General features: G+C 46.0%; 2 protein-coding genes across 3 annotated transcripts; one reads left to right on the top strand and one right to left on the bottom strand.

The window, feature by feature from the left end:
* The first annotated feature begins 35,707 nt into the window (after positions 1-35,707).
* On the top strand, positions 35,708-55,953 carry CHRNA4 (cholinergic receptor nicotinic alpha 4 subunit). Of its 2 annotated transcripts, none has more exons than XM_059480676.1 (6): positions 35,708-35,861; positions 36,990-37,138; positions 40,570-40,614; positions 40,705-40,814; positions 49,206-50,586; positions 55,740-55,953. In XM_059480676.1, exons 1-6 carry the CDS (start codon positions 35,801-35,803, stop codon positions 55,863-55,865), a joined length of 1,872 nt encoding a protein of 623 aa, XP_059336659.1. In that variant the 5' UTR covers positions 35,708-35,800; the 3' UTR covers positions 55,866-55,953. The 2 variants fall into 2 exon arrangements, with proteins under 2 accessions (XP_059336659.1, XP_059336658.1); XM_059480675.1 differs by having other exon boundaries at positions 36,990-37,141.
* Positions 55,954-62,177: 6,224 nt separating this feature from the next.
* COL20A1 (collagen type XX alpha 1 chain) lies at positions 62,178-110,632 on the bottom strand. Its single transcript, XM_059480765.1, has 39 exons — positions 110,551-110,632; positions 108,176-108,286; positions 106,505-106,648; positions 106,145-106,294; positions 105,006-105,206; positions 103,636-103,791; positions 102,542-102,661; positions 102,228-102,392; positions 100,488-100,652; positions 99,065-99,237; positions 98,359-98,488; positions 97,741-97,886; positions 96,007-96,130; positions 94,932-95,071; positions 94,190-94,319; positions 93,520-93,662; positions 92,315-92,447; positions 86,515-86,657; positions 85,852-85,981; positions 85,305-85,361; positions 82,366-82,404; positions 80,616-80,754; positions 78,290-78,432; positions 77,830-77,939; positions 76,990-77,148; positions 75,021-75,098; positions 74,334-74,420; positions 72,166-72,219; positions 71,289-71,384; positions 70,723-70,776; positions 70,143-70,196; positions 69,769-69,822; positions 68,324-68,395; positions 67,612-67,647; positions 66,271-66,337; positions 65,272-65,460; positions 63,893-63,970; positions 62,942-63,097; positions 62,178-62,458 (listed from the first exon to the last, which is right to left on the bottom strand). Exons 1-39 carry the CDS (start codon positions 110,621-110,623, stop codon positions 62,445-62,447), a joined length of 4,413 nt encoding a protein of 1,470 aa, XP_059336748.1. The 5' UTR covers positions 110,624-110,632; the 3' UTR covers positions 62,178-62,444.
* Between the last annotated feature and the right edge of the window lie 1,746 nt (positions 110,633-112,378).

Below are 112,378 nucleotides of genomic sequence, written 5' to 3'. Positions count from 1 at the left end.
GCTAAGGATGGGAGGAGAAGAGACATTATTTAGGTTTTATTACATGATTTATTGATAGCATAGAATATATTATTTATTCAAGGCTTCCTTCTCATCTGAGGTCTGCAGGCTTTTTGTTCAGCATGGCAGGAAGGGCTGGGGTGGGCAGAGATCCTGTCTTGTTTTCCCCATCTCAGCCACATCCCTGCGCGTATTTCCATGGTAAAGGAAGGAATTTTAGATTAAAGTCCTGTGAAAAAGCAGCATGGTTGGTGTGCCAGGCTGTGCAGCCACGAGTCTCTCCCCAGCAGAGGGTGCAGGAGCTTTATTTCCAGAGTGGTGTTTAATCCTCGCGCGTTTAATTGGAGCTGCAGTTTGATTTGTTAATGCAGTGTTGGTAAGCTGACCCTGACTTCTTTCACCTGCATTGTGTCCTGCAGATTACACAGACTGTGCTCACCTCATCCACATCCAAATCCACAGTTTGTCCTGTGAGAAGGGAAGGAGCTCCCACATGGGTTGTGTGTTTCAGCTGCACTATTTCCCCCCATCCTGCACAATTGCAGCTGTCCTGTGTGCAGCAGAGCTATTTAGCTAATGCACCCAGGGCTCTTGGAAGATGTATGGCCCTTTGTAAAGCCCTGCTGTGATTGCTCTGCATTACTCATAAAAGGCAAAGGTGTAATTCGTCTTCCACCACAGCCTTTGGGACCAACTGAAGAGCTGATTTACTTCATCCTTTCCTAATGAGGAGAGGGTTGTGAGGCTGAAGCTGGCCTTTGGAGGAGATGCTCTGTGATGGATATTGATAGGGAGAGTGTTCAATAGAGAAAGGGGGTGGCTGAGGGAGGAATGAAGGCAGAATAAAGGTCTGAAAATCAAATTTCTGCAGCTATGAAGTGGGTGAGGTGGCATTACACAAAATGCAGAAAAAGCTGTTTTCATGGGCTGCAGTTTAGCAAATGTGGGATAAACACCACTGGTTCTGCAGAAATATGAGCCTTTCAGGAATCCCATTTCCCCACAGCATCCCAAAATGTTTGACAGAGCAACCTGTGCACTCACATGGAGTTTTGGGACACACAGGGACAGAGTGAAGGCTCCTGCTGCTGTCCAGTGGCTGAGGATTAGCTCAGAGGAGGCACCAAAAAACCAATATCACCAACACAAAGTTCAGCAGCATTTGAGAATATTATCTGCCACATTGTGGGGTTGTGTAGGAGTAAATCTTAAATAGGCTTTTCACCACATTGCCTGCAAAATGGGAATTTTGATCAAAGTCATTGAATCTCAAAGCTACAATCATCCCAGGTGAATGAGGACCCGGAAAAACAAAAAAGCAAGCAAGGAACTTTTCAATTCCTTTAATTTACAAGATTTCCAGTTCCCAGGAGCCACCAGTACCAATGGATGGGATGAAAACTCAGCCCTGTGCTGTGAAAAGAGACAATTCCTTTAAAATGTCAGTGCATGGATGTGCCAGGTGCTGATCTTTATTCAGCATTCACCCTCTTGCTGTACAAGGAAGAAATGAGAGTCACTGAAAGGAAGGATCCGGCTGAAGAATGAAAGAGAAGCCAACCTTGGCTGGCAATGATAAATCCTGCTCCTTAATACAGCACTGCTGCAGAGCCTCTTGTTCCTGCCCTGCTTCCAAGCAGAAAGGGTTTGATTCCCAAAGCCTGTTTTCTCCTTCAGTCTTCACAGATATTGATCTGTATGAAAATGGATTTTAGAAGAAGGAGGGAGAAAACAGCCCCATGACCTCCACATTCTTTCAGCAGTCAGAGTCACTTGAAAAATATCTCTTGATTATAGCCTGGCAATTTTCTCAGGCTGGGCAGCTGATGTAGGCAGGAGAGTGCCACAGGCAGCAGAATTTGCCTCTCTACTCTGAACAAAGATTTATTCCAGTGGGGATTTTGTCCAATTCGGCCCTTTTGAACAGACTCCAGGTAAGTGGTTTTGTGAACACTCTTCTCTTTTGCTGCTGGTCAATGGGTGCAGCTCCACCAGAGCTGTTTGCATTTATGAGAGAGCTGGTGAGGGCCTCATCACCCCCACCCAGATGTGCTCCTCTCATCCACACCCCGTGGGATTCCCAGTGTGAAAAAACGCCAATCACTTGTTTTTAAAATTTTAAAAGTTTAATAGTAATAAAATGGTTATAAAAATAGTAATACAATTAGAGTAATAATAATTTGGACAATTTGAATTAGGACAATATGAGACAATAGAGACAAAGAGTTACAGATGTCTGGGTACCTTTTTCTGGGCAGCACGAGCCCTAAAAAGGACACCCGTTAACAAAGGATTAACCCTTAAAAGCAATGGCCTGCTGCATATTCATACACTTCGTACATGATGCACAAATTCCATTCAAACACAGGATTCTGTCTGGTCATCCTCAGCTTCTTCCTCCAATCCTAACAGCGCCTTCGAGGCGGGAAGAAGCTCATTTCTTCTGATAAGAGGGCGATAAATTCTTTTTCTCTGAAAGATTCAGGTGTCCTGTGGCTGCTATCTCGTTGCAAGCCCTTTCTTTAAAAAAAGTATCCTACATAGCATCGTTTCTATTTTAACAATTTTTATAACCTAAAACTATATTTAACACAGTACTTAAGAGACTTAACACAGCATTACTTTCTAACACAACACATATAATATTCATTTTAATATTTGCGAAAAGCCAATCATAAAATACATGCATTTTTCACACTAGCACCCTTCCCAGGAGCCACACATCTGGGCTCCAGTGTCACATGGGACTTGTGGGTGCTCCCAAGCTCTGCTCACATCCCCCTAATAAACCACACACATCCTTCTTGGGCAGTGGAGCATGCAGGGAATCACAGCACAAGGGCAGGGACTGGAACTTCAGTGGTCATGACTGAGCATAAACAGAGTTTGGGATTCCTACAGTAAAGGCATCTGATAAAGCCAGACCCTACTGAAGGCAGCAGTATTGAGCTTTGCTCAATTCTTTTTCAAGAATTTTGGAAAAAGTCTTAAAACTTTTCTGTTTATAGATGCTACATTAGTATGAGGTCAGGGAAATTTCCAGGATTCTCATAGATGAGGTGGCAGATGGGATTGATGCCTGATTTCTGGAAATCCTTGCTCTTGTGGGTCCTTGCACTGCAGCTTTCATTTCTGTGCAAGGTATGATTTATGCTAAGAAAAAAGAAGAATAAAAAAAGAGCAAATCTACAGAGGAAATGAGAGGTTCTGTTCTCTTGCCTTTGGCTAAAGTATCTGCAGTAATGTTGGCAAAATAAAAGGAAAAACCAGGTTTTGTTTTTCATGGACATATGGACAGAGAGCCAGAGAGCTTGTGAGGAAAGCTCCAAACTGACCCTCACCTCTCCCTCCTGGGCAGAGATCTCCCCTTGCCTGGGGGTTGCTATCAGGATCTTCTCCCTTCTCAAGGACTTTAAAAAGCATTTAATCAGCTCCCTGTTTGGAAATCAAAAGCTGACACAGCAGCACCACAGTCTGCTCTTCAACATCTCCAGTGTTTTCTCCCTCTCTGGAGCAGCAAAGGCAGGCATAGAAAATAAATAAATATCTTCAATATTCCTAAAACCTCCAGTCAAGTCAGCTTTCCTTGGGGTCTGCACAGGGACAGCCACTGAAAGAAATGCTCTGCTGAACCTAAAGAAATGCTCATTAATCCCCCATGGAGAGAAGACACACAGAAGCTCTGAAATCTTCTTCAGAAGTTGAGAGCCCCTGTTTTTTGCCTTCTGTAGAGCAGCAGATGCAGAGTCCTGGCCCATTCCTGTCATGCCACTATTTGCTGAGTGAATTAAAATCTGTGCTTATCACGGGCACACAAAACAAGTGTTATCTCTGTAATTAGACTGTTAAAACCACAGCACAAGCTACAATTTCTCATGATAATAAAATAGTTCATTAGCATAAGTCCATCAAGAACAGATTTTAAAAATAATTGGTTTAGATTTTGAGCTAACATCTGCTTTGATTATTAGCTGTTGGACACTTTGGTTTTAATTGGACAATTTAAAGAAAATGCTATCCAGTGCCTCTGGTCTTCCTTCAACAAAAAATTTCTTTTTAAAGAAGAGTTCAGTAAAAGTTTGCCTCTCTGTAAAGAAATGTGTGTGGGTAAAACAGTCTGTAATAACAGCAGTTACTGCTATTCTTAACTGTAATGGTGGCCAGAGCACAAAATTTTTAAAAAGTGAAACTGGGTAGTGTTTTCAAAAGGATTAATTTCCACCCTCTAGATCTGAGCACAATGCCCTAGAGGTGCCATCTTGCGAACCACAGTTTCTTCAGATGCTGGAGATGCTGTTCCACCTGGGGTTGTACATTTTAAAGTGACTCAGAGACATTTTTGGGGGGTCCCAGCCCAGGAGCTGTACAGCTGCCTGCCCCTGAGCTGTGCTGGCACAAAACCATCACAGCCTGCAGAGCCAGGACAGAGAGACAGAGTGAGCTGCTAGAAATGGCCCACAAAGCTTTCTCTTACAGAGAATGGACCACATGCACAGAACACCAATTTGGAGAGACAGAAATACACAGCAGATGGAGGAGACCTGTTTGTGCCAGAGCAGAACTTGGCAAGGGGTGGCTGAAGCTGTTGAGGTAACATCAGCTTCTGTTTCCTTGGAAAGCTCAGTGAAAATTTTTTTTAACGTGAAATCCTGTTGGAAAAAAAATAATAATGTGAGCAAAACAGATTTTACAGCACATGAGAGGGAAGTATCAGGCCACAGGCTGAGAGAAGACCTTTGAATCCAGAACAATGTCAATCCTGGCCCATCCCTGGTGCTTCTCCTCCTGCTTTTCAGACTCCAGCCTTTGGCATTGCCAGACATCTCCAGTTCTGCTGCTGCTGTTCAGCAAGTTGGCATCATGTTCTCAAATCATCCTCTCACTGAAGCTTGGACCATCTTCTCCCCCATTCTGCTGTTCCAATCCCACCTGGGGACCCCCCATCCTCCCAGGCTTCCCACAAAGGTCCCTCACAGCAGCTCAGAGCTCTCCCAGCTCACTGCTGCCATGGGAATGATTACAGAACCTGTCCACACAACTTCTCCCTTTCCAGCCTAGATTTCTGGAAATAGCAGCCTCCCCACATTTGGACACCTTGGCTGGTATGAGGCAGAGGAAGCCTCTAGAACTCTTTCCCTGACATTCAGAGCTGCTATTTTTTAATGCAAACTGTTGCCTTGGTATTTGCATTTGAAATGGGTTTGCATTTCCTTAACTCTGGTGCCACCCCCTCTGTGGTTTTACAGGAGCATCTGAGGCACCAGCTTGTCCCTGACACCTTTCCTCATGTCCCCAAGATGTGCAGACCTGGAAACACCCCACTGAAATGATGCTGCTGCCCTTGGCACTGCCAGGAGTCACCCCAACAGGCAAATCCCAGTCCTCACAAACCAGTTCTGGCACATTCTCTATTCCAATCTCTCTTTTTTTTCTTCGTGATTTCATGACTTAAAAGATGTAATCAAACCATTCTGTTTTCTCAAAGGCATTTTAGAACAGCTAGTCATTCAGCATGGATCAGCTTCTGTGGAGCATTATATCCTACAGGAAGAATAAGATGTAGTGTGGATGATAAAACAGTTAAAATCTCCTTTTCCTAGAAGCAGAACGCCCTGAATATAAAGCAGAAATTAAAGATGATACACTGGGTCTTCTTCATATCAAGTGTTACCTGAATATTTTTTTAAATTTGAAATTCTAATCAAATTATTTACAGGTAAAGGAGGGTGGGTGCTACTGCCAGGTAAAAATGTATTTATGCTGAAAGCTCTCATAGCTTTTGGCAGCTGAGGTTAAGATTAGTTAAATCTAACTAGAAAAATATGGAGTCACACAGACTTCAGTGTGGGAATATACTGGGCTGTGAAATTTTCAAAAGGGACAGCAAATCTCTGGAATTTTGTACACCAGCAATTGCTTGAAAGCAGAATTCTGCTTAAATGTGGAAGGATCTGATTGCACAGAGCCTACCATGCTTGCTCTAATATGATGACAGATTAGAAAGACTGAAAGTTAAAGGGGTATTTCATCACTCTCCTTTTAAGGGGTGTTCACTGCAGTCACTCATTCCAGCCATCAGATCTACAAACCTGCACAGAACCTCAAATAAAAAATGCTGGGACCAACACCAAGTTTTCAATGTGGGTGTTCAGAGCAGACTGAAAGAGAAGTGAAAGGATTGAGTGCCAAGCGTGAGCACATTTCTCAGGAGAGTGAATCAATTCCAATACACTCAGGGGAAGGAATTTCATGCTTTGGTAACTTTTCCTGACAGTGTAATTCATATGGGCCCTGCTTGTGTAAAAGTGCTGATCTGAGTGTTTTTCCCAAGGAAATCTCAGCTCATTTTCCCCCTGTGACACCATGAATGGCTGTGAACCCCTGGGTGCCTCCTGCTCCATTCCCAAGCAGGGCAGACATTGGTGTTAGACCCAGCTTTGAAGCCAGACCAGTCTGCTCAGGCCATTTTCAATCCATTTTTGAATGGATGGACACTTCACAGCCTCCACAGGAAACCTGCAGGGGAAGCCTGAAGCTGAACAGCAGAAGGGTTGGCACAATTTTGACTCTGCTGATGGCCCAGTGGTGGGCTGCTCATATCAAAATAGAGTCCTTATCAAAATAGAGACAGCACTCAGTTATCTAAACTCAACAGACACACAGACAAGTGCTACACTTGTGCAGCTTGTCTGCCAAATCATGTAAGCACATAATCAAATGAAATCAAGTCATGGCATGACAAGTGTCAGCTCAGCAGAAGAGACAAGAAAACCTTGTCCATGCTTTCATCCCTTTGGATGGTGAAGTGTATTTGCTTAAGATTCCTCATAAATCAATCTAACTTGGCCATATTAGCTGGCATCAGTCCATGCTGATGTGGATTATGGAAACAAATTGGGGACCTCCCCTCTGTCCTTCCCTTTTCCTCTCTGCACAATCAAGTTGTCTCACAGGAGATTAAACACCAAGGATGTTTCTTCCAATAGGATTCAGACATGAATCTCAGGGGACATAAGTTTATTTACCCAACTTCCCTGCTTTAAAACTGGTGAAATTCATCATGAACTGACATGCTGACTTCATGAGTAATCTCCAGATCAGCGCAGTGTTGGCTGGACAGTGCTCCTGGAAGCCTCTAATCCAACCTCCAGCTTGGAGCAGGACTAATGCCAGCACTTGATCAGGCCAGACATGGCCAGAAATTCCTGACCTTGTGGATTTTATCCCTGCCCTTCACACTGCCCTATTTTCCCCTATTTTTCTCACTCAGTCAGTATTTCCATTATTCTGTCTCCAAGAACACCCAACTGCCATCATGCACCACTGTGCACAAAGATGCACAGATACAAAATGGATGTGATTTGTCTGAAAACTGTTGAACTAAGCAAGAAACAGCAGTGTCTTTATTCTGCAGTTGGAGACACACAGAGGTGCAGATGTGCCTTAGGGCACGTGAAGGGCAGGAGGGACACAAGAAGAAGGAATATTGTGACAAGGGAGGCCTGAGCTTGTGTCTCAGGGTGCAGACACAGACAGGCTGGTGGGTCTGATGGAGGGGGAGTGAGAGCAGCAAAGTGTCAGGAACTCAGTGACCTGATGCCTGGAACAAACTGGCTTTTCAGAGTTCAAAATCACAGAATGGCTTGGGTTTGAAGGGATCTTAAAGCTCATGTCATTCCACCTCCTTGCCATGGACAGGGACACCTTCCACTGTCCCAGATTGCTGCAAGCCCCAAGCAACCTGGACTCAAACACTTCCAGAGATGGGGTATTCCAAGACTCATTTCTAGCTATTTTTTATTTTCTAGACCCCAGCCCAAATTTTATCCAAAGCAAGAAAATCCCATTTGCCTCCTAATCATTTCCCACCACAAGAGCATCCTCAGGAGGGGCAGTTCTTGCTGATCTTCAGAGCTCTGTCATCCTGCAGCAGCTCATGATTTACTCCCCAAGAACACCTCACAATCAGAGGTTGCAGGACCTGGGCCTGTAATCTATTCTGGGAAAGGAATCCATCTTCATTAGCTCTGGAAGCAGTCATGTGCATCCAAAGTCCTACATTAATAATAACTGGTCCTATACTTGATTAAAATGGGGGCACGAGTCCAACCTCTCATTAAAAGCAAGGGCCCAAATCCCATAAACATTCCTGGTGCCTTAATGACAATGGAACAGAGAAAAGACAGCACTTAGTCATGTACCTTCTGACAGGCAGTTGCAGTTGCTCTGTATTACAAGGGCACAGGGAATAGAGATCTTATTGGAATGCATCAAGAAACAGCAGCCCTCAAAAGAGCCCGAAGAAAATGTCTACCATATTTTAATGATTTTTTTTTCCATCTAATTTTACACTTAAACAAGGCAGCAGTATCAGTTTGCAATCAGCTGAGACTCTGGCACTAGCTCCCAGTGCTTCCTTATCACATTTCCAGCAGCTCTCCCGTGCAGCGTGGCTGGAATTAGCACTCAGGAGCAGCAGCAGGGCAGGCTCTCGAGCCAAGCACCTGTAGATGATGGGAATTAAAATCAGGAGCCTGAGCTGAAAGCCAGATCTCACATACAAGCAACCCAAGTCCCCAGAGATGTAGTAAGGACTGGAGGATTTCACGCTGCATTGAGCATGAATGGAGGCTGATTTCTAGGACCAAATCTGTTCTTACTAAAGGCATACAGAGCAAGGATAACACACGAGGTAGGATTTGGGATGGGGGGCTCTGCTTTACCACAGATTAATCTTGATCAATCACCTTGCTTCTCCATTCCCTGAGTTGCCTGTAAAATGAAAATGGCAGTTTCCACCATGCACCCTTCAGGTGAGACGCTGAGACCTTCTGAGCAGCAGGGGGTGGAGGAAATAGGCAGCAGAGTTGCTTGAATAAACTGTTCAAATACCAAGTGTTTATTTGAGTGGTAAAAAAAATCCCACCAAAAAAAGCACAGACACCCTCTTTCATCCAGTAAAATGCACACTTGTGGAAGAGAAAACCTGCCTGCACTGAGGGCTTGGGGACAGTCCCTGGCTGAGGTGACCCTGCTCTGTTCCTGGCTGTGCCCTGAGTTCCCTGAACACAAAGCCCCTGTGCTGTGAGCCCTGTGTCTGCTCACACAGCCCAGCCCAGCAGAGTTTATCTGGTGCAGGCTGCAGCTCTGCACGGCCCCAGGGCCTTGTGCCCTCCCTCTCTCTCTTTGGAGGAGCAATGCTCATCTCCCTCATCAAGCCCCTGGTCACTGACAGCTCCCATCAGCAGCAGTCCCAAGTGGGGGCTCCTCTATCTCTGGCTCCAGCTGGAGCTGCTGCTTCTCCATCCCACAGTGCCCCACTGGGTGCTGGTAGCACCTCGAATATTTTCTTTAAACACACACTGAAAAAAAATACCCAAACTAAGTACGATTTTCTTTAACTCACAGCCATTTTTACAGTGCCAGAGACCATGGAAAGGTAAAGATCACCATCACCTTGTAAACCAGTCCAAGGGCAAGGTGAAAGCCTGGCTGCACTCTGGCCTGACCCAGAGCAGCTCCATCCTCTGAGGGGCAGGATCTGCCTGCTCACAGTGTTTAGCTGGGGTGATGGAGGACACAGCTTTTCCCCTGGATAATGAGCTGTCATTTGGTCTGTGCCCTCAGAAAGGAGCTCACAGGACTCTGTCCAGACAATGCCTTTGGTTTCCTTTGCCTGCTCTCTGTCTAACTGAGGTTACACACCATAAAAGAGGTTTCCTGTTTTCCCCAGGTTCTGGGCAGCAGAGCCTGGCTGTGCAGATGTTCCTTTGTGGATTTGGGCTGCACATCCCAGATTCCTGTTACCATCTCAGGCACAGGGAGGGAAGATGGGGCGTGCTCCTTGCATTCAAGTCATGGCACTCAGGTCCTGACCACCCAAGCTGACCCAAAGGAAGCCTCTCCTGAGCTGGTGGGGTCAGACTTTCAGATACTCACAGGTTACAGGCCCTCACTGAGCTGAGAAGTGTTTTGTAGCACAAAGACCCAGACTCTGTCTGGGAAAAGTGAGGCAGAACCCATCTTTGGGGTGAAGGACAGACATATGAAGGTTCTTCTCACACCTTCCCAAGCAGGACTGAAGTGATTGCCAGCCCTTAGTTTATATGAGGTAGATGAGAGTCTGGAAAAACAAGATTATATTCCCTGAGCACTTCAAAGAGCAATGGCAACAGCTCCATGCAGCAAACCCACCTCTGCCTTTCCTGAGCATCCAGCCAGGGGAGGGCACAGGGGATTTAGCTCTACCAAAGGCACACAGGCACTGTCCCCATCCCTGTCCCCATCCCTGCCAGCTCTCCCTTGCCCACACTACAAGCAGCTCTCTCCTTCAGAAACACTAAATCTGTGTTCTGCTTCTCCCTGGAGTCATCTTTTCACTCCAGATGGCACGTGATTAGAGTCCTAATCGCCATTAGCTTATCAGCAGCATCCCTAAGCACCGACCAAGCCATAATAACAGAAAGCAAGAGGGAATTAAAGAACAGTAGATTGGCTTGTTTGGCTTATAAGGGTTTGCAGGAAGCAATTAACTTGAATCCTCTTGATTGGGTATTTTGTAGAGAAGGATGCTCCTTTTGACACCTTGGAGGAAAAACTATTATGGGAAGGAGAGTTAGAATGTGAAGGGAAAATATGCTGAAAATTAATTGAGCTAATTATTTTACCTTAAGCAGAGAAAACAACAAAATCAAGAAAAAAAGTAAAATGTCATTTGTGCCCAGGCACTATGCCCACCTCCAGAGGATCTGAGTCACGCTGACATGCACAATCCAGGGTGTAGCAAAACCTCATTTGGCTCCTGCAAGACCTGTCAGTCACATCCAGAGGTTGCAAAAAAAACAGCTGAATTCCAAGATTTTCACTGGAATTATGGGGATTTGTATCCCCTCTGATGATCTGGCCCTACCTATGCCAGGCATGACACAGAAAGGGGCTGGAACAGTTGAGGTGATCAAAATAATACCTTAAGAAAGCTGGAAAGCAGATAAAAACTCCAAAATAAAATGAGAAGCTAATGACACATTTAGGGAGGCAGAGAAGAGGGAGAGAATTCCATCGTGAAAGGCCACAAAGGAGCTGAATTACAGAGCCAGAGATAAACCTGGGTTGGATGTGATTCAGCCAACAGGGGAAAACTCATTGCATTAAAATAAATTATAGAAACTTGCTCAATGTTTGGAGTACCACTGGACACATGGCTCTGACACCTCTGTGATGAGCAGGAGTTCTCCCAAATGTGCCATTGAAATTAAATTCAGAGTGAGCCCTCCGGTAATGGCTTTCTGCTGTATTCATTTTGGGAAGGGAAATTGAAAAAAATATTCCTCCTTTTTTCCTCATTGATTTGTCTTTTCTTCTCCACCCCACTGTTATTTTGGATTACTTCATGCTCCAGAGGTCACTGAATGTGTGCTCAGGTCCTGTGGATTTATCCCAGTCTCTGCTACTCCGCTGGTTGTTCCAGCATGACAGTGCTGTGTGAGGGACCAGGCAAGTTCTTTCTGGGGGCAAAACTGCAAGGGCAAACACTTCCCCTTACCAGTTACTTCCTCCTCATTACAGCTTGGAAATCCATTTATTGCCCAGTTGTCCATCTTCAGCCAGGCTGCATTTGGAATCACTCCTTGCTGCCTTTTTTTAAATATAAAATCACTCCTGCTATAGCTTGAAATTCATTTGATTTTCCCATATTACAGGAACTAATCTAAAATTTGGCACCATCTGAGGATTCTTTCTATCTGTCCCCTTGTTTGGTCTTGTTAAAATAAATAAATCATAATTAAAAATAGGATTAAAAGTCCAGTTCAAGCTGCTTTTGAAAGATACAATTGATTGGTGTAACCAAGTCCTTTGAAGCACCCAAGGAAGCTCTCTATTAAACAGAGCTGTCTGGTTTCTCTGTGTGTCAAACAAGCTCTCCAGGTGGGATGGATGTATTCCTGTGATATTTTATTCATACCTGGCTGTGCTGAGGCAGAGCTGATAGCACAGCAAGCTCGGAGGGCGGGAGGGGGCACAGCTCAGTTTGGTTTTGCTCAGTTTGGTTTTGCTCAGCTCAGTTTGGTTTTGCTCAGTTTGGTTTGGTTTTGCTCAGTTTGGTTTTGCTCAGTTTGGTTTTGCTCAGTTTGGTTTTGCTCAGCTCAGTTTGGTTTTGCTCAGTTTGGTTTTGCTCAGTTTGGTTTTGCTCAGTGCCTCCTGGCCAGGCAGGTTCACGTTTCAGCTGTCCCCAGAACAGTTTATAATTAGGATTTTTGGCTAACCCTTACATGGCAGATCCTGGACTCTTTCCCAGCCTCTGCATCTGACAGAACATCTCTAGGTCAGGAATTGGTAATGCCCTGTCCCTGAAGGACGTTGTAAGGTCAGTTTTGCCAGGATAGAAAATTTAGGGTTGAAGTTATAAGATCTTCCACATTTTGGACAGCTGGGAAGCAGGTCTCCTCACTCTAATCTATTTTTCAGACATGATTATATTTTTAATGCTCTATTATTTGTACTTTAAATAGGGTATCAATGTTGCAAAGTGACTTCCATTCCATTGCCCATCTTCCCATAGTCTTTTCAAAGAACAATCTGACAAATCTTGCCACTATGGCCTGGGTTATTTACCCCAAAAAGAGCCTTTTGGCATTTGAAAGGAGGAGAAGTCTGTGTCCTGTGAAAAGTGAAAGGCAGCTGAGAGACTGAGAAATTTGCCTCACTGTTTTTCCTTGCTGAAGACAGCGTGAAGGCTCAGACACAGGTTTAGAGTCACCCTGGGTCTTCCTCTGCTGAAATCAAGAGGAATTGTTAGCACTGAATGGGGGAAAAGATTGCCTGGTCTTGAAAATCACATACACTTTAAAAAATTTATTTATTGTTATTATTTTAAATAAAGGTAGTGTGAGATCCCAGTGAGAAACTGTCTGGGCTGCTGAACAAAAAGGACAGGGGAAGGGTGGGTGTGTTCTGTGAAGAGTGGTTGCTTGTTTGCTTTAATTATTAAGCCTCAGTGAAGCTCCATGTTTTCCACATTAGCAAAACCTGGATTTTCCATCTTGCAGCAGGTATTAAGTTGTGACTAAATGAACCCAAGCTTCACCAAACCTCCTCTTTTTCTGACAGTAACTTTGTGGTGAAATTCCACCCTCAGCCAACCCCCAGCTCAGAGGGAGATTCGTATTGACATCTCCTGTTAGCAAAAGAAAGGAGGAAGAAAGGAGTAATCTGAACTGGAGCACTTTGTATGAGTCTATTCATGTTTGATTTCTGATCAGGAGGAGGATGTTAATAATGCATTGTTGCTGAAGGTTCTGCACAGCCTGGGCAGGATGACAGCAGGGCGACAACTAAAGCAGAGAGGCACAAGTGTGAGCTCCAGACCCAGAGACATCTCCCAGGACATTTCCATTGTGCCATTTGCTCTTCAAACCACAATAATGACAGAGGCTGGGAAGTGTGGGATCTCAGCACCTCAGGATGGAGGTGCAGAGTGGCCGAAACCACCCTTGGGGGGCTTGGGAGTCCTGGAATGTTGCCAGAAGTGTCTGGTGGCTGGATTTTGATCCTACACAGGAGATGAGACCTGTATGAGGATAGGAGGATTTCACTGGGTGAATGCTGAAGGGATAAGTTAGTTAGAGTGTAAAACACAGGGTTTAGGATTTCTGTACAGGGGGGTCTAAAGAAGTAAGATGGAGGAATTGGGGCGTGTCCTGTCCTTCTTCTTCTTCTTCTTGGCCTCCATCTTCTGTGGTGATGGTGGCACTTTGGGATTGGTTATTACTAGAAGTGCACCGGTTAATAAGGGTAGAAGGTATTGGGGAAAAATTATAAATATTGTATATGTAACTTCAGGTATAAAGATAAGTGACCGCCCCGGGGGCTCGCAGTGTGCTCATGGCTGGCTTGCTGTGCAGACCTCTGTCGGGCTGAAAGAAAATCTTTTAGATAAACAATTAATAAACACCGAGACCGAGAAAAGATCAGAAGTCTCTCCTCGTCCTTTGAAGCGTCGGCTCTTCAAGGCCATCCCTGGGCCTTTCCAGGCCACCTAGACAGCTGAGAAACCGACAGGGAAGATCTGTGCTACAATTTAGTGGAGGTGCCATCATCTCTTCTGTTATGTGAATTTCCCTTACAGAATTTGACATCTCTGGGGGCACCAAGCAAAACATTGCCAACTCCATGTCTACATTTAAATGTTTAAAGTAAATATCACCTGAAAAGATGGCAAAACCCTCCAACCCTCTCCAAAAAAGCCTTAGATGTTCATTGTGTTTGTGATATTTGTTAAACAAATATTAGTGAGCTCAGTTTGTAAATAATTTCTCTCGATGTTTCAATTCTACACCAGGAGGGAGGAAAGTTGAATTTAGAGTTCATACTCCTTTTTCACGGTAAAGCCCATGAAGTTTCTTTAAAATATTCAGTTTATTGAAATGTGTTTAATAACTGCCTGTGAAACCTGAAGTAAAGACAAAGAATCATTTTCTCTCCCTGGCTAAAGCTAACCAAGATATAAGACGCATCTGCATTATAGACTATTAAATGAGAATCACCCAAGGAAAAGAATATGACCTTAAATTTAGAAATTTGTCTAATGAAAGCTGGTTTCTAAGGAGGGCATTATTACACTCTGTGAGAAACTGAGATATCAGGGCATTCTTCTCTTCTCCAGCAAGACTGACAGTGCCTCTGGTCAATGCCATTAGACTCAGGCTCCTGGAAGTCTTTGAAATGTTTTTCTTCCAGAATGAAAGGGAATAAGTCAGATCAAAGTTGAATAATGCAGGCTAAAAAGCTTCTCTTTTCCTCTTCCACTTCCTAATTAAGATGAGTGTGTAATCTCCATGAAGACCGAGGTTCAGCAAAACCAGGGAATGGAAATGCTGCAAATACAGAGCCAGAACCTTTATTCACTAATTGAACCTTTTCAAGTAGGCTCCACAAGCCATGAAGAGACAAATTACCCTCCAGGACTGGGTGAGTAGGAAGAGGGGCTTGCTAAAGACAAAAGCAGGAGGAAGAGAAAGGGAAAAATACACGTTCTGAATAATATTTATGAGTGAATTTCTAATTTCCTTTATCAGCCTGTACATGCAGTCCAGCTCTATGCAGCCTGAGACTGGTGACATTCTCCCAAATTATCATGCTGAAGACCAAACCCAGCCATTCCCAGAGTGTGGCTTTAGAGCAGCCTTTGAAGGAAATGACAGACTCATTTTGGGAGGGTTTAGGGGCTCTGAACATGAATATGATAATTTCTTCCTCAATGCTGTTAACACTGAGCAGCTGGACAGGCAGAAGGTCTCAGCTGCTGCCTTTTTTTTTTGCTGGCAAAATAGAGACAGTGTTGGGTGCTGGGGACCTGCCTGGCTCTGCCTGAAGGGTTTTTGTGTTTGCTCTCTTCTTCCTTAGCAGAACAACTTGCCCCAGCAGAGCAGAGCATCCCTGGGACTGCTCAAACCAGGGTCAGCCTGCCCTCTGCCTGGCCCAGGGCACAGACAAGCAACAAAACCATTGTTTGTGATAGTTTACTTAAGTATGGATTTAGTCCTTTTGTGCCGCTGTCTGAAATCACTGACACGATGTCACATCACATCCCCTGCACAAAAATTCACCCTGTCTCCTCTGCTCCAGGCATCTGGCCAGCATCAAACAGTGGCCAGTGGGAGTGAGGTGAGCCAAGAGGATAAATAATTATCCCTTGGTGCAGTGAGATGCACTGGGCGAAGGGAGGAAGAGATTAAAATAATCTTTTTGGAAAATGGATCAAAAAGCTCTTAGCGGAGATTATCCACAACCCCAAGGCAGGCCCAACGCCGTACCTTCCATAAATAAAAATACCACCCCAGTCAAATGAAAAGTCAGAAGATTGACATAAACCCCTCAGAAATACGTGGCTTTCACCCTGCCTGGCTGTTTGGGCATAACAGCAGCAGCAGAATGACAACAGACAGATTAGAGCCAGCAGGGCGCCTGTGGAATCTGTTCCACTAATCACCTCCTCCCATGGGCTTATTATTATTATTATTATCTCGTGGGGTAAAGTCAGCTTGGTCCCACTATATCCCAGCCTTTCCCCTTTTCCCACTGGTGATAGATGAGGGCAATCCATCTCTAAAGGATGCTAAGAGCGCAGAAAGTACACAAGGATAATCAGTAGGTTGGTTTGTGATTTTCAAATTTATGATAACACTGGGTTCTGCTGCTTCCTTTAGGATAAAATAAGAAACCCATGGAGAAAGTGTGCAATTACCTGTCCCTAGAAGTAATGCTGGAAACCCCCACCAGAACCAGGAAAGCAGGTTTGGAGACAGAGCTGTGCAGGGTGAATTTGTGGGGCCAGGCAGAAGGTGAAAGGGGTTTTGTGTTACTGAGACTCTCATGCCTTGTCGAACAAAGAAATCCCAATATCTGTAAAGTGAGGCTCTGGTCACTCCTGAGCTCTCTCATCCCAGAGAGAATGGCACAGTTCAGAGACATGAAGGTGGAAGAGAAAAAGCAAAAAAGCTACATTTTGCCTCCAGTTTCAAGTTTCCCAAGAAAAAGAATAAATATTTCATTACTCCTTTTGCTTAAAATAAAATGCTGTGAGTCAGAGAGAAACTGGCAGCCAGATCAAGTGGGCAATGCTGAAAGATGCAGCTGGCTGTCTTCAAGCTGAAATGCCATGGCATAAAGTGACTGATAAAGGATGCTGGAGTCGAACTGACAAGTGCCCATTCAAGAACACTTAGCTGAAAGCTCAAAATGCTGCAATCTCTGTTTATAATATGATTATAAGGGAATGGGCAAACCCCTGGGAAATCTTTGCATGCATGTGCTAGGCAAGAGCAGGAGAGGAGCTGCTTTTTGTCTGGCCTCTGGTTCATCATACAGAAGGAAAAAAAGCTAAAAATTAATTTTATGTTGTTGGATAATTCCTCCTCCTTCTCATCTCAGCGTTTTCACTTGAAGGTACCACCTTGGAGGCAGAGATTCAGCCCAAAGCCTGGGCAGCTCATCTGCATCCCTGTTTGTGGAGGAGCAGACAGACACGGCCCCTCTCCCGCGGCGGTGCTGAGTCATTATTTTGGCACAAAGGATCTGCTCTGCAAAAGCAAAACGGGTCTCAGAGGGGCACTTTTCCATGCTTTATCACACACAGCACTCGTACAGACATGCGTGTAAACAGAAAGGCAGAGCAGGTCCCAGCAGGGGCCGAGAGGGAGCAGAACAAAAGCTCAGGCGCCAGAAAGGGTTTGGAGCGATGGGGAATGAAAGGAAGGACAATGCGAGGTGGGGAGAGGGAAGGAGGAGGGCAAATCAAATGTCGGGAAAGGTGGAAACAAAAGAAAGAGGAGGGAAGGGAAGGCGGGAGAAAAAGAGATTGCGGAGTGGTTATGAGAAGGGCTGTGCTGGGAGGCTGCAGGACACGGAGCTCAGCTGGACAGGTCCGAGCTCCCTGGAGGCTCAGCTGGCTCAGGTCCGCAGGTAAAACCAGGGTTCAGTGATGTGCTGGGTTCAGGGAGGTGCTGCTCCAGGGCTGAGCACAGATCCCACCTCCTTCCAAAGCAGGGATAGAGCAGGACACCCTCCCTGTCCAGGCACACAGGGGGATGGAAGGGAACCCTTGGGGTGGTTGAGCCTCCTCTGCCCTCAGAAGTGTCAGGAGGCTCGTTTTACGAAGGAACCTTTCCCCATCAAGTTTCCACATTTCCCAGGACACATTCCCTGTCTTTCAGCCTCTGAGGCATGGCTAAATAACAGAGGTGTTTTCCCTCACCTGCATGTTCTCCAGTCCCTGCAATAGGCTCAGCCCATGTTACATTATGCAGCAGCATAAAGCTGTTATTTTGTACTGAATTGAAATGAGATTCCTGGATTACGCATGGAGAGATAACTAAAGGGGAAGAGCCTGGGTGAAGAGCAGGGACAGGCTGTGTGCTGCTCTCAGGGCAAGGTGTCAGACTCAAGGTCAGTAAATCAATCACCATCCAGGGGACAGGAGAGAAATCGGACAATGCAGAATCTCTGTGACATGCAGATCCTAAGCACAGCCTTCTGGCGTGGCTCCAGTGACAGAAATAAAGGGTTTCATCCCCTGTGGCACCACTCCTGCTGCTGCTTTCAGCACCTGGGCAATTCTTCTTCCCAGAGTGAGGACAGCTTTCATAATCCATTATTGCACTTGCTTGAACTTCTTGCCCATCCATCACACATGCCAGCACGCACGGCAATGTGGACCTCACACTTCACATGCCTCAGATGTGTCCTTCCCCTCGCAGGGCTCACTTGCCCTCAGGTTTCTGTCCACAGAATGTCAGCTCCATAAATTATTATTTCCAACTGAGAGCTTGGGGCTGCTGAGAGAGCCCAGCAGCTCTCTCTTCCACCCTCTTCCTTCAGCACTGTGTAAATCTAACTTTCACCTGACAACTGGAAAAATAATAACCCACCACTGCCTTTTGGTTTATACCAGGATTAGAGTTGAAGTATTTTATCAACATGAATTCTGTCTAACATCTGTATTTATTTTAAATCCCAACCTGCCTGCCCTCTCCTAAGAATAGCTGCTGTCAACCCTGCTAATTGTATGTGCAAATGGACCCAAAAATCCCCCCCAAATATATAAAAATCAGCAGGTACAGTGTTTGTGGGGATCTGTGGAGCCATCCAGGTAAAATACATGGGGGGATTTATCACCCAAGTGTATGTAGTTACATAAAACTGTGCAACTCCTTCATGCCCCATGGGAACACTATTGTATTGGCAGGGAGGAATGATGCATCTGACCCCATGGTCTCAGAAGGCTAATTATTATTTAAGATACTATAAGATACTTTATTTTTAAAGTATTTAAGATACTTTATTATTTTAAGATACTATATTATATTAAAGAATACTATACTAAACTAAAGAATACAGAAAGGATCAGAATGCTAAAATGATCATAATGAAAACTGGTGACTCTTTCCAGAGTTTTTCAGAGAATGTGAATGCCACAGAACACAATTCACAAAACTGTATCACTGCAGTGAGGCTCCAGCTAAATGTGATTAACCATCTTCCCGGAGTCAATTCAATCATTTCAACGCATCTCTGCTGCTCTTCAGTGTGAGCCTTGAAGAAAAACAAGTTGTAGTAAGGAATGGCTGTCCAGGGGAAGAGTGGAAACATCTTCATTAGCTGCCAGAACAGATTTGCTGCCCAGCACACGGCCAGGGCTCAGCTGGGCACCTGCAGAGGGACACAGCCATCTCTCCAGCTGCTGGGACCAAGGGGATTCCTCTGCTCATGGAGAGTTAGAGCGGGCAATGCCAGCCTGGCGAGCAGGTGGAGCAAGGCCAAGGGGGTCCTGTTCAGGCTCCTTCAGGGTTTGGTTGAGTTTTACGCTCTCCACATCTCTCATCGTATTGGTTTCTTTCTGTCCAAAGGAAAAGCGGAATTTGTTTTCCAGGTGCCATGGGAAGAATGTTGTTCCAGCAAAGCCCATGCTGGTTTGTGGTTCAGGGTGAGATCCCAAAAAATGAAAACCTCAACTGCATTTCCAGCTCAAACAGCACCTTGCTCTCCTTCCCTATTTTGTTTGCCCTTGATCAAAGTCAAGCCTTTGTTAAGAGCTGACAAGAGTGTCTGACAGCTACCACAACTTTTATTTTCCACAATGAAGAATGTTAAGTAATTAATATTTGACTATGGGACTACTTGCTTCACAATCTGAAATTTTTTAAGCTGTCAGTCAAAAAGCATATTTGTAATGGGCTTAACACTTCCTTCCTCAGCAATTCCAAGAGGGAAACCCTGGATGAATGTGCACTGTTATGTCTAAAAATGTGACACGAGAGTGATATGAAAATAAGGATCCAGCAGTCCTCTGGGTGTGTGAGAAATCCCAAGTGTTGCTGTGCAGGAAAAGGGTTCCCATCCCACTGGGAGCTGGTGCCTGTTCACTGACACCTGAAAATGCTCAGGGGAACAGGGGCAACATCAGGGATCCACACATTGTGATGAAGAGCAGATTTGGGGTTGCTTCCCCACTCCCCATACACTCCCTCCTCTTCTCCATGCCTCGCCCAAGTGACCCCTTCATCCTGCAGGATCCTGCTATTTCCTGTTAGAAAGGTTTGGAAATAGATAACCCTTTGCACTCCCTCCTCCCCTCGTCCCCTCCTGCACATCTTGAAAGACAACACGGCACAAATTGCCAGAAAAAGTGGCTGCAGAGCAGGCGAGCCACATCTAATGACACCACTCAGCCCCTAAATGGTTGTCACTCCCATTATGGAATTAGTCCTGACAAGGAGTCATTCTCCCTGCAGTAAACACAGGCAGGGAGAGCAGCAGGCTGCTTCCAGCTTTATTCCTCTGCTGGTGCTGCTGAAGCTGATGTTTGGCACTTCCATGAAATTTTCCGTATGTGTTAACAACCCCCCAGTACTCAATTCCTGCTGAGCCACAAGGACAGAGGTCCAGAATGCTTTCCTGCCACGGACAGGATGGTATTCACCCATTTCTTTGAAGTACACACCAAAAGGATAATTATTTATCATCTTGGTTCACCTATCTTTCTTTCATGCATTCCTGGAAACCTTGGTGCTTTCTTCTGCCTCACCTCTGAGGCTTCAGGTTGTCCTGACCCACCAGAACAGAGGCACCTGCATCTCTGTGAATCAGCTTCCTCTTGTTTCATGTGGAGCAAACAACAAATTGGAAACACAGGTTCTAAGGGGGAAAAAAAGAAAAGAAAAGAGAGAATCATCTAAGTACTATCAATGAGGAACTTGAAATATGGAAGATCCACAGTGTTAGGTTTTGTCTTTGCAGCTTTTTCCTGTCTTCACTTCATGACCTTTAAGCTGTTGTTCCCCATGAAATTTCCATTTTCCAGTCTCTTCCTTTCTCTCTTGTTTTTTGTTTTGTTTTGTCTTTCAACTGAGGAGTGAAGAGGAAGAGAATAGAGCTGGATTTATCAGGGCTTAGCTTGATCTCCTAACGTGTTGAGAGGGGAGGAAAGGGTGGGAGCAGCTCATTGCTATGCTGTTGTTGCATGCCAAGGAATGGCTGATGAATACATAAAATGGCCCATCCCTGCAGGGCAAGGTTATCTCCCTGCTGCTCGACCCTCAGTGAATTCCCCTGCTGAAGACAACCAACTGCTCCACTGAGCAGGAGGAGGAATTAGGAATCCTCTTCTGCTCAGCCTGAGCAAACAGCTCAAATCCGAGGGTGGTCCTCTCTCTGAAACGCCCCAGGCTTTGCAAACAAATGCAACATACAGAATTCACATTGCTCTGCTTCATGACAACCCCAACCAACAGGGTATGAGAGTTAATAACCCTAAAAAACTCCTCTCCATGTGCATCTGTCTGTGCTAACAAAGCTTTGTTAACCCTAATCATCACAATTTGCATAGACTCAGTGAATTCCCTCTTGTTAAAACCTTTCTTGTCTCTGTTTCCTCTTTTAAGAGGCAGGGAGTTACCCTCAGACTGTTCTGCAGCACATCCTGTGCAGAGGTGATCCTCTTAGGAAGAAGGTCCCACATTTCTCAAGACTTTAAATCCACTCCAGACTAAGCGTGGATGTGAGTTTATCCAGGCAGAGGCTGTCAAGTAGCCCTGCTAATTGTTTCCATTATTTATGAAGTGTTGGTTTTGAATTTGTATCATGCTGCAAAATTCAGGTGGGCTGGTCACAGGGCTGTGAAGTGAGAAACAACCCATGGCTGGGTCCTGTCTGAGCACTTCTGCCTCCCAGCACATTGTATTGTATTTAAAAGTACCAAGATAAAAAATTTTTTTCCTCTACTATGTGGAAAGAGCTGATGGTCTCTGTTGAAAGCTGAAAAATGCTCTTTTTGGAGTCTTTTCCGGGTCATTTGCAATTTTAAATGTCATGAGGAAGGGAGCAGACGAAGCAGTTTCCATCCATCATTTGCCAGAATGTGTAACCAGCACCAGATAGGAATCATTCTTCTGATGTTCAAGAACCAAATTTAACACAGCCCTGGAAGACCTCATAGCATTGATTTCTTCTGGTCTGGGATGATCCAAATCTGTTATTGACAGGCTGGGCTTTGCAAAGCTGCTCCACACAAACAAAACAAGGGATTGCATTGGCTTCTTGAGCTCCTGAGAAAACTCTGGAAGAATCAGACTTGGCTTTGAAGTTTGGCTCCACTTTGTTTGTCCCCAATCCCATTTGGTTCCTTTTGAAGTTTCCTCTCATTATTCCTCATTGATCAGCAGCTGACAATAAAAAAGCAATATGTAAAAATATAAAATTATACATGAGGGGTTTATATTAACTTATATGTGTATTTATCTATATATTTGTATATAAAATATGTATTTATATATAAATATATGGGTATTTTAAGTAAGGCTTTAAAGAGTTCCTACTGCCTGCCTGAAAATCAAAAGATGTTTATGAAAAATGCAAAATTATAATTTCTTGTGACAGTAAAGTTATGTTTATTTAACCTATTTCCTGTGCTGGCTTTCAAGTCTTATCCTGAAGAAAATGTTTTGCCAGTGCTTTATCATATTTTCACAACTTGGACTTTAAAGAAAATTATCATCCCTGAGCTATTTTTTTTCAGATCTTCAGAAACTTTAAATAGCATTTTCTGCCTTCATCACAAAACCAGTTAAGCACTATCTGACTAAATGCGTGAGCAGAAATATCATTTTGTTCAAGCTTTTAAGCTCTCCTTGTCAACAAATGATTTGAGCATCTCTGCAGAGTGTACTGTCACTTCTCTGCCATCTGTCATCCATCACTTTTTCTCTCTTTTTCCCCAAGGAGAAATGTCAATCGCTGATTTATATTTCATGTTTTCCTTTACAAAAGAAAATCCTGTTAGGATACAAATAAATTTTGTAGCTCTTACTCAACTTCTCAGAGGCCATTAATTGTTCTCTTCCAGGCACTATGTAATTCCTTCCTACTGACGTATTCTGCTTTTCTCCCTTTTTTATAATTTTATTTTAGGAAGCCATACCTTCTGTTCACTTGAAAGTGAGGAAAGCATAAACAAGTTTCAGCAAAAGTACTAATTGTTTGTTGATACAGCTGGAAAGATGTGGAATCAAAGGTCTGTGGATTATTCTAAATTAGAGGAGACAAACATTCGTATAATTTATCATGTCTGGGATAGCCTCAGACTCACAAGATTTGGTTTTGGGAAAAATATTTTAAATCACCTGTGGCAAACCATTTCCAATCAACTCTCACACACTCTGGGATAAGAGATGGCACATGGGCAGGCCAGAACAGCTGATGTGTTCAGACAGAGACAGAATTAAGATTCCCTTTTGATTTTAAATCTAAGAAAGAAGGAAGGGAAGAGATGGTTTTACTGCTGTATATTTAAATTAAACCACTTACATCCATTTAAATCAGCTGTCTGTCCACTCTGTATAAGAGTAAGTAGAAAAATGCTGATTTTCTACGCATGGCAAACCGTTGTTAATTTTGAACCAGAGGACCTGTTCATCAGTTTTTGGCTCAAACAAGAAGTGTGGTGATGGTGTTTGACCTTCCCTTCTCCTTGGATGCTCCTGATGAGCTTCCCCTTGTCTGGCTCGGAGCCCTGTGGGACAAGCAGTGACAGAGGAAAAGGCACCTGGTGCCACAGGGGATTCTGCTGGAGAGGCAGAGAGAGGCCAGACTCAGGGGAAGGTTTGGAAACCTCTCTGACACTCTGCATGCTTTTACTGCCCTGGAACTGTGTGAGTGCTGGAGGAATCTCAGATGCAGGTGATGCTTTTCCAGCAAAGCCACCCCACTGCAGTGACCATGGAGATGGAAAGCCAGGCTGGTGGTGGCCTGTGGTGGACTTTTCCCTTTCAGAGATATAAGGCAGGGTTTGGAAGCTGCCAGAAATTTTGCTTGCAGTTTATACTGCACTCAAAGGAAGATTTGTGCTTCTGAGACAATCAAGTTTTGGACACAGCTGGTAAAGAACCCAATTTGAAAATTGTAATGGTTGCCATGTGTTTATTTCTTCTCCATCTGCTTTTGATAACTTCTCTCTAGCTCTGGAGAGTCTTCAGCTAATGGGTAGGATTTTCACTTTAGCTTAGAAAAGCTGGTGATTTCAAGATTTAATTAAAAGTAGCACTTGTAAAGATTTAAGAAGTGGCCTCCATTGCACAGGGAGGTACTCACACCAAACCACTGCTGTAGGGGAAATGGTGCTGCTCCAGCTTTGGGAAGAGCCCTGGCTTGGATCAGCAGCTCTGGTTGTGGCTACAGGGTGAAATTGACACTCAGGAGTGATTATTTACAGCCCCCCTCCCCTCCCTCACATTTCTACCTTGCTTGAAAAACACTGATTTGTCTCCTGTATAAATGCTGTAAAGAGAAGCTCAGTCCCTGGGGAAGCTCTGGTAAGCTCCAGTTGGATGCTCATGGTGGGATTCAGTAGGAAAGGGTCACCCAAGGCCCTGTGCCCCTCACAGCCCTTCCGTGAGCATTTTCCCATTAAACCAGGAGCGCTGTGGTGAATTGTGCAATTGGATTTTTGAGCCGAGCGTCTTCAGTAGAAAGAGGGGCAATGCAAAGCTAAATAACAGATGAATAATTTCAACAGAAGAATGTAACACATTGCCCAGGGGAGCGTGGTGATGTCATTTACCTCATTTCCCCTGTGCCTGAGATGATGTGCTGCCTCCAGCAAAAGGTGAAAGTCTGCTCACCCCTCCGCATCCCTGTGCGCCACAAATTAGATCCAGATGAAGCTGACTTTGATTTAAACACCCTTGCAGGAGGAACATCGGCAAGCTAATTAAACTTGCAGCAGTTCACCTTTGTGAGAGCTTAATTAGCTGAGATACTGCCTTCTCTATATTTATCTTGTGTGTCTTGCAGAGATGTGTGTTGAGAGGGGGGTTGATTTGTGGGTTGTGTAACCACCAGTGTGCATAAGCTCTTCAGTTCATCTCCCTGCAATGCTGGGTGTGGGGTGGTGGAGGATCAATGGTTAATTTTTTTTTTTTTACATGGAGCCTGAATATTCAAGGTCCCTGAGTGTTTTCAGAGACACAAATGCCATAATTTTAAACTGAGTTGCACCATGAGGTGTCAGTCACTCCCAGTGCTTGAATTGCTGGTGCATGTCCATTAAGGTCAGGTCACCTTTCATACATATACTGAGAAAAGTCATTGTGCTCCCTATTTTAATATTTTTAAAAGTATTAAAAGTCATTTAAGTTGCACAGACCACTGCAATTCTGGAAAAGAATTGCTTTAAAAGTACTTATATCACTGTCTTCCCTGAAAAATTCCAATGCTCTTGGAGAATACCTGGGAGCAGTCCATAATAGTGCAATAAATATTCATCAGGGCTTTGGTGGATGGCTTTGGAGAACTTCTAATTACCTCTAATTGGGCTTACAAAGCCTCCCTTGTGCACACTTCAGTTCAGACTTTTCTGGTTTTCAGTTCTTTCCTCCCCTGAAGGGCAGCTCTGGGCTCTGCTCACACCTGGCATTGTCACACACAGCCAGGAGGAGGGATCCAGGGAAAGGAGGTGGGAAATTAAAATAGGAGACTTCAAAAAGGGGCTGTCCTGCTGGAGGTGCCAAACCTGGGAAATGCAGGGAAATCCAGCTTCTTCCAAATCTGCCAAACCTGGGAAATGCAGGGAAATCCAGCTTCTTCCAAATCTCACAAACCTGGGGAATGCAGGGAAATCCAGCTTCTTCCAAATCTGCCAAACCTGGGAAATGCAGGGAAATCCAGCTTCTTCCAAATCTCACAAACCTGGGAAATGCAGGGAAATCCAGCTTCTTCCAGCAGTAGGGAGAGCGTGGCTGGCACCTTCTGGGTGCAGAGCACAGCATGAAAACATGAATCCTTGTGGAAATCATTGCCCTGCTTGGGATAAAATCATGTTTTCCCAGGAATTAAATGTCCCAGGAGTGATGGTGGCCACTCTGATTTATTGGTGATTTGGTGGCAGCAGCAGCCCAGCTCTCCAGGAGGAGCTGACAGCCCAACTCTTCCCAACTTTTCCTCATCCACCCTGCAAGGAATGCCTGTAGCCAGTCAAGGGCCATCTCTAGCCTTAAGTGCTCTGCATCTTCATGGTAGATGGGGGTATAAAATTAAATTTAAATTTTTGGTGCTGTGTTTTCCTAAATGTGGCATGTGAGGGGCAAGGCGAGCCTTGGCAGGGCTGGACAAGGTGATGTGGATAAGGAAAAGGATGTGCATGGCTCTGAGCTCCCACTTTGGGACCAGCGCTGCTGACCCCCCCTTGAATTCCACCTGCACAGAAATCCTTGCAGGGACCATTTTGCAGACATCCACTTTCCCATTTAATCGATTTTCACAGCTGACAGCTGGATTATTTGGGTAAAGATGTTTACATCTTGGATAATCACCAAGAAATTGAAGTGCTGACTAGAGTGAACCATCTCCTCAAACGTTTGGGGAATTGCTTGTAATCAGTTGTTGCTATGACTCTGGACACGTTTCCCTGTATCCTAGCAATGATTGTCTCTCACCGAAGCTTTGGCTGCTACCGTTGGGATCCTGATGGAAATATTCTGACTCTCAGCTCCCTGCCTTCCCTTGTGCCATCTCTTTCATGCCTGACCTCCTGCCCTGCTCCACAAATCTGGTACCTTGCCTCAGGCAACGTCATTCCTTGCAACACAGCAATTTACACCTTGCTGAAGTGACTGGGGCATTAGAATAACATCACTTCTGTGTGGGACCTGACTGGATTTTTAATAATTGTGTTGTGATCGGAGCTTACCGGCCACAACTCCAAACCACTGCCAGTGAATTCCCCCTCAAAAGCCTCATTGATTTCTGCCTGCATAATTTATACATTTGCGTTTTCCTTCTGTGAATAGAGCACCAAGCAATGGCAGTGCATTGAAGCAAATATCCCTCAATGAAACACTTTCATGACTTCCAAAGCACCTTCACTTGCGGGAGGAAAAAATAACAAACCCCAGCAATAAAAATATACTTATTCTTGTGTGGGTTGCCAAAACTAGAAAATTTTTCACACTTCCAGAAAACAGCATATTCCAGAGGAGAACAGGCCATGATGAGATGGGGCCAGAGGTTGGGCTTTCTCAGCTTGTTTCCCACTGGAATTCTGCAGCAGAGGCTGGAAGCTGATCCTGGGGGAATGGTTGATGTTCAGGGCTGCCAGGTCTTGGGGTTACACCACAGGCTTGTGATGTCTCACCAACAGCCTCATACGCTGAAGGGAAATAAATGTCTGACAACCTCTGTTTTTTTCTCTTATAGCCGTAAAAAATATTAGTCAGGAAGTGAAGTGTATGGTGTCTGTAGTATTGGGGTAGTAAGGGTTGCAAAAAACCTCATACACATGTTTAATCCTGTGATTTTGAAGAAAAGCTCCTTCTGTTTGGACTATGACTCATGTTTGTGGGCGCTTTTTTATGTTAAGTGGTCAGCACTTTCTTCCTTGAACAAAGCAAGGCTCAGCTCAGTGATTTGAGTGTTCATTAAGGGCTGGGATGAGAAATCTCTCTCCATCAGAAAAGAGATGCCTCACAGGAGCCTCTTCTGCTGCAGGTGTTTGAATACATGGAGCAAAATGGCTCTTCAGCCCCGCAGCACAGCCTTTGTATTTGCTATTATAGTTGATTGATTTTTCACTCTGTGCTGCGTGGAGCTGTCTGTCTGATTTCCATTTACAATCTCCACTGCTCAAGGAATTTATGGGTTACAGGACATATGCTGTATGCTATATGATAAATATCCAAAGCCACAGGATCAAACTCAACTGCTGCCACATAGGAAGAGCCTTTATCCACCAAAATTTTCACCCCACAAAATGGAAATAATCAATGATTTCAGTGTTGTCCTGTTCCAAGAACCTGGATTGATTCCCCTGCCAGTAACAGGATCATGACTAAGAATATTTGAAGGTTGCAAATATTCTATTATAAGCACTTTCTGGATAGGCAGAAGGAATAATTTTTCCATGCCCATCCTTTCTTTCTTTACACAAATTTAACTTCTTGCTGCAACCCACAAATTAGTCAGCTCCTCTGACTGCAATAAAATGCTTTCATTGGGTTTGCTAGAAAATAATGTTACTACCAGCCTTGCTACTAACAGGGGGTTTTGTTATTCCTGCTCATTTATCCAGACTTGTTTTTTGTGTAAAATAGTCTTGGGAATCCAGGCTATTTCAAAACTAATATTAATTTTAAAAAATGTAATTAATTAACAAATTTAATTAAAAACTATTAAGTTTTTAATTTCTCTCCTATTCCATAATGGTAAAATTTGAAAGAACAAATAGCTTTTACTCCTGATGGTGTGGATAGTCCAGAGGACTTCAAGGAAAGTCAGTCAAGACACGCTGTGGTTTGGGAGATGGGTCACAAAATGAAATATCCCAGAGTCCATGTTTCCAGATTTCTACCCCCAGGTCATTTTCTGTGGTTTTGTTGCATTTCCTTCCTCACAGATGAAAGGAGCTGGTTGATCTTGTTCTTTGGGTGTACCTTGGGTGTGGGCAATCCCATGTGAGAGTTTCAAACCTGTGGAGCAGGAGATTGCTCAGGCCAATTGTTGTGTTCGCCAAGGGAAGGAGCCATTTGATTTCTAAACCCAGAGGCCAGGGAATGGGTTTTATTCCTCCAAGTTCCACTCAGAGCTGAATGTGTCATCCGAAACCCATTTCCAGTTTGAAACATCCTACAGGAGATCAAAAGAGGAATATTTCTTCCCCTTAGAGAATAAACTTTTACGTATATTGCTCAGTGTATAAAATATCTTCTTCCTGTTGAACAGTGAAATAAAAATGACACGACTGTTTCCATTTGCCAAGAGCATTTTCAGCCTGAGCCAGCCCAAAGGCACAACTTGGTATTTTCAAGTGTCAATCAAAGATGCTTTTCCTTCAGCTGGTGCAGAGTCCAACAATGGGCCATATGGGACACCAGCCTGTGCCAAAAGAAGAAGAATAGAATCTGGAATAAAATATGTCAAAGTATCTTCATGCTAATTCCAAGCTCTACAGTCATCATGAGGGGAGTTGCTGTAGCCATGCCAGCCCAATCATCTTGCTTGGCAAAATTAGAAGCAGTCCAGGTATAAATATCCCTGAACTTTTGGGTGTTTGGAGGGGCAGGATGAGGCCTAAAGACATCATGATAAATTGTTTTAGTAGAAAAGTGCAAAAAATAACTGAGTTCCTGAATAGCATGAGACTGCTGTGGTTGTCTGACAATACTTTGGTGGGTACGGTCCAGATTTCCAAAGATATCCAGGCACTTGAAATCAAGTGTTTGTGTTCCTCTACCCTGACTGAGCAGTGAGTAGTGCTGTAAATAACTGCTGTGCAAATACAAGAGTTGTACATGGATCTGAAGGAAAGGCCAGTGTGTTGTTAGCATGCAGGACAAAAAAGCTGTAATTTTAGATGAAGACGCTATGTTTTTGGGGAAATCAGTGGGAAATGGGTGCCTTTTGGAAAAAACATCCTCCTTAATCAACAACACGCTTGTGATCCAGAAAACTGTGGGAGTAACAGATGGCTCATGTTTCTTTTTGTGTGGCCAGTCAGCAGGAAAATAATAGAAGCCCGTGTCTTAATGAGCAGAGAGAAGATGGGAGCCTGAAGGTACCAGAAACGTGGGAGGAGGGTGCAGACAAATCAGGCTCTGCCTTCCTGGTTACCCAAAACCTTCCTCATCTGTTGCACAAAAAGAGATGTGAAGGGGGAAAAGATCTTTGGCCCTAATCCAGACTAAGGACCTTTTTCTGGAGCTGGAGTTGGATTGTCCCCTCTCCACCTTCCCAGGTGCACACTAGGGAGAGGCAACACTGCCAGCATGTACCAATATATGGTGAGTGTGGCCACAGCTCGTCTGAAGCCATAAAAGATGATGCTTTGAATCCTCTTCATTAATTTTTTTTAAACTTTGAACATAGACTTTATAGTAGGTATGAAAAGTATCTCAGCTGGCTTGCTCATAGCTAAACTACCAGACAGGATGGCTGGTAGCATCTCAGCAACTTCCAGTTCCAAAAATTCTCTAAGAAACACCACCTTTCCTTTCCTGCAGAAAGTGCAGCATTTCTGAAGATTCACATCCTAAGAATGTCTGTGAGCTACATATGAATGAATCCAGTAAATAAGGAATTGATGAAAAAATGAAAAAGCTGGAAAAGAACTGCCACTATAACAGGAAGCTTTTGGACAGTGCTTAAGGAAGTCTAAACATGAGAGTTTTTTCCATCCCAGCTCTTTCTAAATTAAGAAAGAAAACAAATGCTGTTGAACTCTGGAAATCAGAAATCAGAGTTCCAGGGTTGCTTCCAAAGCTGTGGGAAAGCTGCCCTTATTTGCCACACAAGCAAGGCAGGACCCTGGTGCCAATGAGTGTGAGCCAGTTACTACTCAACTATAATTGAGATTTAAGAGCTATCATTTCCTATTGGTTAACCAAGGAAATATTTATGGCCAAAGCTTTGTGCCAAGCACAATATTTATGACCAAGTTTCTACCACTGGCTGCATTTTTTAAATGCTGATTTTTGCACAGAGGACACAGATCACATTCACACTGGTGTGGGCATGAAAATGAAGGCTGAAGTCATCCAGACAGAGCCTGGAGTAGGGTTTATGTCCGGCAAAACTCATCTCTGTCTTCACAGCAGCCTTGGTGAGGGCACTTGAGGTATTTCAGGCTCAGATCATTCTTCTCTCCATGCCTGGCTAAAATACCCTCTGTGCAGGGAGCTGAGGCCTGGCATGGGAGCTGTTCCAGGTCATGTCTGTGCAGTGGCATCAAGAGCTTTAAATCAGGGACCTCCTGAGCTCCTCTGATGCCAGCAGGGATTGGCTGGAGAAGCTCCCAGCTCCTGCTCTCCAGCTGGATGGGCAGGTCCTGCACCTGACCCTCACAGCCTGGGCTGCTCAGCAGGTTTGTGACACTTCCCATCAGCAGGCCAGGAGCTCAGGGGAGCTTGTGACCTGCTCAGTCACCTCATCTAGCTAATTACAGCCTGCTCTCAGGAGCCCTGGCTTTGCCTGTAGCCTGCAGCACCCCCAGACAGGTTTGCACTGGCTGGGAAGTTGTGATGTGTTGCTGGAGCTGACTGGGGAGAGGAGAGGATTTGTCAGTCACTCAGCTCCAGGTTTCCACAGTGAGTAAATTGGGCAGTGTTTGCCCTCTGGTGAGGAAGGACAAGAGCCTAATTTAGATCCGCAAAGCTGAGCAGTGAAACCAAAGCTATCCTTGGAGAACAAACTTGTCTGGAGAAACATGCTTCAGTTCTCTAATTTAAAAATCCATCTTTGTGGATCTTAAGAGAAGTGAAAGCTGCCTCCTTGCTCTTTATGGGCTCTTTACAATGGAGTCTGGCATTTACAAATAAGATGTAGAGGTTCATCTGATCTGTAACATGAGCCCTTTAATAGTTGTAGAGCTGGAAGTCTTAATGAGGCCATGACTTTCTGCTTTGCTTCATTTCCTCTTTCAATGCTTGGCTCACTTTGTTTGTTGCTTTGTTTAAGTACAGCCAGAACCACAAATCCTCCTGTTGCTTCATTAATAAAGAGCTTTATTCAGAAATTCCCAGGATATGCCTGAGTGAGCTACAGGAAGAGGAGAAATCCAGAGAGGAAGAAATGTGTGGATTATTGCGTTTTGTTGGCATGGTGAGTCATTGGTCAGACAAAAAGAGAATCAGTGTCTTGCTGTGGAGGACAGAGGTGGGAACAAGTCTGGAGACAGAAGGAATGAAAGAATACCCCCTGCTCTCCATCAGCACAGGCTGTTCAAAATAAGTACAACTAGATTCTACCTAGAGCTTCATTATGGAGCTAATCCTGCAAGGTTCTGAGCTCCTGTAGCTCCCAGCCTGGCAATGTGTGAGAATTCCAAGGCTACCCAAAAGGTTAATGCAGAGGGCTCTTGGCTGAAACAAATCCACTCCATAGCCAACTTCCAAGAAGAGGAGAAGCCTTGGAAAAGCCTGGGCTCCATAATTATATCCACTGCTTTGGAAATAATCATTCCTACATTTACAAGCAGCATCTCTCCCTCCTCCCTGTGTGCTCATTAGGATTTGAATCCTTTTACATTCCTGCAGTGTTGTTTTACTGCTGTTCTCACTCCCATGCAGGTGTCTCAGCTCCCCTGCATGGCCAGAAGCCTCTCACACAGTAAAAACTCTTTGATTTAGTTAAAAATGTCTTTTGAAGCATTCTTTTACTTCAGAAACAAACTGAAATGATGAATAAATCAGAGTCACTCTTGAGAGGCCAGCAGTAGCTCGCAGGTTTCCCCAGGGGCAGATGGAGCCTCCTGCTCTGCTCAGAATCAGCCCTGCACATCCCTCTGCTCTGCTCTGCTCATTCCAGTGCACTTTTCACTGAAAGGAGACCTCTCCCCTTTCACTGTTGGTTTTTCTCCTTTTGCTTTTGCCCCACCTGAAGCCCCTGTTGATGACAAAGCAGTTAGGAACAGGAGAGGTATAATCTTTTTCACAGTAATGAAGAGACAAGGAAAAAAAATCCCTTTTGAATGCAAAGCTGGTGTTTCTCAAGCATTCCAATAACCTGAGCTGTTCCCCATGCCAAGACCAAATGGGACACTAGTAAGGAGATATTATCATTATAATGTCTCACTCTTGCAGATTTAAACATCCCAGTGACATTTTACAAAATAAACAGAGGTCAAGGGCTTGCCCTGGAGAGCTGGCTGTGATATCCAAGACAAGATCAGGGAGAGAGAGCAAATTCAAAGGAAATGTGCAGTCCTAGGATTCCCTGGCAGTGCAGCTGCTTCTGCCTCCTCGAGCAGCTGAGTATTTTCAATATTGAATGAGGCAGGAGAGGGGGCTTAGGCACAGTTTATGTGCAGGCACCCACCTCTCTAGGACCTTCAATCTGCTTCTGCCAGTGTCTTTTATAGAATAAAAATTATTTGAGAAAGGTTTAAAGTAGACAAGAGATTTACAGGAGTGCAGAATGCAAGAAGGCACAGCCAAGACTTACCAGATCCTTGCAAAATCATGGTATTCTACTAAATGGCTCAAAACTGAGCTTGTTACTGGCTTGCCCTTTTTCCAAGGACAAGTCTGAGATTTCACTGGAAACCTTGGGGAAACACTGCCTTGTTTCTGTTTTGTTCAGTCTAGAATCTTCAATAGCTGGGATGTTTGAATCAGCTTTTGTGAACATCTGGATCACCCAAATTATCCACGTCTTTTTCAGACAAAGGAAGATAATAATAATGAGGAGACTCAGAGCTGGGTCCCTGGAAATCAGGCTGGAGTTGCAGCTTTCTGCACAATAAAAAAAAAAATAATTAAAACCTTTAAATGGCATCTTTTGTTCCAGTCAGAGTCCCTTGCACATGTACCAGTGGAAGTCATCGCCTTCCAAATTCACACAGGAGCTGATGGAAATTTTGTTATGGCCCAATGATGCAGAAAGAAACTGGCAATGAGATTTAACAAGGTCACTCCAAGGCACAGAAACCACTGTAAAATATGCTCATTCCACACATGGCCAGCGAGGTGAGGGATAAACGTTTCACTCACAGGAAATGGTGATTTACGATTAATTTCCAAAAGAAGGAAATCCTTTTTTAATCAAAATAATTTATAGGGTTAATCTAAAGGCAGGGTTTGCTCGCCAGCATGGAAAGCCAGGCAAGGTGAAGATGGATGGGGTTTGTCCATGGGATTTGAATCAGCTCTGCACAGGAGGGGCTGTAGTCAAGGATACCTGTATTATTTATGGCCAGGGTTTTCAGAAGGGAATAGTTGATCTTGCGTCCCTTGGGTTTGGCTGCTCAGTGTGGGACCTGTGCAGAGCACCAGCCTCACTGAAAAATGGCCTTTGGAAATCCTATTCCCCACTATTTCCTGTGTTTGGTGCTCGTGGCTGGATGGAGGTGGACAGAAACCCAGGATTCCCTCACTGAATGCTGCTGGGTCAGAACCAAGCAGGGCTGGACATGACACGGGGTACAAGAACCTGCAGGATTCAGATTCCGCAGAGGAAAGGTGTTTAACAAATTCTAGGAGTTTTTTAGTATTGTTTTTGGGAATGTGTAGCTGCAGTAGGAGACAGAGTGATGCTGTTCTAACCCTGGTGAGGAGTGATTGCCCCTCTGCCCCTCTGCCCCTTCTTGCTGGAGGTGCCCATAGCTGCACAGGACCCGACTCTCAGGATGTATCCCATGCTTCAGCTCCGAGTTAATTTGATCTCACATCTGCTGCTTATTAAATTAATGCTGCATGGTTCCCTGGAATGAGCACTATAGATTTTTGTAGCTTATCACAGGTGCTCAGGCCCTGCAGTGAGGGTCAGGACTTCGAAAGCAAAGCAGTACAGGAATCCATAAAATGGGAAAATAGGGTGTGATTTGTCACTGGAAAGGCTGACAATTGTTGAGGAAGAGATGAGATAAGAAAAACAAGACAAGTTGAGTTTCGTACTACAGTGATGTTATTTATAATCTCACTACAGACCTATTTTCTCTTGTGACTTTAATCCTCCCCATTTGCAGTGAGCAATCTATTATATGGGAAGATATTTGAGATGCTTTGGGAGTAGGGAAAGTATTATACATAAAATATGTAGCTAATATTATTAGAACAGACTCTGATTAATTTTGCAGCTGGCAACATTACCCCTGCCTGAAAATTAAATCCATTTGCTATCCGTGTGGAAGTAATTGTGTTAATATCAAAGCTAGTTTGGAAATGAAACAGGGAGAGTTCCACTCCATGTCTCCCATGAAAGGAATCAGGGATGTGAGATGAAGGGCTGGAGTAATAATTCCTGGCCAACACCAGGAGTTATCCTTTCCTCCACCAAATTTGCAAGACTTAATAGAGTTTTTGTGATGTATCTAGTGTACATTCAAATATATAGATAAATCCAAGTGCCCTTGTCTCAGTCTCACCCCTGATTTGCAATATTGCCTGTGGGCAGACACTAATATTTGTATTTGTACTACATGTTTGTACAGCACCAAGGACAGCAGAGCCCTGTTCTCCTGGGCAGGTTCATCATCCCAGCAATTATTGACAGCAAAGATACGTGCCCAAGCCAGAAATATCTCAGTCTAATTACATGGAGTGATTTTGAAAAGCAGTTGGACGAGATTAAAGAGACAGCTTTCGTTAATTAAGAACTGTTTGGGCTTCCGGTGCTATAGAGATCCCAGCTGGCCCCATATGCACCTCTGGCCACAGCTGGGCTCTGCATCTCCCCCTTTATTTCTCCTGCAAAAGTTTTCCTCCCTGCAGCCTGTTTGCTGGAGCGCAGGCATTCTCTCCTCCTCCTCCTCCTCCTCCTCCTCCTCCTCCTCCTGCTAAGCAGGAGGCGGGCAGGACTGACTACATTAAATATACAAACACGCTGCGCTCACTCTCCGCTCCAGAGGCATCATCCGTGGCCCGTCAGCAGCAGAGCCCAAGCTAAGGCTGCCCCAAGGGCTGGGGAAGGCTGGAAGCAGCAGCAGCAGCAAACAAACCAGCACCAAGAGCCCTGAATGAAAGCGGAGTGGTGCAGAGGAGAGCCCAGCGAGGTTGGGCACCCCATGCTCTCTGCAGCCCTGGCACATCGCTGTGAGTAAACGAGAACAGCGTCCCAGCAAAGAGCATCCTTCGAGGAGCAAGAGCAGGAGATCACTCAGAAGAGAGAAGAAAAAAACCAACAAAAACAAAGCACCAACTGCTATCCCTTCCCAGAGGGAGAGAGAGCGATAGGAGTTTAAGGGAATGAACCTGGAGGACCCAGAGACTCAGAGAGGAAAAGTTGCTCTGACGGGAGGCTCTGCACACTGAAGCTCTGCTCCACCATGGGATTTCTCGTGCCGAAGAGAAACCTCCTCCTGCTGCTGTGTGCCAGCATTTTCCCCGGTAAGTTTGAGAAAGCTCTTCTCCCCTTGCGCTGCTCTTTAGCTCTCTCCTCCCTTATCCCTCTCAAAGACACACTGCAGGGACCAGCCCCTGTTCAACAGGGAATTTCCCTGAGTCCTCCACCCTTCTGCCCCACCATTTCTGGTCCCCTGAGCACCAGCCTCTGCTGGGCAACGCTTTGCCTTTATTCTGTTCTCCTTTTGTCTGATGTGATGGAGAAAGGGTTAAAGCCACGGTGGGAAGGGGACAGTCGGGGGCTCAGCATCCTGCTTCTTGCCCGGGCTTTTCTTCCCTGGGTGAAGTGTGTTAATGTGTCTCGGGGCTACAGCTGCGGCTGGGGAGAGCACAGCCAGCGCTCAGCTAATGCTTCCCTTTGTATAATCCAGGGCAGCTGCAGCCTAAGTAGAAGCCATATTCCAGGAGGGACGTGGGGACAGCCCCCGGCTCCCTCTCCCCTCTGTCTGGTACAGCTCCTCCAGCAGCCCCTGGGTGAAACGTGGCTTTAATTTTTAACAACCGCCAGGCACCTCTGACAGCTCCTGTAGCCTACGTGCAGGGTCAGGGCTGCTCCTTGCAGCCTCCAACTTTTAAAGTTATGCCTGAGCAAAACCAGGATCTTGTTATCCAACTTGTGCTGTCCGTCATCCTCTTCTTTCTCCCATTGTTTTTGTGAAATATCCACTAGGTAGGTTAAAGAGCTGAATTTCAGTCTACCTTTTTTTTGCACTAGATGTAATGCCAGTTTTTTATGTGTAAATCTGATCCAAAATCCCTATTTCCCAGCAGGAGGCTGCTTTTTCCTTTTTGGCTTGCCCTTCTAGCATCCCTCTTCCCTGCTTGCAGACTCCAGTGCTAGAAACTTGCCACAAAGTGGCCGTAAAAATTGGACCAGATTCAGGGAAGAATGGCTCACAAAGTGTTTTCTAGATGGTATTACTGGTGCTCCCACTTTCTTCAGACCAACCCTGCTGTGTAATAGTGAGTGAATAGAGTGAGGGGAGACAAATCACCTGGGCAGCATCACCCTCCTGTGCATCCCCAAGCTGTGGCTTGCTGGAGTTTCCCTCTGGAGCAGGCTCCAGCTGTGCCAGCCCATGGACCTGCAGGTGTTCCATTCCTTCCCCACAGCCTTTGGCCAGGTGGAGACTCGAGCCCATGCAGAGGAGAGGCTCCTGAAGAAACTCTTCTCTGGCTATAACAAGTGGTCCCGTCCCGTGGCCAACATCTCGGACGTAGTCCTGGTGCGCTTCGGCCTCTCCATCGCGCAGCTCATCGATGTCGTAAGTGCAGCCTCTTTGAGCAACAAAGGCCAAAATTAGCCAGGCTGGGCACAGGGAGAGGCTCCTGGTGTGTGTGGGCTTTACTGGCTGACCCAGGGGGGGGTTGGGAAGGCTCTGCCCTCAGCAGAGAGCAACAATCATGCAGACAGAGCTGGTGGAACACGGGGGTCTCATGTGAGTAGGTGGGCATCAAAGTAGATCCTTTACTCTTCATTTACTACAGGCAAAATCCCAAATTCCTTATCAAAACCCATGGGGCTGATCACAGCAGTGCACTGGAGCTGCTGGCATAAATGACAGAGAATTCTGGCAAAATGATAAATCAAATACCTAATTTGGAATTTGAGCCATAATCATTAACACTAATTTACACAAGCTAATAGGGACAGTGCTTTGCACGCCTTGGGAAGAGAAATTGCCTGAGGAATTTTCTGCAAATGAAAGTTTTGAGGGTTTTTAGCTAATCTAGCAAATATTAACAAGAAAATTCTGAGTGTTTGCTCAGGTAGAAGTCACACGTGCAAACTGTACATGCCCTGTACAAAACAGAGTGATCTGCATGCAGACTGATGTGCACTGAAATAATATTTATGGGATTATCTGGCACAGTGTGTTGGGGTCAAGTGCTGGACAAAGGAGGTCCCTGCAGGGCTGCAGATGCCAGATACACTCACAGGCTTTACAGCTTGTGCAGATCTTCCTCCTGTTTTTTTCTCCTTCCTGTCCTTATTTGCATGTGGCACTTACCAGGACAGTGTCTGTGCAGTTGCACATTCTTTGAGCAGGTATTGGGCTGGCTGTCATGGAATGGTTGGGGTTGGAAGGGACCTTTAAAGGCCATCTTGTCCAAACACCTTATTTTTCAGAAGAGGGGACTCCCTGTCATTTTTTACTGTAGTCATGAGGCAGAATGAAAGAGATGACAATGCCCCAGCCCTGGAAGTGTTCAAGGCCAGGCTGGATCAATCTGGTCTAGAGGAAGGTGTTGGAGAGAGTTGGAACTGGATGAGCTTTGAAGCCTCTTCCTATACAAACCATTCAGTGATTCTTGTGACAATGGAAATAATAATGCCAACCCAAAGACATTACTGGTGTGGGACAATCCTAACAGATGACTCTCCACAGTTATATATTTTGAAATCAGATTTTTGAGATGAAAAGGAAACAGCTGAGATAGTTCAGGGGTGGGGAATCAAAGACACCAGTTGCTGGAGAAGGCATCCACTTCCAGCTTTGCAGCACAGCAATGGTCTCCCATTCCCCTCCTCACTCTTACATCAGCTGAGGCTTCCAGGGCTGTTGGCAGTTGCTAATGTTGAAGTTGCATGGTTCTCATCTGAATAATTGATAAGACTAAAGATAAGACATTAGTGACTGTGGAGGCATGAGAGACATTTCCATTATGCAGCTGCTGAATCGTGGGAGAGGGGGGATCGATACACCTGCTCCACAGAGCTTCCCCAGTCTACTTAAGAAAAATTAATCTTCTTAAAACCATGTCAGTGGTCAGGAGTGCAGCTTGCAGGCGGAGCTGTGCTGGGACCTGTGGGCATGGCCGGACGAGAGCTGTCACCCCTGCTGCCCCAGTCTGTGGCTGGGGACACTCCTGCCACCACTGTGGCTCTTCAGCTCCTCTCCCCCTTCCCCACAGTGACAGTTTTGGTGCAGACCCTGCTGCAGTTGTTAGACACAAGGCTCAGCTCCCAACGACAAGGAGTCTGAAAGGGAAATCAGAGCTGTATTCAAACCCCAGCTCCTGCTGACAAAAGCTGGGGGCAGGGGAGCAGAAATCAATGGGATACTTTGCATTCTTGCATGTCCTTACCTCACCCTGGATTGCTGAGGGTTTTCTTAGACCGGGAATAAGGGAGGAGAAGTCAAATACATGTCCAGGAGCAGCCACCAAGAGACCCTCTTGGATTCCTGTGGCTGTGTGTCTGCAGGAGCTCACATGCTGTGCTCACCTTGAGAGAAGGGGCCAGGCAGTGCCCATGGCTGTGCAGTCACTGCTGCCCTCTGGGCCATTATCACATTGCAAACCCCTCTCAGATGATCCCCCGGGACTGGAGCTGTGCTTCACTCAGGTCAGGAGGATGGTGTGGTGATGGGCAGCAACTTCCACCAAGGGTGGGTGGTTCCAGGGAGGAGAATTCCAGGAAAAAGCAGCACCTGCTATGCCAGGATGCTCCATGCTGGGGTTGTGGTGGAGACTCTCAGGTGCTTGAATTGCAAAGTGGTAGAAGAAGCAGGTTCTCAAGGACTGGTCCAGGTCATGGCATTCTTCATCTCCCATCAGCACCCAAAGAAGCAGCTGGATGTTTTCTCTCCCTCTGTTTCTCACTGGAGTGTTTTTGTATTCCTCCTTCTTACATGTGCTCTTGGTCCCTAACCCCAGGGCAGAGCGTCTCTGCTCAGGTGTCACACCTGGTGCCACAACAGCAATGAGGAGGCTCAGGGAGGAGGAGGAGGCAGAGCTCCCACCAAAGCTCCTGGGTTTTAATGCTCACAATCAATCCTGAACTGCCACAAGAGCAAGGTTAATGATGAGCAGTTTGCTGTCAGCTGAGCTCTGCCAGCTCAGCTGGGTTTGGTGCCAACCAAAGCAAGAAATAAAAAGCAAATAAACCCTGAGCTCTGGTGGGACACCTCAGTCAGACCAGCACTAGGCTCTGCCCCACGTAATTCATCTGAGTCACTTAGAGAGGGCACAAAAGGCAAGAAGCAAACAGTAATTAACTCTACTGCAGTGATGCCAGCATTATAAATGCTGGACATTATTTAAATATGTATATACAGTCCTACTTTCCTGTGCTATCTGTGCATAGAAAGTCTACCCATTGATGGAAATACACCAGGCTGCCCAAGAATTCCATGTCAGCAGAGCAGCTGGGGTTTGTTCAGAAAACCCAATCCACAGTGCCACAAGCTCATGTATTTGGTAGAAGGAGAAATGCTGCTGAGCTTCTTGTTTCCAGAACTGTGTCCATGGGTAATGTTTGACTGGAGAACACCCTTGCAGGTGAAGCTGAGCACTGGAATCCAGCACATGTGTGTGAGTCAGGGTTTATAGACCCATCACTCCCCTCCTGCAGTGCTCAGGTCAAAGGCAGGCTGGGGAGCTTTTCCTCTACCTGGTATCATCATCCCAGGCTGAATCCATCAGCACTGAGTAAAATCCCAATAAATTCCAGTCCATCTGCTCACAGGATTGCTTAGGTGCAGGCTCAGCTGTTCAGTGGCATCAGACAGCTGTGCCCTGTCCCATGTCAAATGACAGAAACATCTGCTTTTTATTTCCAAGACAGAACTTACATTTATTGCAGAGGTGATCTGTAATTACGTAAATGAAATACAATTAAGGGAAATTAAGAGGGTTCTTTGGGCCTCTTAATCTGCTCCTGTAACCAACATCTGATCTTGCATTTCAGGATGAGAAAAATCAAATGATGACCACGAATGTGTGGGTGAAGCAGGTGGGTGCCCCCAAATATCTGTTTTTCCATGTTTCTTTTCAGTTTTTCTGCTGAACTCTCCCAGCTTTGTAACCACCTCATTTTTGGCAGGAGTGGCACGACTACAAGCTGCGCTGGGACCCCCAGGAGTATGAAAATGTCACCTCCATCCGAATCCCCTCAGAGCTCATCTGGAGGCCAGACATTGTCCTTTACAACAAGTGAGTGTGAGCACTGTGACCAGAGAGCAAACCCATCCTTGCAAGTTTTCTCTGTTCATGAGGTTAAAAATGTTTCCTGCAATAATTCCACTTTATTTTATGTGGTTGGAGTTCATGTGGATTCTATAACATGCCTTAAATGACATGACTGACATCCATCACAGGGGCTTTGCTCTCCTGGTGATCCTTCCTCTGGGCAGCCAGTTTTGTTGGGGGATGCCAGGTATTGTTTTCTCTTCACGTCAGATGCACAATTAAGCTGGATTTGAGCTTTCAGTCCTCTTCAATTTCATTTCACCCAGGAGCTCTCCCCTAATTCATCACCATCAGCTGGAAAAGCCAATTACTGATGATGGGCTTAAATAAGGAAAATATGCTGAAACATGTCAGGCTTGTGCATCTACAAACAGGGGTTTCAGGTCAGCTAAATACCATTCTGAAATGATTTCTAAGTAGATATTTGTTCCTTTTTGCAGATACTTGGAATCTGCTCTTAGTAAAGACACTTCCTAGGGAGCAGCTTGTGGTTTTCTTTCTTTCCTTTGGAGCCTGTTGATATTCTTAGAAATTCTGCCCAAGTGCCAAGGCTGTTTTCTCCCTGGGGCTTCCACCACAGCTCTCCAGTCTCTCCCAGGATGTCAGATATCCCAGTCCCCAGCCCAGCACAGGCCCCAGAGACAACACTTGCTGCAGGCATCAAAGAAAAGCATCTTTGCATGTGGCTGGCACTCAGAGAAAACCCTCACAGCAGCAGCCAGGCTCTGTTTTAATAAACAGTTGCCTGGTTCTAGCTTGATATGATTTTGCTTCTGTTTAAAAACCAAAATAAATGGCTGAAGCTGGAATCTGCCCAGGGGACTGTGAGCTTTGGAGACTACAGGGGCTGTTATCTTTCCCATTAGCTCATTCTGGATCCTCGGTGGTGTGGAGTGATTGCAAACCTCTCGGAAATCACTGCATCCTCACTAAGCACCTTTCAGAGATTAGCCCAGTGGAAATGATTCATTCAGAGGCACTTGGACCTTCCTGCCCTCCAGGGACACACTCTGAACATGAATAGTGCATCAAAAGTGCCTCACTTGGCAGCCAAGAAAGGTGCTCACAGCTTCCACTGCAAAGAAAAAATAGTGTCCTTGTCATTCTTGTTTAATTAATGACAATGGCAAGGATTATTATTTTTGGAGCTTCTGGTGGCTGTTGTGGTGAACTGTGGTGCCAAAGGAAATGACGTGGCACAAATCCCCGTGCCACCTTTGTGCTGGAGCTACTGGCACAGAACAACCTGACATTTCACCTCTGCTTCCTCTCCCTTGGCTCAATAGGGCTAATGAGGATGGAAATAAGGTACCACAGAATGACAGAATGGTTTGGGATGAAAAAGATCTTAAACATGATCTCATCCCAGTGACAGGGACACTTTCCACCAGACCAGGATGCTCAAAGCCCTGCTCAACCTTGCTTTGAACACTTGCAGAGATGAGGAACACTCCAGGAGATCTTGGTATCCTTTAGGTCTCTGAGTATTTTGGGGTTTCATGCTGAAGACATCCCCCAGATGTCCAGGACACCCTGCCCCTCACACCCTCTGCCCCTCTGCCCTGTTGTTGTAGTTTACTGCTGCTGTCACTGGAGTCTCTACAGAGACTCCAGGTCTGATCTCCTGGCCACAGCAGCTGCTCCAGAATGTCCTTCTCAACCTCTTCTGGCCAGTGAGAAGACAACTCATGTCTTTCAGTCCTGCCCACCTTACTGCTCTGACTTGCAGTAACAAATCTGATTTTCCTGGGACCTGCTGGCACAGGGAGATCTCGTGCCCCAGCTCCCCACATCCAGGCTGCTTCCCTCCCTTGATCCACACTCAGCATTAATAATCATGCATTTGTCTGTTGGTTGTCATGAGTCTATCATGCATTTTTAATTGGTTACTTTATCCATGAATTAAACATGGATGTGGGTTAGGCACCAGACATTAGTGTGTTTCCAGTAATTCCATGTGTCTTCGCTACTGTATTTCCCTTTGTTATTATGCAGAATGTTTTCTGCCCTGAGATGTATTTCTCTCTTCCTACCAAATAAATCTGGAGCTGCAGTCAATATCTTCATCAGGTTTCACATATTTTAGGGATTGCAGGGCAAATGCAAAGCAAAACCTGCAGAGTGAGGGGACACCCAGGTGAGGCTTTTCTGCACAGCATTTCACCAACTGCATTCCCAGCTAGGGCTTCTCCTGCTGGGCATCTCAGCTGAAAATGACAGTGATTAGCCATGGTGATACTAACAAGGGGTCCATCTCATATTTTACACATTATATGTATAGTTTAGAGGGAGTATAACATAGCTGCAAATGATTCTGGGTCTCTGAGAGGAAGAGAATGTGCAAAGGAACCTTGGTGGAAGAGAGCAAGAGGCCACACTGACCTTTTGCTGTCTTCAGGCTGTTTAGTATGAGCTAATTATTGCTTATAATATTATTGAAATATGGTATTTCTGTTTGTGATGGACTCCTTTAGGAAAGATTATACGAATACCCCTCCTGTTTCCATCTTGGGCTATATATTGCAGAAATGGTAAAATTTCAATTGATTTCAGCTTTACATCTTTAAGGAAACCTAACCCTTTGTTGTGAGGTTACTCTCATATCTTGGCGCATTATTGTAAAAAACATTCCATTTACCCACTCTAGAGACCCAAATTAGATCAGTGAATTCAGCTGGTTTGGCCTAGAGACTAAATGTAGTTGTCAACATTCATAAGGAATCTGAAAAGAAATTAATATCCTACAGGGAAATTAATATGCTGTTGAATTTTCAGGCATGATAAGTTCCAAGACTCTGCAAACAGTTTCTACTGGATGTGACATAACATATGTACAACAGAGGAATATGAGTTCCTCATAGTGAAGTGACAAAGCCTCCTCTTTGCCAAAAAACCATGTTGTTCCTTATCTGAGGTTGTAAAGGCTCTTCAGGCACCACCAAATAATTTCTAAATGAATTATCTAATCCTCTCCATTGATTTGTTTCTCCATTCATTAATGGCTTTGAAGCGCATTTTAGTTTTTCTTTGCATATTTGAAGTACAAAACATGAATTGTATTTTTTTCTCTAATGAGGGAATAAGCTCTTGGGGGTTGCATTTTTTGTTTGTGTTGGGGTTTTTTGGATTTTTTTTTTTGTTTCTCCACCACTGTGTTGAGTCCCTTGTTTAACATAGGACCTCTAGAGGACAAACCCCTGAAAGCACAGAGAAACCCCTGAAAGTCCAGCTGCTAAAGGCTGCCCAGGGCAATCCAAGCCCATGTCCTTGAGCCTAATGCTGGTTTTCAGCTGGATAGTCATGGTATTAGCACAGAATTTATCCTCTCCAGCTTGGTGGTTGTAAAACCTGGGAAAAAGCTACTGGGAATATTGAGAATTCAGAAGTTTCTCTTTTCTTGGTATTTTCTGAGATTAACTGTTCCAGAAAGAAATCCCTGCCTTAGACTCCACAGTTACCAACAAAAAAAAAAAAAAAAAAAGACAAGATCAGATGTGAAGGAAAATCAAATACAAATTTCTGTAATTAGGGGTAGGAAATATCTCGAGGAATTCATCCAGAGATAAAATGGACACAACGGGATTACTGGACGGGGTAAGAAGATCATCTGTCAGGCAGCTTTTGAAAATCATGGAAAAGCAAAGAGTTTTTTTGAAAAGTACTGTAGCAGCTTGTTCTCATGAGCTTTACTGTGATGTTTGCAACCAGTTAGATTTATGGAGTAACACTGGTTTTATGACTCATCCCAAAGCTCTTTGGAGGAGAAATACCAAAAGATGCCCCTGTGTAACCTTTAAAATTGGAAACATACTTGACATTTTTCTTTATGTGCATTGGCACACATCTCATCATTCTGCACCAACTATATTTATAATAGGCCAAAAAAAAAAAAAAAAAAGAAATCACTAATTCACCCTTCAGTTCTCCTGATTCTTCTGGCAGGTTCAGTGGTTGTTTTTCTGGAGAGGGACATCTTCAGATGCTTTGAGGTTTGCTGCCAAGCTCTACCCAGCAATGCAGGAGCTGATGGAAGGAAATATTCAGGAGGGATCCTTCCCCTGGGCTGCTGCTCTGTTCACACCCAAGGGATGCTCCTGCCCTTCTAAGGACAGAACTGAAGCTTTGCCTTCAAAGTGCTGGCAAGGATCCTTGGCAAGGGGGAGAACTGGAGCAAAATGCACCAACCCAGCAGAGTCAGAGCCTCCTGAGACACCCGTGCTCATTCCACTGGTGTGGCACAGCCTTTGCTGTGGAATTGCCATTCCACAGCCTTTGCTGAGAACGGCGCCTGCTTTGCTGAGCAACGATTAAAACATCATTAGGTACTGCTGGCTCCTAAACACTAAACCAAGCAAAAGCTGGGAGGTGACTGAGGGAAGTCCCATCAATGCACAAACATCTCCCCCACTGGGCACCTGGGAACTTTTGTACCCAAGTTGCCAAGATCCTGGAGGTATTTAAAACCCAGCTAGGTAAGATCCCGATCCTCTTGTAGCTGACCTGCTTTGTGCAGGGAGTTTTGGGCAGGAGACAGTTTCAGAGGTGCCTTCCAAGCAGTGCATCTGAGTTATCTGGTAGCACAAATCAGTATACATTTTCCAGTAAATATTTTCTGGTTTTCCTTTGAAGAGAATTTTAATCTGAACATTCCAGAAGCATCTCTGTTATGTGTACCAAAAGGGTGCAGGCTCCTAACACCACAATTGTTCTTTATTACTGCTCTTTGATGAAAAGCGCTTTAGGTGAGGACACTCTACTGTATCCATATGTGTGTATAGATAATTTTCAGGCTTTTAAAGGTCTGTTTGGACTTAAATTGCGTCATCAGAAATTAAAATAAATGTGTGCCTCATTTAGATGCACTCTGAAAACACTTAATTTTGTGAGATGGTGTATCTCCCAACTGCAGGAAAATAGAAAGTGTCAAAAGAAAATAGAAATTCTCTGTCAGCAGAGCTTTTTAGTTGAATATAGCTGGTAGATGTCAGTAATGCAATGGCATCCTTAAACCCTTATAAAGTTAGGAGATTTAGGAGAGCAGCCTTTATTCTCAAAATGAGAAATCAAAGGCTGCAGCACACAGCAGCTTTTGAGAGGGGGAAAATAAGTAGTTGTCTTCTCTCTTTCTCGGTGTACACTGCTGTGTTTGACATAAAAATATAAGAGCTCCTGTTCTTTATTATGGACATATTTCTAAAGCTGCCAGGTGAGAGTAACCATGAGAGCCTGACTATCTGAATTCTGCAGTTCTTGTGATGTTTACCTTGCACTCACGCCTTCTTCCAGCTGGATTTTCATGACAACTGTCACAACAGAGTGATCTCCACTGGGTGGGATGGGAACGTGCCTCTGCTCCAGAGGAATGTCTGCACATTTTCTCTGTCCCACTCCATCAGGCCTCCCACCTTCCTGTCTAAGGCAACATTCACGTGGTGCACTTGGGGCTGCAGGAACAGCAATGGGTTTTCCCACAGCAAAGCTGTCCAAAAGAACACAGGGTTTCCCCAATCTCCCAGCTGCAGGATGTGTTTGCAGTTGGCTGTCTCACCTTCATCCCTTGGAGAGTGGGGAAGGACTTTGGAAGGCACTCAACAGCCAGGTGACCCTGTTTGCTCCCTCTCTCATGTGGAGAGGAGCAGAATCAAAGCCTCACACAGGAGGGGATGGAGAATCTCTGCCGGCTGCCCTGAGATGGGCAGGGTGCCAGCAAGCACAGCCTCCCAATCCACTAAACATATGCTTCAAGGTCCACATATGCCTGTGGGTGGAAATCTTGGGGAAGGAGGCAGAAATACATGGATGCATGAAGGGTGAGACAAGTGGGAATACTGCCTTTGCATGATGTGGCTGGCTGGGGTATATTCTGTGTACACAGCATGGCTGATTTACCCTGCTTACAAATTCCTCTGCATTGAACTGCAATGAGAAATCCAAACACACTCAGTAAAGTCAGGAATTCTTTCATAGTCCTGATGGGCTGGTGAGGCAGGAGCATCCCAGGGTGTTTTGTGGCTCCTCAGAGTCAATAACTGACTGAATCCAAGGAGATGTTCTGCATCTGGTTTCACTCCTGCCATGGCACTGCAGGCAAAATCCAGCCTGGAAGGCAGTGCCAGTGTTATTTGTAAAAATGTGAGCCAAAGAGGACCCAGGATGAAGCTGGGTTTGTTAGGTGAGCAATTAAAAAATAAAAAAAATATGTTCCTGATTAAAAAGCAGATAATTTACAGAAACAGGTGACACACAAGGTCTGCAGCATCACAATGGTTCCATCTATGCTTGCAGAAGAGGAGTGTGGTGATCACACAGAAACTGAAAAACTGCCAGGAAAGGCATTTCTGGGAATGAAACACAGTTACATGAATTATTATCATTCCTGGATGCCATTTTAGCAAGGCCTTAGCCTTTTTTTTCCAAGAGTTTTCAAAAGAAAAATGGACACCTGTGTTGTTTATTCAGCCACTTACACACTGCTCTACCTAAGGAGGGAAACACTCATAGTGGATGTTCATAATCCCTTTTCTTTAATAAGATTCAATTAGAAATATTGCTCCATTAATGAGCTATTTAATCATGCCTCAGAGATATCATTAAATGCAGAATTGGATTCTATATTCCTATTGAGATTTAAAAAGAAAACCACCAAGAACAGCAAGCACTGGACTGCCACTTGCTGTGCATGTTTCATGTCTCAATCTGGCTTTACTGTGCTCCTGGCAAAACCCAGGAGAAAAAAAAAAGGTGATTTTTATCCAAATCACATATTCTGAAGTGTAAATTAGATTTAAGAAAGAAGAGGTAAGACAGGAGCTGGATGGATTGTACAATGGCCCAGGTTTGTTTGCTTCAGAGTAGATCACCATGCTGATTTTGTCTTAATACCTTTGTGAGAGTTTTGTATGTAGTTTCCACTTTTTCTGTTTCAAAGTGTTTTAAATCTTTAGAAAAAATCCAGTTTAGAAGTCAAAAGACACTATGTCCTTTTGTGTTCTTTTGGTTTTCCTAAAATCTGCCCCACAAAGAACACAAAGAACAAAGAAGAGTTTAGTAAAACCTGGTTCTCAGCAAGTGCCAGATCCTGCCACTATTTCCTTATACTACACCAGTCTCATTTTTAGGATGTTTCCCAGGGCAAGTGGAAATATGTGATGTGAGTTGTGAGGCCCTGGCACAGGCTGCCCAGAGAAGCTGTGGCTGTCTCATCCCTGGAATTGTTCCTGGCCAGATTGGATGGAGATTGGTGTGCAATCTGGTCTAATGGAAGGGGAAAAAAAAGAAAATTCCATGGCAGGGAGTTGAAATCACATTGTCTTTAAGGTCCTTTCTGACCCAAACCATTCCATGAGTCCATGAAACTATATAAAAAAAAAAATCCTTTTTTTCTTTTTGATTTTGCTGATAAATGAATGGTCTCCTAAAGAAATGAATTTAGGAAGTTCCTGTGCCTTCTGCAGCTCGAGGAGCCCTGCTGCATCACCCGTGTGCTGATGATCTTGCTGCTGAAGGGAGGAGGAGAGGTGTGTCCCCTGTCACTGCCTGGCTGCTGTCAGGGCACATCTGGGCACTGAAGCAGCAGAGCAGGGCCCAGGGATTTTGGCAATTGCAGGCTGGGCTGGCTCCAGCCAGAAGCAGGAGCAGAGAGCTTTCTATCTGTATCAGCCTGAATAATTCATCTCAAGTTTTTAGCAGAAGCTCTCTTACCCTGCACAGCCCTTCCTTTGTCTGGCAGTGCTGCTGTTTGTAACTCAGGTTCTTCCTCCAAAAGTCTGGAAAACACAATTTATTCTTACAATTCCAATACAAACTCCTGAGCTGTTATCTGTTTATCTAATAACCCCCAATCGAGTGTTCCTGTGAGAAGACACCACAAAAGCCAGTTCTCTTCCTGACTGGGAAATCAAAAGATTAATGTACATTATTCCTACTAATAGGATGTTCTTGCTGTTTTTCACATAAAAGACTGGGTGATTACCAAACAATCTCATTTTTAGCAGCTGTCACAAACAATTCTGCCCAGCCCAGAGCTATCTAATGGTACTTCCTCTCACTTCTAAAACAAACTCAATCCATTCCAGAGCACATCTGGGACATCTTTGGGGAAAACCTGTGTACAGTCACATCAAGGAACTGACTTATGCCAGGGAAAGGCTGACATGTGCATGAATTCCAGGGCTTGTGGAAGCCAAGAGCTCAAAATCCACTGGACAGAGTAGATGGATCCAGTGTTTGGACATGATGTGCCTCTTGCACCTCTCAGGTCATTTGGAAACCAGGCACTAAATATCCTATTTCCTTACCAGAGCTGACATGTACTAGAGAAGTCTGAGCCCTTTTTTGTCTTCCATCTGTCCCCAGTGCTGATGGTGACTTTGCAGTCACCCACCTGACCAAGGCTCACCTCTTCTACGACGGGAGAATTAAATGGATGCCCCCTGCCATCTATAAAAGCTCCTGCAGCATCGATGTCACTTTCTTCCCCTTTGACCAGCAGAACTGCACGATGAAGTTTGGCTCCTGGACCTACGACAAAGCCAAGATAGACTTGGTGAGCATGCACAGCCATGTGGACCAGCTGGACTACTGGGAGAGTGGGGAGTGGGTCATCATCAATGCTGTGGGCAATTACAACAGTAAGAAATACGAGTGCTGCACAGAGATCTACCCTGATATAACCTATTCCTTCATTATCCGGAGGCTGCCGCTCTTCTACACCATCAACCTGATCATCCCCTGCCTGCTGATCTCCTGCCTGACCGTCCTGGTCTTTTACCTGCCCTCTGAGTGTGGGGAGAAGATCACCCTGTGCATCTCCGTGCTGCTGTCCCTCACTGTGTTCCTGCTGCTCATCACGGAGATCATCCCCTCCACCTCCTTGGTCATCCCTCTCATTGGGGAGTACCTGCTCTTCACCATGATATTCGTCACCTTGTCCATCATCATCACTGTCTTCGTGCTCAACGTGCACCACCGCTCCCCCCGCACCCACACCATGCCAGACTGGGTGAGGAGGGTCTTCCTCGACGTGGTCCCACGGATCCTTTTCATGAAACGTCCCTCCACAGTGAAGGACAACTGCAAGAAGCTCATCGAGTCCATGCACAAAATCACCAACGCGCCGAGGCTTTGGTCCGAGACGGACGTGGAACCCAACTTCACTACCTCATCCTCCCCCAGCCCCCAGAGCAACGAGCCATCCCCCACCTCCTCCTTCTGTGCCCACCTCGAGGAGCCAGCCAAGCCTCAGCCCATGTGCAAGTCCCCCTCTGGGCAGTACTCTGTGCTGCACCCCGAGCCCGTACAGGTGACCTGCTCCTCTCCACAGCCCTCCTGCCGCCACCTGAGCGACAGCCAGGCCACCTCTGCCTTGAAAGGCAGGTCACTGAGCGTGCAGCAGATGTACAGCCCCAGCAAGGGAGAGGAGGGGACAATCCGCTGCAGGTCCAGGAGCATCCAGTACTGCTACCTGCAGGAGGACTCCTCCCAGACCAACGGCCACTCCAGTGGCTCTCCAGCATCCCAGCGCTGCCACCTCAACGGGGAGCAGCCCCAGCACAGGCCCCCTCAGTGCAAGTGCAGGTGCAAAAAGGGTGAGGTGGCCAGCACAGCAGCCCAGGGGAGCAAGAGCCACGGCTCCAAGGAGCAGCACCTGGTGCTGATGTCCCCAGCCCTGAAGCTGGCAGTGGAAGGGGTTCACTACATCGCGGATCACCTGCGCGCGGAGGACGCGGATTTCTCGGTGAGTATCCCAACGGAGCCTGCTCTCCTTCAGAGAGTCAGAAATGAGCTGCTAAGGGAGCCACAGCAAGCCTTGAGCTGTGCAGAGTGTGTATGTGTTGAGGCAAGCTCAGCCTTATCTCTAGTGTGGGTTTTGGCCACCGTAGGTGCCCTTGGGGTCTTGGAATGAGGGCAAAGATGTCCTTGGGGTCTTGGAATGTGCTGCCAAGGGGGCAGCACAGCCAGGTCATGCTCAGGGTTGCTCTAGAACAGTGGATTCTCCAGCAGAAAATAGGAATAAGTTGTTGTTAGGCAGCAAAGAAGCAATTAGGTTTGTGAGACACCCAAAGTGCAGCCATCTCACAGGAACAGAGACTTATTCCTTATTTAAACCTCTGACAAATGGGGAATTCACACTCTCCACTTTTTATTAATCACTGACTGTGACTGTGGAGCCCAGGAAAGCAAATTGTCTAAGCAGGCTGTGGGAAGCTGTAGTAGACTGGGGATTCTGCAGGGTCTGTTCAGCTCTGCTCATGCATCATGATGTGATTATTTATTAGTGGACTTCCACTGGAGCAGTTGGCTCTGTGCAGGGATGTGGGAGAACAAATTTCCTGTTTATTCTGTGGGGGTAAATATGGCCACAAATAAAGGGAGTAGAGGCTGAAAGGATGTTTTTTCATGGAGACACTGATGCACATAACAAATGCCACATCCTTTCACAGCTCTTGTAGCTCTTTGCTGCAGGACTATGGATATTGTGTGCCAGTAATTATGGCCATAATGAAAGGTGGCACAAGATAACCTGAAGTTAGTCATCTTATTAAAGAAAAGCCGTATCTACCTTTTCCTGGGCAGATCAACATGTATAAGCTGCTTTTTCGCTTTGTCTACAATTTAAATTTCTTAAGATTTAGAATCAGTGCAAGTCATAGTGTGTTTATACAAGACTTCCTGAGCATGGAGAGTGTCTTTTATTTGCGTTTTTCACAGCAGTGAGCAGCAGCAAGAAAAGCTTAAATACTACTGTCCATTTCTATACTCTTTGGTATCATAGTTAAGGGCCTCTGTTCTTCAATGGATTTCACTCCACAGCATCCCTTTGAGGAAGGACCTGTTAATTCCTTATATTGAGGAGTTACAGCCAAAACACAAACTTTCTGTTCAAGGTCACAGAACAAATCTGTGGCAGAGATGGGCTGTGAATCCTCATCTTCGTTAGTTGCTAGTCCAAAACTCCTTGCCAGGGTAAAACACTTCAGAAGCACATTACGAGTGCAGGAATTAAAGCCTGCTCTCTCCCTCTGGCAATAATCACAAGTAAACCCTTGGATGTCAGTTGACTTTAGCTCAATTTTTTCCCCATGGTGCAAATGAAAAAATATTACACCAATAATACTTCCCATTTCAAATGATTCTCCCTGCTGAGCTGGTTGGTGTTAACAAGAATGGACCCAATTAATATTTCGGGTTCCTTACTCTTAATTTTTTTTTAATGAAGCAGTCTTCAAAAGCCACAGATTTTCTTCTGATACCTTCTACTGCTTGAAATTAACTGATCATCCTGAGGAGGAAGCTATTTACAGTGCTAAACATCAAAAGCAGAAGAAAAGGAGCAGCTCTGAGCCTTTGGTTTCTGACCCAAGCTCCTGCCAGCCCAGGCTGTGAGGAAATGCACCAGGAAAATATCCAGCAATGAGCTGTGGGCAGCGTTTTGGGCTCCCCTGGGTATTGGGGTGGCCTTTCTCCACTGCTCCACAGCAGCTGTGGTTGGCACAGAAGGCAGAGTTTGAGTTTTCAGATTGAGGGGATAATGCTGACTCCATTGTGGGCCTGCACTATTTTCCCTCTCTGGACCCAAGTAACATAAAGTAGGAAAGCACAGTTTTTTTCTCCCAGTGGAAATGAAAAAGAAGAAGGAAAACGATCTTCTGGAACTGAAATATACTGTGAGGAGCAGAACTGATCTAATAAAATGAGAATTTATAGGGGAAAAAAATCAGTGCTCAGGAATTTGCTTTCATCTTAAAATCAAATTGTGGCATTTCTTCATGGAAGTCTTCAATAAATCTATCAGCAGGCGCCTCTGATGCAGCTGCTGAGACACATCTTGCTGTCTTGTGGGCAATATTTCCAGAGACATTCACCTTCCCAGAGCTTCTTTTAAGTTCCTGTCTTTTTTTTTTTTTTATTTTTTTTTTTTCTCTAAAGCTCCATTGCCACAGGGGCAGTGCTTCTAAATTAAAAGTAAATAGCTCATTTAATTAAGTGCTCCAGCGAAGAGAAAATGGGAAATGCAAGAGGCAGTTGTTTGTTACAGAAAGATATCTGCAAACAATACAGGCACAATGGGGCACTGGGGAAAACACATGGTGGAATTGTCCCAGCAGAAGATGGAAATGCCATTAGAAATTAATTACAGACTGAAAGGCAAAACAAGTTCCATGTCACACATCAGCCAAAATAACCAGACAGCACCAGCACCATCTGGGAATCGTTCTGTCCATGGCTGTGTGCATCTCCAGAATGCTCTGATATGAAGATATTTAAAAATAAAATGGGAAGGAATAAAGCTGAGGGGGAGGAAACAGGATAATCTCACTGGGTTATTTTTAACAAAGTACAATAAAACTGCCTGGGACTGCTCTAATCTGTGTTGCAGACTCTGGGTCCTGGGGATCAGATGTCACCAAGGCCCCTCAATCCTCCACTCAAATCCTGAGGCTCAGCCCCACAAGGAGCTACACCAGGGCAGAGCTGCAGATTCCCCATTTTTTGGGAACTTTAGAGTGGGGGAGTCAGCTGGTTCTTGCCCTGATCGTTTCCCTAAAATAATTTTGAGTGAGCTTCTTAAAAACTAATCAGAATAGAGGTCAGGAGTTGTGGTGGCAGATGTTGGCAGCTGCATGGATGTCAGAGGGATGTCTGTGGATCAGACTCCACGTGGGCTGCTGGACCACGAGGAAATGCTACAATGGTGGCAGAATACAAAATAAAAAATCCAAATCATAAAAACTCCAAATAATTTTCTCTCCCTCATCCTCTTTTTTTTTTATTATTATTATCTCCCCATAATTTCCAATTTTACCCTCTGTGCTCCCAGTCTGAAGCTGGATATTGATTTTACAAACATCTGATGCAGTCCCAGCCATCATTTTCAAAATGGGCTCAGTATTTCTGCATACACCATTACATTAGGAAGAAAATTCCTGTCCAAGTTGTTCTTCCCTCACTTTCCTTTTCTTTACTCAGAGAAAAACTCATCAAGTTTCTTTTCTTTCTGTGATCTAGCACTTATTTTTACCAGCATAAATATTCAAAGGAAGCTATTACACCAGAATGAGGCATTATTTACTCAATCTAGCTTTCCAGCTGAACATCAGATGGGAAATTTCAGATTTGCTTTACACATTGGTTACATCATAAGACATTAATCCCATAAAAACAATCATCCAGGGCTTGCTTAGGTGCCTTTCTCATGGGGAATTTTAAGCATCAGAGGCTCCAACTCTCAGCAAGTGATGAATAGGTCAGAAAATAAGCACAGCAAAAGGGAGTTATCCACTGAGCTCTTATCACAGAATTGTAGAGTAACAGAATGGTTTGGGTTGGAAGGGATCTTAAAGCTCATCTCATTCCACCTGCCATGAGCAGAGCCCCATCCAACCTGCCCTTGAACTTTGCTTCTCTGGGCAGCTGTGCCAGGGCCTCAGCACCCCCACTGTAAAGGATTTCTTCCTAATTTCTGATCTAAAATACTACATTTCACTTTGAAGTCAGTCCCCTCTGTCCTGTCACTACATGATTTTATAAATTCGAATAAATTATGGTTCACAAACCAAGGAAATTATAGAATCTTGGGATGAGAGAATTCCTTTTGGTTTCAAGGGTCAGTATTTTTTATTTTAGTTACCTTAATACAGATGGTTGTGCAGAGGGCTGTACAATCATAAGATACCATGATTTTTCCCAAGAAGGTGACAAAATGCAGGATAGACCTGGTTGTTTTCTCTGCCTATTCAGTAGTAAACGCTGGCTTAACTCAATGCTGCTTTTAAAAGGAATAAATCTATCCATTGAATGAAAACATTGAACCCATTCTTACGCTTTTGACAACGTTCAGGTATTCCTGAAATTGAAAATGCTTTGTTCAGAGAAAATATAATATGGTCTCCAGTGCGTGTCTCATTGTCCAGCTCACAAAGCTGCTCACTGAGCCAAGGAGCTCAGCAATACTGTACCTGTGGAAACGTCCTCTGCTGCAAATGGCACTGCACTGATAGCTGGATTGCTTCCTTCACCAAAATGCATTTTTCAGCTTTGCTGTCCCTTTCTCCTTTCACCACTCACAGCCCCTGGGGAGGTTTGAGTGGGCTCCTGCTGAGATGTTTTCCCCAAAGAACAAGGCAGCGTGCCAGATTTCTGCCCTTGGGTCTGTTAATCACCAGGTGGGAAATTGTAGGAAATCACAATGGGTACAGTCATACAAAATAGAACTTTACCATCTGATCAGGCCTCTTCCTGGGAAAGAATTACTAACAGCAATGTAATAAAAGAGGTTTTCATAAATATATTGTTTCTTAATGAAGCAGAGATTTACCATTTCTGCCTCATGGTACTAGAACTTCCCAGAGAGGAATTGCTGGAAAATCCTCCCACAGCAAGGCAAAAATGGGGGAAAAGGAGGGTGAGGGTACTTTTATTTGCTGGCTCATTTTCACTGCTTATTCACCCAAAGCTGTAAATCCCTTCACAGGAAGAGTTTGGCTTTGTTAATCTGTAAGCAAATCTTTTTATGAGCACGGGGAAACGAGTAATTTCTTACCCCCCACCACCCCAGCCTGAATCACAGCCTCATTTACACACCCAGTTACAGCTGCTGCTGATGGAAAACGGGAGAGTGAGTGTGCAGATGGCCTTCATTATGCACAGGGGTGTGTTATCCATGGGATTTGTGGCTTCACATGCACACGCCTGCAGTCTGGGCATCCCTCAGGTGATTGATGAATAAAGCTTTGCCATTTTATAGTTCCACTAAGCGTGAGTAAGACCTCCCCCTCCTGTCTCTGGAATTATATCAAAATATCCTGTTTGGAGTAAAACTCTAAGAGTTTTCACAAATTTTAGCCTCCAGTAACTGTTAATAATTGGCCTGTCCCCTCTGTGTTCCAGGTGAAGGAAGACTGGAAGTACGTTGCAATGGTCATCGACAGGATCTTCCTCTGGATGTTCATCATTGTGTGCTTGCTGGGAACTGTTGGGCTCTTTCTCCCACCCTGGCTGGCAGGAATGATCTAAATATAGCACCAAAGGGAAGAAATTATTGTCCCACTATCCCACTGTATGGATTTTAATTCACCTGGAAGGAGAGAACAGAGGAATGGAGGCAGCCCTTTGAATAATTCACTGCGTGTCCTCACCTGAGCTGCTCCTGAGGGGAATCCTTTCTGAGGTCACATTGTTTTGCCAAGCCATTTTCATCTCCTCCATCTAATTTAGGGGGAAAGTTCTTATCAAAGTCTGTACATAGCATGGTGGCATTCATTGGCATATACTCAGCAGTGTAAGAACACGAGCTTGTCCCTAAAGCAGCACAGAAAGGGGCTCTGCATCCACAAAGCAGCCCCTGGCAATAGCTCCAGTCACCCTCAGCAGCCTCACTGTGCCCTGACCAGTGATTTTGCCCTGTCAGGCTCAAGTCTTTCAGGACTGTGTCCCTGTATGAGTCATTTTATAAATAAAGTTCCAAATTTGGGATACCTGTGCAGGATGTGGTCTGTGTTCAGCTGGTAAAGGCAGAGAGTCTGGAAAGGCTGAAATGGCTGCTTGGGACCAACAGTGATCATTAGCACAGCAGATGCAGATTTTATACAGATTTTACTTTGACCAGAGTCCTCCAGGAACTGTGGAGACTTGGTCTGAATGAGAATCAGGCAAATGGAGGGAGGATTTGGGGTTAAGATTGGGACCACATTGGTAACTCTTTAGGGTACTTTCAGAGGAAATCTCCTGGATCCAAGTTATGGCTTCTGCAAAACAGCAGAGGGTCACCCTGAGCTGTAAAACCCTTGGTGTAGGTGGGGGAGATACCTAAGGCATAGGGAAACCAGAACAGAAATCCAGGATGATGTCAGGATAATAAAGAAATGTGCCAGGGTCACCTAGGGCAGATTATTTAGGTGCCAGAGAGAGATGCTGCATGACTTCCCAGGGCAGCCTCAGTGCTGTGCCACCCTCAATGTAAAGCAGTTTTTCCTCATGTTGAGGTGAAACTTGTTGTGTTTCAGTCTGTCCAGCTCTGTTTGGCCTGGCTCACCGTCCCCACCCTCAATGCTGGGAACAGCCCACAGCCCAGAGCTCTCAGAGGCAGAAGAGCTCATGAACATTTTACCAGTGTGTGCAGGCAGAGGCAGGCGTGGTCTAAAAACCCTCTAAAAGCTGCCTCAGGACCTGCTGTGAGAGCACAACTCAAAGACCAGGCTGGCAGCTCTAGGATTTGAGCTTTGCCCAGCGCCTCCTTCACACCCACAGCTGGGATCAGCACCCATGAGACTCTGTGGGCACTGGGAAGTTTACCCTGCCCTGAATTCAGGGGAATACACACCAGGAGAGGCAGGGAGCTGCCTGGGGAGCAGCACAGAGGGTCCTGCAGAAGCCAGAGCCCAGGTGAGGGCCCAGGTGGGATGTATGTCACCCCTATGTGTGGTGGCCTGGCACATGAGGCTCGTTGCTGCCACACGGCTCAGTGAGCAGCACAGAGCTGCTCAGAACTGTGACAGCAATGCTGGAACACAAACAATGGGCTTTAGAGACTTCTTCGAAATACAAGTTACTGCACTCAGCCAGAACAGCACAGGTTAAAAATCAATGCAGTGATCGGCCTGTGAGGCCTCATCTAAGAAACTACAAGTGACCTCTGTGTTCACAGATTCAGCCAAGTGCTTAAAATCTGTTTGGCTCACCAAGAAAGCAGAGCAGCCGTGGTTTGGGCCAGCTCCACAAAGAGCTGTGCTGGCACAGCACAGGGTGGGAGGCAGGGAGGGAGATGAGTGAGCCGAGCTGCTGCTTGTTTTCAGAATGAAGAGAGACCCAGCCTTTGGAGATGCTAATTTATCCCTTTTCACAGTCAGTGAGTTTGCTTATGGCAATGAAAGGAAAACAAACAGTCGAACATCTTCAAGGTCTAGTGCATAAATGTACCAGCACAGCTGTGGTGTGTGTGCAGGGCTGTGACACAGCAGGGCTGCCTATTGCTGTCACAGCCCCACGGGGGCACAGCTGGGCCCTCCCCAGCACCTCTGCACATTTTGACAAAAGGATCGTGAAGGTGGAAGATTTCTGACCCTGGGCGCTGCTGGGTTAGGGGCATGGTATCACAGCAATGCCCAGAGCAGCTGCTCAGAGCTCTCTGCCTCCTCCTCCTCCTCCTGAACACATGGGAATCACTAGCAGCAGGGCAGGTGGGAGGCTTGGCTGGGCATGCACATTTTCAGCAGTAAAAGCAGCAGTTTCCAGCTGGGATGGAGGCAGCAGCAGCTCCAGTCTCTGCTCACATGTCTGCTCACATCTCCCAGCACACACAGGAGCCAAAGCCAAGCCAGGGTGTCCGGGCTGCCAGAGCTGTGCTGGGCCCTAGGGGCAGGAGGGAATGGCTTGGAGGCACCAGGAGAGCTGATAAAGGTTTAAGGACTGAATAAGAGCCAAATGTTCAAGGTGACATACAGGGGAGTTCAGCAGGGACAGGCACAGGCTGTCCTTTGCTCACAGCATAGGGCTCATCTCCAATTTTCACCTTTTCTGCCCAAAGTCATGGCCAGTGCACATTGTGTGTGGGGCAGTGTCTCAAGGGCAGTGTGTCACTTCAACTGCAGCAGAGCAGAACGTGAAACCCAGGGCAGAATGGCCCTGCCATGCAGGAGGGGGAGCAGGAAAGAGCTGCATTAGCACATCAGAGGTACCAGGTGTGATCAGGAGGGCTCAGGGTGTGGTTGTGTCCTTGAGGAGTCAGTGCCACTGCAGGATCACCAGGTTTGGAGGGACAAGATGAGGAGTGACAGCTGAAACCATTTCCAGAGGTGTTCCTGGTGTCTGGGGAGAAGCTGGCATAGGGCAGGTCCCTGCATCCTCTACTTTAATGTCACAGCAGTTTTCATACACTGATAACTACCTTTCTTCACATGTCGCATAAGTAGTTTCCCAGGTAAAAGTTCAAATAAATTCTTGGTTTTGCCTCTGATGTGCCTCCTTTTGAAGTCTAAGGGGAGAAATTAGGAAACAACATTTACTGTTCTTTCTCAGGCAGGTTATTCCATCTTAGAGGTTGTTTAGGAGGATGCTATCCCTCCATAGGATTCAGTGATCAGAAACTGGAATAAAACTGGGACACAAACCAGACTATAACTGTAGAATAATGAATAATTGTGCTATTTCAAACCCATGGAACACAAAGAAAGGTTTTAGCATATGAAAGACTCCAGGAAAATGCATGCAGCCAGACTGTTGGCATTTGTAATGCTCCCGGCTCAGAATTGATTCCCAGGACTTGAGTGAACAAGCTGACATCAGAAAAAGAGTGAGGAAGCAAGAGTGGGACACAACAAGAGCTCTAAAATGTCTTGGAAGAGATTCAGAGCTAAGTAAATGGTTTTCAGCTTCCAGGAGGGCAAAACTAAGCTCAGAGACCCCAAAGGCATCAAAGACAGCAGATATGGATGTTGATCTTCTTCTGTTTCACTTGTGCAGGAGAGATTGAATCCTCACCATGGTGTTTGATGCTTTCCCTCCAGTACAGCTCCTTTGGGCATGAATGGAAGAAAACTGGCTGTAATAACCTCAGTTACCTCCATTGTTCTGTTTTTTTCCCTACATCTCCTTTCTCCTGCTTCCCTAATGCTCATTTTGTCCAGATCACATTCCCATCCACAGAGGATGCGGGGTGTTTTATATGCAGCTGGCTGGTAGGATGATCTGTGCAATCCCCATTTCCCCAGCATTTCCAGGGCTGATTTCCATCTCATTCCCCAGTGAGCCAATCCACACAGTTTATAACACCTCCCTTTTGGAGAAGTTTCTCTAGACATTTATCAAGAAATTTGGCTCAAGGAAAGTCACTGGTGTGGAGGGAGACAGGCAGAGATGGAGATGGGAGAGGCAAGATTCATGTGCAGTCCTAAGGAAAACACCCCCATAAAGCCCCACCTGGCCCTTCCCCACTGCAGTGATGTCCATTAATGACACTTTATCCACTCCCAGGGTATCTCTGTCTTTCCAGCCCTTTAATTCTGATCCAGCCAAGCTGTTGAGTCTTGGAGAAAGGCCATAACAAGCTCTGCTGCTTGTTAACAGCATTGCTGGTTACTCCAGTGGTTGTATCTTACTCCTGAGACAGAGATAACACCTCGAAAAATGCTTATTGCAAAAATATCTATCAGTGAAAGGTCCTCAGCCTCTGCTAGAATCTACCTACACCAGGTGGGTCAAACTCTCAGTGCCTAAAATCTCTCAGCAGAAAAGCTCCTTGGCTTGAGGAATTGGTTACAAAGCACTGGCACAGGCTCTGTGACATTACATGGACTAAATATCCTTGATTTCAAGTAAATAAAACCACTCATGGGATAAAGTTTAGGAAGATAAATGGACGAGTTGTTTGTGCAGGTTGTCTCTCTCCTAATCAATAGCCCTGCTGGGACCCAATTTTGTTAAAGCCTGACTGTTGCTGTTGGATCTGAAATAACCAGACAAAAGCAAATGTCACTGGAAATTCCACCAAAATAGATCAAATCCCAAGACAGGCAGAGAGGGGACGTGAGCAATTTCCAAAAACAGTTGATAAAAAAACATAAAGGAGCTCTGTCTCAAATCACCTGTGGTTACTAATTTTAACAGGCAGAACAGCAAGTTCAGGACTGGGAATTTGGCTGCACTGGCTTAAGCCAGAAAGGAAGCAGAATAACCTGCAAATGCAGATGTTCCTCATTGTACTGCTCACCTTCCCCACTTTGTGAGCATTTCATGACAATAATTTTCTGCCCTGGCCAGTTATCACAGCTTTAGAGTTTATATTCAGTGCTAAATTCAAAACCATTCTGAACCAACTCACTGTAGGTTTGGCTTTGTTTTTTGGTTTTTTAAATTTTTTTTCTCCAAGGAATCTGGAAAGCACAGTTCCAAAGCTCTGACCTGTATAAACAGAAACACTGCAACTCCCAACACCCCAACACCTGTGCAGGGTGTTCCTGTGCAGGTGTCCCTTCCAAACACACTGTTCCTGCTGTGCTGCAACCTTCAGCTCCTCTGACCTCTCCTTTCTCTTCTGATTGTTGTCTGCAGCAACACTTCTGAGCTGAAAGGTTTCCATTTTATATGTCAAGGCAGCTCTGGAGAGCTCCACCATGAACAGAAATGTTACTTCCATCAGAATGGTACTTCTATGCATTTTCCTACATTTTCCAGAGGGACTGTATGTCATAGTGAAAATATTAATTCTTGGGAGCTTCTAGAGAATGAATGCACATGAAGCCAAGAACAACTTTAAATACTTACAGGATGCACTAACCATATTTTATCTGACTTTTGTTGTAGGTTGGCTCCCACACAAGTCTGACATGTTCCAATATTCCTTTAGCAGAATTTCTTAACTCCATAGGATTTTTTCTTAATGACAAGAAGAAATAATATTTGGACTCCTTGTCTAAAAAAGTCAGTTCTCTTAAGGTAAACCTCTTTCTCCTTGGTATTGATGTGACAATCTACTCTCTAAGTGTGATGTATTTGCTGCTAGGATTTCAAAGGCTGGCTGTATGAATATCAGGCTGCCAGCCTGTATGGAACTGCAGAAATTACACATCCAGAATAAATGTGGAGGAATGTGCATGATGCTCCATTTTTTACCTTTTAACAGCTCTGAAAAGTATGTACTGATGCTTTAGGCTTAGGGTTTAATCAGAGTTCAGGAAGGTTTGTTTTTGATGCAGGGGCAGGTTGCAGACAATAATCCAGCACAGCCTGAAGCAGTGATTGCAAAGAAGAAGGAACATTTTTATCAGTATCTGCATGGTTTGTTGCAGACACATCTCAGCTGATGGCAAGGAAGGGGGTGTAACACAACAATTACCTCCATGTTATACGGGTAAAAGGCAGACTCAGAGCTGTTCAATATTCCACCTGATAAAATGCAAAGTAGCTTCTCAGCCTGCAGGAGGGAGACGTGGCAAAAGCAGCAGGTTAATCTCCAGCTCCTCTCAGCACAGGGCTGTGACTCATGTAAGGCTTTGCCTGAGCTACCAAGCCCCAGGGGAGATGAACAGTGGTTGTCACATCACAGTGAGGTGATCTCTGGCTGCAGTGGTTGTGTACAAAACACCCCAGCGAGGAAACCATCAGCATTCTGCCAAGAGCAGAAACAGCCAAGATGGTGCTAGACTTTGTTACCTTGGCAGCCAACAGAAAATGCAGCTGTGCTCCAGTGGATTTGCTTCTTTGGTTATGAGGTGCTGCTTTTCTCTGTGCTGGGGACACAGAACAACAACTGACAATAAGGGACCACAAGCAGACAAATGGGCAGAAATTATCTGTTATTTCTGAGCATTTCAATACAGTATTTGTTTTTCTTACAAGTCTGTCAGCCCGAGTGTCCAGTTGTGCCTTTTTCCTGCTGTGGGATGTGAGTTTGAGCACTGCAGTTGTGCAGACAGACAGCTCAGCCAGACACAGGCTGTGGCTGTGGAGTTTGATTGACTTGTCCATACAGAAATGATGGGGCATTAAAAAAACATAACACATCTGCTGTTTGGTTTGCTGCTTCTTTTGGAGTTGTGGAGTTTTCTTCCAGAGATTTCCAGGGAAAAGCAATGTCTTCAGCTGCCTCCGCCCCAGCCATCAGGGAACAAAATCTGTGTGTGGAAAGGATAAGGCCACTGAGCAAATGAATAAATCAGTGTCAGGGTCTGAGAAGGAAAGGCACAGAATTAATTCCTTTCCCTTGTAAACCTTTTGTTCTGTGCCAGAGAATTTCTTCATCACCCAGGCCTTTGTCCCATTGAGCCTCCATGAAATGCAAATGTAGGAACTGAGGAATTGTCCCTCTCTCCATCCCCCATGGAAACAATTGCTGGGGACATGAAGAACTGATCCCACATGATCCCTCCCCACCTGTTTGGCTAGTGCTGCATTATGTGTTAATCCATGAAGGAGCAGCCCACGGAGCTGGCTTTTGTCCATGTGGGTTGCATGGGAATCACCCTGACTGCTCTGCAGAGGAGGCTTTGCAGGACTGATGGTGCCTGAAGGATCAACAGAGGTCTCTGCTGGCTCAAGAGAAGTAACCAGAGACAGCCTTAAAATCACCACTTTATGCTGACATAGTCAGGACTTACCTCTTCTATCAGCCTCGTAACATCCAGAGATATCACAGCCCCCGGGCTGCCCGGGCTGCCCAGGCTGCCCTCTGGCACCAGGGAAACCTGGAGGACCATAACTCCCAGGGATGCCCTTGGGACCTGGTTTCCCCTGCACAACTTCTCCTGGTGGGCCTGCAGAAGGAGAAGCACAGAAAGCTGTAGCACATCTGCTTTTGCAGTGTCATACCTCTGCTGTATTTTCCCCCATCTTACATGGCAGGTAACTTTCTGAGCATAGTTTCCTCATTTTGGTGGATAAACAGGACCTGCCAGTTGGAAAACCTGTTCTGGATCCCAGTACCTGAATCCCTATTCTTGACCTTAAGGGTGCACACCTTGGCTAAAAATGGAGCCTGAGAACCCCAAATCCACCTACATGTTAAAGCAGAGAATCACCTTAACCCCAGGATCCACCCCAGAGTCATTGGGGTTTGTGCCTTTACATCTCAACTCTGGACAATTAAATGCAGAAGAATGTGTTTGACCACACTCTTTTGACAGTGCCTGGTTTGTTATGCCAGTAGCAAACTTCCCACAGATCCCAAGATCAGGGATCAGGGTGGAGGAGTACACCAAATCCTCACAGATTACTCACAAACCCTTATGCTCCACGAGCTGAATTTTCAGAGCTTCTATCCCCCAAGCATCTGGTCTTGCATGCAAAAAGGCAGCAAAACCAAAACTCCCTGGATGAGTGTCATGTCCTCAAAACACATCATCCCCTGGGAATGGGTACCAGAGGGAAGAAGCTGCCTGGTTAATCTCTTGCATTTTAGCAGAGAGGAAACCATTGAGGATGCTGCCACAGGGCTGTGGTGGGAAGGTGAGTCCAGCCCCAGCACAGAGGTCCTTCAGCTGGATGATGCTTTGAATCTGAGAGCTGCTGGCCATCCTTGGATCAATAGACAGAAGTTGGGGTCACTCTACCTGTTCTGCCTCTGGGTCCTTGGCTCCCTTCCTCACTGGCTCCAGACATCCCTTTCTCTCCTTTGGGCCCTGGGGCACCTATTCACAGATAAGAGATAAGTGTTGCTTCACTCTATGTCAAATTTCACCCTGAATTGAGGCTCCTGCAGTCTCTCCATGAGTCAAAGAGGAGTCACAACCCTTGGCAACACTGAGAAACATCCATTTGCTTTCACTCACTCTGAACACCTACTCTTGCTCTGACCAGCAGGGCACTGATTTCTTTGATCCAAGCAGCACAGATCTGCAGCCCAAAAGGGGTGGGAATGAACATTTTTCACAGAGAAATTCATAGCAATAGTGTTTCTGCACCAGCCTGAGGGTCGGGCCCACCTCTGTGCTCTTCATGTGGATCAAACAAATCACAAAGCTGAACTGTCTCTTTGACCAGGTGCTGGTTAGCTAGGATTGATATTTTCCTGTTAAATTACTTGTTAAACTAGTACCTCTCAAAGAAAACAGGTACATTTTGACAAAATATGATTTTTTCATTATTTTAAGATGAAAATATTTTGATGAGCCATGTCCTTCAGGTGTTTTTTCACTAGATCTGTCTTCTGCCCTCTCCTGCTTGACAGGCTGGAAAAATCTGTTGTTACTCCCTTCTCTCTGAAGTGATGTTTTGATGAGCTCTGCAGATACCAGCTAAGACTGACTACTTCAGGAGGAAGGAGTTAAACAGAATATTTCCAGTTACTCTGAGGTGTTAGGACACTGCTGAAACCAATGGTTTTCTTTTTATTTTGACAGACAATTACTTGAACCACTGACAAACGTCTGCCAATCCAAGCAAAACATCTTCCCACCTTTCACTCATTCATGTGCAATAACTGAGGCCACTTCAGAGATCATATTAATCTATTTCTTTAGTTATGTCTGAGTCTTTCATTGTGAAACTACTGCTCCAGAAACTTCCCCTTTAAAGATTGCTCCAGCTGTCTCATGCCTTCCATCAGTGTTTTCCAATGCTCCTCCTTTCTGCCCAAAGCTGATCTGTTCCACCACCATGTCTCCACCCAAATAACTGGTTTTTTGTAGCAAAAGCCTCCTGCCCACTAAAATTAAACTCTCCGTCCCTCCCAAACCTACAAATGGTGCTAATCTGACCTTTCCTTCCATTCAGAGCTTGAAAACAGAGTAGGTTGCATCTGGCTTCTCCCTACTTGTTGAGATTTATAATTTGGGTGTCGCTTCCTAGAATGGAGAAATCCAAAGGGAAAACAGCAATAAAATGAGACAATATTGTGTATTATCTATACAATACTGCTTGAGGCACTGAGATGTTTAGTTAAAGTACCAAAGATGCAGTGAAAAATGCATATGAACACTTCTGCCCATACCTCTCTCTCCTGGATACCCATCCTTGCCTGGCTGCCCAGGGCTGCCATTTTCTCCTCTTTCTCCACTGTTCCCAGGTGGGCCTGGAGGACCTGGAGGTCCTGGTTCTCCTGGTTTTAACCTTTCCTCCCAGATGGGAACTGGCTTCCTTGCATGTTCATGTATGAATGAATCAAATTTCAACACGTGAGCTGAGAAGGCAAGAGAGAAAACAAACATTTCCTTGGCTGAGAAATTCAGAAGAGAGATAAAAATCAAAGGATTTTGTCTGAAAAGGTACTTAGAATGATCAGCTAGTGCTGAAAAGCTGTCAGTCAAAACTGAGAGAGGCAGGAGATGAAGATGGGCAGCTGAGTGATGACTTTGCTGCCTGACCTTGGGCAAGGCACTGCTTCTCTCTGCACATCGCAGCACAGGAGCTTTACAAACCTGCCTCGTCTCGGGAGGAATCAGCACATATTGCTGAAAGAATAATTTCTATCAAATTAGTTTCAATCTTTTCCATTTAAGAAATAAAGGAGGCTTTGCAAAACACCAAAGGGTTTTGCAAATAAATGTTTTGCAGGTCTTTTCTGTGCTACTGCCACCCGATAAAGACAAAGTAGTGCTTAGAGCCTGAGATGGGACATTTGCTGGTGGTGGGGCTGCTGGGGTCACTGCAGCTTCAGGCTGTCTCTCCTCTGGTTTTCCAGTTCTGGAGAGTCATAGGATCATAGAATCACAGATGGTTTGGGTTGGAAGAGACCTTAAAGCTCATCCTCTTCCATGCCCTGCCATGGCAGGGATACCTTCCACCATCCCAGGTTGGTCCAAGTGCCATCCAACCTGGCCTTGGACAATTCTAGGGATGGGGCAGCCACAGCTTCTCTGTGCCAGGGCCTCAGCACCCTCACAGGGAACAATTTCATATCTAATATAAATCCAGTCCTTCAGCTTAAAGCCATTCCCCCTTGTCCCATCACCACACGAGCAGACTCAGGACCTGGGTTGGTTTTACTCACTCTGGATCATCCGCTCACAGGCCTGGCTGACGAGCTGGTAAATGGTGGCCAAAGACTGTGGTTCCCCCTAAAATGAAGCATTTTTTAAAAAAATTAAGAAAAAAAATGAAGTATCAATATCTTTTAGAAAGGATCAACCTCATAATGCATGAGATCTTTCAGCCCATTCTTTTTCTCAGCTTGAGTTCCAGAGATATTAATTACTGTGAAATGCAGCTCTATTTATTTATCAAGAAGCTCTGAAACCAGAAAATTGAAATTGGAAACATCAATAATTGCTTTTCTCCTGCACATCAAAAGGACCAGACCGAATCTAAATAATTACCAAAAAAGGGAGAGCAAATTTCACCCTCAAATTTTATCAGAAAAGATGCTAAGTCTATAACTCAGTGTTCTGTGATATGTAAAACATTTAGTATGATCAGATATTACAACTTCCTATCTTTGACTCCATCTTCCATGAATATTGATTCTTACTGTATTTTGAATAAATCATATATCATGAGCCCTTCAGAAAGTTTTAGTGAAGTAGGGAAAAGCAATTAAAATGCAAAAACCTGCTTAAAAATAAACACTGACTGTGAAAATTCATACCTAATGCACCTGCTTCAAGAACTGTTTATAAAACATACATCTCTGGCTGGATCACTGTGCAGAAAATCCAGGCTTAAAAACTGCTCTGTTCAACACCCAAAGGAGGGGGAAACAAAAAGTTTCAGTGTAAAAAAAAAGTCTAGAAAAGGAAAAACTGGTGTGATTGGAAGGAGAATGCTCTTAAAAATTATAATTCTGAAGCATTAACTTGAGACAAAAGCACCTCATCCCTGTCTGAAGAAAAATTCGCATAAGTCACTCTTGGCAATGACTCCTAGAAAGTCATGGCAGTTTGATTTAACCAGAAGTCAGGATGAGAAAAACTTGAAAAACTTCTTTTCCCAATAAAAGAACCTTCCAAGGTAGTGTGGATGTCCCAGCTGCCAAGGTCTGTGCTGGGGCATGGACAATGATTATGACAAATGAGTCCCCTTTGGCAACACATTAATCCAGAACAAAGTGGAGCCAAGTGGGTTTGGTTTTTCCCTTCTCAGCAAAGAATGGATTTGCATTTGACATTTCTGCTTCATTACTACAAGTGATACTAAGGAGCTCCTGACTGCTGTGGGATTATTTATACCCCAGCAGCCCAGCCTGTGCAGGTGAAAGGAAAAAAGCAATAGGTACAACCAACACTGGAGAGGTTTGGCTCATAATTGTAAGAAAAAGTTGCAATTCAAGTTATCACACACAGTCTTTTGAGTGTATGATGCACTGACAATATCACCCAGCATGAGAAAAACTCACTTTCTCTCCTCTTTCTCCTTTGGGACCTGGCAGCCCCTACAGAAAAAAAAAAAAAAATGTCTAAGGAAGGAAGAACAGAAAAAACCAAACAAATAAATTCACTGGGGGTGTGGGTTACATTAGTGGGAGCACAATGATTGTTCCTCACACTCTTGTTGTTTCCTTGACCTCATGGCAGTGATTTTAAGAGCTTTAAGTCCATACTTAAAAGTATGAATTCAGGCTCAAACACTTTATTTTTAAATAAAAGAGTAATAAATCAGTTACTGGAGCAGTGGAATAAGCACCATCAACAGGGATGCAGAAATTTCTCAGATGCACTCTAAGAACAGATTTCCCAACAGTACAGGTGGTTTTTAGCATCTAAGGAGAAGAAATTCCTGTGACATTTAGATCGCCTTCAAGCCCAAAGCTGGCTGCTCCAGCTCATGAGTGACTTTCTTGCTTTATTCTAGAATCTTACACCAGAAATATGTTTAGATTCTGTGTAGCAGGTGAATCTGCAGAGGGCGAAGGGAGCTGGGATTTGTTGAATGCTTTATCAACAGATCGGTAGCCTGGGCTTTGAATGCCCAGACATCTCCTTTAGAAGGATGAATGTGAATTTAAACTATTCTTCAGACTCTGAGGCAGAGCTGTTGTGGGAACAGCTCATTCCCATTCAATTATTCCATGTCTTGGCCTTCTTTGAGACCCCAAAGCAGAAACTTACTGTTGGCCCAACATCACCTGGAGGTCCCTTCTCACCACTGCTGCCTCGGGTGCCTGTGGCTCCTTGGAAACCCTGCAGACATTACAGATTAGCCATCCAGTTATTCCCTAACTTTCTTTTTCTGTTCAAGGGCTCCAGGGGCACCCCTGGTGGGAGTTCAGAGGACTCAAGCAAGGGAACAGCAGCCTTAAGTTTCCTGTCCAGCCACAAACTCACTGTTCAAAGCTCACTGTGTGTGAGCCATGCTCACATTATTTCCCATCACCATCTCAATTATGGCCAAGCCAGCAAAGCTGAGTTTTGCCAACAAATTGCAGTGTAGTTTATACCCTACAGGCTTTTGATTTTTTATTATATATTCAGATTTAGACACAGCCTAGAGCACAACCTTCCTCTTCAGCCTCCCAATACCACTTGTTTTTTCTCTTTTTCCTTTAAAACCTGTGCTGGCCTCTAATACTTAACAACATCAACAGCAGCTTAGAGAGTGGGAACTGCCTTCTGTGGTCATCTCCTCTTTGTGAGCTTTCTGTGCCTTTTGGAGTCACAAAGAGAAGAAAAAAATCAGCCAAAAACAACTAGCAGAAATACTTTGTTTTAGAATTTTCCAGCTATTACTTTTAAATTCAATAGATATTAGCAACTTTTCTGAACAGTGAAAATGAGAAAAGTTTTCAAGGCAGCACCAGAACAGCTTTCAGAGCCTGCTCTGGAGGTGACAGTGCTTTCCTCATATTTAAAAAGCTGAGGCTCACTGCTGCCAGCTCCACATATTCTCAGGATGAACAAGTCAAAGTTATGAGCCTAATTCAACCTTGGCTCCTATAAATAACTTAGCACAACCACTGCCAAATTCCTTATAACTCAGCAGTGAGACTCAGCGGTGAGATTCAGTTGTGAGAATCAGTAACTTTTCAGGCCCACCAGCCATCAACTAACCCCAAATTTGGTTCAATTTCTCAAGTAAAATGAAGTGTTCCTGTGGTGCCTTCCAATTAGGAGGTGTGAATCAACAGATCTTAAAGTTCTGCTACCCTGGGCGTGACAGAGTGCAAGCACACCCATCTACATCCAGCCCTGGCAGCAGACACTGGCAGGGATGTGGGGGGAACCTTTCACACTGCCTGCATCCTCCAGCCCCTGCTGATTTCAGTCCAACAAACCAAACCCCCTCCAGCTCAACCAGCAGTTGGAAAACAGCAGTGTCAGGAAAGCTAACACAGCACAATAAGAATGTCCTGGCTGGGATGAAGCTTCCTCAGGACTTGCCAGAGCAAGCCAAGGATTTTCTTCTTACCCTGAGGGTGGCAGGGAAAGGAGGCACCTGCACCATGTGCTCCCCGTGGTACCCTGGGAAGGGGGTTTGCCCTGACTCTTCCACATGAAAGCACAAAGCTCTGCTGAGGAGCAGATTTCAGAGTGCATCCCTCACAGGGAATACTCACCCTTGGTCCAGGAGGTCCTGGAGGCCCAGCTGTGCCTTCGAGTCCCCTCACCCCCTGCAAAGCAAATCCAGTCATTTACTAACAAGAGGATTCTGAGAGACCTCATCAGCAGTGAGATGCTTTGCCATGTGCTGCTTTTAGCAGGAACTTGCTGAAAAGGGTAAGAAAAGCATCGAGCAGCAAGATGGGCAGTATCTGCTCAAATTTGGCCAAACCTGAAATGAGCCTCTTTTTTTCCCCCAATCCCTCTGGCTTTGTGAAAAGACCATTCACTTCTGCACTGAGTGCACTGGGAAGTTTTGGGTCTCTGCTGGGATGCTCCTAGCAGATTTTTAGGCACCCATGCACAAAACCTTAGGGATGAGATGTTTTACCTTTGCACCTTGAAGTCCATCCCTGCCCGGAGCTCCCTGCACACCAGGAATTCCCTGTAAATCAGAAATGCTGGGTAAAGTCAGCATCTGATTATCACTGCCCTAATCCATCTTGGAACAGAGGACAGAAGAGAAAGGTCAAAGAAGACAGAGAGTTATTCATTACATAGAGCAAAGACTGTTACCCCAGCTTTAATTTCATCATATCCAGTTTGCAGATAGGTCTATCTCTCTAACACCAGGTGACCAGCAAACATCAGTTTGCTTAGGAAAGTGATGGCATTCCAAAATGACAGACAGTTCCCAAGCAGACAAGAGCAACAACTTTTCAGACTTGCTTAAAGTAGTTACTCAGAAAAAAAGAACAAAAACAAAAACAAAAAACAAACAAACAAAAAAAAACCACAGAAAACCCCAAAAAAACTCCCAAAAAACAAAAAAACCCCAAACCAAAATAAACAAAAACAAAAACAACAACAACAAACAAAAAAAAAAACAAAACAAACAAAAAAAAAAAAAAAACAACAAAAAAAACTAACAAATCTTTGGGACAAGTAGATGGAGTGGTGTTCACCGTTACCTGCATGCCAGGGATTCCAGTGTCTCCTTTCTCTCCTTTAATTCCTGGTGGCCCCTTGGATTAAAGCAGAAGCACACAGTTGGGTGTGTGGCAGAACCCTTTAAGGCAAAGAGCATCCTGCTGCTCCACATGCATGTCCCAGGTTGTTCCTGCTCCCCGCAGTGTCCCAGGGTAATTTACAGCCACAGCATGTGCACAGGGACTCTGCCATCCCAGACATGTGGCAGCCCTTGCCACTGCTCCCTGCCAAGCAATGATGATCACTGGGAAGAGAAATGCCTGAATATTCATAGGATATCCTGAGTTGGAAGGGACCCCACTGGGCTGCTGGAAATAAAAGCCCATTAAGGGGAGTCTGGACAAAAGCAGGCTCTGGCCACAATGATGAAGCGCAGGGCTTTGTCAGCATAAACCCACTGATTGTCATCTCTCCCTCTGCAGCTGTTCAGCTGCTGGTGAGGGTGATGGAAACACATAAATCACAGCACTGACACCCATTCCTGACAGGTTCTAGCTGGGAAGAGTGAGTGAGTGACAGAAAAAGGGCAATGGAAGAGGTCACATACCACAGGGCCCTGAACTGTGATTCCTTGGGAGCCTGGAGAGCCTTGCTGGCCACTGGGACCTGCTGGTCCCACTTGTCCAGGGGGGCCTGGCTCACCCTGAAACCAAAAACAAGGAAACAATTATAAAGGAAGGGAGTGGTTGGTGCCTGCTGTCCTCATGGGCTGCACTGCACAGCCTGGGTCAGCATGAACCACCTACAGGATTCAAGATTGAACTGGGGCACTGAGGGCATCTCCAGTAACCTCAGCTGCCTGTGTTTTAGGTCCAGGATTTTGGTGCATCTTTCATGAGAGCAGACAGCAAAGCTGCAGGGGGTGCTTTGTAGAGCACAACTCACCTTCCCAAGCAGTGATTCCTGTTATTCAAGCTGGCCAGAGAGCAAAAAGCCATGTTCCTTAGCCCATTTCTGAGATCTGTGTCCATTCTCATTCCTTTCCCCAAATCCTTCCCCTGCAACCATGCTGCTTTCCCAGATGTTATCCCAAAAATGGGACCAGTTTTCTGCTCTGGCTCTGCCCCGTGCTGATCCATGGAGCTGTGAACTCTTGCACCAGGGTTTGCTACAGTCCCAGGGCTGAGGGATTCAACCCCAGCCACTCCTCCAGCTCACCTCAGGGCTGTGTTCCCTCTCTGCCCCAGGGCAGGAGATCTGTCACAGCACAAAGTCTGACCCTGTCACAGCACAGCTGCTCTCAGAGGACATTGCTGACCATGGTCAGTGCATTAATTCAGCACAATCAGGCTCGTCATCTCCATCTCCAAAGCCCAACTGAGCATTAATTAATAATAAGTGATCCCATCCTCCTCTGTGTGTTGTTATGACTCTCTTTGGGCTCAGCTTGGTGCAGGGAGATAATCTCCAGCCTAAGGACTCACCTTGGGTCCTGGCTCCCCCTGCTCCCCCTGAGGTCCTCTCCTGCCAGGGCTGCCCTGCCAGTGGGACACAAAGAACATCATCACATTTATTGCACTGTAACCAGAAGCCTGGGGGACAGAACTCTGTGCACTTCACTGCCCCACACTGGAAAAGGTTTCCTGCCCCACAGAGCTCAAAACAAATAGAGATAAAAAGAAAATTAATTGAGTTGTCCAGGAAATGTGGGTAGGGGAAGAAGAAAGTAACACCCTCCAGCACTGGGAGCACAGCACTTATTCCCAGCAGGCAGGGATGAAGTTTCAAACTATTTAACCTCCCTCCAGCTCCCTCTGAGTGGATCCATGCTGAGACATCTCATATGGACATGGGAACACACTTGAGAAGGGAGAAAGGGGGTGCTCATCATGGAATTCAGCTGGGTTTTACACTCTCCACCCCAGAGAAGTGACGTGCTGAGATCAGGGACAGACCTGGCTCTGGGAAACCTGGCTTAGCTCTGCCTAACTCTGGGTGGGGAGAAGAAACCAACCTCCTGGCACGACCTCATTTTGTGTGAATTTTTGACATCTTAATCTGAACGTTGCTATTCTTGAACCCAAAATAAACCATGTGGATTTGAATTGAGAAGCACAGGCAGGGAACTTTGGGAAAGGTGCTTTCAGAAGTGCCCAGAAACTCATTTCAGAAGCCAGCTGGATCTAGTCAGACACACTCATTAGGGACAGTGATAAATACAAGGTGGGACATGTCTTGCTAACTGGAATTTTAAAAATAGCAGTGAGTGCTGTTGTAACTGCAGCAAATTACCAAGGGTTCAGTGGTGTGAGGAGAAGGTTATGTGTCAAAACCCAATTTCCTCTAATGCTTTAAAGAGTCCTGCTCTTTAAGGAGTTGTCTGTGGAGATGCTTAAACCACAGGGCAATGGAAGCTGCTAATTATGCACTTAGGATATTGGAGCAAATTCTGACAGTGGAGTGTGCTGTTAATTAAACTTCCACCAGAATGAGCAAGTAATTACTCTGCAATGAGGCACTCTCCTTGCATAGAGCTGAACTCACAGCTAAACCACAGGTCAGTGCAGGAGGTGATCTGAGACCTTTTCACTTGAAAAAGAAGGCAAATGTTTCCATTTATTGTTATTTTCCAGGAGAAAAGCACCTGGAGTGGTTGAGCTGAGCTGCTCTGGACAGGCTGTCTGTCAGGTTTCAGCTGGCTTGTGCAAATCAAATATCCTTCCCCAGATTTTCAAAAAACAATTTTTTTTTAATAACTGCTTCCTAGTGTTTAACAGGAATATTTTCTCCTGGGATTTAAGCCCATGACAGCTTTCCTGCATCCATAAGGGACAGGGCAGAATTTATGCCCTTTTTTCCTGAGCACACTGCAGATGTAATGGCTGTTTTCTCTTCACCCCCGTTTCTTCAGGGTTTTCTTGCAAGTGACATTCACCGAACAGAAAGAGAGTTTTGGGGACAGACAGGATAGCAAAGTCTCCCCTTTCTCTTTACACTGTCCACCCACACAGACACTCACAGGCTCCAATTTAACATAGATCCAGACAGGAAGATTTTTTTTTCTGGTGAGTTGTTTTTTCCTTAAATTTACAGACAATTTCAGAGCCTGAAACCCATGAAATCTCTGCAGACACTGAGGGTGACCTGTCCTCCTCTCCTAAGAGGATTAATGTGGAACCAGGCCCTGCTCAGCCTGTTCCCAGCTGCAGCTGTTGCACTGCCAACTCTCCAACTCCCCACTTCATCACCATCCAAAACCCAAAGGGAAACTCTCAGCCTGACCCTGGAAAAGCTCCTTGAGTTAGGATGAGAGGAAACGGCCTCAAGTTGCGCATGGGGAGGTTTAGATGAGACATGAGGATAAAACTTCCCCAAAAGGGCTGTCACAGGCTGCTCAGGGCAGGGGTGGGATCACCATTTCTGCAGGGATTTAAAAGTGTAGCTGTGGCTCTAGGGGATGTGGTTTAGAGCTGGGCTTGGCAGCCCTGATTAATGAGTGGACTCAATGATTTTTAGGATCTTTTCCAACCTGAGCGATTCTGTGATTCTAAAACCCCACAGAGCCCCAGGAGCGTTATCCAATGGCCAACATGCCACAAAAAATGAAGCAAGAGCAGCACCTGCAATACACTGGAGGGGACAGTGGACTTACAGGGGGCCCTGGGGGTCCTGGCAAGCCTGGGCGCCCAGAAGTGCAGGAACAGGCAGGAGCCAAGCTAGGGCAGGTGTCCTCGTCCCTCTGAAATGAAATCAAGCCAAAACCAGTCATGAGCAGCTGCACAGCAAGAGCAGGATGGATCACAAGTACAACACTCAGTGTTTCAAAATTCAATCTTTTACTCGAAAAAAAGCAGAATTTTTTTTTCTACTCCACTGAGAGATTTTTGTGAGCAATCGAGTGCTTTATTTTTTCTGTTGAATAACAAATGTAGAAAAAAAAATATGAACCAGCCCTGCCTGCAATGTGCAAAACAAATATTGGAAGGTAATTTTCTCCTTTCTACATATTTATACACCCCATATAGCAGGTGTCTGTGTTGAGAAGTGAAAGGAAGAGTGGGTGATGTTGTGCCTCAGGGCTGAGGTGGCAGCAAAGCTCTAGGACTGCCAAGGCAGGAAAATTATGCACTGCACCAGGATTGGAAGTTTTCACTCTTTTTGAAGCAAACATAGTTTTGTTGGCTTCACCAAGAAACACACTGATGTTATTCCCAAGTGGAAAATAATTCTTTCCCTCTTAAGTCTATCAAAATAATTTCCAGTGTCACTTCAGTACCATGGACTTGTCCCATCCTCCCCAGCTTGCTGTCAATGGGCAGAGCAGTGCCCCTTGCCTTACCAGCGCAGGGAGATCACAGCATCTGTCCTGCTCTGCCCCCACACTGCTGCACAAGAGCTGCAGAGACTGCAGCTGGAACTGGGGGGAAAAAAAGAGAGAGTTTGATAAGAAACTGTCATTGGCTCCCACCACCCATCCCCAAATTTCATTAAGTTCAAGCGATAAAAATAATCTTCAGGGATGATTTGACTGGAATCTTCTGTGTGATCCCAATTATAACTGTACCCCAAAAAAGCCACAACCTGAGAGCTACCCCCAGACTGAGTGTTCCACAAGTCCTCAGGTCTCTGTCTTGCTGAGCAAGTCAACAAAGCAGCTTCACATCACGCCTCCAGTTTACTCACAGCCCTGCAATAGCAGCAGGTTCTCAACTAATTGGGCTTCAGCACTACCAGAATGTGAAAGCAAACTTTGATTTGCTCCCCTTGGGGGCATGGGGAGAAGGGGAAATGTGGCAGCAGAGTTTCCCAGGGCAGGATGTGATTCCCCTCCCCAGAAACCCCAACCAGTCTCTCACTGCCTCCCTCGCAACAGCCACATCTTCCCATTGTGATTAACAAAAAAGCACACACTGCACAAAGCCAAACAAAATAATGAGGCAGAGATTAATTTTTCTTGCCTTGACACCATTTCTCATCTTTTATTTTTTTCTTTCACTCCATGCATTTAACAAGGAGAGAGCTGTGCAGCCCAGGGAGGGTTACTGATACAGATGAGCCCTGCAGATCAAGTGGCATTTAAAGATTTCTTAAATTAAATAAGGTTCCATGATAACCAATAATGAGGCACTCTGTCTTCTCAAGGACAGCTGTGGAAGATGTGAAATGTTGCTGTGCTTGAAAGGCAGTGGGAGTAGGGATGGCACAAGGCTGTTTATTATTTGGCCAGAGCTGTCTAGCTGAGCTGCTAGCAGAGAGAATTTGGGAGGGACAGATTCCTGCCTTGATGGCCACAGGTTTTGATCAAATTACCAGAGGATTTATTTAGGAAACAAGTAAATACTGATTGAACACACTGTCCCCTGGTTTGTTACACAGCAGACCCCATTTCTTACAGGCAATTCCACCTTTATTATGGGTTTATCCCAGACCTCTGCCTCTCAGTTTGCAATTGGGAATGCACAAGGGACACAGTGTTTTTATGGTGCTGCTTTGAGGCTAGGGGAGCTATAAATCAACTGATGAGCCATTTCCCCTCGATTTCTAGATATAAAAGCAGGGCCAAGGAGCAAGGTCTTCACATCAGTGGTGAATTATTTCCTACAGCCCCACCAGACCCTTGTGAGTGATGAACTTGCCTCTCATTCTGCACATAATTAACACTCCTGCTTTGGGGGGTAAGAGTGGAACAGACAGACAGAAGAAGGGTGGTTGTGCCCTGAGGACTGTGCACAGACCACACACTGAGTGCACACATCCCCTTTTGCTGTCCCCTGGCAGGGAGCAGCTCCTTGCAGAGCTGTGTGGAGCAGTGAGGATACACCCACAGGCCAGCACTCCCTGATGGGTTGGTTATTTTTCCCAAGTAGTAGCTGATAAAGAGCCTCTCTACTGGAGATTATTTCCCCCTCATTTGTATTCAGATAGACAAATCCAAACACACTGGAGACTGAGGCACACCCAGCTCTGCTGCCTCCAGCCACCAGCACTTCCCAGCATCGCTCTGTGTGGGCTGATGTGCCCGAGTTTCCTTGCAGAACCAATTCCCAAACCCTCCTGTCTGCTTCAGCATCCCAGTGCAGGCGCTGTGCTGCCCCAGCCCCGGGGGACGCAGCCAGCAGAAGGCTCCTCTGGGACACACTCCCATCACAGTCCCCACACCAAGGCAGGAGGGACAGAAACGCTCTCCCAGTGCTGGGAAAGCTCATTAAACCCACGGGGAGCAGCCCAGCAGTGCGGGGAGGGGTTCAGATGAGGGTGATGAGGCACTCCTGCCCACTGCCACCCCAGCCAGCGCGTCCAGCACTCACGGGCACGGAGCCGCTCCGGGGCCCTCTGGTGCGCGTCACTTTGCCCAGCATGATGAAGCCAGCCGTGGAGATGCTGCCCAGGGTGTTGAGGGGCTTCTCTGCTGTTTTCTTACAGTCCACGTAGAGCTTGACCTTGGAGTGGCTCACGGCCACGTGCACCTGGGCAGCAGGAGGACAAAGCTGTGTTGGAGGTCCACGGTGGGATGAGGGGGTCTCCTATTGACAGCAACACCTTCTGCCCCATCCCCAGCCTGCTGCTGGCACACCTGGGGCGTTTTTAGTGAGTGAGTGGATGGAGGGGGCTCAGGAGTGAGTTTTAGTATGTGCTTTCCCTTGTTGATCCCCTCACCTCTTCTTGGGAGAAGCCTTGCTGGAGGTGAGTAATGAACCTGCCCACAGATACCCACGGAAAGAGCTCGTTGCTCATTTGGGTGCAATCCCTTTGCTATGAGGACATGTATAGCCAAATCCCCACCCCATCATGAGTGATAAAGTGGCTTTGTCACAAGGCTGGAATCCCTTTTCCTTTCACCCAGAACTAAATGGTTACCAAAATTCTAAATTCTAAAAAACCTAATTATTTTTCAATTTTTCCTGATTATAACAACAACAGTTTTTGAAGGATGGGGTAAAAGGGAAAAATCAATATGTGGAAATCATATTTTGGCCATGAGATCCATCTGAATTCTTTACAATTATGAATTTCAACATATCTAAGAGGTTGGCCACTTCTCTGGCAATCAGGATGCAAAGCATTTGGATGATCACCCCTCAGTTTGAATGATTCTCCCTGACCAGAGTGAGATCATGAGCCACAATTCTCCCTCTCTTGATAAGGACCTTATGAAAGCTCCCATAGAATATCTTCTTCACTTCCTGCTCATCAAAGGAGACTTCCTGTAAATCACCCTTGTAGTCATGATTGAAATAGGTCAAGGATTTCTTACTGGCTGCAGGGAAGATAGGACAAATAACAGCTTAGAAATTGATTTCACACATATATACAGCAGTAAATAATTAGCCTTAAACATGGTGGAAGATTTCCTATGTTATCAAGAACTACTTCTAAACAATGGAACAAATATGTAAAAATAAAGAATGTGCTACAAGTAGAATAAAAATAAAGACATGTCTTCCAGTTGCACTGGGCAGTGATTTAAACATGAGGCTGGCAGCCACGACAAAGCTTCCCAAGACACTGCTGCTGAGTAGGGAAACCATCAAACATTCCAAGTGAGCCCTGCTGCTTACAAGATGTATGGAAGCAGCCGAATTGAATGCATTTAGCAAGAAATCTTACGGTCCAGGTTAACGCCCAGGAGAGGCTGGAAGTCCTCGTCGGTGACCTGCCACACAGCAAAGGGCTCCTTGGGCGTGTCGGGCAGCAGGCGCAGCAGGACCACGATGGTGTGCTCAGGTGGGATGGCAAACAGGTGCACATCACTGCAATGACACAAAGCAAGGGAACATCGGTGATTTAAACCACCAGAAACACCCTGCAGCTTCATCCTAGTGTTTGCTGGGCAGGGGGGCCGGCAAAGAATCACAGAATGACCAAGTTGGAAGAGACCTTCAAGATTATCGAGTCCAACCCAGCCCCAACACCTCAACTAAACCCTGGCACCCAGTGCCACATCCAGGCTTTGTTAAACACACCCAGGGTTGGTGACTCCACCACCTCCCTGGGCAGGCAATTCCAAAAATTTATCACCCTTTCTGTAAAAAAATTTTTCCTAATATCCAACCCATATGTCCCTTGACGCAGCTTGAGACGGTGTCCTCTGGTTCTGTCAGTTGCTGCCTGGAGAAAGACACCAACCTCACCTGAGTACAACCACCTTTCAGGAAGTTGTAGAGAGTGATCAGGTCACCTCTGAGTCTCCTTTTCTCCAGGCTGAGCACTCCCAGCTCCCTCAGGGGTTCCTCACAGGGTTTGTGTTCCCAGCCCCTCACCAGCCTCGTTGCCTCCTCTGGATGCACTCGAGCATCTCAACATCCTTCCCTGAGGGGTCAGAACTGCACTGGCTTTGCTCCCAGGAGCACCATCATCTGATGGTGATATGAACAGAAAGAGCCTGGACCTGCTGTGCCTGGACAGCTCTGTGGTGAGTGATGAGCCCTCGTGGGGCTTCTCCTGGTGCCTGGGGGATGCTCAGCTGGAGCAGCTGGTGTCAATCCATCACTGCCAGAGCTGCCTCAGGGAATGCCAAGCCACAGCCAGTGCAGCCCCAATGCTTTTGAGATGAGAGCTCAGTGGAGGCTTAAAAAACATCCCTGCCAGGTTCCAAAGCACTCCCCCAGGTCTCCTCTTCAAGGAGGAGGAATCGTTGCCATATATCATGGGGCAAATCTTTAAACCTTGGCACAAAACTCTTGGCTTAGGGATGTGGTTTAGTGACAGACCTGGCAGCATTAGGGTAATGGTTTGACTCAGTGATTCTTCCAGCCTAAATGATTCTATTATCCTAAATCAGTGTAAATGCCCTTCAGGGATAAGCACTGAGCCCACAGCAAAGCCCCCTCTGGGTCCCCCCATCCCAGCTGCAGGATTTAGGTTCAGCAACAGTGAGAGGATACAAGGCAATAAGGGAAGGTCAAATTGCTTTGCCTGAAACACGCCTGTAATCTGAAACAGGACACATTGGCATGGCATAAACACAGCCCATCAGGCATCTTTTTAGGACTGATTCACAAATAATAATAGAAGATTTTTTCTTTCTCACTCAGTTTCTGAAGGGATAGTGTCCTTGAAAGGCATCTATAAGAGCTGAACAAAAGGATTTGCCCATCATTTCCTGAGTAGTTAGACCAAAGGGTTCTCTGAATCTCCCCCACTCTGTTTACTCTAAGAAGCTTTGCCTCTTTAACTAAGATTAAGCGGAGTCAGTGGCTCAGTAATTAGGCTTTAAACAAAGTAGCAATGAATGTCAGGAGTCAGATAATTCTGGTTCATAATCATAAAAAAGGAATGAGGTCACAGGAGCTGCCTGGCTTGCTTGGGACCTGTGGAGAAGCTTCATAGGCAACGGAATGAGGTCAAGCCACAAGCCAGAGCTAATGGTTATTCCCTCTCATCAGTGCAGCCCAGGCAGCAGAGAGCAGCTACGAGAGTGATATTTTCTAAAGCAAAGATCTCTCTCCAAACCAGAGATATTTGGGAGAAGGGATTGAAGATGAAAATGTGACCTCAAACTGCCATCCCTGAAATGCAGGTGGCTGTGGACAGAATGCCTAAAGACTGGTGCAGTGTCCATACGTGACATGATCCTCCTGTCCATCACAGCAAATAAAAAGCTGGAAAAAAGTGATTCTGTAGAAACCAAAAAACAGCACTGTGAAAATGTTTGGCTGTACAAATCTATAATAAATACTATTGTGTCCCCTTAATTTTTACATGACAACTCATCTTGAGGAAAGTCAGGGGTTTATTTATTAATACATTAGGTAAAAACCCTCTGGCTATTTTTTCAATCTACCAATGGTTTGATTTAGCTCATCGTATTTATCATTTCATTTGGAAATTGCCAGCAGGGCTGCACCATTCCTCCCCAGAATGACCTTCCTTTGCTGTGCACAGGGCATGAGGCTGAGGATGAGGATGGCAAGAGCCAGAGCCGTGCTCCCACCTGGTCCTCTGGGTGAGCTGAATGTCCCTGAACAGGGTGAAGGTGCGGGAGCCGCTGAACACAAAGGGCTCCATGGCCACGCCCTTAATGGAGGAATATTCCTTCTCTACCAAGCCAAAAACTTCCATCATATCAAATCCTGGAACAAAGGAGAACAGAGAAATCAGTGGTTAGGCAGCAGTGCAAAAATGTCTTTGAAGAGTAGGTTGAATTAGCACAGAGAAGGCAGCAGGAGAAAATGCCCTGCATGACACAACACCAGCTCGAGTGTACCCCTCAAGGTAAAGAAGGCTGTGTGCACATTTCTTGTAATCTTTTCCTCTTGAAGAAGAGTGGGCAAAAGATGGAGGCTTTCACAAGTGTGTTTTCAAATCTTCAGGATGAAAAAAACCCCAATGAGAAAGATGTTACTCCAACGATTTCTTCCTTTCAACTACACACAAAGTATTATCTTCAAAAGGCATGGAATCAGTCCAGTAATTGCTAGCAGGGAGAGAAAATGATTTCTACTCTGAAATGCCTTGTGTGTAACAGACAGAAAAAAATTGGAAAAAAGCTTTAAAATACAAACTTTTCCATTTCTCTCTATTTTCAGGAGACACCCATGGCTGACCTGCCTTGTGTGGGCTACAGAGATTCTCCTGTGACACCTCTGACATCTTCTCTGGCTCATGCAGCTTAATTTCTCTCCCCCAGCTCATCATTAAAGCACCAAGTCATTTTCATTTCAGTTTTATGTTCAGTCAGACAAGATCTCACTGTTTGGATTCTGTTTGAGTTTATCAGAGTTTGCAGCAGACTGGGATGAAGGAGATGGTTCCTTCTTGAGCAAATGGAAGGGCTTCATTTCAGTGTGGTTCTTTCAGTCTGGATTCCCTCACTTCCCTTCACTATTCACAGTCTTCTGCAGTTTCTTGGCTTGAGTTTTTGTTTCGCCTGGGGGTTGGCCCAGGGCGCTTTTATTTCATTATTTTTTCATATCCCAGCAGTACAAGGGAGTTTGCCAAAATAAATGACCTACTTGAGGGCCATTTATCTCTAGTATGGAGCTTCTGACACTGACTCTCTTTAAAATGCACAGGAAGAGAAGGCTTGAGTCACGATTAAAAACATATTGAAATATAATCCCATTATTATCATAGAGTCATAGAACAGCTTGAGTTGGAAGGGACCTTAAAGATAATCTAGCTCCATGGAGCAACCAGACCTGAGAACTGCATTCAGTTCTTCAGTCTCACCTGTAACTCAGAACTCTCTGGGAAGGAGCTGATACCCTTTCTAAGCAGAATTCACTGCTTTCTCAGGAAGCTACACTTGCCACAAACCCATCAGCATGAACAGCTCTCATGGCTCAGGCAGAAATTCTTGCCCCCAAAATTTGTGCAGCCTGAGTGCAGAGAGCTCCTCTGGCTCTGGAGGATGCACAGGGGATCCCAGGGCCTGCTGAGAGGTTTGGAGTTTGATAGTCTGAGGAGCCTTTTTGAGATAGGAATTCAAATTCTGCTGGAATTCAAGGGCTGTTTGAAGCTTCACCTCCTTAAGGCTGGTGAAAATCCTGGTGTTAAGCACTAACAACTCAGGTGCTGCAAAATATTCTACTACCTGATAAAAGATATGTTCCAATTTTGGTTTTCACACTTCTCCCCTTTTCCTTGGGACATTTTCCCCACACTCAGCTCTTGCATATATCTCCCAAGCAGTGTTTTCACTCACAGCCCAGCAGCACCAGGGCTTGCATCTGCTACTGTACCTCTTATGGAACCTTCTCTGGAGGTGGTGGTGGGGCAGGCTGTGAGAACAGAATAAAAGGGGAAATCTATTAGAGGGGGAAAAACCAGCAGGGGATTATGGAAGCAAAATGAACACAGTTCCTTTAGAGAGAGCAAAGGAAAAACACAGCAAAATTTAGAATATCCTGCAGGTCTATTCAGAGCTTGGACTTTAACCTTATGGTTAAATGGAGAAGGAGAGAATTTATTTTTATGCAGACATAAAAGTTGTTTCTTGACTTGCCTATTAGCAAAATAAAAATAGTGTCTTTCATCATCAAACATCTCCATGATCACTTTCTTTTGACTAACTCAGCTGGCACCTGATGATATGCAATACAAGAGAGCATCATTTTGGCAAGGTTTTTTTTAAAAACAGACATCAAAACATTTCTTTTTCTTTTAACAGTGCCTCAGTAGTGTGGTAAAATAAAGATATACGCAGTTTCAAATTTTGTACCTGCAATTGAAAATACACACAGCAAAATATGTATCTCAACTTGAGAGTCTGGCTTTTGATTTCTTTCAGAAAACACAGAGAGTTTTGAAAACTTTTGCAGTTTGTCTTTCAGAAATGCTCTTGATGAATCCTTTGAGATGCCGCAGGATAAAAAGCAAGACCAGAGAAGAGATGGGGATGTGAAGGTGGAACATGAGGCACCAGGGCTGTGAGCACTCTGTTTAAAGGCTCAGGTAAAGGGGTGGTTTAGAAAACAGCTCATGAATGCTATTTTCAATCATCTCCTGCCACGTAAATCCCAGGCCATGGGTGCCAGATGGAGCTGGGACAAAGGGAATGCTTGACGCAAAATGAGAAATGTCCCTGGAAACCAAGGACACTTGACAGGACGGGCTGTCTCACAAGGGGTTTACTCATTCATCAGGATAATAGAATCTAAGAGATCATTGTACTGAGGCTGCAGCACAGCCTTGCCTTTCTTGCATCAATGCCATTTCCTACCTCAGCAGCAGCCTAACTTTTGTAAAATGTGTAAGACATTTAAAGGAGGTGACTTGTTTCCTCCAAAAGACCTGAGATTCCTAAGCCTGTAAGAGTTTCAATGCCATTCCTCATGTGGAAGAAAAGGCACCCAAACCTATGACTCTGATGGTCACAGCACCATTAAAGCCAGGATTAAACCACAAAGATTTACAAGGTGCTGTGACCTCTGTTGTTCCAACCGATGCCTAATTTTTTATATACCATAATTCCTGTAGAACCAAGTGTAAAACTGTGGGAGGGATCTATGGAAATCCATTAAAAATCAGTTTCTGAAACGTGAGCCTTGCCATGCTGAGCCTGACCAGCCCTTGCATGGAGAATCTTCAACCTATGCACTGCTCTTTCCCTTCTCCTTCCAGAAACCAAATTTTCTCAATCTTAGACAATGCTTTGGGTTGGAAGGGACCTTAAAGCTCATCCTGTTCCACCCCTTCCATGGGCAGGGACACCTTCCACTATTCCAGGCTGCTCCAAGCCCTGTCCAACCTGGCCTTGGACACTTCCAGGGATGGGGCAGCCACAGCTTCTCTGGGCACCCTGTGCCAGGGCCTCAGCATCCTCACAGGGAAGAATTTCTTCCTGACATCTAATCCAAACCTGCTCTTTGTCAGCTTGAAGCCATCCCCCCTTGTTCTATCACTCCACACACTTGTGAAAAGTCCCTCTCCAGCTCTGTCAGAACTGGAGCATGGTGAATGAAAAACAAACAAACAAAAAAAGATCCCAAAGCAAGCCGTAAACTTGTCCATTTCCAGGTATCTTTCTTGTTTGGGAGTCGGTGAGCTCACTCTGACCCTTGCCCAGGCCCCAGAGTCCCTCTTGCTTCCATCCCTGGCAATTCCCCCCTCCTTCCCAGCTGGCAGCACTGGGATTGCTCTCAGCTCTTTGATCAGGCAATGCTCAGCTTGTGGGAAGCCTCTCAGAGTCAGGGCAAGGATCCCTGACACTGACAGTTTCACTTCTGCTTTGAAGATTTTTCCCTAGACTTTCCAGCCTAAGATTCCTGCTGTCTTGTTATCTCCTCTGGTTTTTGTTTTTCTCCCCAAATCCCAGCCCAATGCAGTTATTCACTGCTCAATGAACATTCACTCCTGCAACACCAGATCATTTCTCTCAATAATTTGGTTATATATCAATACTGGAGCCTTTATTGCGCATCCAACTGTTTTCCAAACATTGTTACATATTGTCTCTCCTTCTTCAAAAAAAAGGCACTTTATAAAACAGAAGGAATTTAATATTTCTTCCATTGTCTTTTCAGTTCTCATAGCCAAATAGCTATATTAAATTCTACAAGGTGACTCATCAGCCCTTTGAGAGGTTGTTTTCTTCTTGAAAGTTCACAGGACTTTTCCACTGTGATCTGAACACCTCAATAACACTTGAAAACTTAATCTGCTATGTCCTTTGTTGGCTGTAAATTAAATTTTTTTTTTACATCTAAGCTGCCTCATTCTTCAATCTTGACTTCACTCAATAAATTTTAAAACTGAAATTTTGCTTGGAATATTTTCAAATAATGCCAGCAGTGCCACAATATCTGCATTATGATATTTACTTATTAAAAACTTTTTGTAACCCCATTAATTCAACATTTCTCACTAATCCATTTCATAGTTTGCTTTCTATCAGCTATGAGAGCATATGCTCATTAAATTTAATAAGGGACTTTACAGGGAATTTTAATTTTAAACATGTCACACTTCCCTGCACTACATTTTGGTCAAGTTGTGCAGAAATCCTCTAAAATACCATTGGTCTCTTTACTGAGCCTGGTATTAAGAAGTTCTGTGGTGTCCTTGGGTTGTCCCCAAGGGCATCTGTCAAGAGCTGATGGACCCCTCCTGCTGCTCTGCAGAGCCCACACTGAATTGAAACCAACACCAGCAAAGCAAGGCTTTAGAGGAGATGATTTACCCTCTGCTTTAGGTGGGATGAATCCTCGGATGGAGGGGAATTTAGACAGCACTGGAGCTGGAAGAGAAAGCAATCATAGAATCAGAAAGTTGGAGAAGACCTTAAAGACCATCAAGTCCAACCTTTGACCAAAATCCTCCACAGCCACTCAACCACATTGGGAACGGCCACATCTGCTTTAACACTTTCAGGAAGGGTGACTCTAAATGCTGCTTGGGGAGCATTTTACAATGCTTAACCACTCTTTCAGTGAAGAAATGTTTCCTAGTATCTGACCTGAACCTCTCCTGGCCCAATTGAGGCCATGCCTGAGCTCTGTTGTCCAAGATTGTGACGCCAGGCTCGAAACCCAAAGAGCCGCCAGCCCTTCGCGCTCGTCTCAGATTTGTCAATAACTCACAGGAGTACAGAAATTGGGGCAGGATTTTCACTTTTCAAGGCCAATATTCTATTGCTGAGCAAACCCCTGGCTTCAGGCAGAGTGTCTCAGCAGAGGTGGCAGCTGGAGGGCAATGCAGGAGGTGCCCACCCCAGCTGAGCCCCGTACCTGTCCGGCCCGTGGTGGAGGTGCTCTCGCTCTCTCCCGTGTAGTGGATGGCAGAAATTGTCACCTTGTAGGCTCGATCAGGCAGCAGGGACTGCAGGGTGACGCTGCTGCTTTTGCCTGGAGCCATGATCTGCAATGGGGGAAGAAGAGATCCCAGTGATTGGGGCTCTCACCCACTGCCCAGAGTTAGGTGGGGCTGGCTCAGAGCAGCATTCCTGCTTGGTTCAGCACAGCCAACCTGTCTATGTGCTGCTGTTGGACTAGCAATGGCCAGAGGAAAATAATTTTCCCATATAAAGACCCCACTATTCCCCATGGAAATGCAGCAGAAGTGCTTTATAACAGGATTATCAAGCTGTTTAAGCAGGGAATCTTTTAAAATAATTATATTTAATCTCCCTAAGCCAGAGGGGCAGTAGGTTTATCCCCCACCCCTCTGCCTCCAAGAATTCCCTCCCCAGTTCAGGGAGCAGAGAAAGCTGTGCTATTAGTGGCTTTGACGGAGAAAAATATCTTAATTACAAAAGAGTCTCAGAGTTCGGTTTACAAAGCAACACATCAGCAAGAAGAGATTTGGTTGTGAGCCCTGATATCCTAAACCTGACTGGAGTGAGCAGAGTTCCTCTGGTCACATTGTCCCCCACAAAGGAGCTGGGCACTCACAGTTTGCTGGGCAGCAGCATCAGAAACGGGGCTGTAGGTGATTTTGTAGTGCTGGACTCGGCCATCAGGAGGGGTCCAGTGCACCTGGAGGCTGCTGGGCGTCTCAGAGCTGATGAAGAGGTTGGTGGGTGGGCTCCAGGAATCTGTGACAGGGATGGAAGGTGAGCAGCACAAAGAGCAGGGGGAATTCTCTGTAAATGGGGCCAGCAGTGTTTGCTTCCAGGCCCTTTTCTGAACGCCTCAGTGTCGCAGACATCTTTTATGAAAAATCTTTTCTTTAAGATTTTTCCTCCTGAGAAGCTGTGAGGCCTCAGGAACAAAATGTAAACATTGATTATCTGCTGCTGTGGAATGCAACAGGTGGATCTTTGATTGGCCCATGTTGGATGTTTGTAATTAATGGCCAATCACAGTCAGCTGGCTCGGACACAGAGCCAAGCCACAAACCTTTGTTACCATTCTTTGCTATTCTATTCTTAGCTAACATTCTGATGAAATCCTTTCTTCTATTCTTTGAGTATAGCTTTAATGTAATATATATCATAAAATAATAAGTCAAGCCTTCTGAAATAAGGCGTCAGATCCTCATCTCTTCCCTCATCCAAGAACCCTGTGAACACCATCACACCTCAGTGCTCTGCTGTGCAGGTAAACAACACTCAAGGCAGCCACAAGCACCCAGGAAAGAGGGAAAAATAATTCTGGAGGGTTGAGGATTGCCCAGCTACAACACACCACAACTCAAACACTCAGTAATTCCAAGCCTAGGACATGGGGAAAATTCTTGCAAATGTGAAAGAGTCCTGGAAGCACAAGGCAAAGAGACCCATTGTACCCATCATGAACAAACACCAAGGCTGCTTGAACTGGAACTGAATTTCATCAAGCTGGACAAACAGCTTTACTGGCAATTAAACCTGGATCACACATCAGAGTTAATCCATCATCATTTCTAATATTTTTCAGCTTTTTCTGTTTTAAAATTATTCTTAAAAAAAATCGCAGAGCATCCAGCACACCAGAGTTCTGTCTGGAGCTTCTGACATCAACAACCACATCCCTGGAATGGGTCACACAGGGTGCCTGAGCTATCCCCTCTTCTCTGGCCCTGTCCTAGGATGGCTGGAGGGGTTCCAAACAGGTGATGGGCTGAGCCAGACAACCAGAAAGGAGTTTGCCAGAGACCATAGCTGAGCAATTTTTAATTACATAAATGCATTTCTTTCCCTGGGGTCCTGCTGTGCAGCAAACTGGATCTGACGACAGAGGCTCTTGTGCTGGAGGGATTTCTCTGAGCAGAGGTTGAGGGAAGAAGGGAAAGGCAGAGTGGGCTAAATCAGGTCAAAAAGAGGCTCAAGAACATGGGGTTGTCTGCTCCTGGGGCATTTCCAAGCATAAAATCATGTGTCTGTCCTTGAACTCATGCTGGTGTGAAGACACAGAAGTTCTGGACAAAAAAAAGAAGAATTTATTCAGAAGACACTGAAAATTATGGGTGAGCCCTAAAGACAGTCAAAGAAACACACTAAGGTGATGAGGTTTTTATTCTGCACTTTTCCTGTAAGGATGTTCTGCCCACCCAGCAAAGCCTGGGGTGACCTTAAAGCACAGGTTGAGTGAAGATCATTTCCATTTTCATTGATCTTCCTTCTCTTTTGTTTAGGAAATAAGCTTAATTTTACTGAGGCTGAACTGAGATTGCAGCAGCTGAATCAGGCTGGAGGTGTTGCTGTGCACCACCGTGAGGCAAAGCAGAGAAGAAAAGAAGAACAAAGTCACTTCAGCAGCACTTTTATCAGTCAGTGATGCATCTTTGCTGCGTGCGCTGGCATTTCCTTCACCTGCGGTCAGGGGACACAGCTGAAGTGAACTTTAAAGGGCAAGTTAGGGCAAGTCTTTGGAGTCAGGTTTATTCTGGAAAGCCTTCAGGCCTGGTAGGGTTTGATGGCCTGGATCTGACAGACAGGGGACAGGACATCTCCTGAAGCTGCCCTGGAGGACAGAAGCATCCCTGCCTGCATCTGTGGCTTTGTTTGCCTCCTCACCCTCTGCTCCTCCACAGGAGCAATCCCTGTGTGCTCTCAGGTCTAACCAGCATTACAGGCACACAAATACTCAAATAAGAATAAAACCCTAGCCTCCACTCACTCCAAACGCTCACCTGCAAGGATTATTATGTATTAACTACAAGCCATGTGTTTTCCTGCCATGGGTTGAAGCTTCATTCCCACATTTTTATTTTATTTCTTTTATTTGCCATGCACACTCTATCAGGAGCAGTGCATCCTCAGTGAGGAGGTGGATAAAGAGATTTCCCCACAGCTCAGCTGGAGGAGCAGGGCACACAAGCACTTTGTGAAACACTTCGGCAGCAGCTCCCATCCAAACTGCCCTCTCCTTGTCCTTCAGGACCATCAAGGGGCTCTTTTCTTTTGCTCAAGTTCTTTTTCCGCAGCCCGGATGAAAGAACTCTCCCTCAGTACAAAAGGAGGTGCTTGTCTGATGCTCAGCAGGACCAAAGCCACCCCTTCCAGCATTTTCCATTCAGCAGCACCTCCATGTCCCAGCAGATTCCTCCAGGAAAGCATCCTCTGCACTCCCTGTGCTTGCTGGGCGGGTTTGTGTTTGAAGCACCACTAAAGATGTTTATTAGTGTGACAAGTGATCACTGTGAAAGCCTTTGGTCAAGGATAAGGACTTTGCTACACTTGCCAATTTATAAAACACACTGAAAGGAGAGCTCAGCTCAGATGAGAATTCAGTCTAAATATAACAGAGAAAAAAAAGAAACATCAGAACTGTGGGTAAGAGGCGCATTTTGACAATTTTGTTGTCTGTGGGAAATACATCAGCATGCTTTTGTTTCTGCTCTGCCTCTTGAAAGTCTGCAGGGAAAAGTTTGCTAACTGGGTTACTGAAAAATAATCCCAAACTTTTTTATTTCCTCTAGTCAAAACAAAGAATTTTAAAAAATCCAATATCTCCAAGACAAGAAGGAGCTTGTACCACATCAATGTCTCCAAATTTTCTTTTCCAGCTAAAGCTACTCACTTATTTCAAGTTCATAAAAAGACAAATCTCAAACCATAACTTTGAAACAACTTTTTCTCCTGCCAGCAAGATGAGTGACCCCATCCCAGTCCTTCCAAATGTCACATCACACTGATGATTAGTTGTTGGTTTTTATAGGAGGATGATGTTTCTGCTGTCCTGTATTTTGTGAGGGATTGGTGTATGCAGGGTCCCATGACGATAACAAATTTGGTCTCAAAATGGGTGTTTCAGGTGAGACAAGAGGCATTACTGGCCCTGAATAAAATTGGTGTTTTTCCCTCACCCCAGGGGCAGAACTTGCTTCCATTTCACAGAACCATAGGCAAGGAACGTTGCTCTGACCTGGCAATTTTTTCCCTTGACATTCAAAGAAGAAAGTATTTCAGGGAGAGGATCTTGTGTTACCAGTTCCTGCTGAGTTTCACTTCAGTCCTTGCCCTTAAACTTCAGCATTTCTTGGAAATTCTACCAAGACATTTTTAAGAATAACTTCATGACTTGACCTATCCTTACATAAAGGGATGTTGCCAAGAGAGAAAAAGAGAAAAGCAATGATGAAAGCAAAAGAAAGCATTTCCTCCCTCCCACAACCTCCTTTAGCAGACACTTTGGGTATTATTCAGCACAGCCTGATCAATGCTGCTCACCACCTAGCAACCCAAAGTCTGCCCTCCTGAGGGGATCCAGGGAGCTTTCATCACTGTTTCAGCCCTCAGAATTCCATTTTATAATGAAAATTAAGGGGGAAAGGGCTCAAAAATCAGACCAGGAGGTCAGGGTTTTCAGATAACACCAGAGATTTTCATTCTGTGTCTGAATGAGTTTATCCACCAGCCCTGATGGAGACTAACACCACTGGACATCTTGACAAGGCACAGTACAGGGTGGCAGCTTCTGCTTGAAACACTGAATATTTGAAATGTAACCATATCCCAGGAGACCTCAGAGTCCTGCCTAGGGCCACATCATCCCATACATTCATTGCTCAAGCCTTCAGCAATTTTCTGGCATCCCCAAATTCCCCCTGACCTGCCCCAGGGCAGCCCTGGAAATCACCGGCCACCCCCTCTGTGCCACTTCTCCTCTGTGGGCACTACTTACTTTAAACTCTAGAAAAGAATTAGCATCAAAACATTGATTTCACCTGCAAATATTGGCTGGAAGGAGTGTGGCAGTGCCCTGACTGCTCCTGCAAAGGGAGCAGCAGCTCCCAGGCACTGAATCCTGTGCTGGCTGCACACCTGGCTGTCGCAGACATCTTTTATGGAAAATCCTTTCCTTAGGATTTTTCTTCCTGAGAAGCTGAGAGACCTCATGAACAAAATGTAAACATTGATTATCTGCTGCTGTGGAATGCAACAGGTGGATCTGTGATTGGCCCATGTTGGTTGTTTCTAATTAATGGCCAATCACAGCACAGCTGGCTCAGACAGAGAGCCAAGGCACAAAACTTTGTTATCATTCTTTTTTTTTCTGTTCTTAGCTAGCCTTCTAATGAAATCCTTTCTTCTATTCTTCTATTATAGTTTTAATGTAATATGTATCATAAAATATTAAATCAAGCCTTCTGAAACATGGAGTCAGATCCTTGTCTCCTCCCTCATCCAAGAACCCTGTGCACAGCTGCACACCTGGCTTTCTGGAGAATTCTATTTTCTTCATGCAGGAGGCAGAGCCTGACAATTCCCAAGGCTCCAGCACAAGGACAGCAGCTGACAAGCAGAAATCAAATTGCTTTCCCTGCCCTGCTGGGGTGCCAGCAGCAGCAGCAGCAGCAAGGACTGGCTTGTGCAAATGTGCCCAGAAGGGCCCTGCCACGTGTCATTGTGCTGGGCTGAGAGAGCTCCTCTGACACTTCATAATTCATAGCTTAAAACGTAGTAATTAATTTTCCTACAGCCTCCAAACAGCTCTAATTGTCCTCTTGTCATCATATATCAGTAGGATGCTTGCTTTTCTTTTTTTCTTTGCCAGTGTGCAGCTCCAAGGTACTTGTCTGAGGTCGTTTCCTATAAAAATGGTTTTAATACTTATTATTAATAAAACCTGAGCTTCTTATTCTAAGATTACCACTTACTTCAAGCTTCATCAGCTCAACATCAGCCTAAATGAGTTTATTCTGCAGAGGAGGACGAGATCTGAGAGGAGAGGGAGGACTGTTGGTGTTGAAGTGTTCCATTCATTTCAAACAAAGCCATTTTATAGGCAATATTTATTACCAGGACCTGTGGGAGTGCCAGTTTTTAACCTCATATCCTGCCTGTACAAAGCCAGATTTAGGCAATGCTTCCAAGGCAGTGTGCCTGCAGGATTGCCTCCCATGTTTGTAAATGCCCTCAGTGAGGCAAACTCAGCAATGACAGAGCTCAGGAAATCCTCACCCTGCCTACAGACAATATTTTATTAACAAGAACCATTCCTTAGGCAGCACAGGGACACGTTCAGCTGGACACCCTCTGAATTTATTTCCATCCATGCACTACACTGAGGCAGGGAGGGATGAAATGTGCTCCGCATGGAACACGTGCAGGGATTATCAGTGTGATGGGATTGCCCAGCCTCTTTCTCTCAGGACAGACTGAGAACATTTTCACACAGAAGCCTAAACAACCATCTCTAGCTTTATTCAGACATTCGTGTGTGTGTTTTCAGAGCTGGAGGTGACCAGTCTGAGCTGCAGGAGTGTGCTGGGTTGTGAGGGATCCCCTGCCCTGTCTGTCACCCTGGGCTGTGGATGGTCACTTACTGGTCCTGTGGTGGACAGACACAGTGTCACTGCGAGCTCCATCTTTGTAGTAGGCCCAGATGGATATTTTGTAGTCAGTGTTCTTCTGCAGGCCGGGCAGGACGGCTGTGGCCACATTTCCAGCCAGGGAGAGCTGCACAAGGACGGAGAGGAGAGGGGTCAGCCCCACTGCCAGGCATGCCCAGGCTGCTCCGTGCCCCCAGGTGCCTGGCCCACAGCTTGTCCCCAGCACAAATGAGTTAGCACTGGGCTCTGGGGCTAAAGTTTGGGGTTGCACACGTGTAAGCAAAGGCAAAATTGCAGCTGTGAATGATGCAGAGCAGATGCCTGTGCATGGCAGCCCAGTGATGACCAGCAGCTCCTGCAGCACCGCAGCACAGAGCTCTGACACAAGGCAGAGAGCACAGAGTTCCTCTGATGAGTTTCCAGCTTTTAGGGGAGCTGGGGACAGAAGCCCCAGCATCCCTCTGTTCCAGCCCAAATAGAAATTATTTGGTCTCACTCATTGCAGGAGAGACTTGGGCATTAAGCCTAGATTTAAACTGCTGTTTGACCTCATACTGAAAATAGGGGCTTCAGATGGAAGGGGGCACCTGGTCCATCCCTGCCAGATCTGCACCAGTTCTGTCTCTGCTCATTCTCCTCTGAGTGCTCCTTACTTGGACCTCATCCTTCCCAAAGAGCAGTCTCCCAAAAATATCAGTGCTTCCTAGCACTGAGGAGAAGAGAAAATGCTTCACCTTCTTAAAAGCAATGCCTCCAGCTATAAATACTTGAGTGCTGTCTTTTTCTTGTCCACAACATCTTGACATTGGGGACTGGTGATCCTCTGCAACCCCAGATCTTTTTTCTACTGAATTGCTTCTTAGCTATTTGTTCTACATCCTGTATACCTATGGTTAATTATTCCTGCCTAAGCTTAATACTTTCTGCTTGTCCCTATTAAATTTCATCCTTGAGGTTTCCCAGAACACTTCTGCAATCTTCCCAGAGCCTGCAGGACTCTGCCCTGCTGTCCCTCCTGCTCCCAGCCCTCAAGGTGACTGCTCCACTGAAAGCCAGACCCAGCAGGGATCCTGCTGAACTGTTCAATTGCTGGAGTGCATTGCCCTGAATAGTTTCACACAGTCCTCTGCCACTCCAGCAGGTGAGCTCAGAGCCAGCCCAGCCTCCCCAGAGCTGTGTGTGGGCTCATACCCTCGTACCTCCTGAGGCTTCTCTCCACTGGCTGTGCTCCACTTGATCTGGTAGACAACCACGTCCGAGGCAGCCACAGCTTCCCACTGCAGGCGGAGGCTGTTCCCAGAGAGCTCAGTGACCTTCAGGGCACGGGGAGGGGGCACCTTCACTGCGGGGAGCACAAGGAACACGAGCTGAGGAGCAGGCTCTGACAGCACCTTGTCAGAGCCAGGGTGGGGAGCAGATGGCTGGGGAGCAGAGCATCACCCAGGCAGGTGTCTGAGGCCAGCCTGTCTGTCGCTTCTTCAGACCCAGATGACAGCAGTCATCAGGACAGACAGGGGCAAATTGTTTTTAAAGCCCTAATTAAGACAGGTTATCTCGTTTATGGGGAGCACAGATATCACATTGGTTTTGTAAAGGGAAGAAGGCTAGGAGGGCTCTCAAGGATGCAGAGGTTAGTGATACATCATGCTTTTCTTCATTTGCTTCTTTTCTTTATCCCTTCCACCTCATTTTGAGCATAACACAATTGGACATATTCCACACACAAAGAACAGCAGCCATCTGTGCTCTGTGCAAGGGTTTTGACCACGAGCTGCTGGGGCCAGTCTTTAAAACATCCAAGTTCAGAGACACACAAACCAACTTTGTCACTTCTTACTGAGACCAGAAGTATTTCCATTCCTTACTTACAGGTGGTGACATTGCCAGTAATTGGAAAGGAGTCCCCTTCATCATACGTGGATCTGACACTGATGAAGTATTGTGTGAGGGAGGACAGAGGTCTCAGGACAGTGGATGTTTCAGTGCCAGGAACTTCCACCTGCAGTGGGGAGTTGCATGAGTATTGTAAGACAGAGGGTGTAAGACAGTGGGCTTGTTCAGTCTGAAGAAAAAGAGACACTTTATTGCAGCCTTTCAGTATTTAAAGGAAGCTTATTAGAAAGATGGGAACAGACATTTTAGCAAGGCCTGTTGCTATAGGACAAGAGTTTTAAAATAAAAGAGGTAGATTTAGATGAAGTATAAGGAAGAATTTTACAACAAAGATGGTAAAACACTAGCACAGGTTACCCAGAGGTGGATGCCCCATACCTGAAAAAATTCAAGGCCAGATTAGATGGGGATTTGAGCAACCTGATCTAGTTGAAGATGTCCCTGCTCACTGCAGGGGGGTTGGACTGGATGGATGGATGGATGGATGGATGGATGGATGGATGGATGGATGGATGTCCCTTCCAACCCAAACCATCCTGTGACTCTAGAGGTACAGCTGCAGAGAGTTCAGCATGCAGCGATAACCGCAGCCAAAGCGCCCATTTCAGAGTCACAACTCTGCCAGCACTCCGGCTCTCCCTGCACCATGCTGAAGGAGAACAGGGCATTATCCAAACCCCCGGGTGTCTTTTCCTCCCCCCAGCCCTTGAGGACCCACCTGCCCAGCGTTGCCCCCTCTGCCAGAGACATAGGTGAGGTGGTGGGCACGCACAGCTGGCGCCGCCGGCTCCCAGCTCACCCGCACGGACGCGTGGCTCAGCTCCGAGAAGCTCAGGTACCTGGGGGGACTCAGGGCCACTGCAAAAACAGTTAGTGACAGCACTGCCAGCCTTCACAGGCTGCACAAATGCCACCCACTGCCTCCTGCTGCTCCTAGATGATCCCAGCTTGAACTAAGAGGCTCGCTCATTACGCAGGAAAATATTCCCTTTATTCACTGGGATGCCTTGTGAAGGCTGACCTCGAAGGGAGGCTAGACAGAGTTAAAGAATAAAGTAGGGATTTATTAGCAGGCCTCCATGGATAATGCTTGGGCAGTGCAAGAGCTCAGCTAGGGCTGCACCCAAGATGAACCAAAAAGGTCACAAAATGCATGACCGGTCATAAGGTCTCTCACTTTTATAAGTTCTGCTCCATTTCCATATTGGAGTTAATTGTCCAACTATAGCTTTAGCTTATGAAGTCCCATCCTTCTTGTTTTTTGCTCTTCAGCCCAAGTTGTTTATGCTCTTGGGCCTGAGATTTGGATCATTTGTCCTTGGTCCCCAGCTAGAGAAGGAATTGTTTTGTCTAGCTACTCTGCGCAGAGAGCTTTCTATTTCCTAATATGAAACTCAGGTTTACACACTAAAGCAGTACAGAATCTGAAAAATATAAAAGCTAAAACCCGAGGCATCAACTACCACACACACACCTGTGGAAGGCTACAAAGGGCTGCCATAGATTTAGGTGAGGAAACAGTCAGATGATCACCTTTTCTCCCCCAGACGACAAAGACTTAAAGGAATACCTCTTTCAGGGTTCCTTTATTACCAGGGGAACACCACTCCTTTGTCACAGCTTACCCTACAAATAGAGATCCCCTTGGGGACCAATATTCGCTTCAGATCCAACAGAAAAGAGGCAGCATGTGCACAAGCCACATGCACAATATGGGAAGCACCTCACTGAACACAACTCTCCTGCCTTGAGTGTTTAATAACAGCTCAGTAAGCAGCAGCAGCAGCACTTACAGGTGGTTTCCTGGATGCTGGCTGGATCACTGGCATCTTCCCCATACATGGCATACACTGCCACGGAGTACCCCGTGCTGGGGGACAGCCCCTCCAGCAGCACCTCGGGCTGGGTCACCTTCACCTGCCAACAGAGACGGGGTTTAGGGTACCCTTCAGCTCTAAGGTACCTCCCAATGCATTTAAGACAGCAGGACCTTACAGAGACACAGATCAAGGACCCTTTGGTTACACTAACGGGACATCTCCACTCTAGAATGGTCTTAGAACCGTAGTATCACAGAATATCCCAAGCTGGAAAGGACCAAAAAGGATCAGCAGAGTCCAAATCCTGTTCCTGAACAGGAAAATCCCACCATGTGCCTGAGAGTGTTGCACAAATTCTCTTTGACCTCTGTCACCCTGCTGCTGTGAGTATCCCATGCCCACCCACCCCCTGGGTAAGGAACCCTTTCCTGATATCCCCCCCTAAACCTAAACCTGCCCTGACACAGCTCCAGCTGCTCCCTCAGCTCCTGTCACACAGAGCAGAGATGGGAGCTGCTCCTCCCTTCCCCTCATTCCCCTCCTCTCCAGCCCCTTCCCCACCTGGGCAGGTGCTCTGCAGTGCTCTGCCTCTGTGACACCCAACCCCTGGGGATGCACAGCACCTCCTGCTAACCCTGCTCTGCAGAGCCCCGAGTCTCTCACACCAAAACGCTGCTCTGGGTTGGATCAGGGGGCATCCAAGAATTATGATCCCGCTTTTCCCAGAGCCATGGGAAGCTGCGGCTGGAGCGCTGCCGGGCTGCTGCCATCTGCTGCCAGCACAGCGCGGGCACAGCCCTGGTCCTTGAGCTGCAGAAAGGCACCACGGGGACATTTAGGAGGCTGCACCCGTTGGAACACAGCTTATAAGAAGGGGGGAACATTTTAATGCTGGTTTTGCTGACATCCCGTAGGTCTGGAGCATTGCACTCCTGCAGGGAGTAGGTCAGGTAACTGTGGAAATGTGTTGGCATGCTGAAATGCAAATTTGAGTGTTGGTGTTGCTTCAAGTGTTCTGGATCTTATAAAAATCCCATTATTATGCCCTGGAAGCAGAGTATTAATTGTTCTGGTTTGAAAACCATCCTGTCCCTATTGCTGTGCATTCAAAGGGGGAATCTCAAACAGACAATAAATGTTCCTCCCCACTCACTTTGTTTTTTAAATTCATATCCTCAGCATACAGGTACTCCAGATAAGGCGTTAACATGCACAACAAAGGGTTCTTAGATGTTTCTAAGGATTTTCCATTCTTCAAGCATTGTTTTATTCATCTGCAGTGTTGTAGGTCTGTTTTCAGATGTCAGCAAAATCCACCCTAACACATTTTCAATTAACATTTAAAGACACACAGAGTCAAGATGTTTATGTACAGCCTCGAGGATGCAGTGATTACACTTGAAGCTGCAAGCATGTGAGTTCAGTGCCTGGGTTTCCAGGGCCCCAGGAGGCAGCCAGATCTCTCCCTTGACTTAATTTCCCATATGAAACCCTCAAAGTTAGAAATTGTTTTGAGACAAACAATAAAAAAAAAAAAAAAAAAAAAAAAAAAAAAAAAAAAAAAAGAATATTCTGTGAAGGCTGTTTCTGGCAATAGTTATATTTTTTCTTTGACCACATGACACCAATTGCCAAAGCTTAGAGATAGCAGTAAACTCAGCCCAGACAGAGAAAAAACAATGTTATCACCATTGTCACAAACTCTACCTCTGCTGTGTAGTCCTCTGCTCCATCAGGGGCTGCAGAGCAGAGCACCAGGTAGTGTGTGGCTCCCTGGGCTGCTTCCCAGCTCAGCCTCAGGCTGTTGTGGCTCCGCTCAGAGACGCGCAGGGAGCGAGGGGAAGACAAAGGCACTAAAGGGAAAAATAAGGCACAAAGGTACCCTCAGTGAATGAGATCTGAAACAACTCAAAACCCAGGGGACAGCCGGCTTTACAACAGCTACCGCAAGCTGGTGGGCACTTACCCCATGCCTAACACAGTCTCTATGCTACAGAGAGTTTAACTCACTTGGAGACCATGGATTTAAAATTTTTTTAAAAAGCAGCAAAGAGTTGCAATATATTCCTAGCAGGGTGTGTTACTGCCACATTCTGCTTTGCAGAATGACAGAGGTGGAAAGGACCCCTGCCCAACCAGCTGCTCAAAGAACAGGTTGCTCAAGGAGTCTTGTCTGGTTGAGTTCTGAGCATCTCCACAGATGAGAGATGAGATGAGCTCTCTCCAGAGAGCTGTAGGCAGGCTAAACCTGAGCTGGAAAATACCCAAGGCAGGCTCCAGTGTGAGATGGCCAGAGCAGCCATCAGCTCACTTCTCTCTACTCACAGGTGGAGGTGACTCCTCTCAGCCCATCGCCCACGGCGCTGTCGTACACGGGGATCACCGACACCAGGTACTCCGTGTGCGAGGTCAGGTTGGACAGCTGCAGGGAGGACACTGCTCCCTCCAACACCACCTGCAAGCACAAGGCAGGGCTCTCAGGGCAGGGAGGTGCTGCTGCTCTTCAGTGGAACGGCTGAAGTGGCCGTCCCTGGCCAGTGTGGCTGCCCCGTGGCAGATTTGTGCCCAAAGACATGAAGTGCAGTTCCCTCGGTGCTTTGTGCTAGGTAAATCTCTCCAAAACAGAGAGGTGAGAGGCAGAAAGGATTGCTGTCCTCTAAGCCTGGGATTTGTGCAAACACTGAGCACAAAACTCTAGTCATGCTCTCACTGAAATCAATGGAAATTCATCCACAACTTGGATTTGCTTTTTCTAAATCCTATCCATTGCAGATGAGTATTCTTGGACAGATCTCTGTACCCGAGTGTCCTCTTTGAGTCAAAACACATGATTTAGGGCGGGTATAAGACTGCCTAAGAGAAAAATCAGCCTATTACCTCATCACATTTACACTCATCATGCATTAAATTTCATCTCTGGAATAACTGATGTCCCACCCCACCCTCTTTTTGTCCACCCAAGCCTACTTTAATTCCCAGCCACCATCTGGAATCTGTGGCAGCCTCAGGTGTCCAGGGAAAGGTCTCTCACCTCTCTGGGGGTCCCACCCTTGGATGGATAATACACAACCCTGTATTTCTTTGGTGGTTTCAGAGGAGGGCTCCAGGCCAAGTGCATGCTCTTGGAGGTCACAGCAGATATTTTCAGGTCAGTTGGGCTGAGCTGGGGACCCGTGCTCACAGGGGTGTCTTTCACAGCGCTGCCTAGGAATTAAAAACACAGTTATTTTCTTACATTCACACTTCTCATGCCGAACATACTTTCCAGCTCATAAATACGAGTGACATTTTTCAAATCAAGTTGCAATCTCCTTCCCTATAGAGACTTTCTTCTAGACTGCTCTGAAATAAATATTTTAAAACTGGGTGTACAGAGAACATAAATACTCCATAAAGAGCAGGCTGTGTATTTTGCTGCGTGCTGCAAATAATTCTTCAACACAAGCCTGTGTTCCTCAATCACAAAAAATTGCTAAAATTAACAAGCAAAAATTACTTTGGTTTCTTTTTGAAGAAGCTAATTTTTCTTCAGCTTAACCCTAATATTTGTAAAATATCTAATTATATCAAATATAAATCAATAAGAATAAATTAATTTATTTACACGAATGTCCAGAGCATTAAAATAAAATTATGTTTGAAATCTAGATGTTCCCATTCTGCTTAGGTCAATTTTAGAGCAAAAGATATAGAAATATGTACACTATATTTCTCCTGAGGATCTAAGCTAACATCTGGAGAGGTTCTTCATGGTTTTCATCATGCAAACTGTTCTCCAGCAAAGGAAAGAAATGGCTGCTTGATTTGAACTTGAAAATACCTTGGAGATCCAACATTCAAAGTTTAGTGGAGGAAAAAAGAAATGCATGTAGGTGTTTTATCATCTCCTCATCCTACCTCCATATTTACCCCATAATCTTTCCCCAGTATATTTTCATACTAGTTCTTCTGCTTTTTCTGTCTCTTTTAGGTTGGGAGAAACTCAGAAAAGGAGACGGATACAACACATTTACCACACCATATGATAAAGGAAGAGGGAAGGAATATAATGGTAATTCCCTATAATGGTAATTGCTGTCATTAGGTGATTTTCTCCTCCAAGAGGAACGGACATGGTGAGCAGCAGTGTGGGGGGACAGAATAGAAGAAAAATAAATATAGTGCAGAAAGTAATCTCACCCCCAAGGAGTTGCAGCTGGGCCAGTTACCAAAGATTAGGAACAGGCCTGATTTTAACAGGGCACAGCTGTGACCAATGAGAAAAAGAGTAGGTTGGTTGGTTGAGAAGGGAATTCGAGCTTGTTGGCTACTTTGTGAAGAAGAAAGAGTCAGTGCTCTGAGGAGATGCCCATGAGAAACACCAAGGAAGCATGAAACTTTTGCAATAAGGAGACAACAGCATGGAACCGCTGAAACAAGAGGACAACACAGCAGGAAGGGAGGCTCCACTTCACCTGCGGATTCCTTGTGGCTCCTCTCCTTGATCCTGGTGCACAGGACCCGTGTGAGCTTGCCCACCAGGGAGCTGAGCAGGGGGAAGTCCAGCACGTTGTAGACGGTGAGCTCCAGCGGCTCTGAGGCCACCTGCCGCAGCTCCGCCTCGTCCGCGTTCTTCACCCCTGCCAACACAGAACTTGAATTTGCAAACAACCCCAGCGTGGGAAGAGATAAGAATCTTGACTCCATGTTTCAGAAGGCTGATTTATTATTTTATGATATATGTTATATCAAAAGAAAATGATATAATAAAACTCTACTAAAAGAATAGAAGAAAGGATTTCATCAGAAGGCTAGCAAGGAATGGAAAAGAATGATAATAAAATCTTGTGACTAACCAGAGAGTCTGAGACAGCTGGACTGTGATTGGCTGTTAATTAAAAACAACCACATGAGACCAATCAAAGATTGCACCTGTTGCATTCCACGGCAGCAGATAATTGTTGTTTACATTTCATTTCTGAGGCCTCTCAGCTTCCCAGGAGAAAAGGTCCCAACAAAAGAATTTTTCATAAAATATGTCCGTGACACCAGGCTGAGAATGCCCCACACAGGGCTTCACCACCACCCTGCTCTCCCAGCACAGTGATGTCTTTTCCTGCACCAACCAGCTCAGCCCAGCCTGGGAAGAGCTTTCTGCTCAGAAAGCTTTTAGTGGCCTGGAGACAGCCTGGTGAATCTTCCTGCTGTTTTCCTGCCTCCTCACCACTTGCAGGCTTGGCTGTCAGAAAGGTAGATGTTTTTCAACCTGAGAGGCAGTTGGCATAAACATGAGGGACTGAATGAACAAATAACCATTTTATATTTATGAGGTGCCAGCGCTCCCCACAGAGAGCCTGTTGTTCGTCAGAACATCACATTGCATTTCAACAGTCAGGGATGAGTAAAAAGCAGCCCTTTTATGTAACAGAAATTCTCCATCTCACAGCATCCTCCATCCTTCAGCTCCCCCTCCTCATTAACTCTCTGCTGACCAAGCTCCACAGTACAACTCATTTTGCTTCCCAGAGTTTGGTTCCCTAACACTGTCCAAGGAGGCTCAGCAGCTCTCCTCCCTCCATAAATGCCACTTACCTGCATGACCCCACGCAATAAAACCTCACTTGCATGTCCCCAACATAAATTAGCCCAACATAAATTAACCTAAACTTTTGAAGATTGCAATTTTAGGGGAGCTTTTATGTAACTTTATTGCTCATGTATCAGTCTCCAGCAGACCCCGTGTGCTCCTCAAGGCCAGAGCTGCTCAAGGCCATTCTGTGTCTCGGTGTTGCTGGCAGACAGTGAAAAGCAGATAATATTGTTATTCAGAGAAATGGGAAGTTGTGAGAGGCAGTAATTACACAGGAGGTCCCCTGCCATCCCCAATACAATGTTCTCTTGCCCAGTTCCACAGCTGAGAATATTGTTTTCATGGCACTGGTCCCTGAGGCTCCCAAAGGTCACTAGATGGGAGGTGTGAAATCTCTCATGTGAATACCTTCCCCCCAAAAAATACATCCTTTCAAGACACTGCCTGGGCTGAATAAATGAGTTAATTTTCATCTGAGCCACAATGTAATGAGGTCTCACCCACCACTTCAGTTCTACAGCCTCAGGATGCTTCTGTCAAAGTTGAGGGAACATAACCTTCAATTTGAAGATGACCAAAAATAGGTTGGCTTTGTCCTACAGCTTATCAATGGCTGTGATCTTACCAATGGCAAATATCTCTATGCCCAGGTTTTTCAAGGTCTGAGCAGCCAGGTTGGCATCATCCTGGGACTTCCCATCAGTCAGGAGGATTACCAACTTCTCAGCCTCCAGCCGGGCACCAGCGTCTGGTTTCAGATTCTGCTCCAGGACGTGGGTCAGTGCCAAACCTGGAGAGGGGCAGAGATGGAGGTTGTGCCACAGCTTTCCAAAAAAACCACATGTTTTCTCTCCTCGCCGGTGGCCACAGCCCCCACAGAGTCCATAATCCATGGGAACAGCTTTCCCCACTGTTCAGAGCCCTGCCAGGTGGAGTTACCTGTAAAGGTGTTGCCGCCCTTGTACCGCAGGTTCCTCACGGCCTCCAGCAGCTGTTCTCTGGTGGAGTGAGTGCTCAGATCCCACTCTGTCCTGGGGTCACTGCTGTACTGGGACAGCCCTGGGGAAGACAGGAGCCATGGGCATCCAGCCAGCCCAGGGGAGCTGCAGGAGCCCCACTCTGGGAGCTGCTGAGAGGATTCGCAGGGAGGATGACACCAAATAATGACAGGGACTGGGGGTGAGCACATGGGGCTTCTAACTCCACTTTCTGCATGGTTCTGAGAAAATAGCAGGAAGTTGAGTTAGGGGGTGTTTATGCTGGATATTGGGAAAAGGTTCTTCCCCCGGAGGGTGGTGGGACACTGAACAGGTTCCCAGGGCAGTGGTCACAGTCCCAGGCCTCACAGAGCTGAAGGAATGTTTGGATAATGCACTCAGGCACAAGGTGGGATCTTTGGGGTGTTCTGTGCAGGGCCAGGACTTGGACTCGATGATCCTTGTGGGTCCCTCCCAAATTAGAATATTCCACAATTCTGTGATTCTCTGGTCCTGCCATGCTGGCAGCAAAGCAATGACTCAGACCCCATGGGGTACAGGGGTACACATCCCCCTCATGATGATCAGAGGAATTTGATAAGGTGCCAAAGTTAATCCAGGTCAAACAATGAGCTGCAAGGACTGAGAAGGATTTTCACCACCCTATTTCATGTACAGCCTGGCTGCCAGCATCACTCAGAGCTGGAAGCAGCCCCATTCCCTTCTGAACTCACAGCAGCCCCATTGCCGCTGCACCCAATGCATTGGTGGCTGAGCACATCCTCAGAGACGGCAGCAAATCCCAAAAGTGTCTCAGCATCACCACCCGACCTTGGGCTGCCCAAAGACAGCCCTGCTGCTCAATGTGCAGATATTTTTCACGGCCACTAGAGGCCAGAGCTTGCTGCCAGATAGGAAAAGCTTCCAAGAGCAGCTCAAGGACCCCATCCTAGAGAAATAACAGCTCCCAAGAGGAGCACATCACCACGGGGACAAGAGACCAAGGCCCCTTCCAATATCAACATCCCAAGGTCAGGAAACAGGAGCATGTCCTACCTACTCTGATCTTGTCTTCTGCAATACTGAATGGGGAAATCAAATTGCTCAGGAACTCCTTGATGAGCTTGAAATTGTTGCGCCCGATGCTCCAGGAGCCATCCACGAGCAGGACAATGTCAGTCATGGCAGGAGTGTCACACTGAAACTGGGAGCCTGCAGGGAAAGGTTGGATACTCAGAGAAGCAGTTTTGAGGAGGAAAACCTGCTTTGGTTTTAAGATAAAAGTCAAATCTGCTGTGCAAGGCCTTGTCTGGATGGTGGAATGGACCATCTGCCAGTCTGGCACATGTCAGCATCCTGTGAAAACCATGGAGCCAAGGATAACCCATCTCAGCACCTCGAAATGGAGTGGTGTGCAGCTGCACCTCTGCAAAGAAGGGGTTAAAGCTGTCAGGAAACATGTGCTAACCCAAGCACTGCTCTCTGCAAGCTGTCAGCTCTATTCCATCTCTGCCCCAGCCCAGTGCTTCCTTTTATCTAGCTTAAGTCTCCAAGAATTGCAGGTGATTGCTTAATTCCATTCCATCACGAGATCCCCTGTGGGCTACAATTATTTCATGGCTTTATATTAAATCCAATCTCTCAGCAAAAACCTGCTGGCACTATGGATACTCCAGCTCTGCCTCCCTCCTCACCCTTGGTCCTCAGCTCAGCAGAGGATCTGATAAGGCATTTTGCTAATTGGATGCATCTTCCTTGAGTATTGCTCAGATGGGGAATTTTCCATCTTTGGTGGAGGGGAAACAGATGATCCCACTGAGATTTATCAGGCTCCAAGGAGGTGTGTCTCCTCTCACAGTCAAGGATTTCTGCTGGGCCAAAGGGGATTCTCTGGCCCATCCCATTCCCACCATTTCAGCAGAGCTGGGAGCCATCACAATCTCAACTGAATCTGAAGGATCCTCATGGATCAGATATCTGTGAAACACGAAGAACAAGCCCAGAAGGAGGAGCAGACCAGATAACAAACACCCCTGGTGCTTGGAAAGGAAACACCTTGGGAAGGTCCATGGCTGGGGGTGCTCTGCAGAGGAACACAAATGCTTACATGAATCTGCCAGAAGCAGGGGGAGATGACAACGTGAAGAGAGAATGGTGCCAAATCAATTTAAATCAATAAATTAAATCATCTGGAAGGAATTTCTGGCCCAACTCCAGCTTTCCTGAGAATTCATGTTGTTCTGCAGGACTCCAAATTTCTCCAGTGAGCTCTGACAGCTCCCAGAGCATGAGCTAGGGATTGGAAGCACAACCAGCAGCACTGTACTCTGGGGGGGCACAGGGTGGGCTGGAAAGCTGGAATTCAGTGAGTGTTAGGGAAAACAGCAGGGGATGAAGGAGCAGGACATGTCTGAACCCCCTCTCACCTCGTCTCAGTGAATCCTTTGGGGGTTTTTCTTTTCCTGGAGTCTCTCGCTCCTCGTTTTCAGGAGTGTGCTGGGATGATTTTGGGGTCGTTGATGCTGTTTCTGTCATGCTGACCTCCATACTGGGCTGGTTTCTTGTAGTTTCTCCTGAGCTCTTTGGCTGAACCCCCTTCTGCCTTTTCCTTTCAGCTCTGTCCTTTGCTGTGCTCCAAAGATAAAAATCCCATTGTCCCAAACTGTATTATCCCCATCCAACCCCACTCCTCAGCTGATTTATGCCACATTTAGCACAAATTTAGAGGGCTCAGAAAGGGTAAAATTCCTACAATTTTATGGAAATTGGTGGGTGGATTGTCACCACCTTCATTCACACCTCTCTGAGAGGACTGCATGTGTGCTCAGGAGCTAATGTTAAAAATGGTTCACATCAAAAAGTGTGTCCTTCCCATTATCTTCCACGATGAAAAACAATGAATATTTATAAAATATAAATCAGGAAAAACATCCCATGGCACCTCATACCCAGTTGCTCTCCAGAGCTCAGCAATCTGTGACCTGTAAACACCCCGAGCTAGTGCAAGACTTTTTTGGATAATGGCCCTGGTGGATCTTTCTTCCATCAACAGGTGAAATTCCCTATTGAGCCCATGGAAACACGAGACTCTGTAGTTACATACAGTCCTCAGCCAGAGAGGCTGAGGGAATCCTTCTTGTAAAGCACCTGCAGCCAGCCCTGGGACACAGAGCTTAGGGAAAAAAGCACCATCAGCCCTTGTGCTTAGGGAGCAGCTTGCTCTCAAAGAATCCACATTCAGTCAAAGGATGGGTTTGCATCTGCTGAATTTGGATACCTGGACGTGCATTTTCAGCCTGGCTGGAATGAAGGGCAAATTTTTTTAGGTGGTTTACTGTGTTTCTGTAGCTAAGAATGGTGTGCAAAGGATGAGACCAGGCTAGCAAGGCTCACTCAAGAATATCTCTGATGAAGGGAGAAAATGGGGATGGTTTTAGGGACAGCTGAATGCCATGGTAGCATGGCACAGGCCATGGCTCAAAATCAATTCCCTGTGATTTTGAGCCATGGCCTGTGCCATGCTACCATGGCATCCCTGAGACTCCAGGATGGTGAGAGCACCCACCTGAGTGTGGCAGGGCAGTGTTCAGGGGTGGAGGGGTGTCCTCAGCCACCCCACTGTGCTCAGCTGCAGAGGAGGTGAGATTCTTTCCTGATGCAGCTCCTGCGTTCCTGCGGCTGTTTCTAGTCTGGGATGCATTTCTGAGCTCCTCTACTGTGGGAAGACCAAAAATAGAGAAATTGCCCATCTAGAGAGCCATAGTTCCCTCCCTCATCCCCTGGGTTTTCCCCATCTCCCTTCTTCCAACCAAAACAGTACCAGGTTCTGGGACTGCCAAGCACTCTGCAGGGCATGTGCCAGAGCAGCCACATCCCTAAGAGCCTCAGCAGCTCTGAGTGGTAAAATTTAGCCCTCTCCACTTACTCACAAATTTCCTCTTGGCAAACAGGGCTTCCTGGGAGCCGTTGAGCACGTAGACCTGCAGGGTGTATTCCTTGGTGGGGCTCAGCCCTCCCACCGTGGCTTTGGGAGTCTTGGTTTTCAGCATGACTTCTTGCTCCGAGTCCCCTGAGGTGGGATGAAGCCACAGCTCAGAGCCTGTCAGAGCTTAAATTTAAGTTGACAGTAGCAAAAGCAGCACTGAAATGCAGGGAATGTCTGCCTAGGGACTGCAGTCAGCTCCTATTCATGCTTTAAATTTTGAGGAGCTCTGATTTTTACTCTTTTACTTCAACGTAGAGCTGGGAAGATTGAGGTGGGTTTTTTAAATGCCTGGTACGTGCCCAGATTAGAAAATTACTTCCTACCCAGTATTAGTACAACTTTCACCAGCTTCCCAAGGATTGTTGAGTGAAAAGCTGGTGTTGGGAGTGCAAAGACTGGCAACTGCTTATGAAAACACCCAGCTGGTTGAGGTCATGCGTGACACAATGAGGAAGTGACTCGGAGCCTCTGGAGGTCACTGCTGGCCCTTGGACTCATCTTACCCCAGCTGTGCTGCCTCTGCCCCATCTGCCTGCAGGGCACAGCTCATTTCTGGGGCTGGCACTGCCTCCAGACCCTTCCACAGCCGTGTCTGAGCTGTTGGACCCTTTGCTGGGACTGGGATGGCTTGAGCAGCCAAGGGCAATGAGCAGAGCGAGCAAGGCAGTGACTGCTGCCCAGCACAGAGGGGCACAGAAGTTCCCTAAACCTCTCTCATAGAAAGGTCTGGAGCTTTGAATGATGGAGATGGATGTGTTCCTGATCCAGCGCTCCTGCCTGGGGATGGAAACTCCCCGGCCTGAGAGGGAAAGCCTCGGGCATGTGCTGTGGGGATTCCCTGCATTCCTGGGATGCTCATCAATCTCTGCTGAGCTGAGGCTCTGGGGAGGAGCGCGGCAGGCGAGGAATGAGAAGCCTGCTGCTCCAGGCCGGGAAACAGGTGGGGGCTGAGCTAAAATTGGGTGGATGATCACAGGAGCTGCCGCCCTGCACTCCTGCTCCCTTTTCCGGCTCACTGGGAACCAAATGCCAGCCACAGCCGAGGATGGCTCAGCCCCTCCTCCCCACTGAGGGACATCGTGTCCTTCCAACCCCACCAGGTTCAACATCTGAAATCAGGGAGTAGGGGCAGGGAGCTGGAGAGATGAGCCTACCCACACAAATAGGGTCAGAGGCCCCCCATGCCATGTCCCTGCAGTGGTGGCAGAGCTGAGAGCTCCACAGAAGAGACAGGCAAGGAACCTGTTTCATTTTTGTCTCACAGAGTCCCAAAGGACAGCATTTCTGGCTAAACATTTCCCCTAGCATGAAGAGGGCTGAATTTCCTCTTTTTCCTGTGAAGGAGTGAAAAAGGGACAGTGTCTGCATTGGGTGGCACTACAAACTGCTCCCACAGAGGCCAGAGAGGCTCCTTGTCACTGCTGCACGTACATCCCAGTGAAACCAGCCCTTGGAACCAGAGCAGGCTGTGGGTAACTCCCTCTGCCTTGTCTGTATTCCCTTAAGGTCTCAATAATGCTCATTTCTCATTTTTAGGTGCTCCTGTGCTCCCAGTGCAGCTCAGTCCCGCTGAGCTCTGCTGGGGCCCAAGCCCAGGGTGTCAGCACGTACCTGCCATGGGCTTTACCCGAACTTTGTAGCCACTGATGTTCCCCTCAGTCTCTTTCCACTTCATCTGCAGCCTGTCTTCTGAGAGGACAGTGAGTTTCAGCCGGCCTGACCCTGGGGAGGAGGAGGAGGAGGAGACGTGGCCGTGCTGTTGTGGCTGCAATTCCTGCCACAAACCCCACTGTGCTGCCTCCCCCAAGGACATGGCAGTGCTTGTGGTACAAAGGGAGCCTTCCCCACCCCAGGCAAGTCCTCAACATCCCCTGGAAGCTCCTGCATCCCCTTGTACCTCTGCAGGCCTGGAGCCTCCTGTGCAAGGAGGAGTTTCTCATTTATACCCCTGCAGAAAGGTAAAGCAGCCTCCCCACAGGTGGGGGCTTTTCTCTGAACCCTTCATGCCCTGAAGGGCTCTCCCAGGAGCTTTCAGGGTGAATGGATTTTTACAGCAAGTGTGTTCAGTGCAAACACGTGAAATGGCAGGGCAGCAAATGGGCTCAAGCAAGGCTCCTCAATAGGCTTGGGATGCTCAGAAATACAGGAATTCCCCAGGTGATGGATCCCACACTTGTGCAGAATGATCATTTCAGAGGCAGCTCCAAGGACCAGCTGGGTTTAGAAAGAAGGAAAGAAAAGCTGATAAAGTGTAAATAACAGCTCCTGGCAGGACCATAACTCATGGGCACCAGCTTGTATCAGTTCGCTGCAGGGACCTGCAAGCTAAATGACAAATCCTGAGGGGAAAAAATAGTATCAGACAGGGAGGTAAAGAGAAGAAAGAGCACATTCCTTTAACAGCTCCAGATTTCACAGCTATCTGTTAACCCAGCTAGATGGCTGAGCCCATTGTGTCACTCCTTGAATCCACGATTCCTGTCACACAAATGTCACCATATGAACCTTTCTCACTCAGCTGGATGCAGGATGGCAACTCAGCAGATTTCTCTGCCCTCCCTGTGACACTGTGCCCAGAGCTGCCTTTCCAGCAGATGCCCTAATTTGCAGTGAGTGATCACACCATAAACATCTGCACCCAAGGGCTCCCCCTCATTTGCAGCTGTTACCAATCTTTTTCCCTTTACAATTACTCATAAAAAATAAATCTCAGAGTGACCTGGAGTTTCTGCTAAGTGCTGCCAAAGTGTCACCCAGGGCTCCTCAGCTCCCTAATCTGGTCCTGCACTAATCCCTGACACCTCCTGACATCCCTGCCATGATGTCAGCCCCCAGGAAAGCAGTGAGAGCTGGCACTGAGGGTCCTGCTTGTCTCAGCCCAACATCTGGGCCTTAACCTTTCCCTGCAGAGACTTCCTGCAGGCTGCCCAACAAGCAGATAACTATTTTGGGGAAACAAAGCTCAGATTCACATCTCACCCCAGGCAAATCTGAAGAGGAAGAAAGAAAACAGGGGGAAGAGGGGTGAAGGGCAAAAAGCAAATCCTAAAATCACGCCTAAAAGAAATGGTAAAAGATCATGGAACAATGAGGGGAATTCATAGTTAGATTAAACATGGAGCTGTCTTCTTTTGGACAAGTGTGGTCCAGCTCCTTGGGCATCGCTCTAGGAGCCCAGAAGCTAAAAAGACAAGAATGTCCCCAGACAGACCAGAAAGGACATCATCCTCTAAAGCACCATTATGTGCTGGATGCAAATGATCCCCAGTGCCATGAAAGCTCCACTGTTTCCTTGCCCTGTGTTGGATGTGCACTGTTTGATGCTGTAACCTTGCTCTCATGGAGTTAAGCCCAAGCTTAACTGCAGAAGTCTGGAAGATGCACAGCAGGGAGACACATCTGTCCCAGCCCTGCAGGGCCACCACCTCTCTAGAAACCTCTGTGCTCTTCAGACATAACCTAAAGGTGGCTCTTCCACATCAGAAAGGCTGTGCTGAGGTGCTGTAGGCATTTTCTGGGGAGCAGGATGATGCAGGATGAATCACCTCATGCTTTCTCACCCAGATGTTGCGCCACATCTCACCACAAACACCCAAAGCAGGAAGGTGCAGTGTCTAAAGAAGCAAAAGCCTTTTCCTTCCTATTTCTCAGGCTCCCACAGATCACAGAAGTCCCTCTTTGCTTGCACAGGCTGAAATGCATCCCTGGTGGGCTGAACTGCTGCCAGGGATGAGGACAGGCCAGGCAGGGTGGGGAGGGATGGAGGGGCTCTCCCAGATGAGGCTCCTGAGCCCTCATTGCTCTTCATGCTTGGGAAAGGCTGTTTGGAGCTTCACCAGCACACAGCAGAGCACAGCAGCCCCCTGGAATAATGCCTGGCTCTGGGAATGCCCCTGACAGTGCTGTCGCTGCCTTAGGGAGGGCTGGGCTGCCCCAGGGCACACAGACCTCAGGAACAGCCCCAGCAGGGCAGGCAGGCTCCTTACCTTGGCCCACTCGTCCCCAGACATGGCTCAGCACAGGCAGGCAGGCAAGAAAGAACCAAGTGTGGATCAGCATTGTGAGCAGGACCTGCAAAAGGGCAAATGTCAGGGAGGAGAAGTAAAAGTTGTGTTTCACCACATCAAAATCCAGGTTTTGTCCATCCTCATTTAAGGCACTGCAGATTTGGGCATCATGGATGGCACTGAAAGCATGGAGGAGAAGAACAGACAGATTTTCCTGCAATTCCTCCACATTATTTTATCTTTTTAGTCTCTCCAATATAGCTCTCAGTGCCTTGGTCTGAGCTGTGTTTATAAATCTGGCTTATAAGCACTGGAGCTCCCAGTGATGGGTTCTACTCTGATCATGGAAATCAACAACACTGGCACGTGATTGGACACAGAGATTTCAGAATAACCTCTGGTTTAAACTGTACAGAAGTAATTAATTGTGGTTATCATGCCCACAATCATTCCAGGTGTACAGACAGCACGTTTCTCATGTCCCTGGCATGCACACACCAATCACAAGGGGGAAAGCACAGAGAGGAGCTCTCTGTAGCAGCCAGGCTCCTCAAACCACAGATTTAATGACTTCAGTTGCTGTGATAAAGCAATTTTGCAGCAGGAGGGATCCACAGACCCAGAGGACTTTGTATGTGAACAGCTTACAAATAAAGGGTTTTATTTCTTATTTCACTCCCAAGAATTTATATCCAGGATTTTCTGGGATAGTTTTGCTTTAATTTGTTCACCTGAACAGACTGAAAGCAGACAGGACAGACTTACCCATGGCAGAGGATCAGAATTCTGAATCAGTTTGACTCAAAAATAACCTCTGCAGAGTGGCCAAAGCTGACTGCCAGCCTCAGCCCATGGACCCTGAGCACCCACAGTTGGCTTTTCCAGCCTGGATTTCAGTGCTGTTCCCTTTGGGTCAGGAATTTTGGGTCAGCAGAAAACCACCCTGATGGAAGCAGCGCCACCCCCTCATCTGGCTCCCAGCAAACCTGGTTTTAAGCACCTTTTAAGCACCTGTTGTTGGCCTTTTGTCATCTCTGTGCTCCACATTTCAGCCTCACTGCTTCTGGCAGAACCAGCCCTGCACCCCCTCCTGCAGGGACATCTCCCTTCCCTTCACCTTGATGGACAGGTATGCAGAGGCTCCTGGCAAATGCCTGATTTCCCCCAAACAGCAGCTTGGTAGCAATTTCAAGGGAAAATAAATATGCACATGAGTGAGTGAGTGAGCCAGGCATGATCTGTTTAAATCAGATCTAAATTGCTGGAAGAATGACTGGAAAAACGTGCAAGTTGTAACAGGGAGTTGTTAACCACCCTTCTCTGTCTGTGGTTTCTTTTTTTTTATTATTGAAGATGAATGGAACAACTGCAGTGTAACCGAAGCCTTTAGCCATGGGAAACACTTGCTTTATTTTTCCAGCTAATAAAATGAGGTCATTGTTTATAAAAAACAGCAAACATTTGATAGGTGGCTTTCAGAACCCTGATTGTCACCTCCAGGAAAGCAGAGCCTGTCCTGGCTGCAGAGGTGTGGGTGCCAAACAGCAGCAAAAACTCAGCATTTTTTTACATTCCTTAAATTCAAATTTCATTTTTGCCATTTTGCAATGCCATCAATCTGCTCTTGATTTCCTTGAAACTTCTGTGCAACTGCTGACAAACAGGATGTCAAACTCTGGCAAAAGCACAGGATTGTGTGGGATCTTTTCATGTTAACCAGGGTTATATGGGATCCAAAGTGCAGAAAAATAAACTCCTCCAGCCTGCACTGATTTGGGTTTACTGCAGGCTCTGGTTCAGGCAGGAG

The sequence above is a fragment of the Ammospiza nelsoni genome, chromosome 12, assembly GCF_027579445.1.
Source record: "Ammospiza nelsoni isolate bAmmNel1 chromosome 12, bAmmNel1.pri, whole genome shotgun sequence".
In the NCBI taxonomy this organism is placed as follows: Eukaryota; Metazoa; Chordata; class Aves; order Passeriformes; family Passerellidae; genus Ammospiza; species Ammospiza nelsoni.
This window is presented reverse-complemented; position numbering and strand designations above follow the sequence as displayed.

Bases quoted from the DNA above. Each gene is read 5' to 3' on its own strand.
- CHRNA4 (XM_059480675.1), top strand. From the start codon at position 35,801: ATGGGATTTCTCGTGCCGAAGAGAAACCTCCTCCTGCTGCTGTGTGCC. The intron at 35,862-36,989 runs GTAAGTTTGAGA...CCTTCCCCACAG, and splicing joins GTGTGCCAGCATTTTCCCCG to CCTTTGGCCAGGTGGAGACT. The intron at 40,615-40,704 runs GTGGGTGCCCCC...CATTTTTGGCAG, and splicing joins CGAATGTGTGGGTGAAGCAG to GAGTGGCACGACTACAAGCT.
- COL20A1 (XM_059480765.1), bottom strand. From the start codon at position 110,623: ATGCTGATCCACACTTGGTTCTTTCTTGCCTGCCTGCCTGTGCTGAGC. The intron at 106,295-106,504 runs GTAAGTGGAGAG...GTCTTCCCACAG, and splicing joins TGCCAAGAGGAAATTTGTGA to TAGAGGAGCTCAGAAATGCA. The intron at 77,149-77,829 runs GTCCTTATCAAG...CCTGCTGCCCAG, and splicing joins TCTATGGGAGCTTTCATAAG to GTGCACGTGGCCGTGAGCCA.